The following is a 107930-nucleotide window of genomic DNA, read 5'->3' on the forward strand; positions in this document are numbered from 1 at the left end:
GTTGCCAGGATTCATTATTGCTAACATGCTGTAATAATGATTGCAGCATAAAGATTTTGAGGGAAATAATAGAAAATTTTGGTCCAACACTGTCAGTGTGGAATATACAATCCCAACAAGTGTTACCAGAGCATTTAGAGGGCCAAATATAATTTATTACATTTCCAAAATCCAAATGGCGTCTGGCAAAATGTAAGACATTACATTTCTTACATTATGGCCTGCAGCCGACTTTATGTCCAGTTGAATGAAACTGTGATCAACAGCAACTACCACTTGCTCATCTGCACGAAGGTAACTGATAGTAAGCGCCCCTTTTTTGTCATAATGACACTTATTTATAGTCAAATCAAATATCAATAAGTGAAGGCAGTTATGCTTGATTTTATGCATGTAAATTCCAATGGTAGCTCTACGGCAGCATGAAAACGTGCTGCAGTAACTGCGGTATTTACATTTAAGCACATTTTTATGCTAATATTTATTTTTAAGCATTTTCCTGAAGGCAGTGATTAATCACCCGCTTTTGCCCAAGATGTGCCCCACAGCGTTCACACTCACATCTGATGAGACTTTGTGCCCCTTATTCTTCCTCTGTTGTTCCCCGCAAATAACATTACAAACGTGATGGACGACTCGTTGGAAGCTTTTCTTGCCTGTCATCTTTGCCTCAGTGTTGCTGATAAGGCAAAAATAGTGCAAAAAATAACACATTGAGTTCCACCAACATTGCCATTATAACACTGTTTGTAGCGTAATATGTGCATTTCCACTAATCATATACTGTAGTTCCGCAAATTGAAATTACAAAAATAAATGAATAAAAAATTATGGAAACACGTCAATTTTGATAAAATGTTGCTGAACTAGGATGAGGTGGTTTTCAGCTATATCAAAATAAATGTATTTTGCAAAACTGCAATGGAAACACTTTTTTCACGTCACAGGAGTCAAGGGATCAACAGCCGGATGGTACTACTGACAAAAACCACAAAGAAGACAACAGGAAGTAGTAGAGGGATAATAATTTGTTGTTTGTTTTCGGACAACGTGCAGCTGGTTCTACCAACGCTCTCACAGCATGACTTTTGGCAACAAACAAGCTTCTTCACATGTGATTTTAATTTCATTTTTTATTTAAAGGAAATTCTGCAATTGAGAAATTGTGTTTTTTTCAACATTAGCAGAATATAAAGAAATATTTGTGCACATTTGTAAAGGAAACACACTAATAATGCTATAGTTTGTTGTGATGTACCTCACCATCTCTCTTCTCTCATCCAACTTAACGTTGACTTTATGCAACAGTGTCAGGTTGTAAGTGTAAGTGTGTGTTGGATTGTCACTATAATTGACCGAGTGACTGGCTGGCTGTTATTTGGCAGGTTAGGACCTGCTGTGCAAATCACTCAAGGCTGCCTGATCATGCTTTGTCCTTGCCAGTGACGGCTGCATGAAGGAATGCCAGAATTCACCTCGCGGTCAGAGGAGTCGCCGCGCCTGGATTCAGGCAGGAACCGGGCCACATGGTCAATGAGGAACACAGCAGAACCGACCTTTTCCGATCTAATACTCATCAGCCATTTTTATTTATTTTCTTAATTTGCTCGCACACGTCTTGAGTTAATTTTATCATCTTCAGTAGTGGGATGTTACTGTGATGGAATCTGTCTCATTTCCTAGAGGACCACCCATGTTGGAGAAATCCACCAGGTTTTCGTCTGACCGTGAAATCCTTCGTTTGAATTCACAGCATTAGAAAAACTTCTCTGCAAGAGTTTACACAGTTTACTGAAGCTGATAACAAGTGTGATGTAGAGATGTCTTCTCCTAAGAAGAGCAAGGGTTGTTGCCTTAGAATATTCTGGACATTTCTCACACCACAAGAAATTATCACAAAGTTTTAAGAACTGATGCCATCTAATGTCATAAATATTGCAATTTCTAGAACTGGTTGCAGGCTTTAAAATGCCAAGCCAGCTTCACTAAAGGGTGGCAGTCTGAAACTTTTCCTGTGGCTCCCCCTTCAGGACAAACCAGAGAACTTCAGCAGGCTTCAAAAATAAATTAATTTTCAGAATTGTTCAATTTGACTTGAACTCTTATTATTTTTCTCTGTCCAAGAAAATTATAAATCTTTCTCAAAAATAAATCTGGATGAGTTTATTCAGCTGTATTCCCTCAGCCTAACTACATGTGTTTTTTTCTAACCTATCATTAAGTTTCACTATGTACCATTATAACACTGTTTGTTTGCCCTGCTTCCCCATGGGGGCAGAGCCGGCGTCATGTCAATTTTTTCAAATCCAAAATCATCTAAAAAAAATCTGAGCTAGGACTCAAGTAAAATAACTAAAAATAATCACAAAAAACAAAAAGCTTCCTTCAAATGATGTTGAGCAAACCTTTGCAGCTATAGGAGCTTCAAATCTTCTTTCTGTGGAATAAAATAATTATTTACAGTGTGTTTACTTTTATTAGAAGTTCATTTAATATTAATCTTACAATGTTTAATTAGTTTATTATGTCTCACTCAGTCTTACAGAGTCATCGTTTCTCTTTTTAGCCTTCACAGTTTGCCTCAGTGTGTCAGAAGCTTAGCAACAGGCGATAAGTAAATAGTTGTCATACCTTGCGGAGTGACAGACCAGACCGACGACTCAGCGATTATCATTAGGCACAGAATATTCTGTCTGAAACCCATTTTTAACTGAAAGTTGCATTTTTCTCTGTGTGTGTATTAATCTGATTAGCTCCTTGGGAATGTTGGTGATGACACTGTGTCTGTGGCAGAAGGACGGTATACAGTATATGTAGAGAGGCGATTCCTTTGTCTAGTTAGATCTCTTCGGAGTTCTCCATCTGTGCAGATGTGAAATAAAACTGTGTTTTGTTCTTTCTCTTTAACAAGGTTTGGACTTTGTTCATTTTTCTCGCTCCACATTTCCTCAAAATTTATAAGGTTATTTTTGCATTCATCTAGCACAGGGGTCTCAAACTCACGGCCCGCGGGCCAACTGCGACCCTCGGGACGATAGTTTGTGGCCCCCGCCTTAATATGAAAGTTTAATGTTAGTGTGGCCCGCGAGTTTGATATAATTGGCACTTTTCAGTGTTGTGCGCGGAGCTGAACGAACTTACCAATCATGGTGGAGTATATTGCTCTTGGGGGCGGGACATCGGCCGGGCCTATTTGCATTTTCTATTTGTCATTATTTGCATGCGGTACATGCGCAATTTCCGCTTCACGTGCTTCAGCATCCAGTCTAGACCCAGAAGTTGCTGATCAGTGTAACGTAACTAGCTTTAGCATTCCTGGCAGACTCTGTCTAGCAGGAATAAGCCGTAGTATATACAAGAGTGTATCAGAACAAAAAAGGAGTAAATTTCCATTAAAAAGCTAAAAAAATATATTAACTTAATCTCAAAACTTTTGTAGAAAAAACTTTAACATTTCTGAGTTTCAAAAGTCTAGAACAAGTTAGAAAAACTCTGAAATTTTCAGATTAACCTAAAAAAATTCTTTAAAAAACCCCAAAAACAACAGCAAAAAAAACCTTGACAATTTCTGGGTTTGAAATGTCTAAAACAGGGGTCACCGACCTTTTTCAGACTGGGAGCTACTTCACGGGTCCAGAGTAACACGAAGGGCTACTTATTGATACAGACATAAATGTTCTTGGCTCAGCCTTTATAACAATAATATATATACTGTATGTATATATGATTACATGCTGCCTGATCATATTAATGTTAGGGACTACTCACAGTAGTTATCAGTAATAATTTACCATGGCAGATATGGTTAATTGCTATATTGTGATCAGAAGTTCTTGGCTCAGAGTTTTAAGTTTGATTCCCTTTTGCAGATTTTCTGTGTGATTCTAAATTTCCCACCAGTGACTGAGAGCCTGGATTGGTGCTGCAGCTGCACGGCTGGACGAACTGAGTACCTTGAGATTTTCCTTTGAAGAAAAAAAGAAAAGAATAGTTCTTGTTTTATTATCTAACCCTCTTTACTATTAACAAAATTGTGGAGAAAAAAAGGTATTTTGTGTCCAAAGATATTGTACACACAGCTGTGTAGAGTCTGTGGGGGTGAGGTGGGGCACAAAGCCTAAATCTGATTGGTCAGTTTGCTTTTGTTTATTTCACGGGTTGGCGTTTTTCTGTAAGCTAAACATGAATGAGTGGAGTTTGAACCTCCGGTAGTTCTAAGATCCCGCCTGAGCTTCTTACAGTGTGCGGTTCTGGCGGGTCGCCGGTTTATTTGCTTTTTTGAGGTTTCGCCAACTGAATAACTGACGGGTCACCCGCTGGCCGACACCAGCAGATGCGCTGGGGGAAACCCTGGATATATGTATAAACATCAATGACTCCTGGATTTCTGGGCTTCTCACCCTTTCTCTAAGGGAGCCCAGAGACCCTGCGGAGAAAACCCCTCCAGGATAACAAGGCAGTTCCCAGGAGGGGCACTCTCCAGTACCCCCTCCAAGGACTTAAAAAGGCTGGGTAAACAGTCAGAACCCGACCCAAACCCGTAGGTAGAGGGAGAGGCTGTCCTCTTGTTCACCCCAACGCACCAAGACGGGAGGCAACAAGTCAGCCCACTCCTGCCCAGCGCCTCTCACAAGGGGCAACTCCAGGGTGGGAAAACATCCAACCCGAAGAGTTTTTGCGGCGCTAGTGGCTCGTATTTTTCTGACAGTAGGCAGACAGGAAGGAGGGCGAGGAGAGGGGGCAAAGGTCGTCGAAGCCACGACGTCCATTTCGAGGACTAAGGCCTCCAAACGTGGTGCGTGCTAACCCCCTGCGCCACCACAGCACGCCCCGAGTCCGACTATTTCTAGCCGGAACACATCGGCTCTTTTCGGGCTGAGCCCGGCCGGGCTCTGTGGGTTAAAGCCCGGCCACCAGGGGCTCCCCAACGTGCCCCACCCCCAGGTCTGGCTCCAGGGTGGGACCTCATGTACGGGCGAGCAGAACCACTGTTTCCAATGGTCGTTTTCATCATAAAGGATCTTTGGGCTGCACTTGGTCTGGTTCCTCACCTTGGACCTGTCTGCATTGGGTGGCCCAACCAGAGGCATGAAGCCCCGACAGCAAGACTCCTAGGATCACTGGGACACTCAAACCCCCCCACCACGATAAGGTGGCAGCCCATGGAGGGGACGTGTAAATGTGTGTGTGTGTGTGTGTGTGTGTGCGTGTGTGTGTGTGTGTGTGTGTGTGTGTGTGTGTGTGTGTGGGTGTGTGTGTGTGTGTGTGTGTGTGTGTGTGTGTGTGCGTGTGTGTGTGTGTGTGTGTGTGTGTGTGTGGGTGTGTGTGTGTGTAAATATGAAGTAACCTGTTAATTATGTAAGAAAAAGAGAAAATGAGAGAGAGAGGAAGAAAGTTGTTTTATAAGATGAGGAAATGAACTCAATGTGGTGGGAAGCAAATTCTGACCTTGGGTCCAGTTGTGAGGTGAAATGTATCTTTGTAGTTTAAAAAAAAAAGATTTTTAGGCTCTAATAAAGTTTTTTAGGCCGTTATTTAACAGGCTGAACAGGAAATTGGGAGGAGAGAGAAGGAAATGACATGCAGCAGATTCCCCAGGACTGGGAATTAAACCCAGGTTGACAAACAAAACCTAGAAGTAACGTCCTAAACAAAACATAATTTACAGTTTTACTGTAAATCTGGTTAAAAAAATAACTGAATTATTCATTTCTTAGCCCCTTTTCCTTCTCTTTTATACAAGCAGACAGAACATAAGCTCAACAACACAAAAGCTTCATATTTACTACAAAATATTCATCTAAGAATCGATTTCTTCCTGTGGTGGAAATGATTTCTGATTAAGTTCTCTGTTTTCATACTTTCATGGATTGTTCTTCTTTTTACCTTTTCTACAGTTTTTCATGTTAAATTGCCCTTTTTTTGTTAAGTTTCTAATATTATCTTGAATCTGTATTTCTAAATAAAGACTAACTGAAAGATCCCACAGTAACTTTTATTTTTGATAAAACCTTTTTTTTTCTTATAACAAACAAACCAGATAAAACAAGTTTGGGCTTCTTCAGGGTCCAGAGTATTAAATTATGATTACAATTATCATCTATTACTATGTACAGATTAAACTCTAATCTTCATTTAACATCCTGGAACCTGAAGAAGTCCAAACCTGTTAAATTAGCTTTTTTATGTTTGGTATAAAAAGAAAAACAGGATTTATCAAAGAAAAACCGGTAAATGGACTGAACTTGTGTCGTGCCTTGCTAGTCATGTTGACCACTCAAAGCGCTTCACACTACAGTCACATTCACACCGACATGCAGGTTGGAGGGCAACTTGCCGCTAAGTGCCCCGCCCCGGGGCAGCTCAACATGTGGCTGAGGAAGCTGGAATCGAACTTACAACCTTCTGGTCACAAGACGACCACTCTACCCACTGAGCCACAGTCGCACTAAAACAGCCACTGCATGATCCTTTTGCTAGTCTTCTTTAAAATACAGATTTAAACAGTTTAATGAGCTACAATTCAGTGCAATTTAATATAAAAGTGAGTAGAAACGGTAAACTAAAGGACAAACCATAAAAGCACAAATACAGTGAAAATAAACAGAAATTATTCCTATTAAAAGAAGACATTTTAACTCTTAAATCAATTCGTTGCTATAAAAATTGAGCCCAGTGTTGTTGCGGCGCTAAAGCAGCGAAGGGAAAAGGGCTAACGTACGGCTAATTCAATTAATTTGACAAGTTTAACAATAAAGCTGCACATGTGTTTGGGGTTTCTTCAAATCTTTGGGGGCAATTTGCAGTGACCAACTGACCTGACCGACATGTTTTAGGAGATGTGGGGGGAAACCGGAGCACCCGGAGAAAACCCACGCAAACACGGGGAGAACATGCAAATTCCACACAGATGGTGTCTGTGAAGACGCAGCGCTAACCGCTGCACCACCGTGCTGCCCACGTTTTTTCCAATTGGGTTGGGAAGGGATCTATTTTCTAGTTTGTCAATGGGGGGAAAAACTTTTTAAATTTGGTCTTGACGGAGCGTGGCATGGCGCCCCGTTCACAGAGGCTACAACCTCCATGCCTTTGATTCCAGTCCTTGGTTCGTCTCCTGCACGTCTTTCTCCTTCTCTAAATCAATCAAAATCAATAACTTTAGGCATGATCTTGATTGTCTTTACTCGTTTGTTTGTTTTTTGGCTTCTTACATCGCAGAAAGTTTCGTACTTTCTTCCAAAAGGAAATTTTAGATTTTTTCCTTTTACCATCTGGATTGTCCAAATCCTCCAGGATGGTTTCTCCAGCGACCTCGGTCTCTTCTGAGGATTCTGGATCAGTGGAAGAACCTGGTAAAGGTTCTCCTGAGAGATCCTCCTCTGAAGAAACCTCTTGATTTAGGACTTTAACCTGGTTCTGTGATTCTTCTTCCTTCTCTTGGGAAACCGTGATGGGTTGTTGTTGGAAACCTTCTTCCTCGGCTCTGAGACTGTCGGCCAGCAGTAGATCGTCTCTTTCTCTTTGTAAATCATTGTTGTAAATCTTCTGTTCGTATGTCTCAACCTGCTGCTGTATGTCCATAATGTCTCTTTCATATCTACATTTTAGCTCCTCATAGAGAGTGTGAATCTGGTCCAGTTCATGCAGCATTTGCTTCTCCCTCTTTTGCCGAATTGAGATTTCTCCTGACATTTTGTGGAGGAGCTCCTCCTTCTCAGCTCTCATATTGTCTAGAAGCTTCATGTCCTCCTCTGTTTTCTCCAGGTGAGCTTTTCTCTCCTGCTCTACCTGATGCTGGTATGTCTCAACCTCCTGCTGTAAATCCATATTGTCTCTTTCAAACCTGTGTTTTAGCTCCTCTTGCGAAATGTGAAACTGATCCAGTTCGTTCAGCAGCTGCTTCTCTCTCTTTTGAAGAATAGTGATTTCTCCTGACATTTTTAGGAGGAGCTCCTCCTTCTCAGCTCTCATATTGTCTAGAAGCTTCTTGTTCTCCTCTGTTTTCTTCAGGTGAGCTTTTCTCTCCTGCTCTACCTGATGCTGAAGTTTTTCGACTTCTTGTTTCAGCGCAGAATGTTTTCTCTCTTGGATAAGCTTTTCTTTCTTTCCTTTCTTTGAAAGAGCAGCTTCCTCCTGCTTTACCTTCTGTTCGTATGTCTCAACCTGTTGCTGTATGTCCATAATGTCTCTTTCATATCTACATTTTAGCTCCTCGTAGAGAGTGTGAATCTGGTCCAGTTCATGCAGCATTTGCTTCTCCCTCTTTTGCCGAATTGAGATTTCTCTTGACATTTTGTGGAGGAGCTCCTCCTTCTCAGCTCTCATATTGTCTAGAAGCTTCTTGTCCTCCTCTGTTTTCTCCAGGTGAGCTTTTCTCTCCTGCTCTACCTGCTGCTGGTATGTCTCGATTTCTCCTGACATTTTTTGGAGGAGCTCCTCCTTTTCAGCTCTCAGCTTGTTGATGAGCTGCAGATTTTCGTTGTCTCTTTCTATGTTGGCATCTGTCGCATGTCTCACTTCCTCCTGATATCTATCCATGTCTTGCTTCAATCCAGAAACATCCCTTTCGTATTTACAATTGAGCTCATTGTATGAACATTTCAGCTGAATTAATTCCTCCTGCAGAAGTTTCTCACTGCCTTGCAGGAATGTGATCGTTTGAGACATTTCTTGATACATTTCATCCTTTTCAGCTCTCAAGTTCTCCAGCAGCCGTTGTTCCTCACTGAGCCTTGCTTCATCATTCTTTTGTGTCTCGGCCTCCTGCCTCAGCAGAGCATCATCTGCTTCATACTGGGAACGCAGCTCCTCGTATGAAGTCTGGAGTTGGTTCAGTTCTTCTTGGAGGGCCAGACTTTTCTTTCTCTCAGCTTGTATTTCAGCTACAAACGCTTCCCGGCTGAGGAGGTGGGCCACCTTTAACTCCTCAAAGTCTTCTTGCAAGTTCTTCTTCTTCATGTACTTCACATCGTTGTGAACCTTGGAAGCAATGACCGCTGCGTTAAGGACTGCTGGATCGCTGAACTTCTCTAGTCTCTCAAGTTCCCTCTTTGCCTCCTTGGCCTCGTTGATAAACGTTTCTTTGAGAGCTTTCTGCTTCTTTAACTGGAGTTTCGTCTCTTCCAGCTCGGCCTCCAGGTGGGCCAGTTTCTGGTTGTCTTCAACCCTCCCGGCTCTCTCCATTTCCAGGGCGTAGCTGAGTTCTTGGAGTTCCCCATGAAAGATTCTCGGGTGTGCAGGAGGGAACCTGCCTTGGGGGTTTTGCTGGCCTCCCCTTCTCGCGTGGGGTCCCATCGTTCCACTGCGGTATCTTGGCGTATAATGAGACATTTTCTCCTAAATACAATCACTAAAGTTGTCGATCGGTAAACTACCTTAAAGAGCTTTGCGCACGTCTGAACTGGTCAGTGATATTGCAAGCAATGAAAAATATGCAGAATTGTGTTGCATACAATTCTGCAGTTGATGACATCACAGACTGCACCGCCAGTGACATCACAGAGTCTTCCTTTGCTGGTGGTGTGACATCATTCCACCACCAAATATCTCACTCTTTATTCTTGTTTACATTCAAAATAGTCCATGATTCGCTCATTTTTATTCCAAATATCAGGGCATCAAACTCATTTCCATTTTGGGCCAAAATCTGAATGTTCATACAGGGCCTGTTGCACCAGATCGTACTGATAAAAACCAATTCAGTTGTTAAAATATCAATATATAGGTGTTTCAGCATTCAATAATTCTTAAAATAACATCATATTGAACATCTTTTCACACTAATCAGTCCGTCCAGGATTGTTTTTGTGGTTTTCTGCAATCATCACAGATTTTGTGGTGCTAATTTAGAAATATTTGTAAGGATTTTTTACGATATTTGAGCTAATATATGATGTTAAATGTTTTCTTTTATTAATCACTCTATCGGTCATGCACTATAACTTGACATCAAGTAAGGCTGAGACAGCGGTCACCAAATGTTTTTGGCCAATTTTGAGAAAAGGTTTTGATAAACTCAGAAAAAATGTGGGGATCTGTTGATTTTTGTGGTTATTTATTTATAACAACATGAAAAAGTAAAAGATAAAAACTATAACTATTGATTTCTAAATCTTGTTGAACGTTGGGTCGGATTGATTAAGCCTTGTTTTTATTATCAGGCTTAAGACTCAAAAATTGTAAATGAGCGATAGTTGTACTAGTATTGTTGTCATGTTTATTGTTGTCATAGCAACTGCATAACAAGATGGCTGCCAGTTAAACTAAAGAAAGTTGTAATCTATATTTTCAGTTTGTTTTCATTAGCTTTTTAAAGGCACAATGTCGTTCTTATTATAAATAGTTTTTCTCCATTAATTTCCGTTTGTAATTATATCAGCGGAAATGTTTCAGTGTTTATTTTGTTTCAGTGTTTATTTTGTTTCAGTGTTTATTTGTTGTTTTGTTTCAGTGTTTGTTGTTTTGTTATTTTGCTAGCAGCAGACGATGCTAGCCCATATGTAAATGTAGCATTACTTTATGTATTGTAGCTGCAGACAGAACAGCTTCTGTACATCAATCGGACCAGAGACCGCTCCAAAAGCAGGAAGTGAACTACAGCGCAAGGCATTCTGGGTAAATACAATCAAAACAAATGTGCTAGCCTAGCGCTAGCAGGAGAAATGGCTTATAGCTTTGAGCAAAAGAAAAAGAAAATCTACAACCGCTAAAATCTGAGGCCTCCATTTTGTTTACATTTAGTGAAGAAAGGAAGTTGTGCTCAGTTTCTTCTTAAAAGTTTTTTGTGTCGTTCCCCTCAGTAGTTCTTGATGCAGCGCCCCCACAGGCGAGGAGAGGAACAGGTTTTCCAAACCACTAAACAAAAATATTATCCTGAAAAATCGCCATCATGCTGAAATTCAAGTGGCTAATTGAAAATTGTGTATTGATGATTTCAATGATGACAAAATGTAATATTTGTTTCTGTTTTCTCAATTGGTGACTATTTGTTGTTTTTAGGACGTAATTTTTTATTTTCAATTCAATTCAAATGTAAAGATTTGAATTAAATTGTACATTAATTGTACAATTTAATTATACATTAAACATATTTTTTGTTTTTATTATTTAAAGCCCTTTAATCTGCCATTTTGTTGCTGAAATGTGCAATACAAATAAACTTGATTGACTGATAGAATATTGAAGAGAAGCCTTAATATTGCATATATACATGCAAATAGGAATAAAACTGTATTCAATAAGCACATTTCTATGTTTACATCCAAATTTTAAAGATGTTTACAGTGATATGCTGCAGTATATGCACTGGAAAATGGTCAAGTATTTAAAATAATCTCTCATATGCCAAACAGTCACTCCATGTGACATTTTTGATGTTTGGATCAAAATTTAAGGTCAAAATCAAGATAAATCTTTGGTATTATTGTTCCATTTATTGCCACATTAATATACTTTCCTATAAAATATTATTTTTAAAAGTATTTGACACTGGGACAGTCAGGACTCTGTTATTTGTCGTCCTGCCACATAAAGAATCGTTTCGTTTTGTTCGCCCTCCCCGTCTCGCTTTCTCTCAGCTGTATGTGTGGCAGGTTAACTTCCTGTCTTTGTAATTAGAACTAAATTAGGTTAAACTGCGCTTCTTCCCTCGCCATCGTGTTTTGTATCAAAAGATGTTAAGAACATAAACTCTAAAGTTTTTGACTTTTGAAACTGAAACTTTTTCTGGAATTTTTTTTTTTTTTTTGTAGCATAACTGCACTGTTTTCCTATCTACAATGCCGCTGTACACATCAGACATACACATAAAAAGAGTAGACCTCGCATTGGCTGTTGATCCGCATGAAATACGGCCGCCAAGTTCATACTTGTGAATTTATCAGTCATTATTAGTTCACACCTTCGCGCGCACAGGATCACAATGTCAGTCATAATGTTTCATAAGTCTGTTTGTTCTTCCTTAGTAAGATCCCCAGAGTGAGCTGCAATTATCTTATCCTTGAATCGCTGGTGAATTTCTTCAGATCCGGAAGTGGTTTGACGTCATCGGTGGTCAAATATGGCTGGATCTGGCGTCGCTATCAGGCTGCATGACTTCAGAGAGTCTCAGGACTCCAAAGAACTCGACTGGACCGCAATTTTACCTAAAAGGTTAGTGGAGACTAAGAAACTGATGGGACTGTCTATGAAGTTATTACGGTAATACGAGCAGACAGTGATTTGCGAAGGCAGATTTGCTTCATAAAGCTATTTTGAGCAAACAGCTCATATGTTTGTAAGCTACGGCCAGAGAAAATAGCTCAAGTAACAAATAGATGGTGCGTGAAAAGAAAAAGTAAAAAAAACGCTTTGCTAATGTTTTTTTCCCTAATAAAATGAATTATTTAAATTTAAATGTAATTTTGTACACACAATAAATACCTTATATTTTGTAAAGGAAGAATTATTTATTAAAACTTTGAACAAAACGTTTGGCTCGTCTCTTCCTTAACACAGCCGGGTTCTTCTCGGCGAGCAGCGGCCAGCTGTAAAACGAAACTAAACAAGGCGTGTTGACGTCACAGATCACAGAGTTTAATTCATACAAAGCAACGCGTGAATCAGTTAACAAAGCTGCAGAGGTACAGAGATATGCATTTTATCACAAAATAACAACAGACAAAGACAAACACGAAACACACAGACAGACAAAGGCGCCCACGTGGAGAAAAGATGGAAAAAAACTCCCTCTCTTTCTCTTTACACGTCATCTTATACAAAGAGGTGTTTCCGTATTTTAATTTATGCAACGAAGGCGTTCCGTTGTTCAACCAATCAGAGACCTGTTTCGGCCCCCCAGAGAAACTTGGAAACTCCCCTCATTGCAGCTCAGATGTCTGGTTTTTATCCAAGTAAGAGGGCGGACCACTTCGCGTTCATCTCCGTCTGGTACGGGGAGAGGCGCCAAGAAGTCTCTTGCCCCCTATCGGAATGTAAATTTATTACTCTGTCTTCAGCGGGGGAGGAAAAAAGCCCTGCTTGTTTAAATGTCTGCTATTGTCAGCTCCCACATGCTCAACAGAAAACTGTTCCAAATAAAAGTGTTGGCTATACCTTTACACATGTTGTAAGTATTTTAGCACTTAAATAATCATTTTCCTTAACAATTTGTGGAAACAGTCCAATTGAGAGACACTTTGAGTCCTCAAAGTTACCTCCTTGGTATTTATTTACAGCGCGATTTACATTAAGGACAATATAACTGAGCTTAAAGTTTAGTTTTTATTTCAGATGTGTATTATTAATAATAGACATATAATTAACAATTTTGTAATAAGTTTCTGAATGTTATTTTTAATCATCGTGACCATATTTCAAGTACAGCTTATTACCGTAAAATCACAACCGGATGTTATTCACGCACTCAGCACTAGATGGCGGCAAAGCGCCTTCTGCCTGGCAGTTCCACATGATTTTAACACAAGTCTAAAAGCGGACGGTCACATCTGTTTTCAGTCGTTCCAATAAATTATGCTTTATATTGCTGTTACTGTAGAATTTACAAAGAAATTTTATATATTTTATCATCACAATGACCAGTTTAATTTGTAGTTTGATTCATGAATGGCACAAAAGTTTTACTGTAAATGTAATTTTCCTTTATTTTCAAAAAATAAAAATGCTTTCTGCTTCTGTTTAAAATAGAAAGTAGAGAGATAACCTCTACAGAAATGTAGCCTGATAAGCATTACTTTAGTAAAATATATAAAATTTTGATGCATTTAAATACATTAAATCAGACATTTAACATACTTAAAGCATGTTTGAGGAGAGGTGTGTTTTATTGCCTTTTTGGAGTAACTAATCTATTTTAACAATGCACACAAGAACTTCATTTATAGGGTTATATATTACTAGTTACAGTATGAAAACATTTCCACTAGTTTTGCAGACAATAAAATGTTCAAATTTGCTGGAATCAATTTTAATATGCAGGTATCATCACACAACTTCAGTCCAACATTTTCTTAGAAATAAAAAATCTTGAATATCAGAACATGCATTATTTCATTTGTCTGGCAGGGGAAATAATGCAGCAATAACCTTTTGTTTTTCATTCTGGAGTTTTTATCTTTTTGACATGTCACAAAACTGAGAGACCAAATAATTTTAAAACTACTCTAATTAGAGTAATGCTGTTGAATTCTGTATGATATAAAACACTGAAAATGTGTTTTAAATATTTCAGCGAGAACAAAAAACATGAAAAGTAATGTTTCTATGGCTGCAGCTCTTAAATAATTCCACATCAGACCACTTATATGCACTCCAGATTTCTGCAGGAAATTATTAAAAACCTTCAACCTTCAAACAGCCATAAGATTAGAACAATTAGAACAAGAGCGCTTGAGTCTTTTTTATCTCTTATTCGAATAGGTATAAGTGTGTTAAATATAAGCAAATATTAAACGCTATGATGTTTACAGCTTTAGTTAATTTGCAACATACTGTAATTAGATGAGCAAATTATGTTGCTTGTGTGTTGCAATGTAATTTATCACAGGTGGTTTTAGTTTTCAAAACAAATCTAAATCCATTAGATTTGTTTTCAAAATCTGTTTTCAAAATTAAAATAAAATAAGTTGTTATTTTAACTTGATATTGTGAGTAAAATAATAGAGAAATGTGGCTCTTTAACCAGGTGAGGACAGTTTTTTTTTTTTTCTTGAATATTGTGAAATAATTAAGTTAAACTCACAATTCAAGATTAATAAACTTAAAAAACAATGTTTGGACAACTTGTCTCTTGTTAAATTAACTTCATGAACTAGTTAAAACAATTTTATTGTTTACTTGAATTGCATTTTAAAGGCAGCATGTGGACTTTTGTTTCCAAGTTAAACTACTTTCAAGTGTTTTACAGTGCACTGGTAGTAGCTGGCCATTAATCCTGATCAAGATACCTGGAATGGGAAGATTTATTTTTAATTACCTTTAGGCTCAGACTTTTAAATATTTAGCCAGCCAAGATCAGACACTTCTGCATTGAAGGGAACCTGCCAAACAGAAGTTCTCTATTTGACCACAGAGGGGCGCTCTGCTGCTGCTGGGAAGTCTAACATCCTGAGGAAAGAGCCCCTATCCCTCCCTCTGTTCCTCCCCCACCTGTGTGGAGGTGTGCCAGGTGTATAAAGGAGTCTTTCTCCTGGTGCAAACAGACTCCAACAGATCCACACACTGAGATCTTTGTCACAAACTGTCGGATTTCCTCAGGAAGATGGAGACGCCTCTCGCACTCTGCATCGTTCTCATGTTTGTCTCAGGTAATTAAAACAAACTTAGCTTCACAGCTTCATGGACTTACATATTAAAGCTTGTATGACTTCAGCTTAAATGAGAAATTGATGTGTAAAAAGTTTTCTGGGTTCTGACTCCAGAGGTAAAGAGATGCATTTACAGGCTGGAAAAAGAAAAACCCAACATTTTTTGGGAAACGTTTCACACCATCAGTTTGTTCTTTTTCTGGTAACATTTACCAGAACCTGATGGATGTTACCTGATTAATTGTTGTAGCTAATCATTTTCATTAAACTAAATCACCTCATCTAAACCTGCACCTTTTATTTTATTTACTTCTCTGCAAATTTCTTCAAAATGTTGTGAAAAAAAATATTCAGTTCTACTCGTAAAAGTATAAAAGAAATTCATGTTTAAGTTTCTGTTTCTTCTGTTCTTCAGGTTTGGCAGAAAAGGTAAAAATAAAACCTCTAAAGAATACTTTAGAAGAGCTTTATTTAATATTTAAGGAAAAAAATAATATAAATATGTAAGTTAGTGGGCGACTGTGGCTCTTTGGTAGAGTAGTCGTCTTGCGATTGGAAGGTTGTAGGTTCGATTCCAGCTTCCTCCTGCCACATGTCGATGTGCCTCTGGGCAAGGCACTTAGCCCCAAATTGCCTACCGATCTGGGTATCGGTGTATAAATGTGTGTTTGTGAGTGCGACTGGGTGAATGTGACTCTAGTGTAAAGCGCTTTGAGTGGTCAAAATGACTGGAAAAGTGCTTTATAAGTTCAGTCCATTTAAGTTATTGGAATATTCAACAATAAAATCCATTGTTTTCAAATAGTGCAGTCCTAATTTGGACATAAGGAAAACCAGATTTGCAGCCTCTCAGTGTGAATAACAAAATGAACCATAGATCCTGCTAATACTAAAACACACATACCTCTGTTACCACACTGTGACACAAAAACATTTGGGTCAGGACATAAGAGCTTTGTCCTTTTATAACCTGTTCATGTTTTCTTTATACAGATCTTTTTACAAACTGGTTCAACAATGCCGGCTAATTTTTGAAAAGATTCTTGAACAGAACGCTTTTCCAAGCTTTCTCCACTTTACAAAAAGCTCTGATTTCTGATTTTCTAAAGTTGTCATTGAAGACCACAAACTGAAGCCATAAAAGATGTTATTGCGTTATCTTTACTGGAAAAATATTAAGCTTTATTAAGTTTTTGTCCTTTTGAAAAATGCAAGATGGAAAAAAGTCCAGAAAATATATATTTTTAAACTAATTTTTATTTTTTCCCTACTTATCCAGACCAGGAAAAAAATAATGTAGCATTATTACTCTGTTTCAGGTTCATGTTATTCTGATTTAAAGACACAACAGGTCTCGTTTATTTTTGCCTGCTTTATTTTTGTGTATTTTTTATTTAGTGTCGGTCACCAGAAGCCAGAACACTACAACGCCTGTGACGATTACAACCAGCAATAGCTCAATATCTCCCCAAACCACCAACTCCACATCTCGTCCGAGTGTCACCAGTAACACCACAGCAGTTACAACTGGATCCTCCAACATGACGACTGTGCACAGCAACGCAACAACAATCAACACCACTTCCCCAAGTAGCAACAGTTCTACAGTTTCTCCAAGCATCACACCAGGACCAGATAGAAACAACGGCACGCAGAACACCAGCACCAACACCAACTCACCACTGGTCACAAACCAGACTACAACCGTCCCAGGAAACACAACGTCAAGCATGAATGAAACTGTTACCTTGAATCCAAACTCAACAAGTGCTCCAAACCTGACCGCAACTCCCAACACAAGCCAAACATCTGAGAATGTGGCGGCTACCCCAAATGTGAACTCAACTGACAGTCCAAAGACAAACTCAGCTACGACCCAGAACTCCAACCTAACCTCAAACCCAACAATGAGCTCTAGAACCAGCTCTAGTCCTGCTGCGACCAGTGGAGGGGTTCCTGGATGGGGTATTGCTCTGTTGGTTCTGGCTGCTCTGATTCTGCTGCTGCTCCTCCTGCTGCTGATTGCTCTGGTGAGTACAGTTTAGATCTTTAACCTCATTTCTTTTGATGCAGAGCAGGAAAAGCTGCCGATTAACACTAGAATGGCTGGAGTTAGGCCATTTGGACATATACCTATTCAGGCTAGAGATAGTCCAACTGGCCTGAAGCCCGTTGGAGTGAAGCCCTTTTGTTCAGTAAATAGGGCCATTACCTAGGCCAAGTACCCTGTTAATGGCCTCAACGCATCTCACAGTTGCACAATTGTTCCTTAGACTTCGACTTCGACTTAGACTGACTTTGTTGTCATTTTCAATGCACAGGGTGTATACAGAACGAAATTTCGTTGCATACGGCTCAGGATAATGTTTGAGGTTCCAATGTTGTGAGTAAAATAAAATACAGTATAAAATATGAATATAAATCTAAATATAAAATATAAAGTGCAGGACTGACAGTAAAATAGAAGTTATTTAGCTCTGTACATGTGCAAGGTATAAAGTGGAGACCAGTTTTTGAGTGCAGTCCAGTTAAGAGCTCAGCAGTCTGATGGCAAGTGGGAAAAAGCTGTTTCGGAACCAGGTGGACCTGCACCGGATGCTGCAGAACCTCTTTCCAGAGGGCAGCAGGGAGAACAGTCCATGGTGGGGGTGTGAGGGGTCACTGATGATGTTTCGGCCTCAGGACACGCATCCTGCATCGATGGTTGACCTGACACTTCGCCCTTTTGCCTGAGCTGGGTGTGGAAGGTTGTTGCCAAAGCAGTTTCTCCTTGTGTGCCTTCTTCTCACTCACATGAGAGTTACCGAACTCTTTTGCAAGCTCAACCAGGAAGTCCACCCGTCTCTCCTGCACCCCAATGCATGCCTGATAAAGCACATGTGCATTCAGTGCTGCCATGTCAATCATGTTTGCCAGGTTTGCTGACCAGCTGTCACATAGTGATGGAACCTTGGTCACCCCCCGCAAGATTATGACTGAAATAAATGCCATTAGTTCTTGTGAACTAAATAGGTGAAGCAGTCACCTATTTATCCTCCACAGCACAAAAGGCTGCATGCAAATTTGCATGTGCAAAGTCTCCCAGATTTCTTTTGCTTACACTTTTTGCATGATTTTTTTGAGGTGGATCAACACAATTAATACCCTCTTAGCTTTATTTCAAAGAGAAACATTACTCATTTCTTTTAGAAAAACCTTTGCATATTTTTTGAAACAGATTGTATGTTTTGCAAACTCTATGTACATTTGGCAAAATGACCTGGATAATGCAGCACAACATCATGGATCAGCTGCAAAAGGTCACATCTCTCCAAAAACACTTCATGTATGCTTCAAAACTAAACTGAAGAGCACTACCTACAGGAGATCTGATCTCCTGCAGGTATCATAGATACCCACCCCCAACATGGACTATTCACATTCCTACATTCTGGCCTGACGGTCAACGGCCACATTTACAATTGAAGAAGAATGCTAATTTGAGCCATCAGAGTCGTCAGGGTGGACTCAGGGCCTTTTGCCCTGTTCAGCCATTCTAGGGAGAAATCGAAAACCCAGCCATTCAATCACAGCAGCAGCACACTGTAAAATGGTGTTGTAAAAAGTTAAACACTAAATTAAGTATTTCAACGAGTTACCATAGCAGAGTACTTTTTGCAGTGCATTCATACCAGTCCTGTTTACTCTGCTTTAGTCAAACTCTAATTCATTTGTCTAGAAAGTCCAGTTCATTTGGGGAGGTGTGAATGCGCAATCCAACTCTGATGTGGACCAAAAAAGTGAACTCTGGTCCACTTTAAAGTCCAAGTCTCAGTTGGTTGATGTGAATGCCAAATGGATCGGAGAACATTCCAAAAACAGGAAGTGGACTATAGCGCAGTGTACTCTGAATAAATACAACCAAAACAAAAGCCCAAGTTTGGTGCTGGCAGGAGAAATGGTTTGTGGTCTTTTACCAAATATAAAGGAGAAATCTTACAACCACTAGAATATAACACTAATCCATTTTTGTTCACATTTTGTGAAGAAGGAAGTTTGCACTCAGGCTCTTGTTCTAATGTTTTCTTGTTTTCTTCAGTGGTTCTTGGTGCAGCGCCACCACAGGTGAGGGAAAGAACAGTTTTTCCACAGTGCAGTATAAAAGCGAACAGCATGATACAACTTTTATCCCCAGTTGAACAGAGTCTTCTAGAATATAAGACCCACCAAACCTGTTCACCTCCTGCCCTGTAGGGGCGCTGCACCAAGAACCATTAAAGAAATCAACAAGCAACATTAGAAGACAAGCCAATAATATTTATAAATGTGATACTTATTGCGTGACTGACTTTATGAAATCAGGGTGACTGACATCAGTGTAGACACGCTGCACAATAAAATATGAACCTGTGTTTGTATGACCTTCAACCTTATGAATGGATTGTGTGTACACTAGGTGTGTACATGTGGAGAAGGTGTGTGTGCCAATTTGTCACATGGAGATGTGTAATTATTAGAATGGTGAGGTAAAGTAAGATAATTTCATTTATAGCAACCATTTTCAGCAACAAGGCCGTTCAAAGTGCTTGACATGAATTAGAAAGAAATACAAACAAAACAACGAAAATAAAAGAAAGATAAAAAGATAAAGGTAACAACAACAAAAGGACAGAAGTGCTACACAATTTAAACTAATAGGAGTTTCTCTAGATTTAAAGTTTGTACTCGATTGGTAATAAGAATAATTACTTATTACCAATAAGTACTCCACAAATTATAAACTTCTTCTAAAGGTTTCTCTGGATCTTAACTTTGTTCTGGATTATTAAGTATAAAACTAGATGTTGGTTCCAGTTGTTCTGGGCTTCTAAGCAGATAGTATTTTCTTAGTTTCTTCTATATTTATAAAGTATAAAGCTAAATGTTGGTTCTCCAGGAGAAGGCTAGAAACCTCACAGTACATAATACCCAAGAAAATCAAGAGGCAGCACCGCCAGCAAAAAACGCTTTTCTCAAAACAACTTAGAAAATATAGAAATCAAAATGTTATAAGTGGAAAACTCTGCCAATGGAACTGGTACTTTTTATCAAAATTCAAGAAATGCAGACTTAAACCAAGCTGCTATGTCTTGCTGAAAAGTTACTTGTATGTTAGTTTTGTCTTATCTCAAGTGTATTAAGGTATTTGCACTAGAAGCTAGATAAACATTCTTGGTAAGATTTTGTTTGTGTACACACAGAGGACAGTCAGCAGGGAAGCTGCAGTTTTCCAGGCCAAAAAGGCATTGGAAGGCTTTTTATTTAGGAAGTTCATTTTAGCAGTAAATGTGACTTGGGCAGTTATTGCATGCAGGTATTGTAATAAATGCACTTTGAAAAAGGTGTTAATGTGTGCAAAGGAAGTGTTTGATGTAATTAAAGTTATATCTAGACTTTTAAACTCTCTTCCCCAAACCCTTTCATGCATAGTGGTCACTACAGTGGACAGCTATCTAAAAGCCGTTTTCTTGTGCTTCCTGTGGATTTTTATGTTATAAATGCACACAGACCACTGAAGTGGACACTAATGCATCATAAAATATACCATCAACTACTGGCCATCAGCTGCAAATGCAAGAAATTATTTTTGTTAAATACAATATGGCCGACAGACAAAAAGCCTGCCAACCGACCCGGTCCCTCCTTCTACTGTAGACGACTCTTGCAGGTAAATAAAAATAATGTAACATCAGATAACCCCTAAAGAACAATACTACTGATGTATTTTTCAAATAACAACTTTATATTTGGACAAAATTACAATTGATCACATAAAAAAAAAAATATTATTTTTACAAAAACATTTTCCTACCTTTTTTTATGCCTTAAGAAAAAAAATTTAAAAATGGAAAAAAATTCTGACACAAAGGATCATAATTCATGCATGAAGTCTCCACCCTGTTCTGAGTTACTTTACAATCAGAGTAAAACCATCAAAGGTCACGGTTTGGCTACACCCTCAAACGCTGCATTTTGTTCAGTTTCTTTGATCCTTCCATTGATGTCTTCTCTGTAAATGTGTTTATTGTGTTTGCAGCTGGTGTGGTTCTGCTGCTCGAGGCGCAGAAGCAGCTTCAGTCCCTATTCAAACCTGATCGAAACAAACAGCATCCCGATGTACACCACCCACAGCCGCTTCTATGCGACCAACGGCAGAGATCACGTGAGTGAAACATTCGCCATCGCTACTGATCCGGTTTGCTGCTGGGTCTTAGTGCTTCATGGTCTTAAGATGAACTTTTGATTCATTAAGTAACTGAGCTTTGGTGACTAACTATGCTTCCTTGAACAGGTTAGGGTAGATCTATGGGCTATATATAACATGTCAACTACATGTTTTTGCAAAAATAATTATTAGATAATGAGATTTTAGTCTGCTCAGTTCTGCCTATTATGAGCTGTTTCAGGGTCTCTTGTCACTTTAAATCCAAATTAGCTGCTGCTGGCCACGCCCTCCAACTCAGCATTTACACTTGCACATGAAAATGGCTGCAAACAGAAGGGCAAATACACAAACGTACATTTTTGAAAAGCAGAACTTGATCCTCCTGCACTATCAGCAAGAATACATGAAGTAGTTTCTGCATGATAAGTTAACAACAAAACATTTGTCTTTTCCAGCAGCCATTGTACAGAACACACAGCAGTAAAACCAAGTGACCAAATGTGCCGGAGCTCAGCTTGGGTTGCTAGGTAACGGGCTGGGAATAGCTGGGGTTGCTAGGTAACAATACAGTGCCTGTTGAATGTGACTTAACAATTGGGAGGTTTCATGAAATGTATAATTTCCCAGACACCAAAAACCATTAACTTATTGTCAAAAAAACATTAGGAGGGTTTTTATAAGCAGCTGAGACCCAAATAGAAGTATAAAAACATACAACGTGTGAATTTTTCATAAAAGGTCTCCTTTAAGGCAGGAAAAAACTCCTAAACTCAAGGAACAAAACTGTGATGTATCATCACATGAAATGGTTTCAGTGGATTCAACCTCCAGGATAGTCTAAGCAAATGAAGCCATCTGCCACATTTTCTAGATTTGCACAAATACTAAACATATTTATTCCTCAGAGAGAAATGACTTTAATTCTAAGGAAACATTGAATTTATTTGAGAAAAAAATCTCAATTGTAAATCTAAGTGAACAGGAACAGGAGATTTAAGACGGACTTAGAATATCTCAAGCCTCCTGAGGACAGTGTGTTGAGTCTGGGTGTGTCAGAGGACAAAGTCAGTTTGAAAGTTATTAATATGCATTTTTATGAGTCAAAGTTTAACAAGGGATTGCACAGGGACACCTGAAGCACTTAACTGTGATGAATGCTCCTGAGACAAAAAAAGAACAAATAAAAGCTGTTAGGGTGTGTGTTGACTTTTAGCCACACACTCCGAACATCCTGTGTAAATCTTCCCGGAGTTTTGTAATCTACTGTAAATGATTTCATTATATTTCCACCTGAAAATTAACATATTTTAGAAAGTCTGCACTGCATAAACGCTAAATCTTACCAAGTATTTTTGGTTTAGTTTCTAGTTCAAATATCTTCGTACACTTGAAATAAGACAAAACTAACTTATAACTCTTCACAAGATTTATCAGCTCTCACTAAAAACATGGGAAAATATCTTGTTGTAAGTGAAATAATCTGCTAGTGTAACTAGTTCTTTTTCAGCAATATTAAGATAGTAGTTATTTAAAACAAGCTTATATATCTTCCTGAGAAGATACTTGTAAGTTAGTTTTCTCTTATTTCATGTGTAATAAGATATTTTCACTAGAAACTAAACAAAAAATACTTGGTAAGATTTAATGTTTTTGCAGTGTGATACTTTGAGTTAAATTAAGTTTGATGACTTAAGTGGAAATGTATGTCCACATGGAGTTAAAATCAAAAATTTAAAAAGCTGCTTAAGCTAATCACATTAGTGATTATTGATCTGTTTCAGGAAGACGTGACAAAGCCCGTGAACCAGCAGTCTGGGTCGCACACCATCACCCAGTGACGACCATCAGCAAGTCAATCAGCAGAGAAGAATCACCAGCTTACAACTGTTTTACAGATTTATTATTATAATTAGCATTATCTCAAGTCTGTATCATATTTTAAGTCCTACTGACTTTATTTATTGTCTATAAAGAACTTTAAGACTTTGTTGAAAAGCTATAATACTGATTCTATCAGCTTTTTTATTTGAAAAGTTGATATTTCAATTTATATATCTTGTAATTTATATGTTTTTCCATCTATATCCTCTTGTGTGTCCCAGACCTGGATTTGAACCTGACTATATGGCAACTCTGCTGCCAACTGTGCATCCCATTAATATATCATAAGTATAAAAATGCTTATCATATGCTATAATCATAGTATTTTAGAATAAATGTAATTAATAAATATAATGAATGATATATGAGAAGCAATAGCTGCAGCTGTAAAACATGTGAATGTGGTTTAACTTGAAAATGAAAGTCCACCTGCTGCCTTGAAAATGCTATTTAAGTCAACAAGAAAATTGTTTTGGTTTCAACTCAGAAGTTAAAGTTCATGAAATTGATTTAACAACAAAAGACAAGTTGTCTAAATATTGTTTTTTAAGTTCATTAATCTTGAATTGTGAGTTTTAACTAAAAGCTGAAATTTAAACCAAATAATTTTTCACAATATTCAAGAAAAAAAACTGCCCTCACCTGGTTAAATCACTTGGAGATCTCTTTGACTCTGTGGTTCACCAAAAAAATTAAACATTTCTGAATATTTTAGGGTTTTTTTGTTCTGTCACCCCATGAAAAAACACACCCTGGAAAATTTAGTCTACAATGGCCACTGGATGTTTCTTCTGTTTCGTCTGGTCCTAAAACCCTGCAGGCCAGCTTTTGTCAGCAGCAGAGGCGTGGCCGTGTACGGCAGAAAATAAACATTGTTCATAATAGATATTATCTGAGTTATTATCCTTTATCTTCTGTTCAATCTCATGTAGATGCAAGAAGCAGCGATACTGGTTAGCAGCAACATTGACACAAGCAATCGCGCTTTGTCTACTAAAAATGGTTTTTGTTTGGATTATTTTTTTCTTTACGTAGCTATCACCATGACAATCCTAAAAAAGATTATTAGAAATAACTCCATGAAGAATTATTAGAAATTTAAAACTATAGTTCAAAGCAGATGAATGATTAACTTTTTAGATCAAAATGACTGAGGAATCTTAACCATATTGAACGCAATTATGATTCATGTTTTATATCCACAAACTTAGAAACAACTTTCTAGATTCATCACTTCTCTTTCTGCTGCTTTATCAATAAGTTGATAGATTCTGTTATGCACATTAAATAATTCTGCACTTTTATGTAAATTTAAAAAAAATAAAAAACCATTAAAATATCTTACAAATAATTTATAAGTGTTTGTAAATCTTCAAAAGATAAGTAAATACTTATTATTTTAATTATTGTTGTTGTTTGGCAATTTAAAACAAATATTTTTGCCATTTAAGTGTTTTAATTGGATCGGTAACAATGGTTATGTATCTTCTATTAGTTTGCTCTGGAGAATCCAACATCTTCTGCCATAATCTGTTGAAACTGAAGAATCAGAGTCAAAAATAAAAAATCGGGCTTGGACAACAAAAGAAAAGAAAACAACACTGGAAAACAAAAGAAAAAAACTCTCCATGAAAAGATTAAATCACACTGGAAATGACAGCGTGCAGGCCGGCCCTGTGTCTTCATAAATGTCCCACAAATAAGGAGATTTTGCTTTAAAATGCCAAATAATCAGGAGAGCAGCAAAGACAGAGCTCAGACGTTCGCCAGTTTAGTTGCTTTGTCTGGTTTTGTTCTGGACCCTTTAAAGATGATGATGCGAGCAAGGATTGTTCATAAAATTCAGAAAATTACACACAACCCTGATTATCATCTTCATAAAACTGTGTCTGACAGAATCTCTTCAGTCAGAGGCTTCTCAAGACTCACTGCATAACTGACTGCTACAGGAAATCATTCACACAGCTAACACAGCCAGCAGCATGTAGAAAAAATATCTGAGGAAAAAATTTTAATTTCCCTTGAAATTAGTGATGTATTTTTTAAATTAATTGAGTAAAATTATTGTTGTGTCTGTTTCGTGTTGAGATTTAGCCTTTTTAAATGTACCTGCAGGTTTTGGTTACTATAAAAAGATGTTTCAGAAAATATGTTACTTTCTTCACATCAAATGGAATTTTTGGTAAATTATTTCATATTTAAATGCAAAAAGTACACTGCTCAAAAAAATAAAGGGAACACTTAAACAGGTGTTTAACACTTAAAGTGTTCCCTTTATTGTTTTGAGCAGTATATTATTTAATTTGGCTTTTTTTTAATAACCAACCTGGCCTCATGTCAGCTTATGCTCATTTTACCCCACCTGATCTTCTGCTGCCCCTGTCATTAATATTTCTGTCTTATTCAGGGCATCAGGGTTTAATTTGGCACCAGCTGCTGTGTCCCAGTTTGCTCTTTATCGTGTAGCTGCAGGAAAATTCCACGTGAAAATGGATCCTCATTGTTCACAGACTGATGCCTATCTTCCAGCCAAAAGTCCAGGTTTATTCTTATCCAGGGCAGAGGGTCTCACAAAGGCAGAACGAGAAAACAAAGGTACGTAGTGAGGTGTGGCAGCAGAGCAATGTGTGGCCTGAACTATGTTTTACTGCAGAATGATAAAGCAGATATCAACCTAAAGGACTGGGCCAGGCGGTGAAATGTTTACCGTCGTGATTTGTCAGTTGACGACAAACTGGCTCTTGGGTTTTTATTTGGTTTCTATTTATTCATTGTGGAAATGTGATTAGATGTTAGACCATGATTGAGTCATTGTTTCCTTTTGATTTCCATAAGGGGAGATCCTGGTTTCTAACTCACAACGCTGCTATCCACTGTATCACTGACTGGATAATCACAGATAAAAATATTGTTAAAATTTTTTTATTAAAATTGTTTTTGTTGAATAGCTTAATCACATTAGATAAATCGATAGATGGATTTTAGGTTTGGAAACAATCAATTAGATGAAGTTTATGAAGTTCTGGTTGGATTTTCTTACCTTCCATAAGGGGGCGCTGCAATTTCAGATTTTTTTTTTATGTACACTGTAAAACATTTGAAGTTGGTTTAACTTGAAAATGAAAGTCCACCTGCTGCCTTGAAAACGCAATGTAAGTCGACAAGAAAATTGTTTTGGTTTTAACTCAGAAATTAAAGTTCATGAAGTTGATTTAACAACAAGAGACAAGTTGTCAAAACATTGTTTTTTAAATTTTTTTCATCTTGAATTGTGAGTTTTAACTAAATGCTGCAGTTTAAACCAAATAATTATTTCACAATATGCAAGAAAAAAACTGCACTCTCCTGGTTAAAGACCCACATTTTTCTTTTATTTTACTCATGTTATCAAGTTTAAAAAATATACTTATTGAGCTTTTAACCATTTTTTTCTGCAGTTTGCTACCAGTACATACACCAAATTAATAACCTGGTCATGCGGCAACTTCAGTCACAGTTTTATTAATCAAACATTTTAAAACAGATAGCAGTCATTCATAGACATTAAAATAAATATAAATGACAGAGGTACAGATATCCTACATATATCTGATAACATCCACATGTTAATGGATATACAAGAGAATGTTGTTTAAAATTTTACTCCAGAATATCTTATTTAAGACGTAGGGTTTTGCCAAGGTTGGACCTACATACATGTATATATTTATATATACATACATTTCATCATAATTCTTACAATTTCAGGCTACAAACAGACCTCATTTTTGGATGAGGTTCATAAAAGAAAATTCTCAAAATGTTGAGATTTCAATATTTTTAATTTCACTCTAACTCTTTTTTTTTTGCATTTGACCACGTCAAATAAAAATTTCTCCATATTTCTTCAACAACTTTCATGCGAACTTGCTTTTTTAATATTTATGCTTAATTCTTCTAAATCCAGAAAGCATTTCTACTTCACCTCAGTTTATAAGTTCTCACACTGTTTAGCATGTGCAGACCATTTTCATATAAGTCAGTTCTCATGACAAAGTGGTCAGTTTGACGAGGAAAGTGCTTAATATGTTCAGTATATTTACCTTTTAGTGTGACAATTGTACAGAAACAGGAGTAACACAAAGATTAATAATACAAGCAATCAAGACTTACCTGGAATGAATATCAGAAATACCAACAGAATATTTTTGTCCTGAAGTGCCATCGTTCACTGAGTTATTCCAGCAGAGAGGATGAAGAGTTACTGAAGATACTGGGGGGTTTAAACTCCTGGTTGGGGAGTTAAACTTCCTGTTTCTGTGAGCTCCTGTGGTCCTTTTTTTTATTTGTTTGTTTTAGGTATTTCAGGTTTGGCATGTTGTTTTCTATTTGTTAAAAAACAAAAGAAAGAGATGTTACAAGCTGGGCTTTTGTGCAAAAGTATAATCGTATCTTTTCTTTTAACTTCCTGTCTGTTGCACCAGAGACCTTGTTGACTATGTTGATGAGGAAGTCAAGCTGCAGTTTCACCAACTGTGGTTTTGGTTTTACAAGATAAATACAGACTCACACAATCAATTAGAATATTACCAAAAGCCCATTTATTACTGGAACTTTATCTCTAAGTTATATTATATTATATAGACTAATTACACATAGCTAGATGTTAAAAAGCCTTTATTTTGTTAATTATAACGATTTTCCTTTTACAAATGAAAACATGACATTTAAAATCAGAATATGGCACCATTAAAAATATATTTAATACATAAATGTGGGTTTATTTAATACTTGCTTAAAGGTTATCTTTCAAAAAGGCCTCATTTGAATGCAAATTTTAATTTATTGAATATGGCTGTAAATTCCTGAATCACATAGAAAATATTTTTAAAACCCATTTATGTTTTTATGTTTAGTGTTTTTTAAAGATGGGAGAGTGGGCGACTTTTTTGGAAAATGTTTATCTATTTGTCTCCTCAAAAGCCTCACAGGCAGAAGATGTACTGACAGCGTTGATGTCATCATCCACTAACTGGAAGAAGCATGTTCCTGTTTTCACCTTATTCCCAAACAACATTTTCAAATTCCGGTTTGGCCAGTTATTGGCTTTTACTGGAAGAATAATGAAAAAAAGGAGTTTGAAAATCGAGCTTTGGTTAGATAATCTGATAATTTTGCTTGGTCCTGCCCCCCTCCAGGTTTTTGCCCCAACCTGGTCTTCCCATGCAGAACTTTCTGTGCAGGCCCCTGGGTACTGATCCTTCTTTTCTTTTCTCTTGCTGCTGTTCATCAATGAGCATTAGCTCATTCTGCGGTAGCCTGCTGGCCTTACGTAACGCTATAATATACATTTTGGGTTGCAGCAGCCTTCATATCCCTTTTCCCCTGCATTGACGTCACTGACTCCCACACACACCTCCTTCATACACCAGTTTTACTGTACAACCATTAAGACTTTTTATTTACACCTGTGCCACGCATGAAACCCTCCATAGCATCCTGGTCAGAGGCTATTTGCGGACTCAAAATCTTATTAAGCGACTAGACTGGGCTCGGCGCTTTGGGTTTGCGTATTTGTGGGCTGCAGGAAGGGTTGGGCGGAGGTGTGAGTCGGAGCCGCTCGTAAGAGAAGCAAGAAGGCGTGAAAGTCGGACTGCAGCGCGGTTAAGGACGCCTCGGAGGTATCCTGTCCCCTTTACTCTGCCATCTTTCTGTTGGGTCAAGCCGCCATATTTTTTTTCCCCCTTCAGAGGACGGCTGTTATCGTTTGAAGGCAACAAAACACGGCGGGACCATGCTGACGCTGCTGACGTCCATGTATCTGGTGGTGCGGGCTGTTTCCCAGCAGGTGAGCTAAAAGCAGCACAGCTGCCTAGAAAGACCGGGGGGCGGAGTTGACTTTGAACGCACCACGGCAGAGGAATTCATACGTAAAACCGTTTCTGTCTCAAATGTGTCTTTGTTTTCCCCTTTTTCTTTTGCTACATTGGTAAATATAGAAGTGCAGCAGAGAGCCCTATATTTTGTTAGGTAGGCCTTTAAAATGAAAGTATAAAAAAAAGTCTCTGTAGACATACTAACACGTTTGTGGGAATTCTCTGATTTATTCAATAATACAAGTCAAAGACTGCGGTTTTGATAAAGTATTTACTCCAGTAGATCAGAGAATGTATATCAAACAACTTCCGCTTACTGGTTTCAGAATAAAAGTCTGCAAAGAAAGCTAACTTAATTAGCCACGAAGTGCTAATTTTTCTGTAAAATGTGACAATAATTGTAATTATTGGTATGTATTCATTGTTTAAAATTACGCATTCAGAGATATAGTTTCATTAAAACTTTTAAGGACACATGAATGTATGTCAGACCTAATCTTTATTCAACTGAAAACATGAGCTACACGATTTTATAAAGTCATGCAATGGAGATATTGTTAAAATTGACAATAAGACTTGTTGAGTCCACTTCTTTTCTCATGTTATTTTGCAGCCAGGAGCATCTGGGCACAGTCATTTTTTATATCAAGTAACAGTGAGATTACTTAGAACAGGCTGAATGTGTAAATTAATAACACTTGATATTATGACTGTATGTAAATATTAACCATTAACACTTTATTTGCTGTGTATTATGCAGGCAGCTCCAGTGAAAACATTTGAATTGAAGTACATAATTTAGGTAAATAATTCTTTAATTGATGTAAGGTTTAAACTAAACACCTCATTGTTTATTTATTTTTGTTTTTATTTGCTAATAAATGTTAATAATAAAAGAAAATTGACTCGAGTGACCCCACTAGAACGATTAACTTCAGCAGGAGCGGATCTAATTTTACTTTGAAAGTTACATTTTCAGACTTCCGGTTGTGTTCTCTGTGTTTGCCGGTGCTTTGCAGCAGCTGAACAAACTGCAGCTTATCAGCACCACGGTCAGTTCCTCACACTGCTGAGCTGCTGCAGTTCTGAGCAGCTTGATAAAAACAGAACTTGAAAATCCAACATGGCTGCTGTGCCCTTGACCTGCTTATACCCGGGCATCAGTTTACCTGGAAACACCACCTGATTCCCTGTCTGATCTCTCCTGCACAGTGCCTCACAGCCCTGATCCTGCTTGTTGTTTAGACGTTTGCCAGCCTCAGCACACCTGATTTTAAAGAATGAGTTACCTCAGCAGCTTGTCATCAGGTTTTCCTGTTAGTTGGTCATTGATTTAAATCTTGCAGCCTGCTGTACTCAACAGCATTTATCAGCCACATTTATCACTCTCTCTGTTGTTTTTCATGCAACGTGTCTGGTTTCAGATTAGGTTTTTGCACAGTAGTGAATAAATACAAGAACTGAAAACTTGTAACCTTTTTGAACTTTAACCTTGTATTAAAAATGCTCACTAGAGCATTTATTTAAGAGTTTCAAATTACAAAGTCTAAAAAGCATATTTCTGATTTTAACATCTACAAAATAACTTTAAGACAATAACTTCTTTACTGTTGCTTGTAAAAGCAGAGTTGTCCTATTCTCTAGAAGGACAGACGGGATTCATTACAAGGATTTACCTCCTGCCAAACTACAGATGGTTGACAACTTGACAAGTTTACAGTTAACCCAAGAGACTTCCTGCAGTAGAGGGAGAGACTTTTACTTTGAAATTAAAGTAATCATCTAATTCAACCCAGTGAATTCACCTGGAATGAATCAGTTACTTTTATTTATTTTTAGCACAAATGAGCACTTATTTTGTTATACAAAATTAGTACTTAGGTCAGGATTTATCAGAAAATAACAAAAATGGAAAATTTGTGCCTTATCTTTGAAAATGTTGTTTTTTTTAACCCTCCTTGGGTCTTTGTTAAGTCTTGGCTTTTTTAAGTGGCTTGGCTTACAATAATTACTTATTTTCTTTTATAAACATTTTAAACTAAATAGAGCAAATTATTGAAATCCTTTCAAAACTTTGTTCCATTGTCATCCACTAGGTGAAGATATTTTATTATGTACTGTAAATTTCCCAAGGTGGATAAGCACAACACAATCATTGAAGTAGTAATTTAAAGCATCACTAATTTAGGATGTTAAATAATTTTATTTGCTACATGTTGTGAGGACTGAAATTAAAGGTATTCCTGAAAACAATTTAGAAAAACATCTAATGACACTTAATAATATCATAAAAATGATTAAAAGTGCATTTTTGTGTGTGACAGAGAGAGCACAAAATAAACTGAAAAACCTTAGAGTTTGAATTGACCTGTTTACTTTTGGGCCTGTATTTTACTATAATTTAGTAAAATGTTGGTGCATAACACCGGCGCTGGCTTTGCTTCACATGCTCACAGCCTAATGCAGGATTGATTTCAAGATCTTATTATGTTTATATAATAACATATCCACATCCCATCAAGAAACTTGAGGTCAAACTACCAAATGCTCCTCATCCTTTCTAAATCCAAAGTAAAAAGCAATAACGGTGATCATGTGTTTACACTAGCTTATCATATTCTCTGGAATAATCTACCTTTCCACATTATATCTGTTCAGAAAGTTGATCATTTAAAGACATTTTTAAAGATCCACTTTGACTCAGGCCTTTGACTCTTCTTCACTGAGTGTTTTTGAGCTGTTCTTATGCTTTTATAGTTTTTACATGTGTTTCTGTTTAAATCTTGAGTGCTTTCTGTAAACACATTGGTGTTAGGCTTAAAAGATTTTTCAAAAAGTCCCCTCAAGAATATGCATCCGAATACAATAAATTAAGGTTTGTGAAGTAATTTTTTAAAAAAGGAAAGAGTTTAATACTTTTGCAGATAACCCTTACTGAATCTTATTCAGTGGCTTTGCAGATAATTTTTTAAAAGGTTAGGTGATTCCTCAAATGTACATATTTAGTGTAATTTTTGTTGGTCCTTTTTGTCTCAAAGGTTGAAAATCTTACAGGTTCTTAAATGTCAATGGGATCTAATGGGCTTGTATCTTGAAAATTTATTTTAAAATGAAATATTAATGGTAGGAAAACAGACTTATTTATTTTTCTTATTTTGTTCGTAAATACTTGGAATCTTGTAGCGTTAAAGGCTGATGTCTTAAAGAAAATCATGTAATTTCTCAGTTGGCCACAAGATGTCGCTGCTGTGCGGCTTAAAGAATCTCCTCTCTAAAAAAGGAGTCTTTTCAGAAAATCGTTCACTGTTGAATGTGGCACGAGTGGGCGCGGTTTGATCAGAGCAATGCATTCTGGGGCGTTGCGTTCTTTTTGAGGTAGTTGCAGTCAGAAAGAGTGAAAAAGCATCGTAAAAAGACTACAAGTCCCGTACTTACGTAGGAAGTGTCACTTCAACGTTTGACTGTACAATACACGGATAGAGGTGACCCCTCCGTCTACCAGTCCGACTCTGAGCAGGGAGAGCAGCAGCTGAGCCAACGCAACTTCATCCTTTAGCAGAAATGGTAAGAGGAGCAAATTAATGATTAGGAATATCACTTTAGGATATTATAAAGACTTTGCCAACGTACGTCTTTCGAAATAATCCAAATGTAGTTTTGTGGACGGTGAAAACATCGTACCTTATTGTTCACGTTATGCTAAAATGCTAATATTATTACTGTGTTTGGTGGGCTGCTTTAGCCGGGATGTTGCGCAGTTAGCATCTCGGTAATGAGGGTCAACGGTTGAATGTAAACGCACAAAGTTAGCACCAAGACACAGCGGTGCTTGTTGGTTCAACACTGAGAGGAGCTGCTGCTGCTGCTCGGCGGCGCTTTCATGCGTTTTCATCCGCTTTGACACGGAAAGGGCGGGTGGCGTGGCGCAAGCGTCACGATGACGTCATAGAGACTTGATTTTTATTTTTGCGCGATTATCCAATCAGGGAGAATCTTACCAAATCGTAACGGTTGAAAACCGGTTGTGTTGGCCGTTTAGTATTTTGAAGCAGAATGTGAAGAAAAATCTTACATGCCAGCAAACAAATCAAATTAGAAACAAAGTTGAATGACTTAAGATTCAACTTAAGGTTTATGCAAAGTAATTCTGTTGTTTTCAGTGATCTTAATGGAGTTTGTTGACGAGTCTCCTTCATGAGAAGGACAGAGCTCTGCTGCAGGGCTAGTTGCTGTTAATGACCTTGTGAACAAACAGCAGAGTTTAACCGGTTACAGACTTACCCTCCTTTCATAAAACAATGTACACACACAACGAGTGATCTAACTCACTCGCACAACAGAAACGCAGGCTGGTGCCATAACATGTCTCTTAAGTAACTAGGTTGGTTACTCAAACGAGCCACTCATGTTTTTTTCTCCTCCAGGCTGAACCAATTCGTGTTGTGGTGACTGGTGCTGCAGGCCAGATTGCCTACTCCCTGCTGTACAGCATCGCAAAGGGAGATGTGTTTGGCCAGGATCAGGTAAGATTCATTCAGGTTTTATTATATAACCTTCCGCAGCAGCAGAAGGCCCCCTTTTGCCATGAACCCGATCACTGCACAGCTGGGACAAAGTGCTTTACTGTTATGTAATGGAATTACAATGAATAATGCATGTTCACTGAAAGAATACCCTTGATTTACTTGCAGCATGGCTTGATGATGTAGAGGAGGAAAATAAAAATAAGACTGTAAGAAACAATCCCAAGAATTATAAGGATAAGCTGGAGATCAGAGTTTACTGATCCTACTCAGGACCCAGTGAAAATGTCTAACATGTATCAGCTTCAGGATTTGAATTCAACCTTGGAAAATTGTCTCAGAATGTGTTTGATGCACCATTTGTTCAAAATGTAATCATGTTGGTAACCTTGCAGCTGAGCAAAAACAAAAACCAAATTTTTTTTTTTTACAAGTTTCTGAGATACAGCCGTGCACAAAAACATGTTTACAGTGACTTGCAAAAGCACATCTTGAGCTTTTTAATAGAACTGTAGGTGATAAACTAACATAGAAATGTGCACAGTTGTGAAATAGAAAGAAAATGGGTTTTCAAATTTTTACCAAAACTGAAAGGTGTAGCAAGCTTTTCTTTTTCCATCAATTTTTTTGGGGGCACCTCCTTTACCCTGATAGTGATAAATAAAACCCAGTGCAACCTATTCCCTTCAAAAATCAGCTAATGGGTAAGAATTGTCAGTCATGCATTTAACAAATATAGTCCTGTTTGCAGTTTGCAACAATAGGTAAAGGACAGGGTACACAGGAAGTACATGCTTTGGTCAGCTGAGACTAAAAATGAACTTGGTCTATATTTAAAATCCTATGTGTGACCATCTACAAACTTTAATTATTGGCTGCGCTAAATATCCTGCAACATCTTGAGTTTAACCTGAAAGAACAATTCATAGCTGCAAAAATATTTAGAAAACTTGTGCAATTTAAAGTATTAGTTGTTTTTTTTATTTAAGAGGAAAAAAGTTTCAGTGTTTAAAGTCAAATTTTGACTTTAAATACGGAAAGGAGTCTAACAAGATGGAGAATATTGTAAGAATGTCTTTCAGGAAACATTGAGAAATATGAAGGACATTTGGTGGCGTAAATTTTAGGAAAGGTTTTCATTTTCCTGAACCAGATGGAATGTCATAGCATGCATACTTAAACCAACATTAAGATCACCCTTTTTACCCCTGGACTGTTAGTTCTTGACTTTGTTGTCTGAAAAATCCCCTTAAAATCAGTTTTCCGTCCTGTCATCAGCCAATCATCCTGATCCTGCTGGACATCCCCCCTATGCTGCCTGTGCTGGACGGAGTCGTCATGGAGCTACAGGACTGCGCCCTCCCGCTGCTGATGGGTGAGTGTTTTCCTGTTTCTAATCAAAAGAAACAGGAACATTAAATTCTTATTTAATGAAGGTTTTTAAACCTGTTCTTGAGTTTTACACTAAAACGCTTCATCACAAACGATGCATATAATCCCTTTGGTTTCAGGACGTTTTCCCAAAAAAAAGCAGACAACAAAACACCCACTTTCAAGTGGGTTATAATGAGTCTCTGTGGTGTCCTTGAGGACTGTTTCTCCTACACACAGGAGGAAGGAGTGTCAAAAACAAGGCTTCTGATTGGATGCTGGTTCAGCCACCACAGCAGCCAATCAGAGCTGTGGTGGTACAACAATGAACAGAGCAGCAGTGAGCACAGATTGAAGTTCAGTCTGATAGCAGATGGATTTGACCCAGCAAACGGCAAACTAATGTTATCATTAGGATCAGTTGAAGCAGCAGGAATTTATCTCCAAGACCTACTGATGTTTCTCTGAAGTCTTCAGATCATTTAGCTTTGAGACTGAAGGAAAAAGTAGCATAGTATGCATAGGAAGGCATCAGAATATTAAGAAGAATCCATTCAGGTCTTTACTTTTCTATCAAAATGTTCAGGCAACTTAACATGTCCCACATTTTCTTTTTTTCTTCATTTGAATATGGACAAGTGTAAAGTAAAAACAAATACTGAACACTGTGACACTTATAGCCTTACATAGATTGCAGTGCACTTCCCCAGATGGGCCTTTAATAACATAAAACAATTTAAAAACATTAAAACAACATGGCAAGATAAAATGTCCTACATAACATACATCCTAAAGTTAACTTTTGTCTCTGCTGTCTACAGAGGTCATCCCCACTGACAAGGTGGAGGTGGGCTTCAAGGACATCGATGCCGCCATCTTGGTGGGCTCCATGCCCAGGAAGGAGGGAATGGAGAGAAAGGACCTCCTCAAAGCAAACGTGGCAATCTTTAAGACTCAGGGATCCGCTTTGGACAAGTATGCCAAGAAGAGCGTAAAGGTGATGCCTTCGGCTTCCTAATTGATTAGGTGTTATTGAGCTACATAATGGTGTCTAACCTCAGTGTGCTGCACTCCAAATTTGAGGGTATAATTTCCCAGAAAAGTTTTTTTTTTCCTTTCTATTTTTATGCTTATACTGCTACTAACAATACACAGGACATGAAAGTGCTGAAGTGAGCTCTTTTCACCAGGAAAACTGCTGTCTTTTTTCACAAAGCCAGCAGTTTTTTCTGCTGTCCTTTAAATCTGTGTACAACCACATCTTCATGTTGCTACAAAATCACAGTTTACTATGATCTGTAAGTCTGCAACAAATAAATCAGCATCTTGTGTCATAAAACCTCTTGAGTGGCATCAGACAGGTTAAATATCTCCAGAAATCAAGGTGTGATTAATGGCAAATCTGTGTAGAAAGGAAAACATTTTATTATTTACACTCTCACCCACAGACAGGTTGATTTTAATAATTTAGAATATGAATATTTCTCTATATACTTACTGTAGTTATCTGTTGGATATTGGTTAAAACATTTAAAAGACAAAAACATAAAGAATTTGTAAGGGTGCAAATGCTTTTTACAGCCCTTTATCTATAAAAATGTACACGTTTAACAGTTCTTTCTAACTTTTATTGATGAAAAGGTTCAAGTTCCACTAGCAGATTATTTCAATAAAACATGGGAAAATGTCTTGTTATAAGTTAAATAAACTGCCAATGTAACAAGTACTTTTTAATCAATATTAAAAGTTATTACTGCTCATATTTCTTGCTGAAAAGTTATTTGTAAGTTCCCTTGTATTATTTCAAGTGTAATATGACATTTGCACTAAAAACTAAACCAAAAATACTTGATAAGATTTTGTTTTTAAAGTATGACTATCTGGTGATTTTGACAGAAACTTCCTGATATTATGATTGTAAATCCTCCTCTGTTTCTGAGCTGTGTGTAACAAGCGTTGCCCGACTCACAGAGAGATTCTTGATTCTTCCCATCAGGTTTTGGTGGTTGGAAACCCGGCAAACACAAACTGTCTGATTGCCTCCAAGTCTGCTCCGTCTATCCCAAAAGAGAACTTCTCCTGCCTGACCCGACTGGACCACAACAGAGCGTGCTCCCAGGTACGTCCAGGTCTTTATGAAGATGACCCTCGGTTATGAGCGCGCTGGAAAAAACAAGGACAAAATGACTTCCTTTATCTCTGTAGGAACAGCTTTTTGAATATACAGTTGAAACCAAAAGTAGAAGCTTCTTAAAGAGACAGAGATCCAATTTGCAAAATCAAATTTCTTTAGAAACAATCAATTCAGAAACGTTGTGTGTCAAATAAGAGATAAGATGAGTGTTGATTCTAATTTGAAAGAAGATTTGGAAAGGTATGATTGCATGATAAATTAAAACAAGCTCAGTAATTTCCATTTGCATGATTTATTGGTTTTTCTCTCTTTGTCTGGATGACAAAAGTCTTCAGTCTAGTACTTTGGTCTCAACTAACTCTTTTATTTGAAGGACAATTTTGTTTACAGAGACTTCATAATTAATTTTATTTGTTGTTTTATCTATTTTGGACATTTTAAATGTCTTCCAGTTCCAGTATTGAATGTTCATTAGAATTTAAAGTTTCTTTATCTCTGAGAATGTGTCCTACAACAATATTATCGTTTATCGTAAGAACTTCTAGGACAAATTATAGTCCTGCAAAATTTAAGATCATCCTTCTAGTTACAGTTCATCACTCTGACCTGCAGGTGGCGATGCGTTGTGGCGTGTCCTCCGGCCATGTCAAGAACGTCATCATCTGGGGGAACCACTCCTCCACTCAGTACCCTGACGTCCACCATGCCAAGGTGAACGTTGCTGGCAGTGAGAAGGCCGCATATGAAGCTGTGAAGAACGATGCCTGGCTCAGAGGAGACTTCATCTCTGTGAGTACTCAGCCTCCTGTCAAAGACGGGTGTATAAAAATTAAAAATTATTTAAAAGTACCTTTGTTTTTGAAATATTTTCCTTCTGCAGACTGTACAGCAGAGAGGTGCAGCCGTCATCAAGGCGAGGAAACTGTCCAGCGCCATGTCGGCGGCCAAGGCCATCTGTGACCACATGAGGGATATCTGGTTTGGCACCAAGGAGGTCAGTGTGAGCAGAAAGGACAGGAAGTGGTCACTTTGACAAAAATCATTACTTCCAGAAGACAAAAAAACAGATACAATTGAAAATTAACCTACGTAAAGATTTAATAACGAGGGTTCATCTGAAAACATGGTATGAGTTTATGGGGTTGGACTTCATATGTTTTTTTTACTCCCACTCCTTTTTAAACATGTTAAGATTATTGTGGTACAAAAATATGTCTTTTCATTCCTTGTTCATGTCTGTTTTTTATACTACTAACATGTTTGAAGTAAATAATTTTTTTTTTTTTTTTTAAATGCTGGTTTCTCAGCAGCAGGAACTCTTAGGATAACACAACTTTTTTTGTTTTAATTTTTTCAAAATAAAAATCAGAACCTTTGTTTTTATTTTTCTTTCTTATACTAGCAGGTATTAACAAGTATGTCTGTTAGACATTTTTGTCTGATCTTTGCTAATTATTTAAAGCTCAATCAGTTTCCCTGAACATTAGTTTTGAAGTCTTCACACGGATTGTCAAATGCATTTAGGTCTGGACTTCGACTAGGCCATTCTAACACTTTCATATGTTTGATTTAAACTACGTTCACTCCAACTGCATCTTTAAGGAGGCAGTATGATGTAAAATCGATTTTCCTTTTAGTTTTACATCATGTTACAATGTTATTCTCTAATCAAAAACACACTTAGTTTGTTGCTTTGATTCTTTCATGCATGTTTGAGGGATCCGTGAATCTTCCTTAGCTTGCTAATAGCAATTAGCAAACACTTGGTGGAACTGCAAATCTGCTGAGCTTATACAAACTACTTCTCATTATGCTAGAAAAGGCACAATGAAGAGCGTTGTGAATCTGAAATGCTGACAGGGGAGTTTTGTAGAGTAGGAGCTTCTTAAAGAGACAGGGTTCAATTTCAAGATGTCAAATTTGGCTGTGAAAAGAAGCCAAGCTCTTTTTAAGTTGTTTTTGATACAGCATAGTTAGTATCACTCTCTGTTGTTTAAACTACTATAAATAGTTTCTCTGTTTGGTTTCCTGCAGGGTGAGTTCATCTCCATGGGTGTGTATGCTTCTGGAAACTCCTACGGCATCCCAGAGGACCTCATTTATTCCTTCCCCGTCCAGATCAAGGTGAGCTGGATCTTAAAACCATTTCAGTATGAGAACGATTGGTGGAATCAGGCTGTTCTGTTCAAAAGGGTTCACTCAACTTTATTTCTCTTCCTGTTGATTTTTAAACACATTCAGTTTTTTTCTGACACTTTGAATGAGAGATGTTTCTTTTTTGTCAAACTGAGGCTTTTAAGTGAAAAGAAAACCACTTGTTTCAAAACTTTTAAGTATCAAAGTAAAGGGTTTGTGAAATCCTTGAAAATGTTTGAATTTTGTAATAAATTGCAATCCAATATTTCTTTAAAGTCCAAATTTGAAAGGCATTATGTACAATTGAAACCAGATATGTAAAGATAATAAAACACCTTTTTTTTCTCACTGTCTGAAGTTACATCAGGCCACATTTCTCTTGTTTTAGGTCAGTTGGAATTAGCAAAAATATTTTTATCTACTAAATGCCTGAAAACGTGGCAAGAACATTTTTAAGAGATTTTTATACTTAGAGAGAACCATCTTTTTCTGTTTTTATTTGTATTTTTTAGTTTTATTAGACCAGTCAGGTCTATATGGTTTATGTGTAAGAGAGGCATTTTATTCAAAACATAAGTTTGTTGTTTTAGTTCCCCTCTGTAGAATGTACTATACCATCACAAGATGTTATTAACGGTAATAAACAATATTATAAAATGGTAAATTGAAGCTGTTCTCTTTAGTTTGTTTGTATTCTTATCTCCAAGGGCTGGTGCTGGAAAAGTTTGGAAACATGCCTTGTAAATACTTGTACTTTACTGTTGGATAAGTGCACAAACCTTAAAGTGTTTTCTCTGTTATAATTCCCAGAACAAGTCCTGGAAAATAGTGGATGGTCTCGAAATCAATGACTTCTCTAGAGCCAAGATGGACGCCACAGCAGCTGAGCTGGTGGAGGAGCGAGACACGGCCCTGGACTTCCTGTCCAAGTGACTCTCCCCTCCTGCTGACCAGCAGCAGCTCTTACATCCTGGCTGTTCTCGCCTCTGAAGATGTCCTCCACTGCTAAACCATCTGAGCTGGAGTCTGTGTGTCACCTCTGAGAGTACGTGTGGAGGCGTGCGTGTGTGTGTGTGTGTGTGTGTGTAACTTGGCCCCTTCTTCAGGTTTCCAGAAAACCTGTTATAACCTCCACAACCTGGCCTGACCTGTGTCTGTGCAAGACACCAAGACGTCTCTGTTAGTAGATAAAAACACACACATTAGCTGTGCAGAAACTGTAACGAATCATCTTCTCTTCAATAAAACTAAGAAATCTGACCAACCCTCTCCAGCCTCATCGATTCTCATCACTCTCACTACTACACACCTCAGCCCGCTCCTAAACTTCTCTGCTTGTTTTAAACTGAGCTGAAACAAGAGCTCAAAGGTTTAGCATTCGATGTAAAACAAATAATATACTTTGTATACATTTTTCACACTCAGTTTCACATACTTGTAACATCCTTTTGTCCATTACAGTAGATGACAGCTACCACATGGGGGCGGCATAATTTCAAATTCAATTACGTGTTGGTGTATGTGTACACAGTAAAAAATCTATTAAATTAATTTTTCAATATAAAACTAATAGGCAGTACATATAGATGCATAGATAGATGGATATAATATTGTTTACCTTGATTACTAAAAACCAACAGCATTTGTGTACAAACATGAGGTACTGTGTTTGTTTTTGGTTAAAACCTCTTTATTTAGTGGGTGGAGTATCTAGAAACTTTACTCAAGTAAAGGTGGTGACACTGAATAATATTACTCAAGTAAAAGTAAAAAGTACACCAAATAACATTTTTATTTCTAAATGCAGAGTTGAGTAGTAACTAGTTACATTTACGCAATTACATTTACTTGAGTAACTTGGGGGAAAAAAAGTATTTTTTACCACACTGCAACTTTTTACTTTTACTTGAGCAATTTTATTATGAAGTATTGTTAGTCTTACTTGAAGAACAAACATGTTTTAAGCCAGAATTCACAAGACACTGACACATACATGCAGTTTTTGTTAAAGTTTATTAAAAGAAACTGATTTTGAAAAAAAAAAAAATCTTTCCTGATTTTTCTTTTTGTTGCTTATATGATTTTCTTCCTTAAAATACCAAAAACTCAATTTTGATCCATCTGTTTAAGTTATTTTTAAATATTAAATGATCGATAATTTGATCAGTTACTTAGTACTTGAATAGACTTTTTACCAAATACTCTTTTACTCTTACTTGAGTAATTCTTGGATGGTTACTTTTTACTTCTACTGTAGTAAAATATGATGACGTAGTGCTACTCTTACCTGAGTACTATTTTGGGTATTCTACCCATGTCTGAGTAAATATAAATTACTAACATATACTGTACTAATTTTATAGTAACATCAAGTTACCTGTCAATATCGATCAGGAAAATAATAAAATCAAATAATAATATATATAACTTAAATATATTTTGATTTTATTAGCTGTTGACCGGACGAAAACATAAAAGCAAAAGAAACTTGTTTTGACTTGACAGGTGAGCGAGTTCCTCAGTGGGCGGGGCAAACATTGACGAACGCCTTCCACCAATAGCGGCCGTGATTTCCAGCTCCTCCCATTACGTCACTTCCGTTACGGGAGGAATGGGCTCGCGCTGCAGAAGCAGCAGGCTAAGCTTCTCGGGCGGCGTGATGACGCTGCTGCCAGTTCCCACCTTGTTACTCTGCTTTTTTCTGTCCCAGCTCTAAGTCCTCGGGTGGTCCATGGTACCCAGTGTGAAACTGTGTGTCCGAACCGCTGAGGGTTTCTTTTTTTTAGGCTTTGACTTTTTGAGCAGGTGGGTAAGAGCTTCGTTAGAGAGAAATGCAGCTCTTAGTGCAAGTTTGGTGTCCTTTTTCACGGCTGTGGGCTGACATACATGTTTGATTTAAATGCACTGAGTCGTGTGCTTCTGCCCTGAACCTGTGTCAAACCAATGTGCATTTGTGTTTGTGGTTTTATGTGTCACAGAACTTGCACACACACATTATTATAGTTTGAAACATCACTAGGGCCATTTTAAGACCAGATAGGTGTATTTTCTATCAAATCAACCTATTTAATTATGTTTTATATGATGTTTAAATGCCCAACTGAAGCTATAGAAATGTTAAAAACACATATAATGTGATGAATCTGAGAATTTCAAGCAGGCTTTACCCAAGTAGTTGCTTTATTTTGAAGTTATAGTAGCTTGACCTTTTGACCTCGTAAACAAAGTCGCTGTTTAAACCTCTCCGACCTACTTGTTTTTGATGCCAAAATGCTGAATATTACATTGCACCTGTTCAAGGTCTACTTTAGTGAAAGCCTCTGTCAGTCACTTAAACATTAATTTTTACTCCTTTAATGGAAAATAGATGTTTTTAAAAAAAAACCTGAATGGGGTTGCGAAGATTAAAAGAACTTTAAAAAATTATGTTTGGCTGCTGGGAGTATTTTATTTAACTCTCTAAAACCTGCTTTTCTTTATAGCTTAAAACCTAAAAATTTTCAAAACAGAACCTTTACTCAAAAAGATGCAGACTAATCCACTTTGAATTCTTGCTCATTTATTAAAGTGGAAGCCTTTTTATTTCTGATACTTATTTTGTTTTTAATTTGCCCAAATGTTTGAGTGTATATGAGATTACCACAGGGCATGCTAATCAAAGAAGAATAAAACCCAAGATAATAATAATAATATAACAATGTTTACAGCGTAATGCTGCTTAAATTTTATCCAGATGATTTAGTTGCAAATGTAACATCAGCTGTAAGCGGCAGAAGTTTCAGCCCAAAACTTTAAAGTGTTCTGGATTTGGAGTGCGGTCTGGAGGTTGTCTGACAGAGACACTCCCACCCCAACACACACTTTGACACTCTCTCTGGTTGTGTGTGATTGGTGTGTGTGTCTGTGGGCTGGCCCTGCGTTCAGATTAGAATCACAGTCCAGAATGTGTGAGCTTCCTCTGAGCTGAGGATGAGGAGGCTGTGTATTGTTATGGGACAGAGACTGGCGCTGCGGTTTTAACTAGGGACCATTTTTGACTTTTTAATGCATGCAAGGACTCTTAGAGAGCTGCTTGACCTGCCTGGAAAACCTGCGAGCTGCTGACAGTCTCCACAGCTTGTTACCGTAATCTTTGTTCTTTAAACAGACTCTGGTAAAAATGTCGCTTACGGTAGACGGTAAGTTTACTGCCTGGTAGAAGAGTCATCAGGACTTTTCAGAAAGTTTTTCTTACCAGACGTGTAAAAAAAAAAAAAAGTTTGATAATGACAATTTTTTTTACAATATTGTTTTTAACTAGAGTAAATAACAATAGCAAAACATGAGTAGCTCATTTGTTTCCAAGGGAGTAAAAAGGAAGATCTTTGTGTGTGTTTCCAGCTCTCATCAGAGGACCGATGACGGAGTTTGAGGAGAAGCTCCGTCAGCAGCATGAAGCCTCCATGCATCAGGAGCTGGAGGTGCTGCTGGCCACGGCCAACAAAGCTGAAGCTGAGGTGGGTAGACCTCTGCAGAAACGTACTTTAAACTCTGATTGCAGGTGAATCCATACAGAAATATCAAGCTCTTGTTGTTTGTTTGCAGGTTTATGCACTTTAATCATGTTTATTCTGTGCACTCTTGTCTTTTATTGTTACTATTTCAAAAATGACAAATTTTTCATAGTCCGTGACTCTTGTTCCACTGCGTGGGCCACAGAGTGGAACAAGAGTCACGGACTGGTTTATCTGTATTTACATGTATTGAGCAACTATTTGCAGAACAAAAGTTCCAGCAAACCGAAAGTCCATCAGAGCTTCTGTCTGAAAACACGCCTCTGCAGGAATCGAGACAGACAACCTTTAAATTCTGACCCAAACACACACGATGTTGAAATGGCCTGTTTAAGAAAAACAAAACTGTGCAGTGGCATCTTCTGCCTGTTTTAAAGACAAGTTTTTCACAGATTACAAATAATTTTTTTTATATTTCTGAAATGTTCTAACACATTAGTTGTGTCTTAGTTGTTTTCCAGGCCAGCCTCATCACTGGTACACTGAATATGGGTCAGTTCTTTGGTAAAAAAGGGAAAAAAAGGTGTTCTTTTTTAATTGTGTTCTCTATGTTAATAGTTATATCTTTAAAGGAAACCGTAGACAACACAAAGGGATACCAGTATTGTTTTTAAATCTTGAGGATGGAAGAGGCAGCAATCCTTTTAATGCAAATATTTGAACACTGTCTATGACAAATTATCAACTCAAAGCTATTTTTATGTCACTTAAATATTTATTATTGACTTTTTTCAACAAACAAGTTAAACAAATAAACTAAACAATGGAAATCTTAATATTCTGACAGTTTAGCAGATTAGTATATTAATCAATTATTATTCTAGTTCTCATTTTTCCATTTAAAGTCTTATAAAAAGATCAGTTTTTTCCATTTTTTGCACAGTTGTGCTTCTTGTAGCCTTAGCATCTTTGTCAATTTTTCCATCAAAATATTTCTTCCACAATTTTTATGTATTAAGTTTTTGTTCTGTGCAGTTCTTGGAAATGGAGTAATGTTTTTTTTAAAAGTGGTTCTCAGACTTTTTATAGCAGCTGCTGCCTCATTAATTACTAAAATTAGAAATATGATGGACATTTTACAAGAGGACTTTAACTTTAAGCTCCCTTTTTACCCAGAAAGATCAAATCCAAATCTAAATCTGTAAAAATTTACAGAAAGCTCTGCTGAAGTCAGAATGTCCGACATTTTCTAAAAGCCCACACAGGTCAAGATCCAATAAAGATCTGCCATCCATCTAGAAGTTATTGATAGATAACTATAAACAGTTTAATCAACATTTTACACTAATTGTCTGAACAGTCCACTTTTGTCACTTCTGATATCGATACAGATGTGAGTTTTGGTATCGGCCAACACCAATACTGAAAGACGGTGCTGAATTGATTTAAAACGTTTCTTTTTTTTTAACACAGATAAATTTATTTTATAACTGCACCGTTACAGCAGATAAATACACCAATCACTCCACACATTTTACATGGTCCAACATGTAAAATCACAACTTTATTTTGTTCAGTCAGTGCAATTCGGAAAATAACAGCCAATTAAAATAAATTAAAGAAACTGATAAAAAAATAATAGATTAACTACCAAATAAACTGCAACAAATTTTTCAAGTGGTTCAGAAAGTGCAATTAGGAATTCTAAATACAATGTAAAATAACAAATAAAACATAAAGTTGCCCTTAACAATCTAGCACATTGTCACCGATACCCGATCTAGATTTTTTTTCAATTTTAGTACCGATACAGATATTAATATTGTATCGGTGGTACTAGTTTGAACATTATCGCATCTTTCACAGACGGATGCAGCTTTGTATTGTTACCATGTTGCTACAGTGTTTAAAAATGCAGAGAAAGATTTTATTGGCTTGTGTCAATAATGGGCGTTAGATTGAGAAACGAACAAATCAATCAGCAATTCTCACCGGCTCTCCAAAATGCAGCTAGTACACGGTTATTTTTAATTTAATTCCCACATCCAGGCTCCAAACTTCTCATTTGAGAAGTTTGTCTTTGCAGCAAAGATAATTTATTACTTTAATTTAAACACAAAATACCACAAAAAGCAGCTCATCTTCCAGTGTTGGTACTTTAACCGTTCACTCAGGTTAAACAAAATATGAGGAAAAACCTGTTTTCCCTCAGAGACAACTAATCTTTGGTTGGTTTTCTTTCAGGTCTCCAGAAAAGACTTCAATGGCTTCAAGAACCTCTTCCACAGATTCCTGCAGGTCAAAGGTCCCTCAGTGGACTGGGCCAAAATCAAGCGGCCGCCAGAGGAATCGGTAAGACCCCTGACACCTGAAGTCACGCTGTTTATTCGGCTCCATGTCGCAATCCCTCTGGTTCTGCAGTCCAGCTCTGGTGCTCACAACAAACCTCGACTCAGACGTCAGGCTGCAGGATTGCACAGTGTCTTTATTATAACACATTCTCACACAGTTCTATCTTAAATCAAATGCATTTAAAGCATATCTAAACTAAATGTAACATAAATTTAATTTAAAAGTCTCACTTTAGCATTTGAATCCAAATAATGGTTCCCATAATTTTCAAGTAACTTTATTTAATTTACAAAATAATTTCCAACAGAAATTTGACTGCAGCATAGATAATGAATTTTATTTGTAATGGCACAACTCAAACATAAATCTGATGTGATTAACCAGATTATAGCAAAAGCTAATTCCGATCTGCAGCCCCTTTGACAAGTCATAAAAATGAATGTACAATAAAATAAGATAAAAAATCTAAAACTATCAGTAGTTTTCCAATCACAGTACACACACACACACGCACACACACACACACACACACACACACACACAGTCGTACAGATATCAGCAACAGCAGCTTTCTACTCTTTGAAAGCTTTTGCTACATGTTATTTTTAAATAAATCCCTTCAATTAAATCTCAGTTTAACTGCATATTTGCATCTTGAAATGTCCACCTATTACCCATAAAACCAGGTTTTCTGCAGACCGATTGAGCCTAATGAAAGCTTGTTTTTCAGCTATAATCTGGTCCGTCTGCATCATCCCATTTGGGAAGAAAAAGTAAACGTTGCCTATGTTGCAGAATAAATGATACGTTAGCTGTATTTAGCTGCTTTTAATAGTAACTGATATTTCTGGGGATTTTAAATGTGGCTCCTAGTGAATTTGCAGTCGCCTTATTTGATGTCTGTGTTGACAGTGAAAGTCATTCAGAGTCTGGTTCTCGCTCAAGGACACGTTCACATGTAGAGCGTAGCCGTGAGCAGCAGTCACATGATTAGTCACCACTTGGTTTACTTCCTGAAACTCAGACTCCCTCGGGACTCACTGACCCCACAGGGTTGGTCTGCATGCGGCTACATTCCTGGTTAGCTTAAGAAAACTCTAGTGTAACTTTAACTTTTATTTTGTAATCATTCAATAAATGGAGATATCTGAACATTAAGAGTTTAACTTTACAGAGCCTTCCAAATGTCTTCCAGATTTTTTACAACTTGTCTTTTTATTTACTTTGATGAATTTTGTTTGAATTTTATGTGGCAGTGAGTGGTTCACTGATAAATCGACATCAATTTTCTTATTTTTGAAAGATCATCAATTGGCTGATACTTAAATAAAAAAAACAATTTTTTCCATCAATCTTATCTGCCTCTGTGAAGCTCTGAAAATCAGCCACGTACGTGGTTGGCAGTAGTCACCCCGCTAATGCCAACTTATTTACTGTGTCGCAATTAAATTTGGCAACTTTTGAGACAAAAATAAAAACATTAATATCGGAATGAGCAGATCAGGCTATTTAAAGATTTGTGATCGGCCAGCAAATTGGAGTTCGTGTATTTGTGGTGACAATTAAACACAAGTTCTGAAGCAGATGAAAAGTAATAGATTTTATTCTAAATTATTTGCAAACAAAAATCTAAAAATCTTAAAAGGGGTTGAATACAAATGTGATCTTATATCTTGCTAAAAAGGTATTTGTAAGTTAGTTTTGTCTTATCTCCAGTGTACTAAGATATTTCCACCAGAAACTAAACAAATACTTAGTAGGATTTTGTGGTTTTGGAGTGTAGATTGATCTGAATTAATCTGCTGGTTTGACTCCAGTTCATTGACTAAAACGTGGAACTGTTCCTTTAAATGATTTATTGGCAGTCGAATGGGAATACGCGTCATCCCCCTGAAACAAGCAAGTGTAACCAGACCTAGACGTTGAGAACATCCAGGCTCTGACCAGTTATTAATCAGCATGGTGACTTTTCACACACACACACTCCCAGAATACCCAGGACAGCGAAGGTTACGGCTAAGATTAGACTGACCGCCACAGCATTCACAAAGTTCGCTTTGGAAGACATTAGACCCCAAAGATATTCACCCTCCCGACTCCTTACTACTGCTGATGATCACTGGGTCACACGAGAAAATGAGTTTAATTGATATGAAACTATATTTTGGTATGCAGCTGTTGCTGGTTTGGTGCAACACTGACATTAATCACTGACCTGTTGCACAGCATTCATTTGGACATGAAAGAGAAATCAAAAATAGGGCCAACACACAGCCTGGTTTCTTCTTCTGCACCTGCAGAAAGTTATTTTTTAATAGGTCAGTGTGTTTGTCATGTTTCATCAACATGTCTGCTGTAATGGGGGAAGGTGTTTAAGAGCTTTTCTCTAGCTTTAAAGCTGCCCTCCCCCCAATAACTTCACCAGGACACGAGGTCTTCAGATTACAGACAGCTGGTCAAACACAGAGGGATAGCAGTCTATAGCAACAGCTCCCAAAGCTGAGATCCAACTGGGGTTCTGAACATGCAAGTCTGGGTCCTTGAGGTCCTCTTTGTCTGTGGCTATTGACAGAGAAAAACAAAAACTGCATCCATCACATCATCAGTCTTCACATCAAAATTACCGAAGGCCCCCTGAACAACGTCTCCACTCTCCACAAAGTCGATTTCAGCTGAATGCAACCATCCCCTGTTCACTTTTTATGTCTTTTCTTTTACCATCAGCAGGACACATGTTTGATTTTTTTTTTTTTTTTAAACTGCAGAAACGACCAACTTCAATGGAACCTATTATGCAAAATTTACTTTATGCATATTTTTGTTCTTCCATTTAGTCAACTGCTTCTTTAAAAAAACACCTAGCCATTTTTGGCAATAAGTTGAAGTTTTTTGGTGTCCGGAAAATGAGCCATTTCAAAAACCTTCCGATTGTTAAGTGACAATTAATGGGCCTTAATGGTTTCCTAGCTGTATACACTGTACAATGGCTCCTGGAAAAGACAAGTGTTTTGTTGTTGACTTACCATCCAGAAACCACTTGCTATGTCCTTGTTGATTGTGCAGGAGGCTCCACTTATGCTTTTTAAAGATGTATGGTTGTATCATTGCACATCTGTTTGCAGCCATTTTCACATGTGAGTGTAAACGTTGAGTTAGGGGGCGTGGCCAGCAGCAGCTTATTTGGATTTAAAGTGACAAGACGCCCTGAAACAGCTCATTGTGAAAGGAGCTGAAAAAATTCAGAACTGACCAGACAGAAATCTCGTTATCTAAGAATGATTTTGAGCAAAAAAATGTAATGAACATGTTTTGTATAGCCTACAAACCAATGGCGGCGCCACGGGGGCATTAGGAGGTGCTATAGCTCCCCCTGAAAAAGTCATAGCACCCTCATATTAGGAAAAATATTTAAAAAGAATTTTTTCATCTGATTTAACATTACTTATATGTAGTTGTTGCGGCATTTTCATCAAAAGACACAAAATAAAAATAAATTACTATACACTGAGTTTAAAAGAAAAAAAAAACATCCCACAAGAGGATTTGAAGTTTGTGCGTATTATTGCTTCCAGGAAACATTTGACATGACGCCGGCTCCTCCTCCAATCACTCCGAGATATTTGTCAGCAACTGACCAATCAGCGGTCGCAATTTGTCAGAAAGTGTACGTCCCTTATCTACAGTAGATCAGGGGTGATCGCTATCGACCGGTCGATCGCGGGAAGGTTTTGAGTCGATCTCGGCAGTAGGTGACAAACTGAACGCTGCCAGGACGATGAGACCTGCACTTCCTCTTCCGACAGGTTTATCAAAAATATTCACCAAGATCTTAAACGTTTACAGCTTCATTAAAGAATAATACAACATTTTTTTAAATAAACAAAACGTGTTAAAATTAATATTCCCAGTAATTATTGTTTCAACAAGGTGTTGCGCAATTCAGTGCGTTTCAGTTCCATTAACAAAAAAAAAGGCGACTCAAAGACCGACTGACTAGCAGAGCAGGAGTTTAAATTAGCTAATCAACCACCGAGGCTGATTAATAATCGAGAAATAAATATCAAGCCTGGAAACCTGATATCGTAGCGGACTGAATGTTATGTTTTTAACGTGATCTTTGCTCGGCATGCGGGGCGCAGGCGGTTGCCACGGCAACGGGTGTGCTTAACGACAAAGAGAGAGAGAGAGTAAAAAGGTAGGAGTGGTTATTTTACCTTTGTTTACCTTTTACAACCGCTGTAGTTTCTAAACGTTCAATAAACGACAAACTTAAACTAATTACCTCGTTCGTTTGTGAGTTTACGTCATTCATAACAAAGATCAAATAGGACAAATATATTTCATAAAATTTTAACAAACAAATGGCTTCTACCGAGGTAATTATGTGAAATTAAATTAATTATATCCCAACTTCAGAAGATTTGCCTTTACCTTTACAGAGCTCTTTGGTTCCTCCTATCAGTCTGCAGCTTCTCATATTGACGTCATCAAACCAAATGTCAGATCTACCATAACTGACTGACACCTGTTGGCCTCAGGTTTGCAACCAGCTTGTGACTGAGAAACCAGTGACCTCCTCCCAGATGATGACATAAACTTGTTAGTTCCTCTGTCCATTGCAGTAGCTGATATATTGTGAAAATCCGGTAGAAATGATGCACTAATCGAGTCATGTTTACATAGAAACAATGTGCCGCGAGGCTTTGTTTGTGAGACTTGCGGTCACGTGGGTCGGTTGTGGGCGGAGCTTGGTAAGGTCCATGGAGGAAAGTCCAGACAGGCATGACCAGGCTGAGAGAAACATGTAAAAGATGAAAATAAATAAATCAATCAATAAAAGCAACAAGTTGACCAATATTTTGGCCCGTGAAACTGAGTGTCATCACACCACATTTTAAACTGAGTTTGTAAAAATGCCTCCATGCTCAACAAAGAGTCGTGACCTGCTTACATTTCTATCTTGTTGCTCAGAAGCTGGAAAGTTTGGGAAACAAAGGTCTATAGGATTGGTTGCGTTTCTCAGTCAGTTGCTAAACCTGCAGATCAGTTTGAGATTGGCACTGACTTGTGTGATTCCGCTACATAAACTGTCTGTATGTCAAACGAAGGCCTCTCTGCTGCTGCCTGATTAAGTTACAGCTGGTACTGAGACTCGCGCTGTATTCAAAGTGAAACCGTAAGCCTCTGCTCAGTTACGACTGTCAGGAGCCAATAGAAAGCAAACCTTTAGATGTTTATTTTAAGGGCTGATTTTTAAATAATCGGCCATGACCGCAGAAAATAAAAGCATCTGGCTCAACCTGTTACGCTATTTAGGGATCTCCGACCCTGAGATGGCGTGTTTGGGAAGGTGAATACTACTTTGATTGATCACAACGACTCATAAAAGTGTAAAAAGTTCTATTTAGGTACAGACATTCTTTGGTTTAAAAAAGTGCAGCATCTTCATATATGTAGATACAGTGAGCTCCAGTAATAATCCCATTTTTCACTTTATGAAAATGTTGAAATCAAAAGCGTTTTGGATGGTTTCAAACATAGTTCATTTTAAAGTATCGCTACAATAAATCCAGTTCTTATTGTGGGAACATTTCCAACAAGATTGTTATTTACAGGGTACAAATAAATGATGAACATACAGAGAGGAAGTCGCTAGAATCTCTTGAAAAAGATCTGTCATTACTGCACTGTTTGACTTAAGGTTATACACAGTAGTACGTCTGATAATCTAACATTAAAAATGCGTAATAAAGTCAACAGTTGTGAAAAGCAATACAAATTTCATTTTGTCAAGTGCGATTGTTAAAATTATCGAAACACATTGAATATATTGACCAATGTTCCATTGATTGTGTTTCAAAAGCAACTCCAAACAGGAGGGTTTTTAGTTGAGATTTAAAAGAACTCAGTGTTTCAGCTGTTTTTCAGTTTTCTGGAAGTTTGTTCCAGATTTGTGGTGCATAGAAGATGAATGCTTCTTCTTCATGTTTGGTCCTGCTTCTGGGGATGCAGAGCAGAACCAGAAGACCTGAGAGGTCTGGAAGGTTGCTATGACAACAGCAGATCTTTAATGTATTGTGGTGTCAAGTTGATCAGTGATTCATAAACTAACAGCAGAATTTTAAAGTTTATTCTCTGAGATACAGGGAGCCAGTGTAAGGATTTTAGAACTGGGTGACATGCGCTAACTTCCTGGTTTTAGTCAGAGCTCCAGCAGCAGCGTTCTGATCAGCTACAGCTGGAGGATTTGGGGTTTTTTTAGGCTGACCTGAGAAAACACTGTTGCAGTAATCAATGCAACTATAAAATCATGGATGGGTTACTCTAGATCTCACTGAGACATTAGTCCTCTGATCCTGGAAATGTTCTTCAGGGGATAGAAGGTCGACTTTGTAACTGTCTTTATGTGACTCTGAAGGTTCAGGTTTGAGTCCATCACTACTCCCAGGTTTCTAGCTGTAATAACTGAAGCTGTCTGTGTGTAAATGTTATCCTCTCTCTTCTGTTTGCTCAGGTCCAGCCCTACGACAGGATCAAAGCAAAGGGACTCCCTGAAAGCATCACTTCCTGCCTCAACAAGCTGGTCGTGGTCAAACTGAACGGAGGCCTGGGAACCAGCATGGGCTGCAAGGGCCCCAAAAGTCTGATCAGCGTCCGCAACGAGAACACCTTCCTGGACCTGACTGTGCAGCAGATCGAGGTGCAGCAGCAGCTCTGCAGTGGGAAGAAGCCTTTTAGATCAGCTGCTCATGTTTCCAAATCTCTTTTTGCTTGTTTGTTTGCAGCATCTTAACAAAACCTTTAATGCCGACGTGCCGCTGGTTCTCATGAACTCTTTCAACACTGATGAGGACACCAAGAAGATCCTGCAGAAATACACACACCACCGGGTCAAAATCCACACATTCAACCAGAGCAGGTGCACAGCGCACGGACATCCATTTGGTGTCCTGTAACTAGTTGCTTAAGACGCTAAATGAGACATCAGGAAAGTTTTTTAACAAATCCCGTCCATGCAGTGTATCAAGGAAAGCATATGCACATTTTATTTTATGGCTTATTCCAAATTGTTTTCGTAAAGATGGTGGCATTGTATTCAAAAAGATTTGAGGCTTCAAAAGCTGCCAAATGTGGATCAGCAAACTATTAAGCAAAGGCTGCGATTTCTTGGATTGCTTGGTTTTTTACTGTAAATGTCAGTCTTGGAGTAAATTAATTCCTAAAATTTTATCAAGTAATGTTTATTATTTCAGCTCCAGGTTCCTCAAGATGATCTCCAATGTGGATAGTACGAGTTGTAGGCTTTTAGCGGGAAATGTCTTATCCCTTACACTGCAAAAACACAAATCTTACCAAGTACTTCTAGTGCAAATATCTACTCTTGAAATAAGGCGAAACCAACTTAAAAGTAACTTTTCAGCAAGATATAGGAGCTTATTTTACATAAATAATTCTTAATATTGATGAAAATGTACTACTGTATTTCCACTGGCAGATTATTTCACTTATAGGAGAAATATCTTGTAAGTTAAATGATCTTCCAGTGGAACTAGTACTTCTTTAAGTTAATATTGGGGAATTACTTACCTACCTGCATCTTACAAAAAAAAGTTACCTTTAAGTTAGTTTTGTTTTATTTTAAGTGCACTAAGATATTTGGACTAGAAACTAGACCAAGATTTTGTTTTTTGCAGTGCAGGATGTTAACAGTCAGAAAGATTAGCTACATTTCAAACTTACCGAATCATAAAACTGTTAAGTGTTAAAATTGCTGCTCAAACAGATTTTTTTTTCATTCTTGTATCACATAACAGACAGAATATTTCAGTTGTGTGAAAAATTAACTGTAAAAAAGTCTCAATAAGCTACTTTTCATTCAATCAGGTATCCGAGAATCAACAAGGAGTCTCTGCTGCCAATCGCTAAGAGCATGGGCATGAACGGAGAGAACACAGAGGCCTGGTACCCGCCGGGACACGGAGACATCTACGCTAGCTTCTGCAACTCCGGACTGCTGGACAAACTCCTGGCTGAGGGAAGGGAGTACATCTTTGTGTCCAACATCGACAACCTGGGAGCCACTGTGGATCTCTTCATCCTCCACCACCTGATGAGCCAGCCGGCCGACAAACGCTGCGAGTTTGTCATGGAGGTCACCGACAAAACCAGAGCTGACGTCAAGGTGAACGCGGTTTATCCTGCTTTCCGGTTTCTGTGCCGCTCTGAGGAATCTGCTCAGTCCCACCTTCGTCTGTGTCTCTGCAGGGTGGAACTCTGATCCAGTATGAGGATCATCTGAGGCTGCTGGAGATCGCTCAGGTCCCAAAAGCCCACGTGGACGAGTTCAAGTCCGTCACCAAGTTCAAGATCTTCAACACCAACAACCTGTGGATCTCCCTGCCGGCCATCAAGAGGCTGCAGGAGAAAAACAGCATGGACCTGGAGATCATAGTAAACCCAAAGGTAAGTCGTGAGGGCCTCTGATTAACAGAAAATCTCAGTTTTAGGGTAGACTCAGTTTGATTAAGACCAAAATTGCAACATTTTAAAAATGTTGCTGGTGCAGTTCGCTTTCACACTGTGTCATACAAACCAAACCCTTTGAAAACCTGTTCATCTCTTCACCTTTGGCTGTGCTGCCCCAAGAACCACTGAAGAAAACGACAAAAAAAACCTCTGAAGACACTTGAGTGCAACTTTCTCCTTCACTAGATGTAAACAAAAATGGAGTGACATCAGATTGTAACAGTTGTAGGATTTCTCTTTTGTTTTTGGTAATAGACCACAAACAATTTCTCCCTCTACAGCTAGATTTGCACATTTGTTTTCGTTATATTTACCCAGAATGCCCTGCACTATAATCCGTTTCCTGCTTTTGGAGCAGTCTCGAGTCCACTTGGACTATTTATGCATTCGAACTGAGACCGAGGTTTTTAGGCGGACCAGACTTCTCTTGTTTGAATGCACTCTAACTTTCTTAGGGTGCTTTCATACCAGCCCTGTTCAGTCCTCACACTGCAGTTAGTTTGCCTAGATAGTCCGGTTCATTTGGGGAGGTTCATTTGAACTCTGGTTTTGGTTTCGGTTTGGTTGAAGTGAACTCTTGTGCAGTATGAATCCACATGTAAACGCCAAGTGGACTGGCGACCGCTTCAAAAGCAGGAAGCGGGCTATAGCATAGAGCATTCTGGGTAAATACAACCAAAACAAAAGCATGACTCTTAACGCTACCTGGAGAAATTAACTTTTATCTCCTCTGCAGACATTAGACGGCGGTCTGAATGTCATCCAGCTGGAGACAGCAGTGGGCGCCGCCATTAAGAGCTTTAAGAACGCCATGGGAGTGAACGTCCCCCGTAGCCGCTTCCTGCCGGTGAAGACCTCGTCCGACCTCCTGCTGGTGATGTCCAACCTGTACAGCCTGGACGCCGGCTCGCTCACCATGAGCAAGAAGAGGGAGTTTCCCACAACGCCGCATGTTAAACTGGGCAGCTCCTTCACCAAGGTCTGCAACCATCACAACCTGTTTCTACCATTTCATCTGTAAACAAATCTCAAACAGAAACCAGACTGATGATGGGCGAAACATGCTTCAAGTTTCTGCAGCTGGATGCTGTTTGTTTGTTTGTTTCTGCAGGTTCAGGACTTTCTGACCAGGTTTGAAAATATCCCAGATATGTTGGAGTTGGATCACCTCACTGTGTCCGGAGACGTGACCTTCGGAAAGAACGTCTCTCTGAAGGTAAAACTAAAATATGCCCGGTTTTTCACAACTCAGAAGAATTAATGTTTTCATTTCTACTTACGAGGTGTTGATTTTAATTATGTAGAAATTACTGCAATTAATCACTTTTTTGTAATAAAGTTCTAAGTGGAGCCTGTGTATCGGCATGTTTCTGGTACGCCTGGGCTTGTTTAATTAAAAGAAACACATGCAGTTTACATTAACTTTTTTCTGGATATCTGTCTACCATTAAAATAAAAAAAGGAAAATTTCATTAAGTAATTGCTGTAATGTCAATTTCTCCTGATTTGATTTCTGTCGGTGCTGTACAACGTTTGTCCTGCTGTGGTTGTCATTTTTTCCTTTTTCTGTATAAATAATCAAAATATCTAATAAATATAGAAGAAAAAACTGTAAAAAAAGATTATTAAAGTATAAGTACTGAATATTGTTACTCATTTTCAGTAAAAAGCTGGATAAGTGCCCAACTTAAATTCTATCTGGGGGCCACAAATGGCCCTCGGGCCACACTTTGGACACCCCTGGTGTAAATAAATAACTTTGATTTAATTGTCCAATCAACAATAACTTTTATTTCACTTTAAAGCTTCATGTTTAAAGTGAAATCATGAAATGTGTTATTCTCACCAGGGAACCGTCATCATCATCGCCAACCACGGCGACAGGATCGACATTCCGGCTGGAGCGATGCTGGAGAACAAGATCGTCTCAGGAAACCTGAGGATCCTCGATCACTGAGGCCTTCTGGGAGGAAAAGGAGCCCACACAACACCATGTGCACTTTGGAGAGATTTCTGCTGTTTCCCAGACAGGAAATGTGAATGTTTAGGTCAGATTTGTTCTCCTGATGTTCTCTGAAGACACCGGATCATCAGGGAACTTGCTGTTTCTGCAAGTTCTGCTGCAAGACATGCAACATTTCTCCTTAATAAAACTGTATGATGATTGGAGTCTTCAGTTGTCTGTTAAACAAACTGAAGTGAGCTTTATCTTTTATTAAATTTAGTTGATTTAATGAAAGTAGGACAGTGTTGTTTTAAAAATTATGTTTATTCTAAATAATTGTGATAGAAAAATGTGTGCTCTGATTAAATCAACTTCTGTTTTATATTAGGAACTGTGGCCAATTTGGACTGAACGGTTTGAGTTCACTTCCACCGCCGCCGTTGCTAAAACCACAAGCAGACTGCAAATCTAAAACAGCGCAGAAAATCGACGTCATCATTAACTTTTGCTTGCTGATTGGCCCGGTTGAAATTATACCAGAGAAATCCAGGTCAATGGGAGAAATATGGAGCTAAATTGGGGCCATAAAGTGTGTTAAGTCTGAAACAGAAAAAAAAAAACCTTTAATCTGAAAAGTACACATTTTTTCCTGTGTCAAAATAAACTGTCACCAATTTATCCCAGATTGAGTTGTGAACTGAGATTGAATAAAGTGGGACAGCATAGGAAGGCAACGGCCAGGCTAATGAAGTGTTGAATAAACTCCCTATTTGAAATGAAATCTGACTGACGGCAGAAAACAGAACACAATGCAGTCCACCATCCCATTTTATTCACAGCAGGACTGAAGAAATCAACATCTTTTGGACTCTCATACATGCTTCCAGACTCTCTCTCTCTTTCCTTTGCACAGACACAGTGGTATGGTAGGCACACAGTATCGAAGAGCTCAGATGTGTCGTCTTACAGCAGATCAAAAGGAGGCACTTCTGATGCAAACAGTGATGAGCGTTCATGCTTTGAGTGTCGTACAGGAGACAGATGTGCTCAAGAAGTTTCCAGTTCACCGACTTCAAACTATCACTGATTCACATCTGATGTTAAATTAGGATTTTATCCGTTTTCCTTCGTAGGAGAACGTAGCACCCCGATTTCCCCCTAAATTATGATTGAACAGAGGCAGCTGAAGTGGGGAAATGCTCCTGAACAGAACTAAACGCACCTGTAGGGATTTTAACTCAATCCAACCGTTTCATAATCTGCCAGTGAAAAGCTACAAGCTGGTCTCTGCTCTCCTCTTCATCATCATCATCGTGCTCTGATAATTACAAAACAGCGAGTGTGTATGGGATTCTCTGATGATCGACAGTGGGTAAAAAAAGAAAAGAAAAGCCTGAGTAGCAACCAGCTAAAGAAGATGTGATGCATGATTGGTTAAACAGCAGAATCCCCACGTTAGTAACAATTTGACTTTGGTAACGACAGGATGAAGCTGAGGTTTGAGATGCCTTCACAGTCGGAGATGCTTTAGATTCTTCAGGACCACGATTTCCCCACAACAAGTCCCAAAAAGCTGTTTTGTTAATAGTATAAAAGTAAGAAAAACCCTTTAAACATTGCAGCCAGCTGAAGGAAAAAAAGTTTGTCCCAGTTACGAATGTTTGCAAGAAGTCAGAAAAATAAATTACCCCACCATTTGTTTTCCTTCTTCCCACTAAGCAACTCCAATAATTTACTAGCGTTTGTGTTGAATTGCACACAGTGGGATGAGGTGGCGATAGCTTAAAGGAGACTGTGTGCGTTTTCTTTAGTCTCTGTAGCAGTCAACGTTCCAGCTCGCTGCCCCTCTTCTCCTATATTAGTGTTTTTTGGTCCCTGCGGGGCCTCCTCCACCCCTCGTCTCAGATGGCCACTTTTGGCCAGGATCACCCGTCGTTTCTGGGCGTTAGGGTATCGTCTGATCTGGACGTCCAGACTCCATCACCTCTTCTGCTCCCAGATCTCGGCCATGTTCAGGTCGAGTCGCTCCAGGCTCTTCAGAGCCAGGATGTTCTCCGTGTAGAAGGCCACATCCACCACCACCAGCCTGCAGACACAGTTTATACCAAATAACTCCTATCAGGAAAGTGTTTCATTATTTTAATAATTACAAATGACAGAAAATATTTTCAAAAAGTAGCTTTTATTATCCTGTGACTTGTACGATGGCGTATACAAGATCATCATTTTTGTTTAATTGTGAGAATAAAGTGGTATAAGCAGAATAAATATGCAGCTCTGCTAGAAAAAAACATCTTGAAATTACAGACAAAAAGTTGATTTAATGTGAAAAAAAATGTCAATAAAGTCATCAGGATCTGATGCAACCAGATCAGTTTCTGTTGTTTCTTCTCCAAAATAGACTCTGTTGTTTACACAATTATTTGAAAATCCTGCTACTGATAATTTGATTCTGATGTGTTTAAAAATTAAGTATTCTATTAAGTATTACGTGTAAAACTTAAGCCAAAGTACAACCATTTTTTAAGTTGGAATTTTTATGAAACTACTACTTTATAACAGTTCTGATAACAGAACAGTATTTTATGTTGTAATTTTGTCCTTATGGTGCAGCAGTGTTAGGCAAAGCAAATATGGCTCTAAATATCCGGCGCCTTTTTACCAAAAAAAAACCAAGAAAACTAGAGCACATTAATTCGATTAAATGTGTTAATGGAAGGTTTTTTTGAAGAAAGCTCTCATTTTTGTTGCTGGGAATCAACTCAAAGATTTTGTAGAACGAAATCAAATAAACTAAAAAAAAAAAGTTACAGCAAAAGTTAAGAAATTGCCTTTTATCAAGACGAAAAAGTGCCTCTTTGTTTCATTAAAATATTCTATATTTAATTTATCATTGTGCAGATTAAAACAAAAAATTATTTTGCATTTTAAGTTGGAAAAACAATTTGGCCCAACAGAGTACTTTCAACTTTGGGATTCTGGTTTTTGTTGCAAAAAGTTTTATTCTATTAACATTGACGTAAATCTCTGAAGACGACGTTGTTGAGCTATACGAACTATTCAATGCTGCTTATGTTTCAAATTTGAGTTTAAAAGAATGTATAAAATCACAACTAAGACTAAGATTATTATTAGTAAGAGGTAGTAAGTGACTTGCGTGTGTGTGCAGGGGTGTGTGTGTGTGGGTGTGTGTGTGTTACCCATGCTGAGGTCCTCCATCATTACTGACCCCGAGTCGAGCCAACTGCCTCTTAAGGTGCATTTTAAAACAAGCATTGATCCTTAGAAACAGCATCTGTGCAGAAAAACACATTTCCATTCCAGCTCAACTTTTCTTTTTTTTTTTTTTAAATAAAACTTTTTAGATTACTGGAAGGTGACCTTTAACCCAGAACCTCACCTGAGTCTGTTCTTCAGGCAGCAGATCAAAGATGGCTTCATGCATCTTGGCCATCTGTTTACAGATGTTTCTGAAGCAGGCCGACGGCATCGGGGCTTTCACTTCATACTGAGGGAAAAACAAACACATCAGAGCACGTAACTCACTCAGCTGCTGCAGATCAACCTGGACTTCACACCCAGCAGAACCAGCAACAAGGCCACATACTATATCTGATAAAATACTCCACATATGATCTCTTGATTGACTTGGGATTTTGTTTTAAGGTGCTGCAGTGCAAATGTCGCTAAGGAGGTAACAAAAACAAAACACTACTGCCTATAATCATTTAATTTTGAAATTTTGACAGTTTCCAGATTTAAAAAACAACATAACTTCATGGACAAAATGTTTCCAACAGAAGAAAAGAGGAACTCAGAGAACCTTTACTAATACATTCAGTTTCCTGTGCATCCCCACTAAGCTGCCTGGAGGAACAGCTGACATCTCTGTAAAAAAATAAAGTTTTCTTTCTAGAACGTTCCTACCCCACACACCACAGAGTCTGCTTCAGTTCAGCACCGAGGAGTGTTGTCTCCCCTCTGACATGGCAGCATTTGAGCATGGTGCATTTACTGAGCAGAAAACATGGGATTTTTAGAATAATGCCGTCTGAATCACCAAGACAGAGCTCACAGCAGGTCTTGATGCTCAATTCAGATTCTTTTTTCTTTTTTTTTTTTACAGAAATTGGATTTTCTTTTTCTACAGTCATTCCAACTACTGAATGACGCAATCAGACTTCTGTGTAAATGGTTTGCAACTCCAAAGCGACTCATATGTGCAAACGAGGAATGCTGACGCCACACAACAGCGGACTGTTTACAGAAGTAATAATGAACGGAGACATTTCTGGATCGAATTCAAAGTCTATTCAGCAATGGGAACCGACACTAGTGTCAAACAATCATACCAAGAGGAAGGAAGCTAATAAAAATAAAGCACAGAAGTCTGTTTGGATGTTTAGCTGGAGCTAACAATGGTGTGATTGTGATTGTGATGTGCTTCAGTGACTCAGACTAATAAATTTCATTTATTATTTACACACTTTTCAACAATGACGTCAAAGTTGGATGACATTTGGAATCATCGCTGAGACTGCAGACACTTTGAAAACAATCAGATTCGTATCTGATTTAGTACTACATATGGAAGAGGCAAAAACCAGATTTTTGGGGGGTGAAAAGTTCAGAATTGGGTTGTTCAGACTGCGGTGAAAAAGTCACATTTGCCTGCTGTGTGAATTTAACCTAAATGATTTTTTCCAATATATCTCAACTTGAAATTATCAGTCAGCAAAACTGGAACAAAATGTTCCCAAGGCTGGTACAAACCAACGTGATTAGTATAAAAGTACCACTGGCAGCCCGGTCACTTTCAGAACCAGAGAAAAAACCAAGATGGCCAAAGGATGAAACAGCGAAGGAGTGAGATGACCAGCTAATCATTTGGTCATGTGAGAGTTATACAAAAAGAGTTTCTGATGTTACCTTTGATAAAAACTTCTCAAACAGACTGTCCATGATGGCCACCAGCTTAGCAGAGATTTCTGCAATGTGATCGTTGTAGTCCTGCAAAACAAAAAACAACCTCCAGAGATCACACCAGAGATCTGGATATAAATTCAAAATTATTTTTTAAGTTACCTTCATGATGTGGTCAAAGTGTCTGAGAACACTGAACTGTTTGGGCTGTAGCTTGGTCTCAAAATGTGCTCTGATGATGGGAATGTAGTGAACCACCAGCTGCAGGCAGCGGGATGCTAATGCTACACACACACACAGCAATGCCATTCAGAATCAAACAAAACCAAGTAAAAATGACGGGTTCAGTGTTGGTGCGTACCCAGGTTTTTTGTAGTGATGGTCTTGAGGCCAACAACCTGCAGCGCTCCTGCTCCTAGAACCAGCTGGCAGCTGCGGGAGTTAAAGTGCTGCAACAGGAAGAAAACAGGAAGTAAACCTCAAGATTTCTGATTAATCTTGACTTTCAAAGTGTCAATTTCACAAAAACAGAAGCTAAAAAACATATTCCACACATTTGCATCTACAGTCCTGATACTTCTTTGCTTTTGAGACATCTCTGACATTATCCATTAGCTTCCCACTGAACAGTCGTCATGGCGACTCTGTTCTGATGAACTGGGTTGGGACGTTCCTGCTCACCTTGAACAGGTCTGACAGACGCGTCAGCATGTCTGTGGTGATGGATGGGATGTCGTTCACACACTGACAGTATTCCAGAAAGATCCGGATCAGCAGCAAAACGGTTCTGAACAAACAGAAAGGAGATTTTCAAAACAAACCTGCTCTGGTTGCTGCATTCAGTTCATGTGTTATGGCTGTCGATGGATAAAAAAGTGTAATCGGATTAATCCCACTATAGCCACTACGTCATTAAGCAAACTTCAAAAATATTCAAGAAAATATTTTAATGTCTCAAACCAAAGATTTCAGTTTTCTAGGTTTTCATTTTCATTAAAAGATGTAATTTTATTTCCAACGTATTTTGAAATGTTAACTATGAACTGGTTGTGCTTCAGTGGACGGATAAAACGATTAATTTCGTTATATAACACTAACGCGTTAAACTTTTTAGACTGTGTGTTAACGTCAATAGCCCTAGATTAAATTCATTTATACCCAAGAATTGAGTTCAAGTTGGTCTCCAACATTGCTAAACCACATTAAAGGTTTCCATTGTGAGGAACCTTACCCGACAACAGCGTATTTCTGGCCGTCAACGAGCAGAAAGTCTGCAGGTTTTCTGTCCTCTGCACCTGTTGGATAAATCGTTTTTAACATTTATATACTATTAGTGTCTCACTGAACTGGGAATATTACAGAAAGCATGTCATTATGACTGATGAATGCAACAACTGTGACAAGACGGTAAAGAATAAACTGGTGTTTGGGCCAACCTGACACTTTGCGCTCCGGTAGAGATATTTTGCCGTCAGCGATGGAGTTGACCAGATCCTGAAACTCTACTGGAACGTCTGCTTGCTTCCAGCGCTCGTTATCCAGGAGGAGGCTGCGCAGAAACAATAAAAACAAACCTTCAAAAAACCTGCCTAGTGCTGGAAGCATTCAGTCAAATTCAACACTGTGAAAGAACAGCGTTACATGTAAAATACAGTTCTTAGTCCTTTTTTCAAATTCAAAACATTTTATTGGTCACAAAGGGGAATTAAATGTAACTCGCTTAATTAAAGAGTATTGTGGACAGTTATGGCTGTGAGCAAGAAAGATCTCCTGTAGCAGTCTGCAATACAATGAATTTGAAGAAGCCTCTGACTGAAGACACTTTTTTTTGCCAATTTTTTAAAATAGCCGAACTTTAATATGAATGTGTCAGGTGTTTCCAATTTGTTCGATATTAAAAAGGAAAGAAGGGCGTGCCGTGGTGGCATAGCGGTTAGTGCGACCCGTATTTGGAGGCCTTGAGTCCTCGACGTGGCCGTCGCGGGTTCGAATCCCGGACCCGACGACATTTGCCGCATGTCTTCCCCTCTCTCCTTCCCCATTCCTGTCAGTCTACTGTCATATAAGGGACACTAGAGCCCACAAAAGACCCCCTGGAGGGGTAACAAAAAAAAAAAAAAAAAGGAAAGAATAAAACTAAAAATGGTTGGATATATTGGATAAATGGATGGAAAAGCAGATAAATGGACAAATGAATTGAACTTTTAGATAAATATGAGAAAATTAATAAATAGAAACACACATATTTTTCACACTTTTCCCTTTTTTCATATTTGTCCAAACTTGGAAAGTAGTTTTTCGGACAGTAACAGTGAGGAAAAACTGGATTTGTTTTTATTATTATTCATGCAGCGCACAAAGTATAGATAACAACCAGTGCTGTCAATAAAAACAAACTGATCAGACTGGTTAAACCAAAGAAAATATTTCCTTTGGATAAACTCACTTGAAAATTTTTACATCTTAAAAATACCATATTAAAAAAAAAGTGAAGCTGAAAGGGGGAACAAAAAGGTAAAAACAGATTTTTTCACCGATTTAGTAATGGATTTGTTGATTTTAGAATTACACATATTGTAATTATAGGTACCTTTCTTGACATTTAAGGACGCCATACAAAGTGCATAAAATCAATTAAAAGATACAGCAGTAAAATAATAAAATCAATTTAATAAAGCAGAAGGGGGAAAAAGCAGATTTACCTGAGTTTTGTCTTCCGTTCTTCGTGGAATCGGTTGACAAAGCGGTTGGCCTGGCTCTGCAGCGCCCCCCTCAGGGAGACGCTGCGCCTGCCGCACAGATCCTCCGTATCCCTCACGAAGGTCTCCACCGCCTGAGACAGCGACACGAACTCCGCCGAGCTCAGCCGCTCCAGGGACCCGTCCTGTCGGGAGGAAAGTTTCATGAAACCGAACAGAAACCCTAAAACCCGGATCTTTTTCCTCTGGAAACACCGATCTCACGCTACCTTGGCTCTGGCCGTCAGGACTTTGACGCAGCGGTCGTGGCTAACGTCAGAAGCTACGTACAGCAGCTCTTGCAAGTTGTTGATGACGCGGTTCAGCTCCATGTCAGTGGGCATCGGGTTCTCACCGGAGCTGAACACAAGCAGATTCACAGTTTATAGCTTTGCTGAGGAGCCTTATACGGCCATTTCCATCTGAACTTATAACGAATTTCAATTAAAGATCGTAGAAAATACGTACAACCATAAGGGGCGGTTGGGAGATTCTGGTGTATTACAATCAAGTACAGCAGATATTGTGAATTTTCTGGGGTCTGTTTGTAGCTTTGTGCTTCTGTCACTCCATGATGACTTTCTACACTCAAACCCGGCAGCACCAAGGTTAAAAGTTTCTCTTCTTTTTAAAACAAAATGCAAGTAGCTTCATAAAGTTTGGCAACAGAAGTGAGAAAGTGTCAAAAATGAATATTGTCTAGCCCAGTGGTTCTCAAATGGGGGTACGTGTACCCCTGGGGGTACGTGGAGGTACTGCAGGGGGTACGTGAAGCTTTTCAAAATATCTTTTAAAAATCAGTAGGCTCCTCATAATAAGTCTTGGGAAAAATTATTTTGTAAAAAGTTCGAAAAAATATAAATGTGTGTTCATGCACTGAATTTTATATTCAGTATTTAGTTTCAATATCCTTTAAAATAAAACGGTTTGACTGGTTTTATACCTTCCTGGTGGTCACCGTCTTCTGTTTTTCTTTTTTGTTTAACCATGCAATGTTTGCAATATGGATGTATTTGTCAGGTTCACTGATATAAGTTGTTTGGCTTTAATAAATCAGACAGTGATTTTACAGCACTGTACCTCTTTTTAATTCCAAAAATGTTTTGCCCGTGTCAGGGGGTACTTGACTAAAAATATATTTTTAAGAGGGTACATCACTGAAAAAAGTTTGAGAACCACTGGTCTAGCCAACTGGTAATAAATTTGCGTGGTCATAGGTGGGCAGAGCAGCAAAAAAAAAAAACATAATCAAGTAAGTAGAACAACTTCAACATATTTTTACTCAAAAAGTAGCCGTCCAAGAAATTACTCAATAGTAAAAACGTATTTCTACTTATACCAGAGTAACTAATGATCAAAACAAATGATGGACCAAAATATAAAAGCAAGTGAAAATTTTGGTAATTTAAAGATCAAAATGAAAATTCATATAAAAAGAAAAACAATTCAGGAAGAAACCATTTTCCAATCAGTTTTTCAAAATAAAATCTATGAAACTAACAAAAACTGCAGGTGTGTGTTAGTGTCTGGTGAATTTTTGATTAAAACAAATGTATTCTTTATTCAGTGAAGATACTCAGTATGCAGGAGTTTTACTCAAGTAAATAAATGGTAAGTGCCCTGTGCTTGTTGCCAAACTTACTTAAGTAAATGCAACTACTTAACTACCTAACTCAAAAAAAGCCAGCTAGCTAGCAATGATGAATTAGCAGCTAGTTAGCGGTAGCCGCAGCCACCTTGAGTCAGAACGCAGTGAAGATGTCTGCATACGACTGACTGAAAACTAAATATGCTCACCTTCCTAAAATAATGCCCCAAGTCATTTGAGGTAAAAAAAAATTTTTTTTAAAGTGTCCAAAAATACAAATAATAATAATAATAAATCACCCCCATTATATTGGGAAAAAATAAATAAAATTAGGGAAAAAATAAGGAAAGAAAAAACAGTTCTGGTTCTGCCACAGCAGAATTTGAGAATTGTAATTAAATTTAGGGCTAACTTAAATTTTTTAGGAATTTAAAATGTTAAGACTTTTTATAAGAAACTTAATTACAAAAAATAAAATGCGGACACTGGGAAACTTACATGAAGCTGTGTTCTCTGCCTGCAGAAATCTCAGAGATCCCAGAGGAAGAGTCGCCTTCTGCAGCAGTTTCAGTCCGGTTCTGCTGGAACCTTGAGCCCGCTGCGGAGTGCTGATCCTGACCCGTTGCCCCCGACTCCTGCTGCCGCTGCTGCTGGGCTTCATTCAACGCATCACTGATGAACAGACCCTCATGGGTGAGATAAGCCAGCTCAGCTTCCCCCTGCGGGGCCAGTTTCTCCTGGGAGATATCCTGCCCCGCCGGCGCTGAACTGGTTTCTGCCAGGAGTCGATTCTTATGGTTTGAAGACAGAACCTGAAGAACTACATTCCTGATCACATTTAAGGTATCCTAGGAAAGAGAAAGAGGAAGAAAATAAGACTTTGCATGTCAGTGTATTGACCCAAACATCTCGTTAATTATCTGAGACGGGTAATAAACCTCACCTTGATTCTCTGCAGGAAGAGAAGGAAAGTCTCAAAGATGTTTTCCAGAAGCTCAAACCACTGAGGGAATGTCATCAGACGCATCTGGTCAGCTAGCCTTAAACAAACAGGAAGTTTGGAAATTCTTACAATATTCATGTGATCCTTTTCATATTTCATCATTAAATTCACAAACAATTGGTTTTTGATGCCACAGAAAAACAAAAAGTAGCTCAATTTGGAAGTGGAAAGGATAAATACATTTTGTTGTACATTTGGAGTCTATTACTGCAGAAAATTTGAAGTTAGTCTCTCTTGATGCAGCATTGATATCTATTATTTTTGGGGCCTGTGGCTACAAAAAGGACGAATCCAGACAAAGTGTTATAGTCCCACTTTACAAAACCACAACTGAAGGATCCAAATGTGAAAAGAAAGGGTTTAAAAGTATGATATGGGGGCGTGCTGTGGTGGCGCAGGGGGTTAGCACGCCCCACGTTTGGAGGCCTTAGTCCTCGACGCGAACGTCGCGGGTTCGACTCCCGGTCCCGACGACCTTTGCCGCATGTCTTCCCCCCTCTCCTCACCCTCCTTCCTGTCTGCCTACTGTCAAAAAAAATACGTGCCACTAGCGCCGCAAAAAACTCTTCGGAGAAAAAAATAAAAAAAATAAAAAAAATAAAAATAAAAGTATGATATGTAAACTTTAAATTTGTGAATCTTGATTCTGACCAGCTTCACTGCCAAAGTGCTATACATTGTCAGTTTTCTGCCACTCAAAGCATTTTGCATGCAGGTCAAAGACAGAGTTGTTATTTTTTTTAATCTGTAACCTAGGAGTTTTACTGGTTATTATGTTACTGTCTAGCTGTAGTTATTTTAAAAAACATCCACCAATAGCTTAGACAGCAGCTCTATAAAAGTCAATCTTCATTGTTCAAATGTCATTTAAGGAGTGAGAATTTATGTAATTTATCATGATAAATTTCTTAAGAATTTTGATTTAAAACTGTTATAAATTCCAATTATTGAAGTTTAAAAACATCCAAAAACTGATTAATTTGACTATTTTCTCCACTCTTTCAGGCATCTACAAATTTGAAAACCTGACTAAAAACAGGTACTATGTGCAGTTTAATGATATAAATCAAATGTTTATGTGACTGGTGTCTAAAAAAAACAAACAAACAAAAAAAACGCTTTATTAGTGGGAATATTTTACAAGAGTATTATTTGTTTGTGGGGCTATAATTGCTTTCATGCAGTCACAGCCATTAGTTACCTATAAAATAATAGTTCTTATTATCGTTATGACAGTAGCACAAAATATCGCGCAACCTTAGTCATTAATACATAATTCATATAAGGTAATTTTATTTGTATAGCATATTTTCAGCAACAAAGCAGTTCAGAGTGATCGCATAAATTAGAAGGAAATACAAACAACAAAACCAAAAGAAAGACAAAAAGGTGAAAATATAAAACCACATATTGGTTCCCAGCAGTCCATAATTTATAAACCAGCAGGGGTTTCTCTGGTTTTAGTTCTGATAAAACTAAATGTTGGTTCTATTAGTAAGTATAAAAACTACATTTTGGTTCCAGTTGTGTGGTCTTTATTTCCTGTTAGTCAGTTAAAGCATTCGTTTGGGTGGATAAGTTAAGGACTTAACAGAAAATGAAAAATAAAAATAATCAAGATCAGGATGGATCTGTGTTTAAACACCTTAAACAAACCGAGTTTTCACAGATAGATCAGGGAACTTACTTAAAGATAACTTCGGTGTCGATTTCTTCTATGTGAACAACACGTTCTGCCACACACTGCAAAAACAAACAGATCCAATAAACAAAAGAGAAATCTCAACACGTCGCTCTATGATGCACAGACTGCAACAAACTGACACTCTGTACCTGAGAGACGATGGCCTTGGCAGCTGTGATCATCTCGTCACTGTAAATATCCAGGAAGTCCAGCTTCCTCTGCCGCAGCAGACCGAACACCAGCGACTCCAGACGCCCCTTTAAACACAGAAGCAGCAGCAGAAGCTGAGTCCACACAACCTGAGCTGAAGAAACATTTCCATTTCACATTGATTATACATCAGATTTGTTTTACATGCCAAGGAAAAAGATCAGTAGTAATTAACACAGGAAGCAATCATGTCAAACAGACTGAACACGTTTAAACATCAACAATCAGGAAATCTAGATCTCCATCTAAAAAGCAAACAAAAAATTATCTTCATGCATTTTTGAGCCCTGATTCACAATCTGGTATCTGAGCCTGATTTCAGCAGTAGATGGGATTTTATGCATTGGCTGAATCGGATTGTCAGTGGTGTGTGTGTGTGTGTGAGTGTGTGTCCCACCTTTTGAGAGTCAGCATTTGGTTTATGGACCTGTGATGAGCACAGCATCCATTAAACACAGAATCAACTCCAAAAATATAAAATTCGGCCAATTCAAACAAAATCCAAAAGTTTACAGCATAAATTTTTGCTTTTGTAAATTAAAATAACTGAATAGAGGGGGAAAAAATCCCCCAAAAACAAAACAACAAACTGAACTAGTTTTTTATTGCAAAGCAGATTCTGAAGAATCAGTCCGGTTCAATCAACCTGAAATCTATTCTCTTTGCCGCAAAACAGACGAAAATAAAAATAGAAAGTGCTACAAAATTTGAGAAAAAAACGAGCACTAGTCTAGACAGAAACGTGTGGAAACCAAAAGGTTCTTGTATGCAGAAGCTGCTATGACTCTCTGAAAGTTTCTTTTTATTTAAATTTTATTTATTTATTTAAATAAAAAACAGGAAGAAGAGAGGCTTTTAAAACAAACCTTCTCGAACACCTGCGTTTCCTCCTTTAGGTTGCGGTTCAGGTCGCTGCGGGCGTACATGCTAAAATCCTCCACCATCATCTTATCGATCAGCTTCTCCAGCTCACACAGCTGGGAGCCCAGATGTCTGAAGAACACACACACAGAGAAAAATCATGACATGAGTAAGTGGAAGTGGGTTCAGTTTGCACTAGAGATGCAAATAATTAATTGATTTACAAATTAGTTCTAATGTCCACTTGGATCTTCTTTTAGTTTTGTAGTTTGGCTGCCAACCAGCAGAGGATGTCGCTGGTCATCATTAAGCAGAGCCAGTTCATACAGAAAAAAAAGATGGTGGCGATATCCCGGAAAGGAAAAGAAAAACAGCAAAAAACAGAGTCTGGTGTGGGACAAAAAATGCACTTCATTCGGTTTTATTTAAATATAAACACTTGACAAGTTCCTTAAGTTTCATCATAATAGCGCTTTATTCAGCCGAGCTGCACGCTGGCGCAACATCAACTTCTCAAATAAAAATGACTGATGTGCTGCGAAGGTGAGGATGTCAGAAAAGCTGAAGGGATAATGCAGAAAAATTTTAACATGATGGAAAATGAATACGCAAGGTTGAGTTTGAAAGCGGCCATGAGTTAACTTACTATATGGAGCGAAGATTAAACTTTCTTTCAAGAGCAACTACAGTCTATGTCTGTATGAATATCTCTCTGTTCATGGGGGATTAAGTGTTTCATATATTTTATTCTTTTCATTTTTTTATACAGTAACCTAAGAGGTTCCTGTTATGAATGCTTAAGTTTATTAATGTGAGAAAATCATAATTTTCTTTTAGTCAGACAGTATTTAATACAGAAAAATACAATAGTGTTAAAATGTAATGACTTTTTTTAGCATATGAAAATTTTGCCCATTTTATACAAGAGAAAACTCAGCTGCCATTTTGAGGAAATGGCCGCTTATCCATTGTTAGTCGATCAACAAGATTAACCATCAATCACTGATCCAGAATAAGAAAAAGCTTCTGTCACTTATAGCTGCTGCACTATGAAGGACACAGGAAGCTCCTTCCTACCTGAAGCTGTGGATTCCCTGCAGCTCCTGCTGCAGCACCTCCTTGGTGGTGGCGATCAGCTCCAGCGCTCCAACAAACTCTGAGGTGGAGAGCAGCAGCTGCACGGTGGGCTGCGTCTGATGCACTGCCGCCATCAGCTTTAGCTTGTTGTGCAGCTTCACGCAGTTGTTGCGAGTCAGCGCGATGCGGAGGGCCCGGAGTGGCCCCTGGCACATGACGCGGTCCATGGCGTCGGTACGGCCCCGCAGGATGGCCACCGCCTGCTGCGTCTCCTGCAGCCGATCCTGCAGCTCGTGCTGAGAGGACATGGCGTGGAAAAACGCCTCGGAGCGCAGAGAGATCTGCCGAGCGATGCTGACCTCCACTATGTCCAGGTAGTGGCTCAGCTGGAGGAAGGACGTTAAATCAACATCAATACTGGAGAAAATTCAACCTAAAGGGATTTCTATTGCTGATTAGTTCCAGAAAAAAGGGTACAAACGGAAATTTTGCCAAACTGAAAATATGTTTTAATTCTCCTGAAAGGGAAAAAAACACAATAAAAATGTGTACTCTTCCTTTAAGCTGAACATTGTGGTGCCATAAAATGAGACTTTTTGTAAAGGTCTAAGAATAAAAAGTTAAGGAAGATTCATATTTGTTATCCACGATAGAGTAATAGGGCCAAGATAAGGAAAGAAAACAAAACAAAAAAACTAAAAACAAGAAATTACAAGAATAAAGTCACAGGGCAACAAGAATAAAGTCGTAATAATACAAGAATAAACTCTTAAAATCACAAATTTAGCAGAGTAAAGTTGTAATATTACCAGAATAAAGTTGTAGTAATGAGAAAACGGGGCAAAATTCCAAGAATAAAAAGTCAAAATACTACAAGAATGTGGTGAGAAAAAGTCATAATGTGTTGAGTAAAGTTATAATGACACAAGAAAAAATACAATATTATCAGACAAAAATAGTCATAGTACGATAAAAAATTTTTTATAAAGTTGAAATAATTGTTGAATTAAGTCAAAATAGTAGAATGAAGTAGTAATTTTACGGCAACTTCTACACACACAAAAAAAAGTATTAAAATAAGGGATGTTGAGAGTCTTATGCTAAGGCATCAGTTTTACAAATAAGAAAATAATCCATCTTTTAACACATCAGCATCAAACCAGTAGCAGGAATTTGTGTAAACAATGGTTTATGTCAAAGAAAGAGTCAAACTAGAAGAGTTGATCATGTCAGATCCTGATATTGAAGATTTTCTCTCATTAATGCAACTATTTTCTAGTGTTTATGCAACTTTCTTCATCATATTAACTTTCTGCTAATAAGATGTCATTGTCGGATTATCGTGACTTTATTCTCGGAATTAAAAAAGAAGAAAAAAAAAATCTTAGTCTGGCCCCATACTGCATCAGGAAATGTTGAACGCGTTTCGTCTTCTGAATGGCCTGCATGTTTCACCTTTTCCTGCAGCAGCTTGGAGGAAGCGACGTCTCTGCTTTTCCCTCCTGCGCTGTGGAAGTGTGACCAAGGCAGGACCATGTTGAAGGTAGCTGGATCCTCCAAAGCAAACTCTGGCCTCATAAAAATCTGAAAAACAGGTCAGGTTATTGCACAAAGCCTATTGTATTCAGCTTTTTCCACTGATTTACTTGAATTAAACCATTATTTATATGATAACATTTTCCAAAATATAATTCTGTAGGCAGTGAAGGTAAAAATATCCAGTTTTAGGCAACAACAAAACATCAATAATATATAAACAACTAAAAAAAACATATTCAGACCAGCAACTAAGCAAAACGTATATACCGTACATTTTTTATTTAAGATTTAAAATAATTCTCCTAAAACCATGCCACTCCTTAAATGGCATCTGGTTAAATGTTACATTTTAGACATTACGTTTTATAATCAGTCATAAACTTGCATAAAGTGCAAGCAGCAGAAAATAAAGATGAGGTTTTACCTTTGGAACTTGTTCGAGCTCGGCTCTGGATTTGTCTGCAGGAAAACAAACAAACAAAAAAAAACAAGAAAAAAGTCTGTTATTCAGTTATTTAATAACCAAGAATAAATCAGGGATTTATTGTCCAAACAATTTTTAAAATAAACAACATTCCATCCGACATTAATCTGAAGCGGCTCCTACTTTTCCACCACGTGTAGAAACAGTTCACTTAGTGTACAGATTACTCAAAGTGAAGGAACTTCTAATAAATTTTAAAAGGAAAAAACAAAACTGACATTTTTTCTGTAAATTTGTCACCATATTTGTTAAGCCTTTCTTAAAACCTCATCCAACCCGTTTTAGGTTTGGACCTTTGATGAAGCCATCGCAGAGCCTTCAATTAAGAAATTTAATTAACTTTTCTTTAAAAAAAATAAATAAAAGATTCAAAAATACTAAACTGTTGCACATTCCTATTAAGAACAGTTTAATCTAAAGTAGTTAAAAGAAATCTTATTTATTCCAACATTTACGGTGTTTAAACAGAAGCAGGGAGAGTCGGTGCGTTGGTGCCAAACTAATAAAATCACTTTTTGTACTTGGAAAAAGAAAACTAAATTGTTAAGCTCAGTGATCGTTGTAACCACTCATCCTTAAGATGCTTATGAAGGCAGATAAGGGGAAAAACTGCAACAGGATAACATTTCCAGCAAATCAGATTACAGAGAGTGATCTCAATCCCTCTTATCAATCATAGCAAGCAAAGATCATTAAATGGACAACAGCGTCTCTGTTGACCAGGGATGTCAAACTCATTTTCCTTTTGGGTCAAATCAAAATCCTAAATGTTCTTAAAGGGCCAGTTCTGCCAGAATGTATTGATAAAACTTGTTAAAATATAAATAAATTGTTAAAATTAAATGATATTGAACATCTTTTCAGTTCCTTCATGATTTTGCGTTTATTTTTGTTATTTGTTTGCAATAAAAAGTGTTTCTGGTAATTTAGCAATACTTGCACTTTTCTATGATCGTAAATGAGACTTTTTATGTATAATTATGGATTATAACTCGACATCTAGTAAGGCTGAGGAAGGTGTTTAGTAGAAGTAATAAACACTGCCTCCTGCAGGTGGGAGTAAACCATCATTTAGATCCAACGTTTTTCACCTTTTTTTGCAAAAAATCTGGAATAAATACACAATTATGTACAAGAAACTGAAGTGACTAATTGATGCAATTTGGCAGTAAAAGAATAAAATTAATTGATAAAACAATATTTAAGCACACCGTTATCTTGACGGTTCTATTTATGCGTCACTTTAGAGTCTAGAGGGCCTCATAAAAAGCTACGGTGGGCCAGATTTGGTCCCTGTGGCTTGAGTTTGACACATGTACTGTAGACAAAGCAGTCCTTCAAAAATCAAAACAAACAAAAAACTCAGAATGGAAATTATATAGCAGTTGATTTATTGTGACAGACCTAGCTTCAAGATTTTGCTAAAACCTGAAGAATAAGTTTCTAAATTAACTGCAGGCCGGTTTCCTGCAGTTAATTTAAACTCACATTACATTCTGCTTGTATAAAATATCCTCAGTTATTTTGTCGTCTTTAGTCTCTATATTGTTCACGCTGTGTTGTGCAACACTGCGTTGAAGGCAGCATAATTTTTCATTGATTGGTTTATAGAGGAAGCAAAGGGAGGGAGAGTTTCTGCAACAGCGAGTGAATAATTCATACCGTGGTTGGTGGTGATACTGGAACCCGCATCCACATCATCTTTATTGGGACAGATCGTCTTGCAGCGTTCATGGATTCGTTCTCTCTAAAAATAACAGCATACATAGAAAATAGATTAGACGTTTCAGATCCAGTCTAAACAAAAACGAGCAAAAGCCGTCAGTCAGATTAAGAGTAATAAAACTTCATGCAGCAGGAGGAAGGAAACAGAAATGTCAGCAGCTGTAAAGTTTATCATTCTGAAACCAAATTGGGGAAATAATAAACAAGCTGGTGGTTGGTCACAAGATTCCCTCTAAACTAGATGACTAATGGAAAGAAAATGTTGAAGTAAAAAAAGAATTTCTATTAAAAGCAAAAAAGGTCAAAATAATTTCCTTTTACAGCTACATGAAGCTGACTGCAAATAATTAAACCACTTGCATGAGGAGCAAAAATACAAATTTCTTTCACTCCTAAAAATGTCTGAAAGGTTTGTGTTATTGGTAAAGAGCAGTTTATTATTTTTATATAATTTAAAGAAATGAGGCTGAAGGTAAAATTTACTAATTTTAAATCGCTGTTTAAATTTAGGAATGCAAAAACAATTATTTTAGCAACTGTTCTGCAAATTAACCTGATTTAAAAAGAAAAAAAAATTACACTCTGCAGATTCTTCTTTAACCACATAAGCTTATATTATACTATATTAGAAATAAAAATATTTACTTTTCAAAATAAGAAAAGATTTTATTGCCTAAACTGCAATAACAGAGCAATCCTCTAATGCAGGAGTGTCAAACTCATTTTATACCAAATCAAAAATCTGAATGTTCTTAAAGGGCCGGTTGTGCCAGAATATATTGATAAAATCCATTTAACAGTTAAAATATTTGTAAATAGCTGTAGCTCCAGGATTTTGTGACTGTTTTTGTGGCTTTTTATAATCAAAAGCACATATTTTGTGATACTAATTTAAAAATATTTGTAAGGAATCTTTATATTTGTGTTAATGTATGATGTTAACTGTGACTTTTTAATACTTGTCTCATCAATCACGAACTTTAACTTGACATCAAGTAAGGCAGCAGTCACTTAACCTCAATGTTTTTCACCAATTTTGAGAACAATTTGCAGTAAAATTAGAAATAAAAAAGCAGAGATCTGTTAATTTTGTGTGAATTTTGAGAATTTGTGAAAAACAAACTGGATGGACTTGTTGATGTAATTTGGCGTCTTGAGGGCCACATAAAAAGCTACGGCGGGTCAGATTTGGCCCCCGGGCCTTGAGTTTGACACATATATGCGAGAAATTAGTGTATGCTTGTAGGAAAGAATGCATCTGCACCAAAAAATAAAATAAATACTTCTAGTAACATGTGAGAAGCTCAGCCTTTTTGCTTGCCTTATTGATTAAGTGTAGAGCTGATCTGTTGATTATTTTTTGGATTGACCAATTAATAATTTAACAAAAAAAAATTAGTGTAATAGGAGATTTTCTTTACCAAATCTGAACCAGGTAAAGCTAAAACTATGCCACTTGAGTTAAAGGTAGAAAATATTTTTTTTATTTTTTATCTTAAATGCAAAATGTATTTTTTGCATAGTTTTGACTGAATTACTATGAATATGTTGTTCTTTCAGGAATTAGACTTTTTTTAGAGTCTGTATTATTATTATTATCATTATTATTATTATTTTTCTTTATTATTTCTATTGCTTTGTTATTTTTTTTATTATTGTTATTTTCCTTATTATTACCATTATCATTGTTATTGACTTGTAGCCACAACAGACTACAAATATGAGAGAGCCTTAATTTCTTTAAATTTACCAGTAGCCATAAAAATGTATTTGCTGTTATCAGATGTAAAGGCAGCCAGGTGTCCAATCAGAGGAAAATGAAGCTCAGAAGAACAAAGCTGAGTGTTTACCTGAGTCATTTCCTGCGAGTACGGTCCAAAGTGTTCCCTGGAGATGTTGGGCAGGTGGAAAGACGGCATCACCTCCATCTCTGTGAAGTCCAGCCCCCATGTTTTGGTAAAAAAGTCAGACTCTCGTTTCGCCAGCCTCGGGTCGTTCAGCGCGGCGGGGAGGTTGACCTTTGAACTGTACACCGTCCACCGGTCATGCTCCGCCACCACGGATGGACCGTTGTGCAGACCCCTCCCCTCACCTGCAGAACAGACACACAAAAGTGAATCCAGCCCGGATTTCATGCTGGATTAAAACTCAAAGATTCTCACAACCATAAATGGAAAGAGCTTTTTTTTTTCCCATAGAAAAACTAAAGATTACTGCAAAATATCAATATAAAAACAAACGACAGGTTTATTTTTGACACATTTGCAGTCGAAACCAGAAGTTTAGATACATCTGTGTTCCTCCTGACAGAACCGGAGTAACTGGGTCAGGTTTGTAGGCCGCCTTGCCTTTTCAGATCAGCCTACCGGTTCTCTTTAGTATTCAGGTCAGGGCTTTGTGACGTCTGTGCCAAAACATCAACTCTATTGTTTTTAAGTAACATATATAAAAATTTTGCTTTACATTGGGATAATATTGGTTTCCACAATTATTCAAGAAAATTATTTTTTTAATTCATTAAAATTCAATAGAAAAATTTCTTGTTTTGTGACTTTTAAAATTGACCTATTAAGCTACTTTCAGTTACTCTTTCAAACAATTGTAAGGCAATTAAAACACTCCATGTACTATTCAAGTTCAATGTATGTATTTGATGTAATAACCCCTGGCAGCTGCTGTTACTATTTTATATGGTGTACAGTTCCTTGTACACTTTATCTACCTTTTTTTTAAATTATAAAATAAAAATTGTTATTAAGCCGCTGGGTCGCCCGTTTGGCTGTAAGCTTTGGGTCCATTTGGACAGAGATTTAATTTCCTGGCTGACGTTTTTAGATGGCATCCACATTCAATTCTTTCCTTAAGATTACATCTAGTTTATGAAGAGCACCAGTTTCTCCTGCAGGAAAAAACAGCCCCACAGCATGATGCTGCCACCTCCACACTTGACAGTTTGGATGGTGAAAGCATTCCTGTTTTTCCCCAGATGTAATGATTATGCCCAAACATTTCCACTTTAGGTTCACCAGATCATTTTAGGACATGACACCAAAAATGAAGCTCTGTGTTCACTGACACGGTTCTTTTGGTGTAAAGGCTTCCTCCTCACTGAGCGGCCTTTCAGTCCATGTCGGTACGAGTCTTTACTGATCCCAAAGGAATAATTAAATGTCATTGTAACTCATTAATTCAAATTCTTCAAAGCGTTATTGTAGATAGTGATGCTGTTGGCAGGAAAGATCTCTTGTAGCAGTCTGTATTACAGCGAATTTGAAGAAGCGTCTGACTGAAGGCAGTCTTATGAAGAAGGTGAAGAGGGTTGTCGATAATTTTCTTGATTTTATGACAAATCATCTGCAGAGGTTCCACACTTATTCCCAGAACAGAACCAGCCTTCTCAATCAGGTTGTTGATCCTCAATCTGCACATTTTGTACCACCTGATTTGTTTCGACTTTCCCATGGTGTCAAAAAAGAAAGCGGTGTGTTTCAGGTGTGCCTCCAATTAACTAATGCATTAATTAACCTGCCAGAAGTTTCCAAAGCAATGACATCATCATCATCTGGGCTTTCCCTCATTGCATGAAATACTGTAATCCTTCTGATTCTTTAGACATCAATACATAAATATCCTCATTATTGTGGCATTTAGCAAATAGAAATAATCTTAATTCTAACTGACCTGAAACAAGAGTCGTTTGGTCATTTTGTGTATGTAAATTTCTGGTTTCAACTTTATGTCTACAAGTGGAAAAACATGTTCAAAAAGAACAAAAGAACAGAAATTCAAAAAAAGAAAAACACCTGAAAACAAGAGTAACTAGGTCGACTTTAGCAAGTGAAACTCTGCACCGATTTTCTAATTTGGCCATAAAGAATTATTAAAAAAAGAAATTACATCAGCTTATTAGAGAAGAATATTAATAACTTGCCAAGAAAAAAATGTATAGAGAATCATCTAATTTTAAGCCATAAAACAAAACTTTAAGTGGTCACAGACTTTAAGTGAAGTCAGATGAAGACTTTTTAATTTTTCCCAGTTCTTCAGGTGCAAATAGATGCAAAAAAAGTAGTAAGAATAGTTCAGTACAATGAAGAGTTGTGTTTTTTCGGCTAACCGGTTGGCTCCTTGGGGCAAACGTCGGGCAGGGAGCGGATGCCCCGGCTGCGAGGCGAGGAGAGGCCGCGCTCCTTCAGGTGGACCCCGTCTCGGCCCCCACCGGCGCGGCGAGGCACTGGGGAGGAGCTGCTACTGAAGGCCATGGCATTGGCACTCGCCTCCCAGGAAGCTAGCTGGAAATCCCAACAAGAAAAAACACTTGGAGGTTTATGGCTCTAATAATTTAGCATTTTTTAAGAAATTCATGATGACAGGAGAAACTAAAGTGTGAATCCGAGGAAAATTCAACCCATTTAAGCATTGTTGTAGTATTTTTAGAAGGGCTGCAACTATTAATTTTAATCAATTAATCAGTCAATTATTAATTAATCATTTTTGAATTATATAATTTTATAATTGAATTATGTTATGATTTAATTATTTATGTAATTGTATATAAAATAATTAAATTCTATATTTAGTTATATATAATGATATATAAATCTAATAATTAGTACATTTTTTAAATAATGTATTAATTATTATAATTACAATTAGTAAATTTGCACCAGGTGAAACCAGCAGATTTTTTCTGTATTTTTCATATATACATTTTTACACATTAAAAGGTGCATTTAAAAAAAAATTTTAAATAAAAAAACATTGCCTAAATTGCAGCAACAGCATTCATTTAGTTTGATTTTGATAAATCAAATTAATAATTGGGTAGCAAAAGGTGCTTAAGAGTTTTTTGTTTTTTTACAGAATTTGAACCAAATGAAGCAAAATCTTTGCTACTTGAGGAGCTTTGGATAAAACGTATGTACAGACCAAAACAGTTGTTTGTTTTTTATCTTATATGCAAAATGAATAATGTTTTTGGTGAAACTAATAAATCAACTGAGTAGACTGGGATAAAAAAAACAAAACGTGATCATTTGTAACAAAAGATGCATTTGCAGCTTAAAAAATACTTTTATCATCAAGATGTGAAAAGCTCCGTTCTTTATGCTCAGCTTGACAACAAAACTGTGTAGGACTGGTTTTTAAATTATTATTATTTTTTTTCATTTATTGAATAACAGCTGGACAGCAAACTGTGCTTAATAGGAGATTTAAAACACAGAATTTGAACCTGGTGAGTTTTGGGCAGAACATATTTATAAATGTTTTGTTTTTCATTTTTGTCTTAAATGCTAAATGTACAAATGTTTTGTAAAGTTTTGGCTTTATTACTGCTCTGAATGTTGTTCTTTCATCAAATTGCATTTTCGAGTCTGTATACTGTAGCTAATGATTGCTAAATTAGTTGACAATTATTGAAGTAATCAATCATTAAGATGTTAAACTGTATAACAAATTCTTTTCTACCACATAATGCAGCAAAGCAAAAATGCATTTTCACTTCTACTCGACACTTTACTTGGTTCCACTTGTGTGTTTTTTTGTCACGTTGACAGAACATTTTAGTAAAAGGAAGTGACACCTGCTCATGTTTGCCTTCAGGCTACAGTTTGCACAAATCACAGCCGCTGCTGCACCAGTCAGCATTCAAGCAACATGAAGCCTCATGTGCCGCTTCTTCCACACCTGCAGCTTTTTATGAGTAGAAATATGAGCTGATGTAGTTTAATAGTAACTACTGGTGTTTGGGCTCATTTCAGGACCGGTTGTACCAGTGGGGTCCCACTTTAGCTCACTGCAGTTTTCTTTGTCCTGTGTGATTTTCTACAGAAAGTGGTGGGATGTTCAGACGGTTACAGTTCTAACTAGATGATGAGGCGTAAGACCCCCTGCTGCTAATCCCATCACTAGGATGAAAGGATTACATGAAACATATGGAACCTTATTATTGCCATCACAGCTACTAGAATGCAAATGTCAGAACAATCTGAAAGTATAATTCTTTAGACTCGCTTGGCTTGTTTTCATCACGTTATAATTACACGAGGCAGTTGAAATAACTGACAAAATTTAAAATTGAATTATTTTTAAAAAACAAATTGAGTAATTGATTAATCGCTAGCTGGAGCTTAGACCCAGAAAAGGCCATCTGCTCATAGAACAAAGTGATAGCCGTAATTAAGCCGAAACTGTACAAAAATATATACATGTTGCATCTAAAAAACCCCAGAAAAACTTAATTTTTTACCCTGATCTACTCAATTAACCTAATTTCAGCTTCAAATCACACAAACTTTTTAAAAAAGCCAAAAATGTACAATATAGATTTTGCATCTAAAAAACCCCCCAAAAAACAAAACAAATATTTTTACCCCAATCTACTTAAAAGTCCTAATTTTAGCTTCACTGGGCAGAAATTTAGTAAACAAAAAATTTTTTTAAACTAAGCCAAAATTGTACAAAAAAAGTTATACATTTTTCATCCTTCCGAATTGTCATGAAGAAAAAATGTTGGTCTGTAAATATGTTTTATCCAAAACTCCTCAAGTAGCATAGTTTTAGTTTCATCTGGTTTAAAGTATGTAAAAAATATATATTTTTTAATCTCTTAAGCACCTTTGGCTACCCAATTATCAGTTTGTCAAACAATAACAACATCAGCGCTACACCATACTGATGTTAAGACAAGCAGAAAGAAACAAGCTTTTCACTTTGTGATTTTAGGGATTTTTTGTTTTGTTACAAATGATCAAGCACACATTAAATTTAAAATTTTACAAAAGGAGGCTTAAGTGTTTAAAAGAAAAATCTGAAGAATTTTTTTATCCGATCAAAAAATAATCAGGTACTAAAATAATCGTTAGTTGCAGCTCTAGTCCCATAACAGGCACAGATTTATGAAACTTTAAGGAACCAAATAAAGTGTTGAACTTTACAATACCATACTGGTTACAGTTTGACATACATTTTTAATTGATTTTGGTCAGTAATCAGAGATTGAAATTGAGAATATTTATAAATTCTGTTTATTAAAACCTTCAGAAACAAGAGCTTCCATTACTTTCTATCCATAAACAGAAAACATGTCCTGCAAAGACAGATTATGGTGAGTAATAAATGGGGTTTTGATGTAAATCTACCGCAACAAGTAGATAGGAGACAGTTAAAACCTCAAATAAAACCAATAGTTCTTATTTCTCAAATCCATGCAAATTATGCTTAGGGATTCCACCTGCCTTTTTTCCCCAAGAGAGAATAATTAGACCATAAACTATTATATTTAAGAAAAATATTAATGTCTGATCATATAGTTCTGACATTTGTAAAAGTTCAAAATCTTAGTTTAAACATTGTTGAATATCCTAAATGTTTAAATAGATGATCAATGAACCTTTAGGGGACTCAGTTGATGGAGTTTTAATGTTAGTTTCAGTTAAACAAATGGGCAGAAAAAGGAAGCAAACACCTCATAGTGAGAAAGAACCGTTTAAAAAAGTGTTGTTTCTGAGCCCACACAGGCTCTGGTATTTAAATTAACTCAGGTCCAAACCGCTTCTTTAATTTTCTACAAAACATGTCCACGTATATTCAGTCTATACATCTAGGAAGGACCAAGCAGCTGGAAAAATATGCATTATTGTCATGAAGATTGCAGATGCATGTAAAATACATACAAGGAGCAAAGATAATGCACTAAACACTGCATCCAAGAAGTCCTTAGCAATAGCATAGATATTGGAAGAATGATTGCAAGTCATTATTTTGTGCAGCTCTAGTTCTTTTAAATATTCTATCTCGAATGTCCACACTTTTTCTGACTCTGTGGCAAATGTCTGAACACGATGCATGAAGAATCATCTAAAAATTTCTGGAGGCAAAGAAGAGATTCTGCTGCTACAATGAAGTTCATTTTCCCTTAAATGTTGACATTTCAGTTCCCAGAGAAATTGGCAAAATTATTCTCAGAGGTCAAATAAAATAGATGGAAAAAATATAAATACAAAAATATTCACCTCTGCGTCTTCTGGGTCAGATGGACATCAAAATACTAGGACTGGTCTAATCCAGAGTGTGATGTGACATTATGGTTTATCATGTGTATACTAGGACTGTAAACAAGTACAATATTAAGATAAGGAATGTTAAAAATAAAAATAAATAAAAAAACAAAGTAGTAGAGAAACATCCATTCTCTGTTGCAACACCAAAACTTAATGTCAGAGTCCTGTCATCTGCAGAAGTACTGAGACACCTCTGCAGTCGTCGGGTGATTCAGACATGAAGAAGAAGTGCAGAGGCCTGATGGAGCCCTTTGTGTCATGGTGTGGGAACAATCATCTTATTTTAAATATCAACAAAATGAGGAAGAGAACTAGATCAAACTATTTTCATCATGGGAGAAAACATGGTGGAGGTTTAGGAGAATAAACGGCTCAGTGTTCATCTGAACAACAGACTGAGCTGGAGACGCAACAGTGAAGGAAAAACAGAGTGTCTTCAGTCAGAGGCTATTTCAGAACCGCTGTAATACAGACTTCTATGGGAGATCCTTCCTGCCCACAGCCATCAGAATCTACAACAACTCTCAACAATGTGGGGTAATACGAGTTATAACATTTAAATTTCCCTTTGTGATAAAGAAAGTATTTTGTACTGAATTGAATTAATCTACTAATTCATGTAAGTGCTGCTCCTAATATCGCTAAATTACATTAAACATATCTGTGTGTTTTATTTAGCCCTATCAAATACGCTGTTCTCACTGTGCAGCACTTAAGTGTAACTTAGTGCAATAGAAATCAAATGGACATTAACATACTGGGACCTACAGCTAGCATAGACAGAGGGAGGCTGATCGGTAGGGGACAATACTGACATGTTTCCAGGTAAAAATTAACTTTTTATTGAGATTTTGTGTTGCTGGGCTGAACTGTCAGATCATGGTTGAGGATCCCTTCAGAAAAAGCAACAGTGACGGGAGCTAGCCAGCTAGCTTTAGCTAAGCTCTCTTCTTCGCCTGTGCTTGTTAAATTATTATTTCCAGAGCTGAAGTTAAAACAAAATACCAAAAAACACGACGTACGTAAGCACTTTTACTTTTGATATCACAAGGTGAAGAGGCGCAGAGTATCTGTTGCCTGTGCCTCTAGCTAATGCTAATGCTATCAGCTGTAGTTACACGTAGACTGGCTAATGCTAACAGGCTTAAAAAGAGCAACCAGCCAGACCACACAGACACACACAGACACCACGAAACAAAATGTTCAGTGACTGTGGAGCTCGGCCATGTTCGTACCTGTCTAGTAAAGCGCAGTAGCAGGTATCTCTCCTCTTCAGCATTACAGGAACACAGGAGGAACTGCGAGGAAAATGACAAACACTCACACAGAACAAGCTAGCACCGGTACAACGACCATCATGCACTGCTGAGGCAAAGCAAAACTGCTGTTTTCCTTCAGTTTCTCTCTGCAGGGCTGCTGCTGCCACCTGCTGGCCAAAACATTTTCCAGCATAATTTCTTGATTTACTCTTATGAACCCATTCCATTGCTTTAAATTAATCAGCAGGACCAAAACGGATATTATGTTGTACATTATATGTTGTACATTCAACTGTTATACTATTAATAATTCAGAAACTATATCAGAACAACTTCAACACCTCCATCTCTAACTGGTAGCTGGACCTTTTCTCAACAAGCTGCCACTGAAACATTCTGAACTATTACACTGAACACAGGAAAGGGCCTTCCTCAGGGATGTGTACTCAGCACCCTGCTCTTCACGCTGCCGACAAATGACTGCCAGATGACATGCATAACCAATCACCTGCTCAAGTTTGGGAATGGCACAAACTTTACAGCAGGGTTCTTCAGCTCCAATCCTTAAGAGTTAGCGTCATGCAATTTTTAGAGGCATATCTGCTCCAAAATACCCGAATCAAATAAATAGCAACACTACAAAAACACAAAATCTTACAAAGTATTTTTGGGCTAGTTTCTAGTGCAAATTTCTTTGTATACTTAAAATAAAACAACTTTAACTTACAGGTAACTTTTCAGCAAAATGTAGAGGCTTGTTTTAAGTAAATAATTACTTAATATTGGTGGAAAAAGTACTTGTTCCATAAGATTATTTCACTTATAAGACATTTTCCCCATGTTATAAGTTAATTTATCTGACAATAGAGCAAGTACCGTTTCATCAATATTAAGAAATTATTTACTTAAACATGCCTCCATATCTTACAAAAAATTACCTGTAAGTTAGTTTTCTCTTACTTCCAGTGTTCTAAAATATTTGCACTATAAACTAGACCAAAATTACTTGGTAATATTTTGTGTTTTTGCAGTGTAGTTACCAAGCTCCGATGACTTCTGGAGGTAATTCAGACGTTTTATTCATAAAGTGTACACAACAAAGCACTGCTACTAAAACAAGTTTAAAGAGGTGCGTAGTAACTAGTTACATTTACTTTGATAGTTTTGCTTCACTTTTTACTTTTATTTGAGTAAGTAGTCTTGAGTAAAATTTCTCACAACCGCAGAATAGAATAGAATCACTTTATTTATCCTGTATGGGTAACTGAGTGGACAAGTAGCAGACAAATAATAAAAAGTCAAGCAATATAAAAGCAAACAGTTAAAACAAAACAAACAAAAAAATGCAGCAAATGAATAACAAACCAAAAATGCTAAACATTTTTCTTTTGCCTGAATGTGTTATGTTGTATTTGTTTATTTTTATTAGAGTGCAGAATTTGAACTTTAACATTTTAAAATATCAACTCAGATGTTAAGATCAGTAACTCAGTACTTGAGTAGCTTTTAAACCAAATACATTTTTACTTGAGTAATTTATTGGATGGCCACTTTTCACTTTTACTCGAGTAAAAATATGTTGTGCTGATCTTGAGTAAAAACTTAATTCAGTTCAGTTTGTGTTTTTTTCTTTCTATGAACAATATGGTATTAAAAAGTCTTCTGTAACTTTAAAATATTGTCCAATTAAAACAGTATTTTAACTATATTGACAGGCAACAAAAGTTGTTTTGGGATTTATGCATTTGTTCAAAACTCTTAAACATCAGTATTATAAAATGTTAACATTTATTTAGATTTTGCACAGTACTCAAGATCTAATTCAAGTTGTGTACTTGACTGTTTTCTATTCAAAACTCTTCATTGCTTACATTTGATTTGTTGGTACAACTGAAAGTTTGGGCTATAACTCATTACTCTTCCAAAAGAAAAGAAAATACTTGTGTTATAATTGTTTTAATCAAAAATAAAGAGGCAGCTAGTAATGATCAACAGTCTTTATTTTTTTTGGACAGTACAAAAACAGTCAAGCGGGCAGAAGCACTGAATGACACTAAAACAAAGCTAAGTGAAAATCTAAAATGAAACATCAACCGTCAGTAAAGTGGTTATAATATTATGTGTATTGACTTTAAATTAAATCTGAAAGATTTTATGATAATGTTTTCAAGCTTAGTTTCCCAAAAGACCATCAACCAACAAACATACAGAAACACAACTTAAAATATGTTAAAAAGTTTCCAAAGTGTTAAAAGTTAAAATATTGACTTAGAGTACAAGATGAGGATATTTTAAATAATCTCTTACATTCAAAAAAGCAGTAAATTCAGCCACTTGGTGGCACTGTAGAAAGATGTTACATATCCTCAACAATGGTTTGGTAAAAATTTTATTGCCCACATAACGGAAAATTGCTGGTTTACAGTGTCTGAGGTTTACAGTTCTTTGTTTAAAAAAATAGAAACATTACTACTTAAGACACAAGACAAGGGTTTCAAAAGCTTCCCACATCTACATCTGCAGATAAAATTACAGATTCTTTCTAATCATGAGATACCTAGGAAGGGAGTGACTTAATTTTAAAAGAGAGGATGCAAAAATGTAATCCCACAGTTTGTTTCTTGCTTTTTAATCCAGTGTTTTTGTCAGAGCTACAGAGGGAGCCCAGCGTTACACTGGACCCAAAACAATGATCATCCCTTGGCGTTACTAGTATTTAGAGTGAAGGACATACTGGTATCCTGCTGCTGTTAATCTCTGCACTGCTTTAAAAACACAGTACTTAAAAGAGGTAAAAGAATAAATAGAAAAATAAGGCAAATTGAAAATTATTACCACTTTCCCAGAGTTTTTCTGAAGGTGCTCCTTGAGAGGAAATCCTCCTTTAAAAGAGAACGCAGCCAGAGACACATTAGATATTCAAAAAAAAGTGACAGGAATCCATAGATGCACTTTGTGTTTAACGAATTTAATTTCAGTTTTTAGAAACCTCACACTTCCAGGTGTTTTGTTCCTCTTCCATCAGAAGTCATTTCTAGTCCAGAGGACTTTGGAATATGAGTCTGACAAAACCAGTGTCTCCCCTGAGAGGGTGGATGCAGAACGGGCAGGCAGCGTGGAATGCGTGGGTGCCGTGCGGCAGCGAGATCTGACTCCAGTACGCTGTCGTCTTCTCTGAACAGACGTGGCCGCAGGGGACGAAGGCGTGAGTGGGGCCCTCGGCGTCTACGTAGAAGGCCGGTTCGCAGCCCAGCCACAGCGGCACGTAGGGCCCCTGCGCTCGGCACATGGGACACTCCCTCTCCTGGCACTCTGCCTCCACCTCGGGCGCCCGCCGGCCTCCCCAGCAGTGGTACCCGTGGACATGTCCGCAGCGCAAGTACGCCCACGGCTGCTTCTCATCCAACACGTCCTTGCGTCGCATGCTGGGGAAGGCCAGGGTGTTGAAGCCGACGGGGCACTGGGGCCGGCCGGCATTGAACTCCTGCCGCAACGCCTCCAGGTGTTTGACCGTGGGGGTGCGAGCGAGGCCCTCTGCTGTACGCCACAGGAGGGTGGCGCCGCAGAGGTCAATCAGAGAGCCATCAACCAGCTGGTTGCACTCAGAATCCACCTGCAAAACGCCAAGATGTAGACGTTCTTTATTGTTACACTGGAAGTCTGATAAATGTCCCTCAACCTCCCTGAAAGAGTTTTTTTTAAAGCTTGAGAAAATTAAATACACTTCACCAGGATCAACACAAAGGTTTTACAAAAAAGGTTTTCCTGTTTCTCAAACTCCCTTCATGAAAAGAGTTACTGAAACAAACAAATATTCCAATAATATTGTAATAATATGGGTCTGTATGTATGAGAAATAAACCAGATTAATGTATGTTTAACGAAGCATTACCCACCATCTTGCCTCTCTGCTGAGCAGATCTGGTCTCTCGCAGTGTGAAGACGTTTCCGCAAACAGAGATTTCCCTCCACACACCCGGTCTGGAGTCCTGGGCGAAACCCTGCCGGGGATGCATGACCAGAACTCCGTTTGTGGTCAGCCCGTCCATATGACCGTCATGCATTCTCCACTTGGCTGCCTTCTCCTGTGACAACAGCATTATGCAAGTCTTAGAAAATAAACAGTGAAGAAGCGCTAAAATAGACGTAGCTTTCGAGGTTCTTGAATCGTACCCCGAGGAAGATGTTTTTGGAGGAGTCGAACCCCGCAGCGTAGATCCGGGCAGAGAAAGGCGGGTTCCTCTGGCAGATGATGCGGCAGGCGAAGCGGGAGATTGTGCTCTGAATTGTCGGAGCGTCAGTAAAGCTCTGCCCGCCCGGTACAGTGTCTGTGACCACGAAGTCGATGGGATTCTCTGTGGAACGGCCGATCTGTAACCAAATGTACATTTACAGAGCAAAGAATTAGTAAGAATCTGAGATTAATCCTGTCCCATTTCGTTTTATTGTTAGGTCTGTCACAGTGATGTTTCGTTGGACGGTAAATCCAGTAATGGTGCAAATAAACATTCCAAAACATTAATAAACTTTAAATTCTAATGAACATTCAATACTGGAACTGGAAGACACTTTAAATATCCAAAATAAACAAACAGAACATAATAACGAAAAGGAATTATGAAGAATCTAAACTAAAATGTCCTTCAAAATAAGAAGGTTTAGCTGAGACAAATGGACCAGAATGAAGACTTTTATCATCCAATTTTTGGTAGAAAGAGGAAAAACAAAAATGATAAATCATGCAAATCATGCGAATTGAGCTCATTTTGAATTATCATGAGATTAAATGGTTTCTTGCTTATTGTGACAGGCCAATTAATTATTGATAAGTGGGTTGTTGAAATTCAAACCATTTTAAGTGCTTCTCATTTTGTAATGTTACAAGCTGTAGTCCATTATTATAAATTGGAAGGAAAATAATACATGATTTTAAAAAGCTTAGAAGTGTGTTTGTGCATTTATATTTAGTTCAACAATTTGTAGAAACACCTGCTGCTGCCAAATCAATTGCTACTCTTTAGTTGTATGATGTTACCAGCTTTGTATGGGGGAACTTTACTGCCATAAGTCAAGGGCACACATAGGTAGATATTTACCTACCTAGACAGATATGAAGTCATTCAAGCCTAAAGTAGCATTTCAATGCAAAACATGTTGCAGCAGCACAGACGTCCCCAACGCTAATGTCGGCGTCTACAGCCCACATTTCTGCAGATTTATTATTTAAAATAAATTACATGGATGATCAGGGAAACATTTGAGATAAGTAGGTATAATAGAACTTTGCACCAATCAGATGATTGAATAACATAAATAGCAGATTAAAAACCAAAAAAGATTTTGTTGTTGAACAAATAACTTGACATCAAATCTTTACAGACTCTACAATTAACTCAATGATAACTTTTAATGGAGTTCCACTACTAGTTGTAATGTGACATACAGTGAAAAAGTTTAAAGTATGAATATTTTTCATTTTTCCATTGATGTCTGAAACATGCTGCAAATAAAAACAAATAAAACGTAGAAAATGTCCTGCGATTATAAGATTATACCCAACAATCATGGACATCTAACTTTGACAATCATTAATTGATGCACAATTTAATAACACTGTTTTACATCCAAGATAAAAGCTAAAATAGCAAGCTATAAAAATAAAATAAAACTTTAATCTTGATGTGCTGTGAAGGTGAAAATGGAGGCTACACACCTGAAACATGTCTGTGTTGCTGTCATGCGTGTACTCCACCACTACAGTATGCGCCCGAGACAGTGTGTATGATATACTGTGCTGCTCCTTGTTGCTGATAGCCTTTAAAAACACACAAAGGGTTACAAAATATTTAAAACATAAATAATTGAACATGTATAAAGCTTTCCTTGAGACTTAGAGACAGATGAGAAAATGTAAGCGATAAGGATCTTCCAGCTGCCTTTTATTTCCATAGTCACAGTAGTAAAGGTTGTATCAGAGGCTCTAATCAGTGTGATGCAAATGGACTCGTGTGTTTGAGTTCTCACCTTGGCAGCCTGAGGAGTGCAGGATGTGTGCACGGTGCTGGGTTTCACGCCATTCGACTTGTTTCTGCGACACAGAGCAAAGCGGCTTTTCCTCCTCCCTCTTTCACCAGACGGCAGAGAGCCATTACACCTGAACACAGACAACAGCAGCAGCTTATCTTATAACTCACTGTGCCAGCAAATGTTTCCAGATGACATAATCAGACAAGAGGACTGGGAGATAAACTACTTTAATCAAATCTTTGGTTTTTGATTATTTAATTTCTGGAAAATGTGTTTGTTTTTGTTTTAGATACGTTCACCTCAGGTTTCCATAGATCAGAATAATGTTAGAACGCCCACGGCGGCGGCCATCTTGTTTGATAAGTTTTACAGCTTCTATTTATTTAAACTTTGAATCCAGGTAAATTAAGGTAAATATTCCACCAGACAATGAAATATCATTAAGTTGTAATAACACAAGATAAACATCGTCCAACAATAACTTCAAAATAATAATAAAGGCATATTATTACAAGAATAAAGGTAATAATACGAGAATAAAGTTGAAATCATACAAGATCAGTTGTACAACAATAAAGTCATAATAATGAGATCAAAGTCTTACAACAGGTTTAAATAATGAGGATAAAGTTGTAATATTACAAGAATACAGGCAATAAAGAATAAAGTTGTAATAATATTAGAATAAAGTCAATTTCACAACAAGTCAAAAATGTGAGAGTAAAGTTGTAATAATATGAAATCAATGTCTTACAGAGTCGGAATAATATCAGAATAAAGTCATATTATACAAGAATAAAATCGTAATGATTCTTAAAGTTGTATAACAATAAAGCCAAATAATACGCGAAAAAGTCACAAAACTGTCAGAATAGTCGTAATACTAGGAGAATAAAGTCGTAATTTTATCACAACTCATAAAACTTTACATTTAATTTTTTAAGGAAAAAATTAAATGTGAAGTTAAACTTTGGTATCCATTTTATAAATAGGGAAATACTTCCCCTTTAAACACATCAACATCAAATAAACTGCCTATTTGGAAGAAAAACCACACAGACTGAGCTGATTACATCAGATCTTGATAAATGTGATAAAAGCCACTTTTTGAAAACATTTTCTGACATTTGTGATTTTGTTTTTAGAAAAACCGAGGGGAAAAAAAGAGATTAAAATCGGAAATTTATCTTGGCATGAAAAGATAAAATAAAATTCTTGACTGCAAGAATTTTATTTTATCGACTGCTTGTAGATATGCAGTCACATCTACAAGCTCTTTAAGATATGTTGAACTATTAGTGTTTCAGGGTTTTTATGTCTATATTTGTGGAAATCCCAAGGAAACTAATCATCATGTACGGATTTAAAGATTTCCATAGCAACCATCCAATCATAAGGCATAAATAAAACTCTGTCCTCTTTACAGTGTAAACACAACACAGGAATAAAGTTACGAAGTTGGGCTCTATAATGCTGCATAGAAGCGTTTCAACAAGTCTGGGCCTCTACTATACAGCAGAGGCCAAGGAGTGACATAAGGGCAGAAGATGGATTAGCCAACAGCGCATGGTGTCAGGACATGTTACTGTGGATATAGTGCAGATATCTAACATACAGATAAAGGTGTTAGTTCTGTGTCTGTCATACAGCGACAGTTTTCAGTCAGAGGCTTCTTCAGATTTGTTGCAGGACTGACTGCTTCCTTGATCCATCCTGACCTCAGCATCAACATCCACAACCACTCTCTGAAGAGACTTGGATGGTAGAAGTTATGACAACATTTAATTTCCCTTTGAGATAAATATTTTTGAATCACATTTAGAGACATGCAGCACAACTAATACCAACACTCAAGTGGTACAACAAAGCTGGCTCTGAATCCAGTAAGTCAACCCTACAGGATTACGGACTGAATATGTGCGCACTGGTGAAGAGGGTGGAGTTGAAAATGGAAGAACAATCATAATGAAGGGGCAACCAAAACACCTGAACACTTTAGAGCAGGAATTAAATTCTTAAAGCATGCATTTCTGAGGGTGCATTCACACCGGCCCTGTTTAGTCCGCTTCAATCAAACTCTAGTTCATTTGTCTAGAAAGCCAGGTTCATTTGGGGAGGAGCAAATGCACAAACTCTGATGCGGACCAAACAAGCGAACTCTGGTCCACTTAAAAACTTAGGTCTCGGTTTGGTTAAAGTGAACTCTGGCGCGTTTTGAATGCAAATGTGACCGCCAAGTGGACCAGAGACCACTCCAAAAGCAGGAAGTGGACTATAGCGTAAAGCATTCTGGGTAAATACAAACAAAACAATCACACAGACTTGGTCTTTTACCAAAGGCAAAAGAGAAATCCTACAACCGCCAAAGTCTGCCGCCATTCCGTTTTTGTTTACATTTCATGAAGAAGGAAGTTGCACTCAGTGTCTTCTTCAGATGTTTTTGTGTTTTTCCTCCAGTGGTTCTTGGTGCAGCGCCACCACAGGTGAGGAGGTGAACAGGTTTTTCAAAGGGTTTGGTTCATTTGACACAGTGTAGTGTGAAAGCGAACTGCACCAGCTGAAAATGTAGCAAATGTTGCTACACCGGTTGTGTTGGCATATCTCCCAACACAACCAGTTGGTCTCTAGATGGCATCTAACAGTTGCTATGGAAACGGTGAACCCAAGATGCCTCAGTTTGGACATTTTCCTTCCCTTTCCATCCTGTTCATTGTGTGTGGTGATAAGATGAACATGGCTGGCTCCTTGCCCAGTCTGGTGACCAGTAGGTAAAACAGAGGGACACATTTTCACAACATATTTATTCCCCAGGAAAATAAAGTTATGGATTACTAATTAAAGGTTCCTAGAAACTCAGATGAGCTGAAAGTAAAATAAATTGAATAATTCAGTTCTATTCATTCGTCAATAGGTAACTTAAATCACAAGGTTTAGGATTATTACATAAATTAGCTAATCTTGAACAGAAAATGATCTCCAACTACTAGCATATTATAGCTAAAACTATAACATATTTCATGCATTTGCAAAGCATCTTGGACATGCAGTTAATTTAACATGTTGTCTCTTTATAGGGTTTGGATCTGTTGGAGGAAATATCACATTCTTAAATGGATTTTACTCAGTAATCCTTCTCCTAATGTCCGTAGGTGCAAATTTTAACGAAAATTTTCTTTGAGGGACACATTTTCACGTCATATTTATTCCCCAGGAACTTAAAGAAGAAGAAGAACGAACACTTTCTATCCAGATTCAAGATGAGGCTGCAGATATTTGCCGATTCATAATCAGTCCACAGAAACAACAAGGACAGCAAACAAATCTACGGTAACTTTAATTAGTTTGCTAAACATCACAAAGAAGATTATCAACTTATGAACTCCATGACATTTAAGATGACAGAAGCTTTAATTCAAAAGTCAGTTTAGTTGGAGGTTATCTTCAGAGCCAGACTTTAAGCCGCAGGTCAAGTAAACAGGAGCTCAGTTAAAAGCCAAGCTATTCTCTTAATGGATAATGCTCACTTCCTGCAATTCAGACCCAGAAACACCCCCCTTCTTTTATAGACAAGGTCAGACCACCCCCACTTCCAATGTGGCTCCACTGAATCACACTAAACTCAGCTTCTGTTTGCATAAACTATATGGCTCTTTAAAATGAAGCCTTATGAGCAGAATAATTGCTGGGTTGCAAAGCCTCCCAGACTGTTTAATTTCATATGGGGACAGTACAATGCAAAAGCAAACAAAAAGTCTCACACCGCAGTAGCCACAACTTTCCTGACGTCCTTTGACTTCCCTGAACCGCAGTGAATGGCTCCGAGTCAGGAAGTCAGCTGAATTCCTTGCTGTGGTCGGGTTTCTCAACACTTGACTGGCTTTAAGCTGAGTTACGCAGCAGCCAAACAATAAACCGATAGACTGAGCCAAGACCCAGCGTTATGATTACACGAGTGCTTGTTTTCATAAATACGAGTGTAACCAAAGCTTTTTTGGTCCGTGTGATGCTAGAAAAATAAGAGTGTTTCCATTAAACTTGTAATGAAAACACATTGCAAGCTTGATTTCTTGTGACAATCAAGCGGTTTTTCAGATGGGAAGATGCTCTTTATGCAACAGTACAAACTGTAAATTGTTTCTAATAAATTACTGGTTTCCAGTTCTCATCCAGATGTAGTATTTTGTAATGGTGCACCAATTTATCGGTGCCGATTTCCTTAATTTTGGGGGATCAGAGATCAGCCAATTTTTACATGTGAAGCCGATCTTATCCACCGATGTCGTCAACCTCGGCACAGGTCTAAAAATCAACCACTGTGCTTTTCTTTTCTCCCGTGAGAGAGGTTTGACTAACAAACCGCCCGACCAGGTCATGTCTGCGCATTTACAGTTAACAATAGTCACCCCATTGTTGCCAATTCAGCAACTTTCTTGATATAATGAGCAACACTTCAGACAAAAAAATGGTATCGGCCAAAATCGGAATCGGTAAGTTAGGTTTTTTAAAAGACGGATAATTGGCGATCGGCCAGAAAACTGCAATCGGTGCACCCTAGTATTTTTCATAGTTTCTGTGTTTTCATTACATTGCAAAAATACAAAATCTCACCAAGTATTTTTGTCTAATGTCTAGTGCAAATATCTTGGACCATTTGAAGATAAAACTACTTTGGAAGTAACTTTTTTAAGCAAAATATTAGCTTATTTTAAGTAAGTAATCCTTTAGTATTGATTTTAAAAAGTACTAGTTCCACAAGCAGATTATTTCACTTGTAACAAGAAATACAAGTGAAGCTAGAACTTTTTCATATTAAGGAATTGTTGGTCTGAAACAAGCTCCTATATCTTGCTAAAAGGTTCCTTATAAGTTTGTTTAGTTTTATTTCAAGTGAAATAAGATATTGGCAGTAAAAACCAGACCAAAAATACAAGATAACATTTTTAGCTTTTGCATTGTAAAACCTGGAATTTCAATGAGTCCAAACAACAATCTAGTGCTGTCTCTTAAATTTATCCATGAATTTCTTAAGAGAGGAAACAATCTTTTACAGCCTATTTTTTTTAATCATAGCACCTGATGAGATCCATAGATGTTACTTTTTTAAACCATAACTCATCAGAACTCAGTTGCGAGTTTTAGCAGTGAGAAAAATGCTGATGTTCTTGCAATGCGTCAAGTACGACAAAAAGGGATGTTACGTTTTCTGTTGGCAGTACAAATACACATTTTTCTAATATGGGAACTAAACTGGAAACCGACTGAAAAAACCCACATCATTCTTTTCTTGGGATTATGGCACATTTACCAATCTTTTAAAAAAAAGCTCATGTTTGATATCTTTTTATATTTAGTAAAGTTGTGACATCTGTTTTTCCCCTAACCAAGACTGAGACTTCTAGTGAAACAAAAAACCATGTCTCAAAAAAGTTTACGTTTTTATCTCTGCTTGCTTGGACAACTTTTAATTCCTTGTATGCAAGTTTAAATTGAGTTTTTATTTGTTTCAACCATTTGTCTGCCAATTTATTTTTTAGTTTTTTTTAAAACTGCTAAGTAAATTAAAATACTGTAGTTTTTCAAAAATCTAGAAAATGTATTAATTTACTGCTAATGAACATCCAACCTGGAAAAAAAAAAGATATGTGGCATAGTAACTTTCAAAAATGCAATGAAAGCAGGTTTTTGTTTGAGCATTTCAAGTCAACTTTAAGGTTTCTGTCCCACTTATTTTATTTTGTTCTACTTTAAAACACTTGCTTATATCTAAAACACAGTTATATTCAGAGTAAGCCTTACATACCTGGCGTATGATGGCATAAAGTGACACAAAAACTAAGCACATTTTTCTCGATTAAATCAGTTAATTTGTTAATTTTGAGAATGCTTGCTACAGCTTCAGTTTTCCTTTTCTTGCGGTGTCAAGTTTATTGAATTTAAAAAAATTTTTTTTTACTTCTTGTTCCCATTACTTTGTTAGTTTCACTCATGATAACAGCCTTGGTTCAGATCAGTCATCTCTTTGTTGTTTGTCCTGAATGTTGCGTTCTGAATTGACCTTAGTGACAAAGTACTGAAGTTCTGGCCTTCCTCCATTGGCATCCTGTTTGTTACAGGACAGATTTTAAGATTGTTTTAGTCATCTATGGTTTGACTCCTGTTTACTTAAAGGAACTTTTACACCACTATAGTCCAGCCAAAGTACTTAGTGCCATTACCCAGATGATCCTGGATGTCCTGCAAACCAAACATGAAAACTGGCTTTCTTTCATAGTGAAGTTTGACACCTTGATGTGTTTTATTCTGTATTTTAACCTAGACTTTACATTAAAACATTTGGATATTTTTCTTCCCATTTTAGCAATGCATGTTTCATTGTTTGTGCCATTTTAATTGATGTTTCTAAAACCCAAAACAGTCAGCATCTTACCCCAGGACGATGAGCTCTCCATATCTGACTGGTCCTTTGGTGGAAGCCGGGGAGGGCGAGATGTTTTCCTGACCCAGTGAAAACATCTGTGCAGCCTTTTGAGGGATCATGTGTGAGGACTTTCCCACTTTGAGTTATCCCTTCGAGGAATGTCAGAGCACCTCCATCTGATGACGAAAATCAATCATCAAGTTTATGAAAGACAATAATAATCAAGCAAGTTTCCCCAACCAACCATCATTCTACATTTTTCATTTAAAATTCAAAAAATCTTTTTACATATTTATGCAAAACACACAAAAATAAAGGCTTCAACATGGCCCCACTCATAGCTTCAATACACCCACACTGTCTTTGTACTCGGGGCAACACTGGTAAACAATGTATGCATTCACCCCAGCACACTGAGTGGGGTTGTGAGGTGTAAAATGGAGGCGATTTACGTCTGCAGCAGGGTGACTCACTAAGCAGCACGCTGGTATTGATGTAAAAATGCTTTGTACCGAGAAAAAGAAAGAAACAAGCTCAGTATTCATGCAAAAGCTTATTTATGATGTCATGACCCGCAGAGGGTAGAAACGCAAGTTACGCTGCTGGCTTATATGACAAATTCTGCAGTAAATCTGTAACTCCGGTTCGTTCTCAACAGATGTCTATCATCTCTTAACATCGTTATCTTCCCATTTTTGGACATGGAGATTGTTAGCAGGAAGAGAAGCTTGGATTTTCAAGATATACTGTGAAAGATATTCCCAAGTCAGGTTCCCTTGGTCTGGAGCCCACTATGGAAGAACCACTGCGGTGTGTGAAAATGTTTTGTTTGCCGTTTGTTTTTTAATATTATACAAAGTTTTTTATTCCATCCATCCATTCATTTTCTTACACCTTTATCCCTAGTGGGGTCGGGAAGTGCTGGTGTCTATCTCCAGCTGACGTTCCAGGCGAGAGGCGGGGTTCACCCTGGACAGGTCGCCAGTCTGTCGCAGGCAAAGTTTTTTTATTGATAACTGCAATTATCAAAAGGTAAAAAAAACACACACAAAAAAATATCCAAACCAATTAACTATAAGGCCAGTTGTGACGGTTGCCAATTATCATAAGCAGTCTGAAAATTGGTAATAAACAATGTTTAATTATGTTTGATATATTGATATTCCTTTTATAGCGTTATTCTTTGAAAGGCACCTTAAAATTAAATTGTTATCAATATGTATTTTACTTTTCTGTGGAGGAATTCTGATCCTTTCTTAGCATGATTTTTTTAAATTTCATTTTATTTAACCAGTTAAGTTGATTAATATCAAATTATCATTTTCTACAGCAAGCTGTTCAAAAAAACATTTTAAAAAAATAATACAACATATCATACACCAGAAAACAAAAAAATAACAGAAAAATAAACAGAAAAATAAAAATGCAACCGTTAATTCAGATTTATTGAAGTCTTCCAGCCTGAACAGCCCGTTTTTTGTCCCTCATTGACATTGCAGGCATATCGTATGGTTGCCTACACGTGCCAGGGTAGTTCTGATCTATATGATATCCTGATTGTGTGACTTTATTAAATAAAGACTGCATCCAGCATCAAAGTTCGCAGGTCGCATTGATGTAAAAGGCTACATTCACACAGCAGGCAAATACAACCAAAATCCTATTTTATTTCACCCAAAAATAAAATAAAAAAAACAAATCTGATTTTTGCCACTTCCCTAAAAGGTATCCAATAGTTTTCAAAGAACCTGAGCCTGAATGGTCATGTGGCATTTTATCCATCTTTTACATTGTCGATGTGAGACAAGCGTCATAATTCTGCTTCAGAAGAAGCCAGGCACAGTAAATCTACACATAAAACAATGGCGGAAAAATTAAAGTTTCATTACAATCCCACCACTTACGGTTCTGTCTATGCATCCAAACAGATTTATCTACTGCAGTCAATGCTCCACAAAAGACCATCGCTATTCTTTTTTAGCATCTTTTATCTTGTTATCTAGTGATGATCCTGTCAACTTTAAAAATCAATCCATAAATTGCTTCATTTATTATTACTTACACAGGCGTGAAATTGATCACTGTCCTGCTGTATAACTCAAATGTTGGTCAGTCATTCTTCTAGAGTTCCTGGATCCATTATTATGGCAACAAGTCATCCAGGTCTGAAGGAAGCAAACTACCAAACATTAAACATGGAGATGGCAGAGTGGATTAGACCGATTGTGGCTAAAAATGTTTTTTTTTTCTGTAGGATTCTCTTTAATAAAAATGTATATGTTGAGCGACTGTACCATTGGGTAATTGTTTTAAAATCAGAATGTTGTAGATTATATTCCAGCTTTCTTGCCATCACATGTTGATTTGCAAGGCCAGGCACTTATCCAAGTTGAAATCTGTGAATTAGTGCATAAATGTGTGTGTATAAATGTGGCTCCAGTGTAAAGTGGATTGAGTGGTCATCTGGAAAAGCCCCATCTAACCTTTCGTATTTAGTGAAAAGCTGCTAAAGATCAGAGAGTAGAAAACTGGTAATTTTATCCAAAAACCACGGCAAAGACTCTGAAGACGTTTTTGCTGCAAGAGCAAAGTGACAGGAAACACAAGATTACATCAGAAGATACTGAATGCAAAGCAAGTGAGAAAGATGATACGTGTGAAAAAGTAGCATGAGGGGGCTGAAAGATAAAAAAAAATCCTTTGAAGAAATCAGATGACTGTTTAAAAAACACTACTACTATAAATACATTTTAAAAGAGCTTCCTGTCAATTCTTCCTTTTCAGAAAGTTATTTCACAATATCAAGCAAGTAACTGAAACCCATTTAATTCAAATCAAAAAGTAAAAATTTGTGTATACATTCATTTAATCATTGACTGGAGCTTAAAATAAATTAATAATTTTGAAAAAACTTCTGTTTCTGACATATAACCAATAAAAAAGGATTTTTAACAATAATTTGGGTCCTGGTAAAAACCATTGTTTGTGCAATAAATACAGTTAGTCGTGGCTCCTTTGCTATGAAATGCAGAATCAATGCCTGTCCTGCAACGTATAGTAGGATGCTACTTGTATAAAAGTTTCGTTTTTTCCCCTCTTCATGATGCAATTTTACTGATCCGTTAAATGCAGGGGTGTACCAATTTATCAGAGCCAAATTTCTTAATTTTGGGAGATCAGTGATTGGCCAATAATTGCATGTGAAGCCGATTTATCGACCTCAGCAAAGGTCTAAAAATCAATGACTGTTCTCTTCTGTTCTCCCATGAGAACGGTTTGACTGACAGACCGGCCCACCAGGTCATGTTTGCAGTTAATAGTCACACCAGTACTACCAACTCAGCAGCCTTACTACTACATTTAGCAACATTTCAGACAAATAAAATCGGTATCTGCCAAAATCGGAATCGGCAGGTCAGGCTTTCTAAAGATTGGTAGTCAGCAATTGGCCAGAAAACTGCAGTCGGTGCACCTCTAGATAAATGCAAATCGTGGGCCGAGAGCAAGATGACCATCTGGAGGAACGAGTCAAAAGATGGGCGCATAAAGAATGCACGGTACAGTTACGCTTCTACACTACAGTCAAGGTCAAGTAGGTAATTAAAATAAAAAAGCAACCACTTCTTTATCACTCTGGATTTACACTGCATGCGTCTCTGCTCTGTTGTTTACTTTGCAAGAATTAAAAAAGAAAAGAAGGAAGACCATTGGAAACATGCAAAACATATTCACCAATTACATGGGTTTTATTGATGCAATGTTAGTACAGATCTTTTGGAAAGTTACAATACAACATGCCTGTTTTGTGTAAATAAAACATCTAAGAGTGACGTATTAGCATAAGCATGACTGGGGCTTGTGATCATTTTTTAAGGTTTTTATGAGGGAATTCTGCGTGAGTGTCGTCTGCTTTTCTGCAGAACTATTTAAGCCAAATGAGTTTCTTCCTTATAACAACACCTCTATCAGAGAATATTTACTCACATTTCTGACAAAACAAAGTCAGAAATGGAATCAGGGAACAAGTGAGTTGTGCAGGAAAACACATTTAGTCACAGGCAGAATTGGCTCCTCTAGTTTGCATTTACTGTTCTCTCTAAACCAACATGGGCAGGGAAAACTAGTTTACCAACACAGCATCAAAGTAAATCATACATCACACACGACAACACTAAACACAAAGTATGCAGGAACTGAACAGGCTGATGTCTACTAATTATCCTGCAAAGTACACTAAAAAGACAGAAATATACACAGCAAAGGATACTGTTAAAGACTAAATTATAAAGTATTTAGTTTAAGTATAAAGTCAATCTGTACTGAAACATAAAGCCAGTTTTAACCTATAAAGTTAAAAACACACAAAAACTCAATGCAATAAACATACTAGTTAGTTAAATTGTCAATTTTAAAGCAAAATTGTATTTGCAACAAGGAACTAAATAAAGAAAACTGCATCCATCTGTAAATTACAATATGTACAGTACAATGTGCGTGACGTTTAAACCTGCACTTTTTATTTTGTTAAGCGTCAAGTTTCAACATCTGCAAAATAAAAATAAATAAAAAGCTTATTTTAGGACTCTGTAACAGCTAACTCGACAGTTGCAAAGCGGTGGAAGGTTTCATCCTGTAAATTATTTATCCACAGAGGCAACAAACGACTCAGCAGGACTGAGTTTAGCCACAGCGAGGCCGCCAGACGGCTTTAGGCGTCATTCAGACCTGGATCCTTTTTCTGCATGACTATGTTGCAAAAAAGCTGAGTCATCCAAAATCCTGACAATGGTGATGATGAAAGTCATCGTAAATAGCATTAAGTACGATATTTGTCTTTTTGAATAACTTCTTGCACTAAAAACAATTTTATGACCAAAAAAAATGTTCATCAGTTCATCTGTACTTGTATGAAACACAATTTCAAAGCTGGAATAAAAAACATCACACAAAATACATTGTATGAAACACAATTTCAAAGCTGGAATAAAAAACATCACACAAAATACATTGTTATTTCCCCTTTTTGCTTGAAATATGTCAAATTTATGCCTCCTGATACTCATTTTCAGTAGGCAAATAAGCAAGACATTTGTTTAAAGACCCAGTTTCAACATGCATCGAATAGAGGCCAATCTAAAGTAAATCAAATTTTATGCATGTTAGACCATTTTTACTGGGTTAATATTTTATTTTTTACACATGGATATATTTGTTTCTTTTAACGAAAACAACCAAATCTCTACTGGTCAGACCACAATATAACTCAGAAGCAGGAGGGATAGAGATGTTTTTAATAAGACAACCAAATCTTTGTAACATCCGTCTCAGGGGCCCAGATTGGCAAAACTATGTCTTCATGTTTTAAATTAGTTGTTTTTATTTGTGTAATAAATTACATTACTTGCATGTAACCTTAAATGTTTCCTTGCTTTTAAATCTTAGCTGTTTATTGCAAATTTACTTAGCAGTCAACTTTACTTCATCCAATGTGAGCTACAAAAATAAAAAATAGCAATCATTCAATGTCATTCCTCAGTTGCAATCGTTCACATTGGACAGGTATTAGTGAAAATTTTAAAAATGATTAAAATCAGCAAAGCAGCGGCTACAAAACCCAGAAAACACAGCAAGAACAGCTCCAATTCAACGCAGTTTCAACACAACAGGATTTACCGTGACGACTATCTGTTGATGCAAGGCAGAGCAGGCGGACGTTGGTGCATGACTATGTGGGGACACAATCAGCCTCTCTTTTCATGAATTCTGCTATCAGAACAAGTTGTATGATCTGTTCTTCGGCTACAAAATGTTTTTGGGAATGGAAAAATAGAGCAAACCACAGGCCATTGCACACAAACATTTCATATCAGCGCATTTATGAGCGTCATTAACCCGTTTCTGAGAGCCATTCTTCCCAGTATCACAAACAACATTATTATCAAGAGCAAAGGCTCTGAAAACTTGTAGGAAAAGCTCTGACTTCTTTATGAAGAAAGGTCGCTTCTGGCTGCTACACACACATTTCCGCTTTTCTGATATGCAGCCTCTAATCTTGAGTGTTATACGAGTCAAATTAAGCAGAGTTTCTGCACCCTGGTTCTGTTATTAGTTAGTGCGAGCGTACTGCAGGCAGGGAGAGAGTCCAGCTGTGGGTTTGTGGGTTCAGCAGCGACAGGCAGAAGAATGAAGCTGCAGCTGTCACGTCTAGACATTCTGTCCGACAACTGAAAAAGTAACAGCAACTCAACTCAATTCTTATTGACCGTCAACGCACCGTCTGGACTTTCTCTCGTTGACCTGGATTTCTCCGGTAGATTTTCTACTGGGCTAATCAGCGAACAGAAGAAAGAATTGTGAACAATGATATTGATTTTCCGAGTTGCTTTAGATTTGTAGTCTGGCTGTAGTTTTAGCAATGGCAGCGGAGGAAGTGAATACTTCCAATACTGAATTACGGCCATCTTGTTCGGCTTGGCACCTCTCTCTCTGTAGTTGTTGGTTGTTTACGGCGCACGCATTTTCCGGTAAACTTCGTAGCATTGAACTGGCGAATTACACACATAATGGCCAAACGTTAGCGATTGGATAAAATATAAAATTTCAAGAGTGCAATTGTTTCTCAATGGCTGAGAGTTAAGATCCTCTGGACGAAGCGACGTGTAGTACAAGGAGATGATTACTGTCAGACTAGTGTTGATCCTGCCAACTTTAGCTTTAATTAGAATCTGGATTTTAGCATACAAATCTCATTTTTAATTCAGACATTTATCTGTTGCAGTTTACAAGCGTAGTCTCAACCTAGCATCCGACAAATAAAGCAGAAAGACATATAAATGAGAACAACATTATTGTGATCAAAATAAAGCTTGTATGAGCAAATAGAATAGACATTAAAGTGCAAATGGCACATGACATAATGGTCTAAATATTATTACTTTCATTTACAAGAAGAACGATTACTGAGAGTATTTTTGAATTGAACTGAATTCAAAAGGAAAATACTTAGCTAGTAATTAAGCATTTGAAATATAAGGGTTAGAGCCCCTGATTTATCTATTTTTTTGTTAAAAAGGAGACTAATATGATTGTTAGAGGACGTGGTAGGCTGAACTGTGACCGTCACTTTTATTCCCCCTTAATTGAGCATCAATTCATGCTCACTAAGGTTAACCGTTGTTTAGGTTTCAGGTCAACCTTTGCCCGTGGAGAAGGGTCGACCCGTCCATGGGCTTTTGATGCGTTGGGGGGACAGTTGGAACAAAAAGGGCACAGACCCAAGTTTTAAATGGGGAACAAAAGCAGCGTCTGCCGGGACAGATGCAGTGGCAGTGGGATGGTGCATGCTAATCAGTATGTGGTGCTGAACAAAGAAAGGCCAGCTGGTCAGTTTGGATGTGACAGACCAATGGTGTCAACTACAACAACTGAAGAGGAGACAAAAATAAAAAATATTAAGTTCAGGCATTTCCAGGGGCAACTTTCAAGGATCCTTTGAGAGTTTAAATTCAGTGCAACCTAAAGGAGTGTTTGCTGTACCCTGTAATTAAAGGATAGGATCAGCATTTCTAATTATTCACTGCTGTATAAATAAGAAGAACACAAAATTTTAAACTAAAAGTACAAGAAGAAGACGTGTAAGGTATTTTAAAAACAAAGAGTAACTAAAGATTTATATTTGAAGATACGGCAACACAAAAATAAATAAAGTATAAGTCAAGACAGGAGCAAACTTTTATCCCACAAGACTGGTTTTTAACGTTTAAGGACAAATGTTAGTCCTAACAATGAGCTAACTATTAAAGCCAGGGGGGGAAATACAGTAGTTTAACATTTACCATAACTACTACAAACTATTTTAAGTTGTTTGGTCGGTTTAGTCAAAAGTAACTCTTTGTTGTTAGCTTTTAATATGACTCGACGGCAGCACTGAGGAAAACTAGGTGGTTAAAGGGAATGAGGAAAAGCTATATCATAAACAAATAAACTCACCGAAGTTGCAGTCGTGTATTATCTCTCCCGGGCGGCTTTGTTCGGAAACTGAAATAGCTTGGGGTTTTATTTTCTAAAAGAAAAACAACGATGAGCTTAAATATATAAACGTTGCCCTTATTGCAATATCCGCTGGTAGTTTAATGAGTTTGTAATCTTCGGAGAACTCGGAGGAAAAGACAGAAACTTGCTTCGTCTGTAAACTGACGCTGGGCTCCGACGAAACAGCAGTCGTTATAAACGGTTCCCACATCCGGGAAGATTTCAAAATAAAACTAAACCGGAAGCTTGTATAGGGCCCTCAGCAGGATTTATTAACCACTGTTCAATTGATATCTCCTTTAATATTACTAAGTAACATTTATTTGAGTAAATGAATATGTATTAGTTTTATATTTTAAATGTAAAATACACTAATTTGTACATAACTTGATATTTTTGTCTTTTTAATTTTTTCAGTATCCAAGCAAATGAGACCATTTGTTAAAAAGGAGACTAATATGATTGTTAGAGGACGTGGTAGGCTGAACAGAGACCGTCACTTTTATTACACCTTAACTGAGCATCAGTTCATGCTCACTAAGGTTAACCGTTGTTTGGGTTTCAGGTCAACCTTTGTGGAGATGGGTCGACCCGTCCATGGGCTTTTGATGCTTGGGGGCAACAGTTGGAATTACTAAGTTAGTAAATCAGTAATTGATTAAATAGCCTTGTTGCAAAGTACGTCTTCAAACTTAATTGAGTAATTTTTTTGGAAAGCTACGTTTTACTTTTCCTTGAGTAAAAATATGTAGAAGTAGTGCTACTCTTACTTGAGCAAACTTTTTGCCTAACTTTGGTTCAACCGTGCGTATAAAACCATTTTAAAAAATGACAATCGACTTGGCTTGAATGTCTTTATTTTGGAGTAAAAATATATGAATCATCTTACCTAATACCTAGTTTAAGAATTTTTAAAAATTTTATTTAATTGCCATGGGAAGAACTTTCAGAATTTTTATTCGCTTCAAGACTGCTTTAGGCAACAGTTTAATTGCCATGAACTTTTTTCTCCTCAGACTATTTGTACATTTCACCAGGCCTTACAGAGAACTTGGAAGAAAAAGAACAATAATAACGATGAAAACACGCCTTGGGGCAACACACAGGTATTTAGAGCAGGACAAACCTGTACAGACTTCAGTGGTATGAGTCATAGTCTGTACTCCTGAGGAGGGTTCTGTTCTTCTACTGCGTTGCCTAAATGTTCCTGACAGAAGTGGGTGGAGAAACCAAGAATTGTACTCAAACTACTTCAACGTATTTCTATTAAAGTAAAAGTAAAATATAGCCAGTCAAGAAATTACATAAAAGTAAAAATGCATTTGGTAAAAGGCTACTTAAGTACTAATTGATGAAAAAATGTGGTTTGATACTGAAAAATGATGTCATTAGACAAGCAAAAATATTAAGTTATGTGCAAATTAAATTAAATTACTCTACCCACTTCAGCTTGTTTTGTATAATTTTATCCCAACAGTCAAGTGTCTTTTTTCAAGGCTTAAATTTTTACTTATTTCAAAACCTAAAATTAGAAATTAATGTTAAAAGAAATATCCTTAGATATTCATAAAAAATTAGACGTCCCCCCCAAAAGGCCATGCAGCATACATATCTATCTATCTATCTCTCTATCTATCTATATCTATATATCTCTCTCTATATAGAGATATGTATATCTATCTATCTATATATCTCTCTCTATATAGAGAGATATATAGATGATATATATATCTATATATATATAGATATCTATATATCTCTCTCTATATATAGAGGGTCTCTCTCTATATATAGAGAGAGATATATAGATATACTGTAGATATATATATATAGATAGATATCTATATATATCTACAGTATATCTAGATATATCTATATCTACTTATATCTATCTATATATATAGATATAGATATATCTATATAGAGAGATATATAGATATAGATATATATAGATATATAGATAGATATACCACTTGCTCCAAGCATACGTAACAAAAAGAAATGCAACTGTACTAAAAAAAAAATTTAATATTTGTGATGCAGTATATGAAATATTTTTGTTTGATTATTTAAGTGATTTGGTTGATGTCCCAAATCAATTCACTACATATATTAACTGTTTACATATTATCCTGTTTTTAATAATAATAATAAAAAAATAATTCCCAACATCCACTCCCATCTACTTTATCTGACTATATTGTCACTGTCAGAAACAGACTTTCCTTTTTCTCTAAGCAAGCTCGCCATCAAGTGGTCAAGCAGGAAAGTTCAATCTGTTGAAACTGTAGCAAATGTTAAATACCTTGGGTCATTCTTGGACAGTCAGCTCAACTTTGCTGAAAGAATGCATAAAGCATACATCATAAATAACACCTATACATCTCCATCAATTATAGGAGGTATAAAAGAAATAAGGAGACATGAAAAGCAACATGATTGACTATAATAAAAAACCATTTACAATGTAGACGAGAAACTTAACCGAGCAATAGTCAGTAAGGTTCAGTAAGGTTCATTGTGAAAAATTCACATTTTTCACAATTCAACGTTTTGCTTTTACGGTGCTGAGTTGTTCTGAGAACCTTTTGATTAGAGTCTATTCTGTATTAAATCTAAAGTAAATCTAGTCTATCAAGGTGGGAATTTTCCTTCGACTCTGAAACTATTAAATAAAACACATTTATAGGATCACAATATCAATAACTGGTGCATTTTTGCATGCCATAGGCACATGTTGTCATTTAGTTTGGTTAAGAATGATTATAGCACTATGAGTAAATGAATTTTTATAGATGTTCTTAATTGCTAGAAGGCCCCAATAATGCTTTCATGAGCTCAAAGGTTCAAACTGATGAAAAAAATAAGATGGATGCTATCTGCTAAAATATTCCCTGTCATCTTCCATGTTCTTTCAGCAAACAGTTCAGACAGAGCTGTTTGTGGTTTCACCACTATTTACCTGCCATTGAAAGTATTCTTAAAAGTTGGTCCTTTAGCGTGTAGCTTGTGTGGCCATACCAACCAGGGAGATGAAAAGTTAAAACACCCTCAACAATTTTATTGTGCACAAGTTCTAGTTGGCTAATTCCAAGATCACTAAGTTCTCTTAAAAAGATAGAGTCTCTGAGATAATTTGTTAAAAATATAGTCAATGTTTTCAGCAAAGTTGAGCAGACTGTCCAGGAATAACCCCAGGTATTTAAAATTTGCAACAGTTTCAACAGGTTGGCCATTGAGTAAAACTGGTACCACTTTCAGGTCTTGTTCATCTCATTTTCTTAGAGCTACATCCTTAAGAGAATTTTAAAAGTATTGCGTTTTATTAGAGAATATATCTTTTACTGTGTCAGTAATGCCTTAATTAATAATAAATAATAAGGACTTTGTGGTATTCTGATTTAGTGACGTATTTGTGTTAGTTGTGTTACCACAACCCACGCCACTAGAGACAGTAGCAGACCCGTATGGACGCAAATAAGGAACAGATTTAGAAGTACACAGAAAGCTACAGAATTTAAGAATTGTTAAATTCTTAGCATAAGAATCCTTACGTTAAGAATTCTTAACAAATAGGTAAAAGAGAGAAATAAATAAA

The 107930-nt window shown here is 37.3% G+C and overlaps 5 protein-coding genes across 10 annotated transcripts; 3 read left to right on the plus strand and 2 right to left on the minus strand.

The window, feature by feature from the left end:
- Positions 1 to 12040: 12040 nt before the first annotated feature.
- Positions 12041 to 23934, plus strand: LOC114144269 (uncharacterized protein YBL113C-like). Of its 2 annotated transcripts, XM_028016908.1 has the most exons (5): positions 12047 to 12150; positions 15068 to 15302; positions 16701 to 17332; positions 21358 to 21483; positions 23268 to 23934. In XM_028016908.1, exons 2-5 carry the CDS (start codon positions 15257 to 15259, stop codon positions 23322 to 23324), a joined length of 861 nt encoding a protein of 286 aa, XP_027872709.1. In that variant the 5' UTR covers positions 12047 to 12150; positions 15068 to 15256; the 3' UTR covers positions 23325 to 23934. The 2 variants fall into 2 exon arrangements, with proteins under 2 accessions (XP_027872708.1, XP_027872709.1); XM_028016907.1 differs by lacking the exon at positions 15068 to 15302 and having other exon boundaries at positions 12041 to 12150.
- A 5001-nt stretch (positions 23935 to 28935) lies between these two features.
- Positions 28936 to 40646, plus strand: LOC114144268 (malate dehydrogenase, cytoplasmic-like). 2 transcript variants are annotated; one of them, XM_028016904.1, is made up of 10 exons: positions 28936 to 29027; positions 29097 to 29194; positions 33647 to 33745; positions 35024 to 35120; positions 35938 to 36113; positions 37113 to 37235; positions 37863 to 38039; positions 38131 to 38244; positions 39285 to 39374; positions 40197 to 40646. In XM_028016904.1, the coding sequence occupies exons 2-10, from the start codon at positions 29141 to 29143 to the stop codon at positions 40317 to 40319; spliced, it is 1053 nt and encodes a 350-aa protein (XP_027872705.1). In that variant the 5' UTR covers positions 28936 to 29027; positions 29097 to 29140; the 3' UTR covers positions 40320 to 40646. The 2 variants fall into 2 exon arrangements, with proteins under 2 accessions (XP_027872705.1, XP_027872707.1); XM_028016906.1 differs by lacking the exons at positions 28936 to 29027; positions 29097 to 29194 and adding an exon at positions 32632 to 32786.
- Positions 40647 to 42020: 1374 nt separating this feature from the next.
- LOC114144264 (UTP--glucose-1-phosphate uridylyltransferase-like) lies at positions 42021 to 57312 on the plus strand. 2 transcript variants are annotated; one of them, XM_028016895.1, is made up of 10 exons: positions 42021 to 42191; positions 43767 to 43882; positions 46124 to 46231; positions 52746 to 52931; positions 53017 to 53150; positions 54116 to 54413; positions 54497 to 54694; positions 55494 to 55736; positions 55869 to 55973; positions 56607 to 57312. In XM_028016895.1, the coding sequence occupies exons 2-10, from the start codon at positions 43784 to 43786 to the stop codon at positions 56712 to 56714; spliced, it is 1479 nt and encodes a 492-aa protein (XP_027872696.1). In that variant the 5' UTR covers positions 42021 to 42191; positions 43767 to 43783; the 3' UTR covers positions 56715 to 57312. The 2 variants fall into 2 exon arrangements, with proteins under 2 accessions (XP_027872696.1, XP_027872695.1); XM_028016894.1 differs by lacking the exon at positions 42021 to 42191 and adding an exon at positions 43331 to 43564.
- A 200-nt stretch (positions 57313 to 57512) lies between these two features.
- On the minus strand, positions 57513 to 84008 carry vps54 (VPS54 subunit of GARP complex). Of its 2 annotated transcripts, XM_028016889.1 has the most exons (24): positions 83833 to 84008; positions 78652 to 78826; positions 76385 to 76626; positions 74472 to 74556; positions 72750 to 72784; positions 72242 to 72370; positions 70787 to 71172; positions 69715 to 69841; positions 69246 to 69275; positions 68788 to 68895; positions 68642 to 68697; positions 66895 to 66991; positions 66450 to 66799; positions 64594 to 64723; positions 64328 to 64509; positions 63062 to 63174; positions 62857 to 62920; positions 62307 to 62412; positions 61987 to 62074; positions 61788 to 61909; positions 61632 to 61712; positions 60103 to 60210; positions 59903 to 59997; positions 57513 to 58788 (listed from the first exon to the last, which is right to left on the minus strand). In XM_028016889.1, exons 2-24 carry the CDS (start codon positions 78794 to 78796, stop codon positions 58683 to 58685), a joined length of 2985 nt encoding a protein of 994 aa, XP_027872690.1. In that variant the 5' UTR covers positions 78797 to 78826; positions 83833 to 84008; the 3' UTR covers positions 57513 to 58682. The 2 variants fall into 2 exon arrangements, with proteins under 2 accessions (XP_027872690.1, XP_027872691.1); XM_028016890.1 differs by lacking the exon at positions 69246 to 69275.
- A 1830-nt stretch (positions 84009 to 85838) lies between these two features.
- On the minus strand, positions 85839 to 104538 carry LOC114144266 (E3 ubiquitin-protein ligase pellino homolog 1-like). Of its 2 annotated transcripts, XM_028016900.1 has the most exons (8): positions 104291 to 104538; positions 98364 to 98466; positions 96311 to 96477; positions 89881 to 90010; positions 89570 to 89671; positions 88030 to 88227; positions 87753 to 87941; positions 85839 to 87469 (listed from the first exon to the last, which is right to left on the minus strand). In XM_028016900.1, the coding sequence occupies exons 3-8, from the start codon at positions 96418 to 96420 to the stop codon at positions 86891 to 86893; spliced, it is 1308 nt and encodes a 435-aa protein (XP_027872701.1). In that variant the 5' UTR covers positions 96421 to 96477; positions 98364 to 98466; positions 104291 to 104538; the 3' UTR covers positions 85839 to 86890. The 2 variants fall into 2 exon arrangements, with proteins under 2 accessions (XP_027872701.1, XP_027872700.1); XM_028016899.1 differs by lacking the exon at positions 98364 to 98466 and having other exon boundaries at positions 104291 to 104537.
- Between the last annotated feature and the right edge of the window lie 3392 nt (positions 104539 to 107930).

The sequence above is a fragment of the Xiphophorus couchianus genome, chromosome 5, assembly GCF_001444195.1.
Source record: "Xiphophorus couchianus chromosome 5, X_couchianus-1.0, whole genome shotgun sequence".
NCBI classification, from domain to species: Eukaryota; Metazoa; Chordata; class Actinopteri; order Cyprinodontiformes; family Poeciliidae; genus Xiphophorus; species Xiphophorus couchianus.

Coding starts and splice junctions, on each gene's coding strand:
- LOC114144269 (XM_028016907.1), top strand. CDS start 12,090: ATGACTTCAGAGAGTCTCAGGACTCCAAAGAACTCGACTGGACCGCAA. Junction 17,333..21,357: donor TCCTGCTGCTGATTGCTCTG/GTGAGTACAGTT, acceptor TTGTGTTTGCAG/CTGGTGTGGTTCTGCTGCTC. Junction 21,484..23,267: donor CGACCAACGGCAGAGATCAC/GTGAGTGAAACA, acceptor GATCTGTTTCAG/GAAGACGTGACAAAGCCCGT.
- LOC114144268 (XM_028016904.1), top strand. CDS start 29,141: ATGCTGACGCTGCTGACGTCCATGTATCTGGTGGTGCGGGCTGTTTCC. Junction 36,114..37,112: donor ATGCCAAGAAGAGCGTAAAG/GTGATGCCTTCG, acceptor TCTTCCCATCAG/GTTTTGGTGGTTGGAAACCC. Junction 38,040..38,130: donor TCAGAGGAGACTTCATCTCT/GTGAGTACTCAG, acceptor TTCCTTCTGCAG/ACTGTACAGCAGAGAGGTGC.
- LOC114144264 (XM_028016894.1), top strand. Junction 43,883..46,123: donor CCAACAAAGCTGAAGCTGAG/GTGGGTAGACCT, acceptor GTTTTCTTTCAG/GTCTCCAGAAAAGACTTCAA. Junction 53,151..54,115: donor CACACATTCAACCAGAGCAG/GTGCACAGCGCA, acceptor TCATTCAATCAG/GTATCCGAGAATCAACAAGG.
- vps54 (XM_028016889.1), bottom strand. CDS start 78,796: ATGGCCTTCAGTAGCAGCTCCTCCCCAGTGCCTCGCCGCGCCGGTGGG. Junction 64,510..64,593: donor TCCTGACGGCCAGAGCCAAG/GTAGCGTGAGAT, acceptor TCCTCCCGACAG/GACGGGTCCCTGGAGCGGCT. Junction 61,910..61,986: donor CATCACTACAAAAAACCTGG/GTACGCACCAAC, acceptor GTGTGTGTGTAG/CATTAGCATCCCGCTGCCTG.
- LOC114144266 (XM_028016900.1), bottom strand. CDS start 96,420: ATGATCCCTCAAAAGGCTGCACAGATGTTTTCACTGGGTCAGGAAAAC. Junction 90,011..96,310: donor GGAGAGCTCATCGTCCTGGG/GTAAGATGCTGA, acceptor GTCTGTGTTCAG/GTGTAATGGCTCTCTGCCGT. Junction 89,672..89,880: donor GCACTCCTCAGGCTGCCAAG/GTGAGAACTCAA, acceptor GTGTTTTTAAAG/GCTATCAGCAACAAGGAGCA.